Here is a 144,179-nt window from a genome sequence, read left to right on the forward strand (position 1 = left end):
AATTTCCAATGGATTGTATTTTCAGATAGAGGTCTGCGAAATACTTTGCATTCATCAAATGAGACGCTGTTAAACACATCAAATAAATTATCTAACAGCTTGATAAATTTTGCAGTATAGACTGCTTTGGAACAAAGTTGATTATTTGATACAAGTGTTAAGATTGCAGAGCTTACAGTGTGACTAAAAGTCTGTGCTGCCAAACATACACGCATTGGAGAAAATGGAGGCAACTTGTTATGTATTTCTTTAAGCTTTGGGGCTAGTCTTGGCACTTTATCTTTATCAAGATTATAAAAAGCTATAATATCTGTCCATGAGTATATTTTGTTTTGATGCTTGAAGTCATACTTTTTAAAATTATTTCTAACCGATTTTAAAAGGTGAGGTGTATCGTACATAAAGAATATTTTATTATCTTCATAAATTATCCATGGTTCATTTTTTGTCACGCCGAGTAGTTTTCTTAATTGTTGATTATTTGTTCCTTGGTCGCAAATAATGACTTTTGGAATAAGATTTATTGAATGTATTTTGTAAATTGTACTTGATATAATAGTTTTAAGTTTTACTCCTAGTATAGGTCCATTTGAAAGAAAGTAACCAATTACTTGTTTCCATGAATGTTTTATACCTTTTAACATTATAACTGAGGCTTGATTACACTGTAAAATACTTTTTGAATCAATCAAATTTGCCAAATTGTCAAAATCTTCATAACCCGAAAACATATCGTTTTGGGAATTGTAGGATATAAATTGTTTTTCTATTGACATTTCATCAAAAACCATTGACACAGCTCTATCTGATAGTGGTGAAGATGATAATTTAAATTTAAGCACTTCTAAAATGTAACTGTATGAAATTTTTATTTTTTTCACCCATTTATTTAATAGTGAAACCACTATCAACTTTTTATTTTCAAATAGCAACCCATATTTAAAGTGTACTAAATTAATAAGGTTATTTTTTTAAAATTTTATCGTTCGAATTATCATTTTTGTTAATTTTTAGCGAGATATAGCTTTTTAAAATTGGGCGGTCTTCGTATTAGTATATTAATATGAAATTCAGTATTTGACACATAGAGCGCGTCCGAGTATTTTCAGGGGGCTATGTCGTCTACAATTATCATTGTTTGTCCCGTATTTTCATTTATAGTATTTGACAACACTAACGCTGGCGTGGCCAATTTCTGTGTTTATTGTTTGTCATCATTAAATTTTACAAACATTTAATTTAAATTATAAATTAGGAATTTAATATAGTGACTGTTATAATTTTAATTTGTAAATTGTAATTATAATGTTATTAAGTTGTTAATATAATCTTTGATAATTTTTATTCTTATTACTTTTCTATTTTATTTGTTTATTTTATTATACACATATTATAGGTATGTAACCTTACTATGTATTTAAAAATAAATAAATGTAACAATTATAGACCTTTTTTCTTAGTCCTTGCCATGGATAAATAATAGCAAGTAGCACCTCTTCCGGTTTCTTGGTCTGCGATTATAGTGCTATAGTGGCTATTTCTCGAACTATTGTGAGAAATCGGCAGGGTCTCCAGGTCCTGATAAAGTGATAACACTATTATAGATTTCTAAATTTCTGATAAACCTGTATAAAAGTATTATAATAATTTATAATAAATTATTGTGTTTAGGCCACGATGTAGAGAAGATACTTCTCTACATCGTGGTTTAGGCTTTAATACTATAGTCTATATTATTATAGATACTTAAGTACAATTTTTATTTACTAAACAATCAATTACACAATGTGTTGATTAATAATATGATACATTCCACATATTTCAACTACAAAATTATGTTTGATACATAATGAAAAAAATAATAATACCAGTGTTAAGTAATACTAAATCTGACAAAGAAAATAATACAATAAAACATTATAACATAAAATAAAATTTATATACAAAAGTGAATAAATTATTTTAATTTTTTCCTTTTAAATATTTTGCAAAGATAATTATGATTTATGCAATTTTGGTTTAAATCTTCTTGATTGTATATTGTAAAAATGTACTGTGATTTTATTAAGTTTAGTACCTATTAAGTGGGCTAGATACACCTTTCAATGTTCTTTTCATATTTTTAGAGAATGTAAACGTAGTTAAATTAATGGAATGTTCAATAACTATTTTTTATTGTTAATCTATGTATTTCACATGAGAAGTTTAAATTAATAAGCTACTCCATGAGTAATAAAAAATGCTTTCCAACACCATTTTAATATATTAAATCATCTACAGAGTGATTCAACAAATTTAAAATACTTATAATTAAAAAAACAAAAATAAAGATGGTTGGTTGAGCAAATTTTTTTTTTTGTATACCATCGTGCTTTAATAAGTTAATTTGACTAAACTTTTGATTTCAATTAATATTTACAAATTCCACATTTTTTTATAATTGTATTTTTTTTTAAATAAAACCTATTATATAGAGGTTAAAATGATTTCAGATCATTTCTTTATAAAAAGAATATATTTACGCACACACACATATACCTGTATATTATATAATCATTTAGTACAATAGGTTTTACTGCTAATAATAAGGTTTTGTAATTCCAAAAATTTTATTTACCATAATACAGTCACAAAATTAAAAATACATTTTAATAAAATACAGTCAATAAGTTATAGAAAAAAAAATGAATGACAACATACTTTTAAATATAAACATTTTTTTTTTTTTTTTTAATTAAATTATATAATTATTATGTAAAGGTCGACAATGTAAATTTTTCAAGTGGTGTTATCTTATTAGAAAACTTAATAGTAATAAAAATTCTTAAGCGAATATATAAATTAAGCAAGAATGTTTTGTCAAAATGATTACAAGGATGATTAAATTGTACATTGCATAAACTATCTTTCAATAGGAACCCAACATTATCTTTTATTGAAACTGCTGGAAAAGTAGCTACAAAAATATATTCTAAGCCCTTAATGTAATCTAGAAAATTGTTTTGGTATAATATTTCTGTGGAAGTTGAGTTCTCAGAATAAGATTGTAAGAATGATACATATAAAGATTGGACTATTGTGTTTTGACAATAGGCATAATTGATACAAATTTCACAATTATGTTTCTTTAAACATTCAAACATTAAATACCCACCGATATATAGTAAAATATTTTTCTCTGGTATTTTTAAATATCTATAATCTACCGTGCCAATAACAATTGGAGAACATTTAAAAAGATTATGTTGTTGAGAATTTGTTACATAAAAAATGTTATTAGATAAAGGTAGGTCATTTATTTTACTTATAATTTGATCAAGATCTAGTTTCAAATTTTCTTTGGGGCAATATTCAAAATAATCTTTGTAAAACAATTTTTGAAATGTCTGAACAAATTGTATGGAGGTAAGTTTAAAATTTTTAACATTTGATCTTCTTGGTTTAGCGAACCAACTATCCAAAAAATCTTTATTCAACCAATGAGTGCACAAAGAATATTCTCTATTAATAGTTGGATCAAGAGTTTCCCACAACATATTTAAGCCACTTATTGAAACCAACCACCCACTTATGAATTCTATATTAGATGTTATATCTAATTTATTAGAATTATCTTTTACTGTCATTTTTTTAAATAACTCAGTCATTAAAAATAAGAAATCTTTTTGAGGGGTAGTATTTTTATATGGATTGTTGAAAATATCAAATAATTTATGCATATTATTAATGAAATTAATTGTTGGTTGTGCACTTAAGGGCAAAATTCCTCTGTTCATTGCTACAGACATACTTTCAGCTATACCGCAACTAAATGCTTGTGTTGCTAGACTGATATTAATCTCATCATAAGGCCCTGGATGAATAGGTTTGTGTGTAAGTTCTACCGTTGAACAAAGATCAGAATTAGACACATCATTGTAGTACATGTCTAGATATTTTTTTTCTACAACCTCATCATTAACATAGAGAGAATGCTCATAAAACATATCACGGGTAGTTCTCAAAAGAGTAGGTGGGTTAAAAATGTATACTATTCTTTGACCATCGACATCAAAATAAGGTTTATTAGAAGAAACATCCATCATTTTTGAAAAACTTACTAATTCTTTTGATTGATCAGAAACAAGAGCTTTAATATTAAAATCAATACTTCGAAGTCGGCGAATAACAGAGAAAACTATTGAAGTTATATTTTTAAAGGTACAGCAAGATAATAAATAATACGCAATGATTTGCTTCCACTCATAATTTATACCTTTTATCATAAAAACAAGAACTTGATTTGCTTTATCATAGGTTTTATGTGAACTTGATTGATTGAACCCAACTATACTATCCTGAGAAATATTATAATAAAGGTATGCTTGTAAAGACATTTGGTCTGCATAAAGAACACAATCTAGAGCGTCAAGTTTAAAATTACTAAATTTAAACTTTATAAAATTAAATACAAAATCATTTAGACCTGGTTTCACATTATTTCGACGAATGACTTTTTTCAGAGTTGGCAAAGATGGAAGATTATATGATGTTTTTAGAAAATTTAAGAGTGCTGGACAATAAAAATGTAAAGTTAAAGCAAGCTGTTTCTTGAAATACTTATCTTTTGAAGACTGTATAATATTAACATTTTTATTATTAGTTAACAATTCATTTTTAACTAACATATAAATAGATGGTGTTACATATTGTTCACACAGTTCTAGTAAGTGTTCTATTGTGCTTGATTTCTCCAATTGGTTCTTCAGTGTCTCAGTTAAGTTATTAGCATCGTCAAGTGTGTTTTGCAATAATTGAATTTTTTGAGTTCTGGCAGATAGATCATTTAAAATTTGATCATCTGAAGGATCAGTTGTAATAACTGACTCTTCAGACTCTTCAGACTCTTCAGACTCTTCATCCTCTAATGCATCATGCTGCCTATTAAATGAATCTAAAAGAAGTATGAAAATAATAAAAGATTAGAATACATAAATGCAATATGATACTTAGATAAATTATTTAATTTTATTTCAATCATTATACTTACCACTAATTGAACATTGAGAATTATTCAAAGTATTTACACCTAGAAGTTTGTTCATAATAATGTTTCACGTAATTAAATTTAATATCTATGAATGCTCTACTAATATGCAATATGCATACAATTATCCAATCACTAGTGTTTTTGAATAAACGAATTATGACAATGCTGTTTAAAAACAAAATATTAAATAACACAAAAAGTTAGGTTAGGTATATAATAAAATGGATGGACAAGTATCGGAAACACGATGTAGAATTTTATTGTAAAGAAGAAAAAGTGATAACGCTTTGTGAAAAAAAGCGGCACGATTTTTGGCGGTACTAATTTAGTTAACACGAATACCGCTAGGCACCGCTACATTACTCGAAGGCCGGTTGGCGGTTACATTAATTACCTACTTACTATTTTGATACATTGAATATATTATACTTTATAACAGATATAGTATAATTATTTATTGTTCAAATTTCATGATTCATATGATTATATGAATTATGGTTATTTCATACTAGCAAGTTGAAATAAATAAAAATGTTTTATACAGGCACGAATTCAATAAAATAAATATATAGAGGTAGACTTCCAGACTCCAGTCATAAAAAACAGTATTTAAAGTAGAAATCACCTTCCAACACTGTTCCAAATTTATTAGAATTATTGTAAGAACTATAACTGTCCATTTAAACGTTTACTATTGACTATTGAGTTATTTTAGTTCATTACTAATTAGGTAATATTCTCCGCAAAGTGCTATTTATCATGAACTATGAAGATATTCTTGGTATTTATAAGATTGGCAGGGAATTAATTTACCCTAATAGATTTGCTAGTCTGAATTTAGATATTTAAATTATAGGTATAAGCACATGATTATGCAGTAAAATTATAGTTAAATTTATTTATGCTTTATACATCAGTAACGTGTGGTCAAGGCAAGCAAGGTAAGCGCCGAATTACCAGCTCAAAAAGGAAGAAAAATAAATTTAGTTAATTCATTATATCAATGGGCAATACAATATAAGTTTTTTATTTTAGATATAATAGGTATACTCATCAGTAATTATACTTATTATCTATATTATAATTTTATGGTAATTGGTAAGAAAATTAATATATTAAGTACATGTAGGTAGGCAATATATTGACAGAAGCGCTTCGGATTTTGATTACCTGGCTCATATAGTATGGTAGGTGTAGCCGGGTGCGGTAGGGCGGGGTGTCCACGATTTTATGCATCAGTCGGAAGTGCTACATCGAACGTTTTTAAATACTTTTTCTGGTACCAAATTTTCGATAATTGGTTTATAATAAGAATATAAGGTATCGTTTTTCAAATTGTGGCTGATGCGTAAATTTTTAGTGGATTCAAAGTTTTACTTTTATTATAATACTCGTATAGATTATAGATTCTAAGAAATTTATGTTTTAAGATTCTAAGCGGAGCGAGGATATTATGATTTTACAGTGATGTATTGGTTTTTTACGCTTACTGCTTACTAACCTACTTTATACTACTAAAAGTAAAATACGTATTTTAACAGCTATATCAAAAAAACATGTTATGAAAATTAGAAATATTTTAGTTATTAGTGATATAGGCGAACAGACCGTTGGTGTTTCCGATCAGAATTGCTTTTCTTATACAATAAGATATCATTAAATTCAAATTCAGCATATTAATAATAATGACCCACTCGACATCTTTAGTGTGGTATCCACTTACCTACCTTTTTATGTTGTAAAAAATATAAAACTATTTAAGTGGCCACAGTGGCGTATTTACGGGGGGTGGAAACTCATTACCCCCCCCCCCCAGAAAAAATCGTATCTACGCCACTGAGTGGCCACAATAGATTTTTGGCATAAATTTGATTTGAGGTCCTAATGAGAATATAGAGAATTCAAAAATATATATAAATGTTTAATTCAACGGAAAGAAATAATTATACTAGCTATAATTAATATCTATAATATTTTGTTAAGTTAACTCTTTTCAAAATATATTGTTCAACTCAGGTGGATACTAAATAGTAGATACTCTGTCCAGCGAACATCCCGATTCTGCTTATGCCCATGTTACATTTGCTGTCTTCGAGATTCGAGACCATTTCCACTATATAGCTGGGTGTTGCGTAGAGATGCTTGAATAAATTTACTTTCATCTGTCCGTGACGTATTATTCCCTCGCTGGACCAGGGTAGGTCCAGGGTATTCTTTTTCTGCTTGCATACGTATTTTATAATATGAAAGTAACCAAATAAAATTATTGAATATAATACCAATTTCATTACAGTTGTTTTCAAATAATAAGTAAAGTACTTGAATAACCTATTCTTATAGCTTTTTTTTGTTTCAAGTTTTTTTTAATACCTACTTCATCAAATTATTTTTTTATAAATCTATATTATTTTTTAACTGTTTTGAGCAGATTAAATTATTATTATCTATTTTAATTTATAAATAATAAATAAAGGTATATAATAATTACTATACCACATAGAATAATGAACCTGTTTGTTATCAAACACTGTAAGCTATTCATAATTTTGTACTTATTTATAATTTAACTCATACAAACCAACCTAACGGTGGAAAACACACAACAAGATACATTTTAAGTGTAACCATGACACCAATGCCCTAAATATTTTAAATCAATAACTTTTTATTTATTAAATAAAATAAATGATTAAAAGCAATTCATAAAAATGATTCAGGTTAATTTGCTTTTTGATTATATCACATCAATATTAACAAGTATTATTTTTCAATTATTATTTTTAAATCATATTTTCTATATTTTTAATGTTTTAATTATAGAACAACCTTTAGAGTTTGATCACAAAAAAAGTATGTATATTAATGTATTAAGTGAGCTTAGATCATTAGAAAAATACCATAAATCGATTTTGGATTTCAAAGAACGAAAAATTAAAACAGAAATGGTGTACAAATATTTAAGAACTGATAAAGAAAAATCAGACAGTAAAATTAACAATATTATTAAATCAATTTTAGCGTATATAATTTATTTTATAGTGTTTATTAGTGTTGGAAATTAATTTTTAGATAATTTTATATATTTCAAAGAGGCATTAAACTCTCAACCAGTAAAATCAATGAAACTAAAACTAAAAAAAAATAAAGCTATGATTGAATCAAAACAAAAAATATTAAATATATTAAACACAACACATTTATTTCAGAGGTTATATTGTAAAATTTACATTAAAACATTGTCTGATTTTTAATTTTTAATTCGTTGTAGGCTATCAAAGAGAAAAATCAAAGCAGAAATTGAACAAACTAGACTTCTGTTCCTTGAAGTTAAAAATGCATTAGATACATCATTAAACGTACAAAATAAATTACATTCACAAAATACTATAAATAAGACAAAAGTATATTAAAAGATTCAATATTTTTTACATTAATTAATTAAATCAGTTTTCATTATAAGTTAATAAGAATAACCCCAAGTTAAGTGTGACTAATGTCATGAAGCGTCTCTTTATTCTTTCAACAATCCCTTAATTCGCTTAAATTTTGCTAAAAGTAATACGGTCAAGTAATTTTTCTTCTACGACCGTTCATTGAAAACAAAAGCAGACCAAAATTGATTTAATCGACTAATTTAGGGTTGTATTTGACCAACGCGGACAAAAATCATTTGTTGTGTGAATGTTAGGTATTTAATAATATTTATGATTGAGTCTATAAATTTTAAATCAAATAATCATTTATTAAATGATCCTTTAATATCTAATTAGTAATTATCCACAAATAGGTTATAGGTATAATAGTTTTATTGATTTCATTTATTCAATTGTATAAATATTAACACAGTTTGTTTAAAAGTTTTATATTATAATGTCTTCATCAGTTTTGATATTAAACTAAATATTTTATTTAACTAACAAAAACGTTATACAATTAAATTCATAAAACTTAAATTGATAACCTTGGGAATACTCGAATTTTTTTTAAATTTTAAATGCAATTATCTGATAACCTTCATTTTTGAACAAATAAAATTGTGTTAAATACTTAAATGTTAATAATAATAATCATATTTTATATAAAAACGAAAATTATGAAGTACAGTAATAAATCGGGTATCCTAATTACGTCATATTTTTTATTCAATATAATTTTTGTTCGATACTAATTATTTGTATATTTGAATTTAATATTTAAATACCAGATTGTAGAAATATTGGTACAAATAAATTCAATTGAAAGTCAAATAAAAAAACGAGTTACCGATTTTAAGTTAATCGTTAATGAACTAGATACAAGTATTAAGGAAGTTTCAAAAGAAATTCTTTCAGATTTTGAATTTAAAAATAATGAAAAGTACAATAATATTGATGCATATACATGTTATTAATAATACAAATAATCATAAGCCTATTTCAAATATTTTCCTATAGAGAATATATGAAACAAAATATAAGTAAGGATATAATAAACCCAGAAATTAGTAATTTTAATATGTATAAAGAAGTAAGGAAAATTATTGATTCTCTTAAACAAACGAACGTATTTAAACCGTTAAACTTGCTTACACATAGTAAGTGAGTCAATTTTCTTAATATAATTTTAATTTTAAATAAACTAATAAAAGTCAATATTCATTTACCAATTAATTTTAAGACGCACTACTTAGTAACATTGATATTTTTAATAATTTTATAATTAAAACTAAAATTTTAACTTGAGATAATATATTTCAGAAGTTTATTGTATGATGTTGATTGGGCTGATTTTCTAATAACTCATAATCTTGCGAATGAAACAATTCTTATGGATTTACAACAGGTAATAATTTATTTTTCTTAATTTATCGTTGGTTTAAATTTTATGTATAAAATCAGAAAGATTGACTAGATTTTCACTAAAACTTATATTTTTCAACCTCAATTAAATATTTGATTATTGTTGGAACATCTAACCATTTTTAAATATAATTTCATATTGAAGTCTAATGTTGATTCCAGGGACTATACAAGGGGGGACGTGGAGGTCAGATCCCCCCATTGGCATTATTATTTTTTGTTTTTGCTTAGAATATTTAGTATGCAGTATGAACTATAATGTAATATTTTGTTATATTATGAATTATATTTTGGTTTATTTATAGCAAAGTAATGTTTATTTGGTCAAAATGGTCGATGACAATTATAATTATTATAATTATACTTAATCATAATTTATAGCTTATCTTATTGTGTTTAATGTGAATTTTAAACCAATTAAAATTATATTTATTGTTTCTTATTGATAAATATTTTACTACCTACCTAAGTAAAAAGTTTTGAGATTGAGAGGGTGAGGGATTTTCTAATTTCCTCCTCCTATTTAGCTATGTCGTTTTCTATTTTTGATCCCCCCTTTCAGAAATCATGTCTACGCCACAGGTTGATTCTATTAATCTACAAAATATTATATATATATTAAAATACACTCGTTCTGTGCAAAGTAAATACGTAACATTCGATTAAATGTACTTGGTATATTATATTATTCTTGAAACAAATTTATTGAACAATATAATTTTAACTTTGTCTACAGTTATTCTGCAACATTCTTATGAATATTAATTTTAAATATATTTTAATTTCTAACTTAAAACTCCAGTTAACATATTTATTTATTGTATTAATTATATTTATATAAATTTGTTTTAGAACTATAATACAGTGACTTCTTTAAATACGTTAATGAAGAATATACATTTTATGGAACAAGATATTATTACAAGTAAGATTTCCAAAAATCTATTATACACAGATACCTACCATAACAATAATACTACCTGTAGCGGTCTTAATTTATAATGGGCAGGTATTGTAAAATTTACTTACCTATTTAAATTTAACTAACTCTTGGGTAAAGATATTTAGTCGGTTGTAGCCCATTCGGCTCCCGTTTTACAAGATCAATTTCCAAACGACCCCCGTCAAAAAAGGTTTTACGACCAGGTAAATTTCCAAACGGCTCCGGTTTTTTACAACATAAATTCATTTTCATTTCATATACAGACTTAAAACTGTCTAAAAAAAGTACATGATAAACATGTGTTGGTGTAAAGTAAATTATAAAAAATATACCTATAGAAAAATCATATATTAATGTGAATTTTTCATTAAAATTAAATTAAATTTTAGCGTTAAAAAAATTAAAAAAATGCATGTGTATTGTATAAGTAGAAATATAAAAAAGTCATACATTGGGCAATTTTTTTTATTAAATCCATACATGTTATTTCACTCGATGGAAATTTGTCAATGATGTTTCTAATGCAGTGTTTCCCAAAGTGTGTTCCGCGGAACCTTAGTCCTTAGGGTTTCGTGGGACAATGTCAAAAGTTCTGCTAGATGTATGTGATATTGAGAAAATTATTTTATATTATATTTGGAAAAATTATTATTAAAATTTTGATTGAAAATTGTTTTTTTAAACTAATTTTAATAATGAATAATCATTAACAGTATTGTTAAAACGTTTTTTAGTTTACTGATATTTGTTTTTTTTTTTTTTTATTAATTGGAGGAGTTGAGTTTGAGTTAAGATATAGGGATTCCGCGAAACATAACTATTTTTTAAGGTACCGTAATCGTAAAAGTTTGGGAACCGCTGTCCTAATGAAATCTTGTTTTTTAAAAATGTAGGTATACTGACATGACTATGCTTTAATTTAATTCTTTTTCCCACGGGAGCCGTTTGGAAAAACAATAGACGGTAGCCGTTTGCTGGTATCCGACTATTTAGCCAAGTAAAGAAGGTCGTCTTTAGTTCTTTACTCTATACAATTTGTGGAGTCTATAATTCAATAATTATCATTTATCACATACTTTTAATCGATTATAGCTATATAGAAAAAAAATTGAAATAAAAATAGCTTATATTTTTAAAATCCATTCAACCATAGACTCCTCTCCAATAAATATATTCAATTTATATTTATATTTTAAATGTATGATTATATCATGAAAATAACAAAAAATACCTCCTTAAATAAATGTACTTATGTATAAAAGTAAAAGGAGTGATAACCACCCCGGTTATTCTGTTTCCCAGGCGTAGGCCGTCGTATATGAAAATGGTGATTAAACAAAATAATAATGGTGATTTTGGGACAAAAGTTAGCCACTTCACAAGGGTTGTAATCAACAGTGTTCATTTTAATTTTTTTCCAAGAACACTTCCGGCTAATTGCTCATTTAATATCTTTATATGCTCATAACAGTCATAACTTAATATATTGTAAAAACAGAATTAATATTTAATTTACGAAAACTATCAGTCATACAGTAATTTTTTTAATTATTTTGGGCATTAACGTCATTAACAATTATTTGTTCAAAATCATTTTACTCCAAAGAATTTTAAAATTGCAAACAGAATATCTCTTTTATTACCTATGTTTAACAAATGTTTCCAGAATAAATCATGTTCTAAATACTAATTATACAATTGTTTGGCTAAAATATTTGACGTACCTACCTATATAAATTCATAAGTAATACAATAGTGATTTAAAATAGTGATGTTTAATATAATTTTTGACTGAAATCAATAATTTTATTCAATCATATTCTAAACATGAATATAGGATTCATATGTAGAATTAGGCTTAGGCGCCCGCAAGGGGGGGGGGCAAACTGGGGCATTTGCCCTCCCCTAGCTTTTCAAAAATATGTTTTAAATTGAATGTTTACAGATAAATTACTATTTATTGTATAACAAATCCTAACATTGCCCTCTCCTAAAAAAATTTCTGCGGGCGCCTATGGAATTGGGATAACATAAATTTTTAGTATATTTAAGAGAATATCAAGTTCTCTCACAATTTACAAACTTGAACAATTACTAATATTTAATTCAATTATTAGTCAATTATATTTTATGTGAATTTGTCAATACTCGCTATAAATAATAGATAAAATGATTACCTAAAACCTGCTTGGACCATTTACGTATCCCAGTGCTCAACTTGGCAAAATTAAAGTAGAGGGACTCTGTAAACTTTTAAAAAAAGAGCGTCCCCATCACTTTTTAAACATTAGGTACTGAGCCGTGGGGGCTATGCCTCCACACCCCTTATTCCCCCTCTTTAAACATATAAAAAATACTTATAAATTATCAATCACAAAAAACAATTTCTGTAAAAATTATATTGTATATTATAGTTATACCTTATTAAATGTAACAACTTAAAAGTAACTAAATAAAAAACAATCCATTAACTATTTATTTAAATAGTTCCATAAATTATCATAAATAAATAAATTGTCAAAATTATGATGTTATCACGTGCATTTTAATAAAATTGCAGAATGATGCAGCGTACCAGCGTCCCGTATGTTCCTCTTATAAATATAAGTAGAGGAATGCTAAAATTTCTGAAAAATTAGTTGGGATACTCCATCTTCCTGTGCCCCCCCCCCAAATTGAGCACTGTACTAGCACTTACGTCATATCCTTAACTACACATTCATTCATACTTATTTCATACATAGCTGAAAGCTTCTTTTACTTGGTTTGAACTTATAAGGTGTTGTAGTTATGTGCTAGGTACTTGTCAAAATACATTTGGATAAAAAGGTTTCATATTTTTGTCTTCCAAAGTTATATTACTATAATTATCATATAGTATTATCATCCTTTTTATTGGATTTCCAAAATATAATTGTTTGAGTGTTTAGAAGTCGTTAATGTGTTAAAGCGTTTAATGTACCTAATAATTGTATCAATAGAAAAAAGAAAGTTATTAAAAGGGCACACATATTTGTGGAATACAAATATACCTGGTTAATTATATTGTTAACAATTTTATGTATATATAGAAGTATATATAAGTGTTGCCTATATAAAATTGTTATAAAACCATGTTTTAACTTCAAAATATAATAAGGAAATATACAATTTTACTTACTTAATACGATAAACCATAAACATATTACATAAATACTGTATTATGTAGGACGTAGGTATAATATAGATAATTGATATGTACTTACCTATACTTATACTCTATAGAAATAAATAATAGTTCACTTTGAACACAGATTTACAATTATTCAAGTTCAAAAATATTATTATTAACAATTATATTATATTGGGTGTGTTAATATTATGAATTATTATTATCTTAATGTTATAAACTTAATATTATATTGTTAAAGGTAAAAACCATAAATTATTATCTGCTATAACTATTGTTTTATTTTAAATTTTAAGATATATAAGCATCAAATACTTAGAAAAGTTTTTTTCTTGTTTAAGTGTTATAAGGAAAAAATAACAAATTATTATATATTATTTTAAAGTTTCAAATTTAAAGATAAAAAGTAAAAACCACAAATGTTTCCATTTGTACCTGCTGTTTATATTGTAATTTAATTTTGCTCATCGTATATATAAAAATTGTATAAATCGTTAAAGCTTTAATAGATGTATTGGTAACTAATAAGTAATAACCAAAAGTAATTTTTGATGCTAATTTTCAATTAATAATTATATGGTTGTAATTATTATTATTATTATTATTATTATTATTATTTATTCTTTTGTTTTAATTTATTTATTGTTAATTGGGTTAAAATATACAAAAACAATTTATAGATTTAAAAAATGCTACTTGCTTTATTAATAATGTCCGATCAAACCGAGATGTAAGCACACAAGTTTTAAAAAAGTTAAACGATGAATTATTTGATTCGAAAAAAAAGAATAAGCTCATGATGAATGGTTATCAAAATAGTGATGACTTAGAAGTTAAATGTATTAAATATATTCAGTAAGTATTAATTAAATTTTAAGTTATTATTATATAAAGTATTCTGTTCAATATTTTACACACATATCTATTAAATTAAATATTGAATTGGATACTTACTTAAAGACCTATGTATTTTTAGAGATAATTTCCCCGATTAAATTTTACTCAAGTTGATATTATCTAACGACAGAAAAATATCTTCTAATACTGTATAGTGTGATTCACCAATCATATTCATCTCAATTTTGTGCTTTAATAATTAATTTATTCAAATTCTAATTTCTAAAACTTTAAAGTATACTTAATATTTAATTCAATTTCAAATTATTTAGATTTTAAAGAATATCCAATTACAATACATATTACTTTTTTTCAAATGAAAATCATCCTTTTTTTACTATATAAATTATTAAGCTGATACATACATTTTTTTGTTTTTAAAAATTTTGATGTAAAATATCTATAATAAATTTTAACTATAGTAATTTATGAGGTTTTGAAATAATTATAATATTTTTTAAACTATTGGTTTACATATTTTGAAAAAAATATAAGTTTGTATCACAACTGTACAATCCTTGAATGATAATATCATAAAATTATGGTCAAATCTCAATGAATTCTATATTAATTAATAAATGAATAAAAGAGAATTTAATACAACTATACAAGTTCACTACTAAATCTTAAAAGACTGTGTACCAATAATTTATAATCTATTATTAGATTGGATTTAACAGATTGAAAATAACAACATAATGATAACCTTATTATTTTTATCAGTAGCTTAACATATTGGCGGCAAATTAATCTGAAAACTAAAATGGCCTAACCCGCTATCAACAGGTTAGGCCATTATAGCACTGAAAATAATAATCTAAATATCAATGCCAAACGAATTATGTGCTGCCATCTAGCGAATAATTTTTTTTGAGGGATAAGCCATAGTGGATTTCAAATATTATATCAATCTGAAACTTTTCATCACATAAAACAGAATTTGATTTTTTGTGGGTTAAGCTGTTGTGGTTCTATGCGCCTCATATAAGCGTTAAGTCCTATAATCTACATTTACAGGGGATTCAACACTCCTATTATTTCCTCACCGAAAATTTCAATGTTTTGATTTTGTAGAATAAAAAAGATAATATACGTAATATTGATTATTGGATGTTTTTTTATAAACCTCTTAAATTTTTTTTTATACGTGCCTGTGTACCTATATAATATAAATTAGTGTTTTCTAATAAGATTTAACTGCCTATACATAAGAATTCAAAAATTAATAATTAGAATAAATTTATTAGGTATTAAAGAAAATAATGGAATTGAGTATGTTTGGTCGTTTGGTGAATCGTTGCAGATATGGATGCTTTATAAGTACAAAATATAGTTTTGTAGTAGTAATTCTGTTATAACAGAATACATATAATATACAATATAAATTATAATATATTATATATTATATATAAAATATAATTTAACAACTAATGAACTAAACAAATTCTATAAAACCAAAATTTATATATGGATGGGTACCTATTTAACAACTACCACAAAGTACAATACCTAATGTATATTCCAATAACTCAAATTATACTTATAAATATTTACTGTATTTTTATATATAAGTATTAAATAATAGTAATATAATAATTAAAATTAATCCACAATAACCAAGTGATTCAGGACTTTACCCCATTGTAAGAAAATAATGACTATTAATTATTATAGAGTTTTAAAATATTATCATTTTCACATTTCTTAAATTTAAATTAATCGAACAATGCGAATAATTCCCAAACTTCCTACAGTGACCGTAACAATATATACATATTACCTAAATATTTTGAACGTTATAATTACAAATGTATACAAGGTTACACACATAATATGATATGTAGACACATAGTTGCTCATAAAAAACATAGGTAATTAGATTAATTGTTCTAAGCAACTATAGTGTAACTAATAGTACATGTCATTATATTATAAATTATAAAACTAGATCACATGATTAAGTGTAGACGTCAGACGATATCAAATTTTTGTTTAACGATAAATATGAATTATTTTAAATATTATGATTTATGAGTAAATAGGCTTATCAATAACTCATTATTAATTTTTTTAAAAATGCAAAATAATCGTATTACATTACCTATCACCCTATCATTAATCATCTAAATATTCTAAAATATATCGTATCAATACAGTCATTTAGAAAATACGATTCACAAGTCCAATACTCAATTGATCGTAACAACTAAAAATATCGAAAAGTTATATAATGATTTACAATGCTTAGATGTATTATTCCAAACAACTAAAAAAAAGTACACCGATGATCAACTGATGAGTGGTTCATATCTAGAAGAGTTACAGAACGACAGAAAATCTAGTAAGGTAAAATTAAAACCAGATTATAGATTTACTCTTATTAATTTGTGATGACCTATACACAAATATATAAACATATTACATTTATACTATAATACAGGGGTGGCCAGCGAGAAGAGACTCGCGAACCACCAAATGTATTAATAAATATGGAAGAGCCAAAATAAATGTAAAAAAAAAAAGATCATATTATTTTATAATACATATATTCATATTAAAAAAAATTGTTTATAAAAATGTTAGGTATGATAAGATGCGAGCCGCATGCGGCTCGCGAGACGCGGTTTGGCCACCCCTGCTATAATACCATGTATCTAATAATATATCTATAGGTATCGATGGCGGCCAATGATGTGAGTAAATTATATAAATATTTATATTTTTTTTCGCAAACATCAAATAAAAGTTCAATGTAATGTGACATTAAATTCTAATTTTATAGAACATATTATTTCAAACTAGTAAAATATAAATTATAATCTGTATATCATTTTTTTGAGACCTATAGGTTAAGCCACCTATACAATTAAACTTATTTAAAAATTGATGATATATAATATATTGGCGAAAAAAGACTTTTAGTGCTTATAAATATTATAGGTTCACGTAACCTGGCACACATTTCAATGATTCTATTATGGAAATTTTTTAATATTAAGTAACAAATGTACCATGTATTATAGGTTTTAAGTTTCAACTGCTATGTACCTATAGAAAATTAATGAAAAGGTATATATTTTAGGTATTTATCATATAAATATTTTATTAGTGTTCTTAGTGTTATAATAAATAATAATCAACAAAACAATTTTAAAATTGATTTTTTTATGAATTTTCCTCATTCTTCTCGGGATTTAAATGCACTTTAAAAAAATTCATCAATATTAGAGTAAAATGTATAGCCAATTTACCAATTCTGAACAAAATTACTTTTTTCCCTGATATGTTAAAAATACATAAACTAAGAGACGTGAAATAACTAAAAATAATAACTAAAAAAAATTGTAATTTTTGACAATTGTTTCCAGGAATTCCCTTTATCATCATCAAGAACGGTAATATTCTCGTAAATTTCCAAGAGTGCTAACCCTTAATGTAGCTGATACTTATAACTAATAAGTTATTAGATCATTTGATATAAACCTATGTAGAATTTTAAACCCTCCACCAAATTGGTTTTATATTAATATTAACATGCATTTCTTTAAATAAAATGTATTATTATTTATACCTTGTACTCCAGTTGTACTAACCTAACCAGTTGTACTCCACGTGTGCTAGAATTGTTTAATACTTGAATTACCTACCTGATATAATAAAATATTATTCTATTATCTTTAAAATTTAAACATTAATTAAATTTTAGGTGACATTATTGTATGAAAAGCTAAAAAAAATTCAGGACAGACATAATGAATTACTAACAAAGCGAAAAGAAATCATCGTGGATGAAATTAAAAAAAAAACAACAACTTCTGAAATAATAGTTAAAAAAAAGTCTAATGATATTATTGGCTCTAGAAATTTAATCGTATCTTATGAAAATAACATAAAAACATATAAAAAATTATACTAGAATTTGCGGACATCAATGTATCTATAGAAAAAGCTATTAAAGGTAAATAAACTTGAACTTATAATGGTAATTGATAACTTTTATATAATATTTTTATAAATAATACTATTAATCCTAAATACTAATAATTATTAATATTAATAATACGATTAATAAATTTATGAACATTTTATATTTAAGATTTAGTTCATCAAAATATTTTTGGAAAATTAGAACAGTTGGAAAATGAAGAAATGGAACTTACAAACTCCATTGTACGTTATTTTTATTATATTCGTTTATATTTTTACAATATTAAATTATAATACATTGTAATTTGGTACAGTTTTTTTTTTTGTGCACAGTGCATGCACCAATATAAGATTTAAAATTCATTTAGGTGTATATTTTTGTAATTAAATAAATTTAATTTAATACATTTGATTTTTAGAATATGTATGACAATGAAATCGACGAATTAAATAAAGAAACTGAACTTATAGAAACTAATTCAAAACGTGAAGAATTAAATATAAAGTCTCAAATAGATAATTTGAATAAAAAATGTCAACAAATAACCAGCGCTAACGAACGCTTAGAAATGGAATTGAAAAAATATAAAATATAATAATATCTTGGATCTCAGATGTATTTATTGTATCCGATAAATTATAATTAACAATTATTACAATTAATATTTATTTAATTCTGAATTTTAAATTATGAGATGAGTGCGGGAAAACCGTTCAATTAAACATAATATAGATATATTAAATATTAATATGATAACATTTATATTTTTATATTACCTAATCTAGAACTTTAGTTAATTTAATTTCTAGAATAGGAACCTTCTCCGTTCTCATATATACTACCAATTTCAAATAATTGTAAAATCATGGTTTTCAAAGAGCCTGGACGCCTAGTTAAGATAAAATAAAAACATATCATAGTACAAAAAAGACTAATTAATTTTATTAAATAATTTTATCGAGAGTTAGTAGATATTAAAAACATAAAATTAACGTATAAATCTTAAATTTAGAAAAACTTATTTTCATTATATACCTAAGTAAAACAATCGTCAATCGAAGTGATGAATGTATTGATTTTACAATGATATGTGTTTTATCTTTTGTTTTGTTTTTGTGTCTGTACACACCATAACTGTTATAACTTGTGGAAATAATGCTTCACTTAAAAACTTCAGGAGTGGTTTCTGATGGCAAAGTGAATACAATTATTATTTTTAAAATTTTTTAATATTATTTTTTTATTAGTATTTGAAGTTCAAATATTGACAAAATTCGTCAAAATCGTGTATATTTTGTATAAGTAGCTAAGCGTTATAGTGCATAAACATTGTATCATTTTAAAATACATAAAAATATTTAAAAAACGTCACCTATGAATTATGATAATGTAATTATACAGTCGTACACAGTACAAGTACAGTACAGTTGTACCTAATATCCAATCCAATAATCGTTTTCGGTCGTAAATACTACTTTACGTTCACGTAAACACAGACGCGTTCAAGTAAATACTACCGTTGTTTTTATGCAGGTCATTACCCTCAAGCTTTAACGGAAACTAGAAAATATTCTATAAAACCGGTTTTTTATATAATTATGAGGCCGTATTACACAGTATGCGTGAATACACTACAACTGGACATCTGGACTGATTCAAAACATATTTTATTAAGAATTTTTGGAAACAAACAAGATTTACTTGGAACGCAATTTCCTTTTAAAATAAATGTTCTAAATAAGTAAATATTGTATATTATAATCCACATAAATATGGGTTACTTGTAGTATATATACATATATTTTTTTAAATTATATTTAAGGAAACTAATGCTAATTTATTGAATTAATAAATTAAACCTATCCTTAGGCTAACCTAACCCGCATGTGTTGTCACCGTTTTACAAACATTTAAGTTTTTGCGCGGGAAAAAATAGGAAAGTTACAATCATAATTATTAAGAAACAACATTCTCTCCACATAAAAAAGAGAACTTTGATTGTGAAGTGTTGTTTTTATTTTTTTATTATCACTTATACGACAAAAATGCTTATTGTTTGAAATCCATTATTTTTGTTATTCAAACTTAAATAACTTTTTTTATAGTTCTGGTCTTGAAAACATAAAAATAAATAATCACAAAATTCTTAATTGTTTATAATATTTCCATCTAATACTTGAACTACCAGTTTCAGAGTGATGACTGCAAATAATAATAAACCTCTTTATAGTTTATCATACTTTAACAGTTTGGCAAGTTTTCTACATATATATATATATATATATATATATATATATATATTATGAATTTATAAATATTATTATATAATTGAAAATATAATACTTAATTATAGATGACTGAATATACATACATATATACATTTTCATTAAAATAAGATAACCATTTTTCAATATTTTATTATTATCAATTCTATGATTTGGAATCATAAAAAAAAATAATAATAATAGATAAATGAAGTACTAGCATTGATTAAATAATATACATATTTAATCAATGGTACTAGTTATGTTTGTTAACTTATTTTCTATTTTTTTATAAGTTTTACATTTTCAATTTTGAATCTAAAACGTTAAGTTACACAAATAAATTAAAACCATTATAATAGTAAATTAGATAATTAACAATAAAAATTAAATGATACAAAATATAATTTTTAAAAGCTGCTAAGTTCAATAGCCGCAGAATTAAGTAATGATTATTGAGTAATGCGTATACAGAATATTAAATACTTTAATATTTATACCATAAATGGTCAAATTTTTATCGTTTTTTTTTTTTGTATAAAACATATTTTTAAGTCTGGGAAAATAACATATTTACAAATATTTCAAAATTCACTTTAATAAATTCAGTAACTTACATTAACAAATATTAACAGTTCGAGAAATACATATATTTAATTAAACTTTATGATTTTAATAACATGATAATAATTATTAATTAAAAGGGAATTTGTTTAATAAATAAACAAAAATATGATTATACAATAAAAAATTGTAAACATGCCTCATTTGATTTTCTTAAAAACATTAATAATTAAAATAAATAATAAAAAGTGAATTTTTTTCTTTTAATAAGGATTGTTTAAGTTATAAATTAACTGTTATAAGTATAAGCATATATATATATTTATTTACAATATATACATATACTTGTATATTGATAATATTTTGCAATAAAAAAGAAAACAGAAAATTTTTTATCATAATTCATAATATTTTGGTGGTTTAATTATCCCAAATAATTCAAGATTAGAACTAAAATAAAATCTCGTATTTATAAGGTATCCAATGACCTACTGTAACATCTTACAACAAATGTAAGCTATTTATTTATGTACAAAAAAATTCATATGACATGACAATAATGTTTAAATAGTCTGTTTTATACTGACACTTTGGTCTAAGGTTTTCCTTCCATGTTTAGACAGGTAAGGACAGTCGTTTACCTTTTAAAACTGAAAAATAAAATGGTAATATATTAAAATAAATATGGATATATTTTAGTTATATTTACCTTTAGTGATATAGAGATAAAAGAAGTCACAATATAAGATGGTTTGCACAATTCCAGCAATAATTACAATCATATCAAGAAAATCTTCTGTATAATAACGGTAAATCCAATTCAATATATATAGTGCTCTGTAAGAGCCCAGTGCAAATAAATAGTGAGAAGTAATAGTCTCAGCTTCGCCTGTTCTAGACACCATAAACAATTGTGGCATAATTGCTACTGCTTCCAAATAAATACTATACGTCCACAAAATCTAAAATCAAAAATAACAATTTATAATTTGTATACACACATATAATTATATTTAAAAACTAACCTCCATCACAGTGTAAACATGAACAATGATAAATGATAGTACCAACGATGGTATGATTAAGTACAAAATTCTAAAAATAATAAACATATAAATATTATTTATATTAAAAAAATTATTTATGTATTTAAATTAGCTATGTAAATTACCTAAAGCTATCATGATTATGATCGTATGTTGGCTTAAACTTAAAGAACATTAAATATAATGTTCCATATGACGCTGTTAGGAACACTACTTTCATAAAACTGTTATATACAGATACAAAACTTGTGAACAAATCTAGATATCGTGTTGTATAAACAATTGCAAATAGTATTTGAGATTTTCCCGAAATACCTGTAATAAAAAAATAAATATGTATTAATTATACATTAGGTATACTTATTTTTACAGAAAATAGATAAACGTCATCTTTTACAAATATAACTAAATAATAGATAGGTAAATACCTAATTAAACACTAATCACATTTAATGCTTTTGATTTTGTGAAATCAAATAATTTAAAAATAATTTTTTTTTAATTATTTTTTATCCTTACATAAAATGTTTCGAATTAAATCAGAAATTAAGATGGTTTGATAAAATGTATCCTTTATTGTAATTTATAAAAAACATAATATTTGATGTACTTATCTACTGTAAATAATAGAATTGGTACAATTTTAAATTCACATGAATATATTAAAAAATAGAAATAAAAAAAGAAAGAATCTATATAGATACTAGAATGTCAATAATTGGGTATAAAATGCACTTAATAGGGACTTGGATAAAATAACTGATGCAAATATAAAGTTAGTATTTATTTATAACACATATTTTTTTTGTAAAAAGACTATCGAAGACAATACTCAAAACTCATTTGTATCATCCCTCGGATCTTTTAGATAGTACAGGTACCATTAATATTGGTCTTTGGCGGCTACAAACTCGGGGCATACTCAGACCCAGATGCTGCACACCTAGACATCACTATTGTCAAGAAAGCTTTGCATCCATATTTTCTAATACTAGAAATTAGTCAACACAAATCAGTAAAAAAATTTTAAGTACAACGAGATTTTTACACCATACCATTGATATTATAGTGCTAAGACCTCAATGTGTTTTATTTTTTGCAGGATTTATGTTGACAACTTTATAATTGGTCACAGCAAATGGGCAACCATTGCCTAGGTACGCATAGATCTATAACGATATTATTGTGAGATGTTACCGGCGCAAGATCGGGTCTTCCATATCTTGACGAGCAACAGCAGAATGGCCAGCAGATGTGACAAGTCACCGCAAAGTCTGAATATGTTCATTTCGGTTTCTTGCTGACGGCGGCGAGCACCGTCTCAAAAAACTCGAAGGGTGATGAACCGTTCTAGGTCCACACGAATAGGTGGGTACGTGTATTCACTTGCCCTCGTCGTTGGTGAGACAGGGCCGGGTGGTGTCAAGCGCCGTCTACGAACAATCGGTTATTTTTCGGGAAACACGAATTTCGGATGTGCAAAAACGGACGGTTGCGGAAAGGGGTATGGTAAATAAATAAAAATATCTTTTGATAAACGAACACAATAAGAGTAACGTGTACCGTAAACCTCTTAGTAGAACCGTCGACGAGTATTATATTAAAACAGAAAAGGATATTTGTACTCAAAATGCTGTACGCGACGAGATAACACGGTCGCGGCTACGGCAGAATGACGTGGCCGGCGTTTTTTTTCATAGTTAATTGATACTGTAGATGTATAGAACCCTATAACACATACCCACTGAACGGCTAACACATATAATAGGAAGGTATCATCATCATCATAATATTTGGTACGAGCGACGTCGCGCGCCGACGCACCGCAGTAAGTTGCCTGCGTGCCGGCAAACGGCCCACTGCAGCCAGCTGCACGGTGTAATTTTTGCATGAATTCCACGTTCGGGCCACACTGTGTCTCGATGTCCGTGACAAGACTAGGGAACCCGAGATAGTATTATCTTTAGCCGTGAAAATTCAAATAAAGGTAAGATGTAAAATATATTAATAATTAATAATTATAATTTAAATCAACGTGATAACAGAACGAAAGTCTTACTGTTTAATATTTATCTATTCTGTGACAGAACTTTACTATTTAAACACTTAAGTAGTTTAGTACTATTTAATACTTACGACTTACGAGTAACAATTAATAATAATTTTACGACTTACGCGCTACAAATTTTAATGTAAATTATTAGTCTAATTAGCATCTACGAATTATAATATTACTGAAGTTAAACCTGAACAAAACTAGATTATCTATGCGTTACAACTGTACAGAATAAAATTAATATTATTACTTTAGACTTTTTTAGACCTGTCATTAAAATACAATCGTTGAAACGATGAAAATCGATTCGGATTTTTTACCAGAGAAACAATGTATCGTTATCGATATTGGAACTAAGTACACAAAGTGAGTGTGAATTGATTCTGGTTTTGATTAAAATTTAAGTTTAATAAAATGGATATATTATAATAAACATTGTGTGATTATACTAACATGACAATTTTTGAATTAAACTGATATTATTACTGAAATTTTAAACATACATTTGTATCTCATTCCTGTTAGCAAGGTTTAGCACTTGTTCATTTATTCAGGTGTTTAAATATTAGAATAAAAAATTTAAACCAATGTTTATGTACCTATTAATAATAATTATTATTTGGGTAAACATAAGTGTTAAGTAGTTTGGAACAAACCTTTAAATATGAACGGTTTAATCAGATACATTAGGTACCTAAATATTATAACAAATAATAATGTAATACCTATATAATATTATACTATAAGACATTTTTTGAATATTATTAAGATACCTTAGCTCCTCAACATGTTTATTTGTGTCTATGTTATAAGCTTTACCTATTTAATGTATTTTTAAATAAATATTTACTAGACTAAACTTATATTTGCACATAAAATTTGTATTTTGGTTAATCAGAGTATTTTACTCGGGTTTCAGTTAATTCTAGTACTATGAGAAAAAAAACATTGAGATTATATGTGTTTCAGTCGTTTGCCTTTTTAAGGATATTATAAGTTTGGGTTAATTCTGGTGCATAGCTCTGCCTTTTCGATATATTCATACTCTACCTACATAGTCTAATTTTACATTTCATGTATTTTGCCATTTTTCAGATTTGGGTTTGCTACTGAACATTCGCCTAGATGTATTATACCTACTTGTTGTGAGATAGATGGTACACCTATTTCTGACATATATACATGTAAAGATGTACAGACACTTACATTAGCTTTAACAAATTTCATACACATGTTATTTTACAAGTAAAATATATTAATTTTTTGAATAATATGAATCTGTTGTAAACTAGGAAAAATACAAAATTGTTTATATTTTCTAGGTATGCACTTGTGGCACCTAAAGATAAAAAAGTAATTATTGTAGAATCATTATTATCACCGACTACATTTAAAGAAATACTCGCTAAAGTTTTGTTCATCACTTATGAAGTAAGGTACTATTATTTATAACAGAATAACACAGTAAAATATGATAATTTAATGCAGGTTGCATCACTATGTTTTGTTCCGTCACATTGTGCTTCTTTGTTTACACTTGGAATTTCCACTGGTTTAGTACTTGATGTAGGATACAAAGAAGCTATTCTTATACCAGTATGTGAAGGAGTACCTGTTTTACGGTTATGGCAAGCAATGGCATTGGCAGGACAAACAGTAGAAAATCAAATCAAAACTCGTATTGATATTGGTCAATTATCTCCTGATGAATCGATAGACAATATTGCTGAAGATATTAAAGGTAATGTATAAATATATTTGTATTAATTTTGTATTAATCCTTTATTTAATTGGTATAAATTGTATCCAGCCAGAACCTGTTTTGTGACTTCATTAAAACGTAGCAAAATTCTAGCCACGGGTCAAAATGTTGAACCAAAAACTTCTGATGTTGAATATCATATAAATGGAGAGAGATCTATCACAATATCAGGAGATATTAGAGAAACAGTCCATGATGTATTATTTGAAGAAAATATTGATGAAATGTCTATCACTACTATGATCCTTGAAACCATAATTAATGTTTGTCTACTATATTTTTATCTTCAAACAAATTTGTTTTAAATAATTTAATTATTTTTAATTGCAGAGTAATGTGGATACGCGATTAAAGCTTGCGGAAAATATTGTTCTCATAGGTGGTACAGTGATGGCTAAAGGTTTCATGTCAAGATTAAAAGAAGAACTTGTAGAAAAACTTAAGTCTCCCAAATATAACAACTTAAAAATCACTAAATTCAAATTTCATATTGCACCTGCGTTTGAAAATTACATTGCGTGGCTTGGAGGTAAATTAGTAAACATATTTTAAAGAATTGATCATTAAAGTGTGGTTCTTTGTCAATAGGATCAATATTTGGAAGTACAAATAATTTGAACATACTTTCACAAACAAGAGAAAATTATATAAATGAAAATTTTGTTCCGGACTGGCCTACAACTTTCACTAGACAAAAAATTGAATAAATCATAATAACCTCATTTTTTTATAAATATATATATTTATTTTTTTTATTACAAATTAACATTTGTTTGATCAAGGAAAATTTGTTCTTAAAATAATTTATTATATTCATTATTTCTGTATAACCATTTTCAATTAATATGTACTAAAAAAAATAATGAATGTTCTAAACTGTAAATATAAAAAATACTTCATTACTGCTTAATAGTTGGTACAACATAAACAATCATTGTTTTTTGCCCTAGTCAGGTTTGTTTGATTTTTCTCATATTTATAAAACTGATTTTTAAAATATTAGAAGTAATGAACATATTAATAAAATTAAATGATTTACATTGATACCAATATTATTGTACCCGAGGTAACAATTTACATTACTGCTTATGAGATAAGAAAATGGTATTACCATTTACCATCGATAAAAGCATACTCAATGTTGAAAGCTATGTCTGTAATATAAGTCAATTCTAATTTTTTCATAACCCCCCTCCCCAACATTATTTCCTGCGTCCACCCCTGACAACATAACATCATTAAATCATCTTGTAGGTACTCTTGTGAATTGTGAACAACCGATAGGATTATATCACAGATTATAAAAATGACTTTATCAGTACAATAACACGTATAATGTACACATTAAAGTTCAAAATTCAACATTGGTGGTTATGGTCTCCTTAAGAGATTATTATATATATCTTACTACAGAGTAGTGAGTACAGAATATTAAAACTGAAAGGTTTTTAAGTGCACCTATATTGTGTTCCTGTAGGCATTAGGCACTTATATACAATTTACTATTTAATATTAATCATACAATATAGATATACATAATATATTAACATATATCATATTATTATATCATATGAATATATGATTCAGTAGACAACTGAATAATAATAAAAATAATATTTGTCTATCGGAATTTTTTCCATCTACAAAGCATTTTAGCATTAACGGTATCATAATATAGGAAGTTCCCTGCTTGGTGATACCTAAAAGTGCAAATCGACTTTTTTTTGATAACCCGAAAGTGCAAAATAAATTTGCATTTTTGTACCTTGGTAGTAGCATAAAAGCGCATAAAATGTAATATTTTACTCATTTCACGAGAGATTGAAACGATAATTATTGCATTTGTTTGTGTTTTATACTTTTATCGTAATCGTAACAAATTACGATGATGGTTAATCATCATTTAAGATATCTATGTACAGTACCTACCTAAAAACTTACATCAAATGAAATTGAAAAATTGTTGATAGCTATTACTTTATAAGTTTACAACTATATTATGTACCTACGAGCATGACAAAATAGATCTATTTTGTCATGCCTACGAATGAAATGTATTAAATAGTACATCAGATTAACGATACCATATATTAATATATTATATATATATATCACTATATCAATTCGTGTTTAGGCTGTGATCGTGTCACGTGTGCGTATAGTGTATGCGTCTGGTTTTCGCTAAAATTAAAATTTTAACCTTCAAAAATTAATAATTAAAATGTAATTTATTTTAACTTACACAAATAAAGGCACGCAGTGTATTGTTTAAAATAATTTTGAGCATCCAAATACAGACATCAGCGAGTAATAGTAAATGGAGATATAGGTACCTTGGCGATGTACGGTAAGTCAATACACTTCTACTATTCAAAATAATTTCAAGCATAATACAGTTTATTTTATTAAGAGTTTTGCATTTTTCCTTGACAGTAGTTTAACAAAAATGTATTTATATTAATTAAGGTATTATTTTAAGTACTTTTTTCAGACATCCACATAAATTTTCATTGAAATTGTGTATTTTCAAACATAATTATGAAATAAAATTGCAAGTTCGGAAATATAGATGGAACTGCCTCTGCTAATGTAACAAATAGATAGGGAAATAATTATTCACAAATAAAGTTAAGATATTTTGCTGTTTTTTTTTACTTTGGGCGCTTTAAATAAACTTTTTTTTTTTTAATTTAATTGGGTATAACACTACTTTGCTGGGCCACCTTATTTTTGAAAAGGTGTGTTTTAACGTGTTAAAAACGGTGGTGCTAAAATAAATTGGTGGAAATTATTAGTTTTTAAGTTATGACGATTTATAAATATCACTGTATATTTTGAATAGGCGTAGGTTAAATGCCTCAATGCCGGCGGCTTCAACGCCGCGATCAATGATTTCATTTTTTTTTACTGTTTTTAATATTTTAAATTGTAAAAATAGTACCCTAAAATGTATTTTAACCCAATACCTACTTAAGGTGACGTTGCATACTGATAGTACCATGAGGCATGAAGACTAGAGATAAGGAGACCAAACGAAATCTTCAAACGAAATTAAATATTCGTTATAATTCAAAAAGTATAAGTCGTAGATACTTGAAAATTTCACCAGTTATTTAGATTGGCATTTTCTTTACATGATTAAATTTTCAAAATATTTCTCTTATTTTAATGCTATTTATAGGCATTTGAAATATTCGGTTTTGATTAGTTTTTTTATTATAAATTTCGATGAAAATTTTTTGACTGAGTCAAAATACTTGAAAATTTTATACAGAGTTCCTCATGAATTATTGTAATTGTGTCAATTGTGATGATAAAAAAATTATACGAATACATAGGTAGACACAATTTTTTTTATATTAACAACAGTTGGTCAAAAGCATTAATATTTGCAAATTATTTTGAAGGTATAATTCATAAATATTTTTGTATAAGTAGCCAAGAGTTGAAATTTTAATACAAGATTTTCCATAAGTTTGGCTTACAAATAATTATAAAAGAACTTGAATATTGATCAATTAAAATAAATGTTTTCCATTTTCTCAAGACATAAACCATCTTTTTTACCACCCAGTTTAAAATATAATATATTTTGTATACCTTCGTTCAGAATCGTTTTTCGTATACAATGATACCTAGTATACCTACCATTGGATTCAAATTTAATACATATCCAGTATAGTGACTACTATAATATAGCAGAGTGTTATCACTTACCATCTTTTTTTTTTTTTTTGATAAATGGCGTATGATAGGTGCAGATAGTTTAGCAGAAATAAAATGTCCGATTTTAGCAAAAGATTTTGACAACTATGTAGAAGCCATCATTGAAAAAAAAAAGTGGTCACGTGAGTAACGCTCTGCTGTATAGTAGGTCACCATAATTGATGTATTAAATTTGAATCTATAATGTTAGGTATCATTGTACACGAAAAACGATTTTGAACGGAGATGATTTCTCAGCCTAGGATATAATTTCCAGTGGTTGGTATTAAAATGGTTTATGTTTTAATGGTCTGAATACACTAAAATTTAAATTCTTTTATAATTATTGTTAGCCAAACTTATGGAGAATTTTGTATTTATAAATTTGCAACTCTTTGCTACTTATACAAAAATGTTTATGAATTATACCTCCAAAATAATTTGCAAATATTCATGATTTTGACTGAATATTTGAACTTCAATATTATGTTACTCCCCAATGCCATTATAATGACAAGTAACCCTAACTCGAATTTAAGTATAGTCTTAAAATTTCAAAATTCAAATTTTTTTTTATTTTGAATATATTTATGCAAAGAACGCATGTATATTTTTTTCTATTACAGCGAAAATACGAGAGATAAACACCGATACATTATTTGACTATTTTACGAACAAAAAAAAAAACAAAACAAAACAGCTCAAGAGATGAAATCGAAAGAAAAAAGATATCTATAGGGATAAAGTATTCAAAACTAAAAATGTATTATAGATCCAGCGTTAAATATAAAAATGACAGAATAGCAAAAGATGATACGAAAAAGAAAAGAAGTAGGATAGGTAATAGAATATCCTGCTTCGAAAATGTTTTCCTGTAATAAAATTAATTAGTAACAGTGTACTGAATAATTGCTTTATTTATATAAAAAAATAATTTATCATATAATAAGTTGAATATTAAATGTCCATAATTAACTCAGAAATAAACAGTTAATTTTTCATATTCATAAGTAAAAATATGCTTGTGTACCTAGTCCAAATTACATAACTACGTTTTACATAACTTTTTAATAAAGAGCTATATGCTAGATATTCCTAAGAAAATCTGTTCATAGTTCAATTACACATAATATTTTCATCACATAAATTATTACAGATTTCCAATAAACGATTTTATATTTTTCAAAGTGTATTAAATATTTGTATAATTGTATTCAAATTTATTGTTGATTCTAATAATGATTTGAAATTTTAAAATATATAGGTACTTATAATATTATTATTAATGCATATTTAAGATATTTTAGGGCACATTTGGTTGGTTTTTAATGGCTTATAAATTCGCGCTCTATAGTGATCATTATTTATTATATTCCTATCATTTAAAATTCGATATTTTCTTCGATAATTGACGAACAGTTTGATTTATTGTAGTTATAACTACAAATAAACAAAATCATAAATAACATGTGTTTAAATTATAGTTTTATTGTATAAACATTTTCAGTGATTTTCAAGAATATAATAATATGCGTAAATTGTATAATATAAAAATATAACAATATGTGAATTATATAATACATTTTAACAAAAACATCATAAACGTATAAAATGTATAAATATTTAACAAGTTTTAATTGACAATCTTAATAGGAAAAAACAATGGACCTCAAGTCCCGAAGAACAAATAAATATAGTGACTTGAAGCGAAGCTCCCACGAAGAAGCGAAGTAGTTACTCGGCAGTATACTTGGCCCTCATTTCGTGATACCAATGAACATGATCATTAATCCCGTGAGATCAAGTATGAAAAACGCGTCGGTGACCCAAACAAGTCCATAGACGAATACGCAGCACCGAATGATGTAAGTGGTCGTGAATCGATTTCCCGGACGTTCTAACCAGCTGAGTATGGATGTTCCGAACACCTTACGAATCGTTTTCAGGGCTACCTGGAATACGTGTATCGAGCGTGTGACGACCATGACTGTACTGACGAACGAAAAGAAGACATGACAGTATCCGAAGATTAAAAGCATACTGGACCAGAGCGTATTCATCCAGGTCATGATTTCTATTGCGCATTTCACCGAAACTGAAGTAATCCCGTAGAAGATGACCAGAACCGTCATGATAACGGCTATAAGTCCGGCTGACATAAGAAACCGGATCACATTTTCCAATACGCTGTGATCGTCCTTAGCAGGAAGGCTAAGCATTCTTACGAAAAACCGGGCAAACAGCACGAAGATCATTAGAGCCTTGGCCCATATTAAAAGCAGTTCGTATACGAACGTTTTCAACAGATCATACGCCGAACGGAGCCAAAAATATTCGGACGTTGTTGAACGAATTTCCTCGTTCAACGACCACGGCATCTCAAAAACGCAGTTCATCGCCTTGTTCAGATAGTCGACCATCTTGTATAGCGTACGTTGCGAGATTTTTTTACTATCTTGGAGAGAACGGAATATTGTTTACGAAACGTCAAAAGTGAGAACAGTATTTCAAAAACTCAATATTACCTATTTCGTAGCAAAATTAATAATAACCAACCTACGTTAAATATCAAATCAAAGTATGTGGTCGTCTTGACAACGAAACAGTACGATAGTATATAATTATTAGTGGCCAACACGGTTTTGTACAAAATAAATGTAAATTACGCGAATTTACAAAAAAAAGCATATTTATTAAAAAATATTTTTAAATACTTAGAGTTATGGTAAATAAGTTATGAGTCATAACATTAATCTAAAAATGGTAAATTTCAACATTTTGTATAATAGTATATTAATATCTATCCATTAGCAGGTAATTGTTTAATACTTGATTTATGAAATCTGATTAAAGTCAGTCTGTAGATTTTTTTGAGAATTTTGTCTTTAATAGTAAATAGTTATTTATTTTATTATTTATTAATATAAAATTATAAACGACTGTATGTAGATGAATCACATATAATACATAATATTGAATAGTATAAAATATATAATAAATAATAGTATAAAAATTAGTATAAACTTTAAACTTATTCTGTATATGTAAGTATAGTTTAAACTAATGGTCTTAGCTAAAGCCGATATTGTAAAAATTAATAAGAAAATAAAATGAAAATATTTGTTTAAATAATATGTACCTATTTTCATAATATGTAAAAACAATTAAAAAAATCTTAATTAAATATTACATTGACAATTAAGAATAAACAGACAATTTCAAAGTATAATAAATGTATAGACAGAGATAAATATGAGTAATAATATACACAATTAATAAAATAAACAACAAAATACCTAGAATATTTCAAAAACAAATAACATTTTTTACTTTATTCATGATGATGTATTGGTACCTAATAATAATATGTTTAATGATAGTAAAATGATTGAAAACGGACTTATTATGACTTTCACAAATCAGAATCATCTCAAACAGTAGACGCAGACAAGTGAGTGAATTGGTCACAAACATAATATAGAACAAGTTAAATATTTCTTAGTGTATGACAATGACAAGTGTTGATGGTTACCTACATAACAGTTAGGTATGGATTTCAAAGAACACACTGTTAGCCATGCATTAAAGATGAGATTTTTGTTTGTTGAAATTATTAGAAGGCTTTGCAATAGTTTAATGATTATCCGATTCTGAAAACATCTATTTAAAAAAATAATACGTTTTTTAGAAATGGAAATTCTAACTTAAATCTTAAACCTTAGTTCTTAATGTTCTATTATTGTCTTGATAAATCTAATAGTGAGTCATGAATCATGATATCATCCTATTTATGTTGAGTCTGTTGTTGTATTATAACCAGGTATGTGTTTGTACAGTATTTTGAAACAAATATTGACAGTATAACCTTTTTAAAATATCGTGAAAATTTATATGTTTTCAAATATTGTCATGTAGGTTTATGTAACTTCATATAAAATGTTACCCGGCGTATATTACAGGCAAAAAAATAATAGGTACATTACTGTAGAGTTCTATTCTGTCGATAATAATCGTTATTAATTACTTTATCTTTCTAACCGTAGTCACCAAAATCACCTTTTCTCAACACCAGTCATATTATGCTCGAAGTAATCACCAACTCGGCGAATGAAGTATAGGTATGGTATTATATACACGAATCAGATAATGTGTACTTACTTGTAGTCAAATACCTACGAGAATATCTTAGTACCCAATAGCTGGGTACCTATGCCTATAAAAACTAATAAAATTACAAAAAAAACGTACAAAATATTGTCACATTAATTCTATTTTTAGATACTATTTACTTTTACTATAAAATACTATTATAGCGTCATTTAAAGCTAAGAATAGTTTGTGAATTCCACCAGATGGCGTGGCCCGTACCCGGCGACGGCTTCATTGCCTAACGGTTTGGGAGCGCACTGAGCGCAGTGTGTGTGTAAAATCTGTTAATCTATGATGTGACGATGTGTTACTGGTGTATCGTAAGTCGAGAGATATTTTTGATTTGCGGAGCGTAACGACAAGTGCCGATACATGCGCATAACTTAAAAACGTCATACGTCATACTTAAAAAATAATTATTTCTGCCAATTGATTTTAGTAGTTTAATACCATCGTTCCTAACTCGTTAAAACACATCATTTAAAAAAAAAAAAAATTAAAAAAAATAAGGTAGGTAAAGTAGTCTTGTTCCTGTATGATTATTGTTTTCCTATTTAATTATTTATTACATATTATGTTGTTTAGATTAGGTACAGAACTTTTAACAAAACCGCATAGAGCTATACCTAGAAAAGATAAAATGCTAACAGAAACGTGTTATGTTATTATGAATTGCATTTTGAAGAGATTGATATTCTACTTTTTGACGAAACTATCTGAAATGATAGAATAGTCAATAGAATTAAGTGAATTAGACCTATATTAAAAACAGGGACAGTTCCATCTTTATTTCTGAACTTCCCATTTTATGTAAGTATTGTACGCTTTTTTTATTACAATGCTTATTACTTATGCATTTTATTGTAAGACACACAAATTACAGGAGAAAAAAAGGAAAATAAGTGTAGTAGAAAATTATCAAAACTTTAATTAATGTATTTATTTATTATTATTAGTATTATTAGATATACTTTAACATGACCAGGTAATAAAATAATGAATCATAAAGCATAATTTATATTTCATTCGAATTCAAAAAATCAAAAAGAACGTACATTTTATAGTAAAGAACTTAAGACAGTATACTATATATTGTGGTAAAATCGTGGCCGCTTATCGAACGACGCGCCCCTGGTGGCATAATAACCGTGCGACTTTTGTCGGGCCCACGATGTAGAGAAGATACTAGGTGACACCACTTGTAAACCATTCCGGTCACAAATTATCTCGGCAGTTTGGTGTCTCCGGCAGGTTGCGCCACCATTCGCCCGAAGGCCGGTTTTTGTATTGTGAATACATTGTTTTTAATGTAAAATATCAAAAATTATAAACATTTTTGTCGTTTTTTATATTATTACTTCACAATTTTAAACAATAACCACGTAAGAATTATTTTAAAGTAATTATTCTATTCAATTAGGTAACATTTAAAATAGTTTCGATTGAGGAAGTTTTATTATATAGTTATATATTTTAACAATGCTATGTACACAATTACAAGAGTTTGGACTGCTTTGCTAAATTTTTTTGTTTTTTATTGTTTTCTAGTTTTGCGTTTTCTGCATCACATACAAAAAACATTCTTGATTGTAAATAAAATATAATATTGTTTTTGGTTTATACATTTTTATGTTCATCACACCCGATTAAGTTAATATTAAACTTGTCTGTCCTCAGCTCATTTAATATTAAAAATAATAAATTTTTTTGTATTTTATATTTTACAATAATTGAGCAAAATAAATGGCATCTTCGAGCTAAAACAAATAATAAAGGTAATTATTATTAGGTAGTGAATATACAAATATATTGTACATATTATGCAAATTGTTTGCATATTTATATATTATATTGTTATATTATTATATTATCAATTTATAAGTATTATTATTAAGTTTATATTATTATTTTAACTGTGAATATATTCTATTCTCTATTGTAGATATTATATCTTCTCTACATCATGCTTAATATTTAATTTTTTTTTGTTTTTATATATCATATAGGTATCTATATAAATATAATAAATTATGATTTTTTTATTTTGGTGTACTTGGGTCTGTAGGTAGTAGTCTATTTGAGCTTTTATTAACTCTTTAAACTCGTACCTTATACTTATTGTTTGCGGGTATTACTAATTCCATTTTTGTATATAATATATATGTCAATGAGTAAATAAACATATAAATATCATACAATAAATATGCATTTTATTTAAATCAATAAATTTGTACGATATGGCTACATAGTAGGTACATAACATATTATAATATTATTACAATTTTTACATAATAATTGGTACATGATTCCAAAACATTAATATACCTTAATAATCTATACAATATGACACAAAACATGCGGATTATTGACATTTGAACAGCAATGAATACATTTAAATAAAATTTAAATGTAAATCTCCATTACGACTCGTATAAAAGTCGGCCTTTGAGCGAAGGGTGGCGTACTCTGGTGTTAAATTCTGAACTACCAAACTGTCGAGATTTTTTGAGTCAATATTGTACCATTGAAAGATACGGGAGTGTTGCCACCTTATCTTCTCTACATCGTGGTCGGGCCATATTTTGTATACGGAGTTTGATTTCCTTATCTCTTATCTTCATATTTATCATCAATAAGTTATATTCAAGGTGTATTGATATAACCAAGGTGTATCAACTATCAATACACCTTGGTTATATTATTTTTATGCTATAGTTAGGTATCCAGAGACGTATTTAGGAATTTTGCGGCCCAGGTTATCTGAATGTCATTACTTTTTTATCACTCAAATGACCTAGGTACTGTATTATATCAAAATGCTCTCCAAAATTTACCACCCCTTAAAATTTTCCACCCGGAGCCCAAGCCCCCCCCCTCGGCCCACCTAAATACGTCTCTGTATAAGCATATACACTTTTAAGTTTAAAACTATAAGTTATATAATGTAATAAATATAACATCTTCCGCAAAACTGAAATAAACCTATTGTAATATTAATAGTAGGTAGTAAAATAAATTACTTTGTAATATTATCAAAAGACAAAGAAATGTACTTATATATATTTATTTATTAACAACAATACGGGCTAACTGGCTGAGTCATATATAAATAATATTATAAATTGATAGTACTAATTAAAATTTAACATATGAATAAACCTCAATAACAACAAGTGACAATAGCTAATTATACTTAATAAAAACGTGAGTATACAATAAAACAAGCAAATACTAAAAAAAAATAATGGATCGCTATTTGCATACCCATCAGTCTAAGGATTTTTTGGTTCTGAGAATAATTGGTGTTGCATTTTGGAATAACAAACAGATAAATTTGATGGACAGAACAATAAGACCCTTTAAACTTTAAAGTATTAAAAATTGTGGAGTAGTATTTTTGATTTTTTTAAAAAAATGTATATACTATAAGAAACTTTGTATTAAAGTTTCAAGTTTTTCGATACTTAAAAAAAAAACCTACTTAGAAAAATCGAAAATTTTAGTTCTTTACAAACAGCTTAAAAAGCCAAAATATTTTGAAAATTTAACTATACATGGATAATATTTATATAAACATTTGGTGAACATTTTAAGTATTTGCAGTGATTTTTTAACAGTAGTTTTTGAGTTGCAACAATATAAAAAATTTTTATTCAAAACTGGTTTTGCTTAAAAATTATTGTTTTTACGTTACTTTTTTTTTGTTTTCCTGATTTTTTTGAAAACTGTTGGAAAATGAAAATGTTTACTTTTGACCTTTATAATGCACCAAGGATATTCACTTTGACATCGAAAACCACCCCTAAAGTTTGAAATTGAAGCATTATATCGTCAGGTTATGCTGTATACATACTAAATATACCTACACAGATACACAAAAAAAAAAATAAAAAAAATACATCATTGTAAAATCAATACGCATTAATCACTTCGTTCAGAATCTAAAAATCACATAATAATAGTCAATATTTTTAAAAATATTATATTATATTATAGGTATATAGGATTTACTTACAATAAATAATAATATCCAAAATTAGTCCGTAAAAAATTATAATATTTTTAAATATGTTTTAATCGCTCTGCAGTGTACTTAAGTTTACTCACTAGAGAAAGCTTTATACACATTTCCGAGATATTTCCGTGTAAAACTAACTACACCGTGTCACCATGATGTATCTAGTATATATATGAATATTTTATCTATTTTATTGCTTTACTCGATTTAGTCATTTGATGACTAAAAAATATTATGAAATTTGTTTTCTTATTTTATTTATACATTTATAACGACAATATTCATCATTAAATGACTACAGTTTCTATACATCTTTTTATTTATACTTATTTACACTTATATTTTATACATGTGGTTTTTAAAAATTAATATAGACATTTTAGTGTAAATTTATCATAATTTTTTAGTAGGAGTTATTTTTTCGCGGTACCAGCATTTTATAGTAGGTAGTATACTTATACACGAGTACCTTATGATTATCCGCATAAATATAATATTATAATACAAAATATTTAATATTGTTCATGTCGTTGATGATAAAATTATTTCACAACGTTTATGCTTATACAGTAGACAAATCATCATGGTTAATTTAGTTTTCTATTATTTAGAAAAGTTATAGTATTGATATATTTTGATATTGTACTTATATTTTATAATTTTTAACTAGTATCTTTATTTTGATAATAAAATATCATTTACATGTACTAATTGTAATACTAATAGTAACAGTATTAAATAAGTATAAACAATTTTAAGACCCAACATTTTAATATTAAAATTGTTGATGCCTAAATGCACCTGCCTCTAAATAAAGAGGTATGTCAAAGAATAAAGTAAAATGGTAAAAGTAAGAATTTGGAATACCTACAAAAATAGGTACTTATTTTATTTTCAACATACTAAAAATTACTAACCAACAGCTGAAGGATTAAATTCTAGTTTTATTATTTGTATGATAAACACAACTGTGTATTGATCTTATGATAATATGCACATGCACATAATACCTAGATCATTTTTATAACCTTAACTTCATATAAAGAGTATAATACAGTATACATAATATTTACTTATACCTAGTATGTATAAATATACATTCTTATTAAGTATGCTATATTGTAAAATTAATTTAAAGTATGATAACAATAATAGTTTTTATAATTTCAATATTAATTTTATTTACAAAAATACAGTCACAAAATAAATTTTCATAAGACACAGTAAAGTTAAAATAAAAAATCAAATTTATCACACAAAATATCTTTAAACATTTATTTTAAAACATAATTTGTACATGTGCTAAACTTTCATTTTCAGAACATTTAATATCATTAAAAAACTTAATAGCACAAAAAATTCTGATGCGTGTATATAAATTAAGCAATAATGTTTTATCAAAATCATTACAAGGGTGATTCAATTTCACATTAGACAAACAATCTTTCATTTGGATCCCAACATTATCTTCAATTGAAATTATTGGAAAACTAACTACAAAAATATTATCTAATTTCATTATATAATCTTTAAAATCTTCTTGATATGTTGATAATTCACTGAAAGTTAAGTTGGGAGAACATAAGAACGATGAAAAGAAATATTGGTCTATTGTTTTTTGACAATACGCATAACTGATACAAATTTTACAAGAATGATTCTCTAAACATTTATTCATTAAATACCCACTTACAGAGGACAAACTATTTCTGTTAGGAAAACTTACATTTCTATAATCTGGTGTATCAATAACAATTGGAGAACATTTAAAAAGAGAATGTTGTTGAGGGCTTGTTATATTAAAAATGTTATTAGATAAAGGTTGGTCATTAATTTTACGTATAATTTGACCAAAATCATCATTGAAATCTGGCCCAGGAATATACTGAAAATAATCTTTGCAAAATAATATGTTGAATTTCCTAACAAATTGTATGGGGGTAAGTTTAAGATCATTAACATTTGATTTATCAAACCAATTAACCAACAAATCTTCATTCAACCAATTCGTACACAAAACATATTCTCTACTAATAGTTGGATTAAGAGTTTCCCACAACGTAATTAAGCCACTAATTGAAATCAACCACCCATTTATAAACTCTACATTATATGTTATATCTAATTGATTAGAATTATCTATTACTGTCATTTGTTTAAATAACTCAGTCATTAAAGATAAGTGATCTTTTTGAAGGGTAATATTTTTAAATGGATTTTTGAAAATATCAAATAATTTATGCATATTATAAATGAAATTAATTGTAGGTTGTGAACTAAAGGGCAAAATTCCTTTATTCATTGCTACAGACATGCTTTCAGCTACACTGCCACTGAATACTTGTGTTGCTAGACTGATATTAATTTCATCAAAAGGCAATGGATGAATATGGTTGTGTGTAAGTTCTACCGTAGAAAGAAGATCAGAATTAGACATAATATCATTGTAGTACATGTCTAGATATTTTTTTTCTACAACCTCATCATTAATATAGAGAGAATGCTTAAAAAACATATCACGGGTAGTTCTCAAAAGAGTAGGTGGGTTAAAAATGTATACTATTCTTTGACCATCAATATCAAAATAAGGTTTTTTAGAAGAAACATTCATCATCCTTGAAAAACTTACTAATTCTTTTGATTGATCAGAAACAAGAGCTTTAATATTAAAATCAATATTTTGAAGTTGACGAATACTCGAGAAAACTATTGAAATTAAATTGCTAAAGGTACAACTAGACAATAAATAATACCCAATTTTTTGCTTCCACTCATAATTTATACCTCTTATCATAACAATAATAGCTTGTCTTGCTTTATCATGGGTTTTATGTGAGCTTGATTGATTGAATCCAACTACATAATCCTTAGAAGCATTATAAAAAAGGTGCGTTTCTAAAGAAATTTGGTATACATAAAGAACACAATCTAGATCTTTAACATTAAAATTACTAATTTTAAATTTTATAAAACTAAATATAAAATCATTTATGCCTGGTTTAATGTTATATTTAATGTCTTTTTTCAAAGTTTCAAGAGATGGAAGATTAAATGCTTTTTGAAAAAAATTGAAAAATTTTGGAGCAAGAATATATATAGCTAAAGTAAACTGTTTCAATTCTTTTGAATACTGTTGACTATCAGTATTTTCATCATATTTTAAAAAGTTATTTTTAACTAATATAAAAAGTGAAGGTGTTAAATATTGTTCACACAATTGTACAAAATGTTTTACTGTGGTTGATTCTTTCAACTGGTTTTCCAGTTCCTTATTTGATATGATAGTGGTGACAAGTTTTCTTTCTAATAATTGTATTTCTTGAATTTGATCATCTGAATAATCCATTATGATAATTGACTCGGAAAATCTGCAGTCTACACTGTATTAGGTACGCCGCTGAATAAATGAATCTAAAACAATACAAAACACATATTTAAATACATTATTAAATTAATTATTTTAATCATTATATTTACCAAATGTTGAGCATTGACAATTAGGCAAGGTATTTACATGCATAAGTTCTAGTCCGTATTTTTTCATGTAATTACTAATTAAATAGAATATCTGAGCATGTTTATTATTTTGCTACAATTCAGTAAATTACAGGTAAATAACGCACAACGTGGATTCGTGATTTTACTTATACGATTACACGCAATCTAATTATAAAATGTGTATTTAGCCATGCCACAATACAATACGCAATTATTAAAATGAAACGATTTGTTTTGTATCTTTATTCTTTGTGTTCAGTGTTGAAGATGTTTGGCGATTTGGCGGTTTGGGACGAGCGTGTAGCCATTTTCTTACCATTGATAATAACCGAAAACAAATCAAGTTTACCAACACTAAAACTTTAAATTCAAAGAGTAAAGATTTTTTTTTTCAAATTTCTAGATACTAGTTTTTATACAACTGTATAAAATTTTAATTATTTTCACTCTTATATTTAATAGTTAAAAAACTATCTACAATCTAGGTACTTTTGATTTTCAAATGGCAACGTTTACGTTGTCTTGAGTTTGATTTCCTCTTCAGAGAGCCAATTTGACGCAGCTACCAAATGACACCAATCTCGGTGAAGCTATACCGTTGTTCTAAAATAGTAAAATACCGTCCACCATAATCTAACGAATAATAATAATATAATTTTATAGTGCCCTAACCAGATATCTGGTTATTGAGTTATTCATTGGTACCTACTGCGGCGTCGTGATTACAGTGCAAAAGGTTGGTTGTAGATTTTCAATGACCAACAACTGTTGGTATGCCTGCTTACCGCTGCCTCCATCACGTCTGGTCCGCTTTATTTGAAATAAGATGGAATATAATAATTATTACATAATATTATATTATTTATATACTATGTTCATTAGTTCATTATATTCTTTCCCAACCCCTATATTGAACGACTTATTGATTTGTACGATTTCGGACATTTGGGTAATTATTCGACCATAGTTAACCATTTTTATTTATTTATTTAGTGTTTTTACTATATAAAATTCTTATTTCCGATTAATTATTAAACCAATTTATTTATATTTTTTATTATTATATTTTGCTTATTATGCTTATTGAAATATTAAAGTTTATCAACACTGAATAACACAATTGTTATTTTAACCTATTTATATGCATTTTTTAAGTATTGCTTAATTTAATTTTGTTTATTGAATTTCACCACTTTACTCATCATCTATGGTTATTTTCTTAACTTGATTCTTACATACTAACATCTCTTATTTTGATTAAAATTCATTACAGCCTTATACAACACTATATAAACTATGTACATCTGGCGATATTTTTGAAAAAATAATATTTTTCTTAAAAACGATACTTTAATTGTAATTAATGTAATTGAAATAAGATTTATACGGTAAAAAATAATTTTTTAGATTAAAAAATGTACTATTAAAAATTAGTAATCTGTAAAAATTTGTACAAATTTTTGTGTATACTCATGTGTTTGGCGACTGAATGACTCCCGCACAAAGTTCAATCACATATTTTTTTTATATAGGTATACATAAATGTATCCTTTTCCTTAGATAATTGTTCTACTTTTTGTTCCTTGATTTTTCAAACTATCATGACGTATTACTATTTACTTGGCATGTTTTTTTTATGTTTCGAAGTGCAGTTTACATAAGTTAAAAAAATACTCGCCACTCGGAATACAATTTATACAGTACCTATCTGACTGACTTTTTATTTTAGTGACACTGATTTTGATCTACTATGTGGGTGAATTTAAAAAAAAAAGTCATCACCCATTGAAAATTGTAAAGTTTGGTTGTAAGAAGTGACAAAACATTGCCTCAGTGATTGGTGAATGGTGATACGTTTAAATGTTTAATATACAGGTACCTATTGGCTATGTTTTTATGTTACCAAATTTTCTAACAATAATTTGTGTTTATCTGTAACTGTATTGTTATACGTATAAATGATTGTATGTACCTACCTACCTAATTATAAATGTGAAATACAACGTCCATAATTCAATAATTTGTATTATAACAATTTTATCTCGTATGGAAAGTAGACGTATAGACATTTTATGAAAATTTAAAATACCTACGGTTAGGTATGCGGTTTTGTGTTCCAACAAAAAAAAAATCGATTTTGTTAAAAATTACTTTTGCATGAAAATTCCAGTTTGTTTTTTTTTTAATTTTTCATTTAATTAAAAGTTAATACATACATACCTTTTATTTCCAAATCTTAAATTATCAGGTACTTTTGGAAAACTCCGAGTTCTTTGGTTTTGGATGGGTCTTTTAATTGATTTATCTTTAGAAAGTTTTTTAAGAATACTTTTTGAAAAACCCCTTACAGCTTCTGAAAATAACTGTGCAGGCGTGGTGATACTTAGCTCGTTTTTTAATTTCAATTTTAATATTTGCGGCATTAATTTCATTTTGATACGGAAGATGATTATGTTCATGATCAATTTAAATTAAATGCTTTTTATCCACGAAGGTTTTTTAAAATGCATGGACGTTTGTGGCTATTTTTTTGCAGAATTTCCACGTATAAAATTCAAAAACTTTGTGTGCAACATACCTACATAATATATTTTTTAAATACTAATATTATGTATTTCTTTGACCTTTTAGCTCTCAAAAATATCTAGACTATCCATAAATAGGTATTTAAACAGAAATTAAAAGAAAACATACATACGAACGTACACTGTAGTAGGTACTGAATACAAAGAAATGAACACACACAAGACACAACTTGACAAAGAATACAAATTACCACTTCTTTGAAATTATCACAACATTAAAAATAAAATTATTGGTACCTATCTTTCTTATCCATTATAATAATATAACACCGTGCTGTGAATTGTTCTTATCGTAGGTAAACAATAATTCATCATTGAATCTAAATTTAACATTATTTGTGGAAACATAAAACTTGTACATAATGTATTGTATGTTAAAATTTTATTATACGCAATGATACCTATCATACTTATAATTAGATTAATTTGCAAATAAAATCTCATATGGGGTTATTTTTTAGCGGTACCGTTTGGAACATAGACTTCTATATATTATCTGTACAAAGAAGTATGTGGTTTGGAAGTACTAAAGGAGTGCAACTGTGCAAGTAGAATTTAAAGAAGAAAATAACCAAACATTTTCTTTTGAATTGTTTTAATTATTGTCTAAATCTTGTTTTAGTTTATTCTGTTAGCCAACATACTCAATCACTTAATTTTTTTGATACCTAACACAATTAATAAATAATAGTTTTATTTTAAGAAAGTAGAAAATACCGTGTGGCGTGTATAGTACAGCAGTATTACAGTAATCAGTATTGGTTAGAAACTAAAATAAATTTTTATCATAAGATAAGGCTCGCCAGTTAGAAGCTATTCTGTGCTATAAGTATAATAATAGAAAATTATTCCATAGGTACTTCATAATATTGTCTTGCAATTAAACGAATTACAGAAACAACATTTACAGTTAGATGTGTGAAATTGTGCTATTTGTTATTTTAAAAAAATAAGTGTTCGCCAAAATTGACTAAGTACCTATTTATTACACAGTACATTATGTTTTAAAAATAAGAAATTAAGGTTTCTGCAAAGCTGGGCAAGATAACCAATTTTTTAAATTATAAATTACCGTAGAACTTGGATTATCCGTGGTAATGGCGAAAAAGGGTTTCATGGATAAATGAAAATTGAAATCCACAATTAGTTGAGACTTATTATTTATTTATTTAACAATATTATAAGTGTGTAGTGTGTACATTATCATGTTATAGAGTACTTATAATAGGACTTAGAAAATATGAAGTAATTAATCTTTATTTTTTACTGTTTAAAATTATTTTTCTTAAACTCATTATGTCACCAAAGTCAAAATTTTCCTATGCACCTATTTCTTCTAATCTAACTTTTGGTACATTTAAATTTTTGAAAAAGGGTGTACGGTTAATCACAAATAATCAAGATACAGTAAAGTCCTACTGTAATTTTTTTTTTTTTTTATAAGTAATATACAATCTGTATCATTAATACAATAAGAATATATGCTAAGAGTAATATGACAGGAAAAATAATATGATGAAAGGAGCCACCCATTGATGACACTTTCTGTGATTCTTAATTATTTACTTTTTTTTTTTATTTTATTACTATAACAATTAATCACGATTCACGACACCACTTGCGCTTTAGGCGCCTTGGGGGATTCCCTGGTATAGTAGCGGAGGCCAATTTTTTGATGAGTGGATTCGGATGAGCGCTTAGGTGGTTGTAGAATCTTTTATAGAAACATTTGGATTCCTGTGCTATTGTTTTTAGTTTTAGGTCTGAATGAAGGGAAAAATTGGAGACGTAGGGAGGTGCATTTGTTAGTTTCCTTAGGGCGATGTTTTGGAATGCTTGAATTTTGTTGACGTTTGTTTTTTTTGCACTACCCCATAACTGCAGACCGTACGTCCACATTGGTTTGAGTAGACTTTTATATATAAGAAGTTTAGTGGACGTGGAGGTATATTTATTATTGCATAATACCGTTTTTAACATGCGTAGGCGATTATTTAGAGCCAGTCTTTTGGTTCTTATATGGTGGGCCCAAGTAAGTCTTTGATCTAGTGTTAGACCAAGGTATTTTACAATAGGAGAGGTAGGAATGGGTGTACCTACTGTAATTTAAGTTACAAATATTCAGAAAAAATAATAATTTGATTAAGTTAATTTTTTATAAATACTTTCAACTTTAATACTTATAAATATTTTTCTAATCAAAAGGAAAATTATGAGTTTTTATGTTTATTTCTGATTAACCGACCGGTTTCGTCCAGATGGTTTGAGTGATCTTAATAATAATATTGCTGTTTCTGAACTTGCACAATAGCAATTACTAATTATAGTTATAATATTATTCAATTTTAATGCAAAATAAAAAAAATTGTAATTAAAAAGTTACAGCCAGCTCTGGTTTTCTGTATAATCTTTAATATTGGATCAAACTATTAAATGATTAGTGGAATTAATTTAAGATTCAATTAAGAAATAACAATTCACTGTTGAAAATGTATTAGTTTTAACTATAAACAGCAAAGACATTTTAATTATGTCTGCAGCATTCAATCTAGATATATATATATTGAAAACAGAAATAATTCACCTTTTTGAACATACAGCTAACAATGCTAACATATCAAAAAGCAAGATAAAGAAATATAGAATTTGGAAAAATTGGCTTCAGGATCTGATATCGGAAAGATAACTATATTTTGTGATATACCTAATCAATGCTTCAAAGTATTAAAAATGTAATAGTTAAACCAATGGTGAGTTGTTATTTAAAACAAACATTTCTCAAACTTAGCATTGTGAAAACTATACCATGTAGTTCCATGATACAAGATTGTTTGGATGCGATCTACTTGAATATTGATCCACAGAGTAAGAAATTGTTCATAAATATTATTAAACATCATTATAAATGTTGTTGAAGAAATTGATACAAAAGTTTTTTATATCTTTTAATATATTTAATTATTAATATTCAATTACATTAAAAAGAATAAACGTGGGTATTAGAATTTATTGACTCACGAATCTTTGGTTACTAAGGGAAGTTTTAAGTAAGTTCCTCCCCCTAGTGGGCAGTCTGCGCACACCTATAATTTAGTTAAATATAGTGTTTAACATAAAATATTCCAGTAAATACTAGTTGAAAAATTGAATAGCTCAGTGCACAAGACATAAGAATGTATAATATGCATCTAAACTCAGCTTTTATAAATAAATCTCCATTATCAAATTAATTTGTTTTGTATCAAAATTTTGAATTAATATATTAAACCAGTTGAATTTTTTCTTAAACAACCAAAAATTATAGTTATAATTTTTTTTTTAAGTTTATTCTCAACGCATTGATTTTTAATGCATATAAATCAAAACTTTGATAACATTAATTATAATAATATAATATAACCATTTATTTTTCATATTATTTTTGTTTCAATAGAATCAATATCCAGCAGTACTGACTAAAAATAATTTGTGTATAGAATACTTTACACTTGGAAAATTATTTAATAGAATATTAGTCTAAAAACTTTCATATGTGAAAAATTAATTAAAAACAATAACTTATATCCGGGCACCTTATATATTTCTTTTATGTTATAATAAAAATAAAAATTCCATTACCATAATTGTTATAAATACTATGATACATACTAAATATTAAATACATTTAGAGGTAGTAATATTTAAATTAATTAAAGAATGCATACATTTTTGGGAATGAATGTAGCATTGTAAGATCTTTAAGTATGACTGATGAATGACAATCTTGAGATTGGGACAACCCCCAAACCTCATGTATAATCACTAGTAAAAAAAAAAATCGTGCCCGGGATACAGCAGCAGATTTAGAGCTTACAATTGGTTGGGGGTAACACATGTCAAGCATTACAAACAGCCATAGCCTCTTCTTTCTCTTCGAGTAGTTCTTTAGCTGTCAAATCCAATTTGTTCTTTGCAAAGTCAGTTATTTTCAAACCCTATACAGTATGAATAATATGGCAATAAGTCAAATTCAAAATAATAATATGTTTCTTTAATAAAACTATACCTGGACAATTTTCCATTGCTTATTTGAAATGGATACTGGCAAAGAATAAATCAAACCTTGTGGTACACCATAAGAACCATCGGAGATAACTCCCATTGAAACCCAAGAACCTTCAGAAGTTCCAGACCACCAGTCACGCATGTGATCAACTGCTGCTTTAGCAGCTGACATAGCTGATGACATCTTTCTGGCTTGAATCACAGCAGCTCCTCTAGTTTGAATAGTCTAAAATTAAATTAATTATGATGTTTAGTATTTAGTATTTAATATTTTAATGTTAGTAATGTAGTTTTAAATACATATATTTTTAAATATCAATGGAACAATCAAATTATGTTTTTAGGAATAAAGCAAATTTGTGCGTGTTATTGTAGTGCAATAATTAACAGCATGACATGTTACTTTATGTAATAACAGTTATTCAGTAAATTTCAGTTCAACATAATTTCTTACCTTAATAAAATCACTTTCAAGCCACTGTGAATCATTTATGCTATCATATACACTTTTTGAGCTGCCAGGCAATTTAACCGATGCATTAAAAACATCTGGGAATTGAGTTGATGAATGATTGCCCCAGATTGTAACATTCTTAACATTACTTACACATAATCCAAGGCGTTTAGCAATAGCTGATTGGGCTCTATATTTTTAGTTTTAAAATAAACATAATATTTAAGGTGTAAATGTAGAACTACTAATGATTTAAATTATACTATTTATACCTGTTTTGATCAAGTCTAGTCATAGCAGTGAAATTTTCTTTAGGTATAGAAGGAGCATAAAATGAGCATATTAAAGCATTAGTGTTTGCTGGATTTCCAACTACCAAAACTTTAACGTCTTTTTTAGCATATTTGTTCAAAGCTTCACCTTGTACTTTGAATATCTTTACATTAGCTGATAACAAGTCTTTTCTTTCCATTCCTTCTCTTCTTGGCATTGCGCCCACCAAAAAAGCAGCATCAACATCTTTAAATGCTAATTCTGGTTCAGTTGTTTTTACATAGCCTAAACATAATATTGACTTAAGCAAAATCGAAGAATTCTATCAACATTATATTTAAAATAAATGATCTGACCTTTCACCAGGGGCAAAGCAAGATCATCAATTTCCATGCAAACACCTTCCAGAACACCCATCGCAGGAGGGATATCTAAAAGATGTAAAATGACTGATTGTTCCTTTCCAAAAACATCACCATTAGCAATCATAGATATCAATGAATAAGCTATTTGACCAGCAGCGCCAGTTACTACAACTCGGATTGGTTCACCTTCAGCCTAATAAAAGTAAAATAGATATTACCATACAGTTAAATTGTAAAAGTGAGTAAGCAATTAAGGTTCTTATTTAGTTTTTTCTTATTGTCTCAAAAGTAATTATTTCCCAATGCTCTTGAAAATATTTGAAAAAAAAAAAAGTATATTTATGAAACACTAGATACTAGTTATTGACAATTTAATTCAAAAACGAATAACAATAGATAGTTGAAATTTTTACTAAATATTCAAATAACTCAATAGTATTGACGTAATATTATTTTTGTAAACGTCTTAGGTATACCTTTATTTTTTTTTCATATTTTTATTTTAAAATGTCTGACAATATTATTTTGTAGCTTAGATAATCGGAAGAAATTAATAACTTAGAAGATTCGGTTAATACAGATGTTGATCCCGATATTATTATACTAATATATACAACAAATTATGAATTAACTTTTATTGTATAAAATATTTATAATTAAGAAAAACTGTCAGAACCTTTTAATAAAAGACTAAAGTACAAATAATTTGGTGTTGGTTTCAATATTATATGCTTGAAAAAACAACGAGGTGAGCGTAGCGCTCACTCAACACCAATAGTGGGATAGCGATACCAACGATGGGTTAATATCAATATCATATTATATTATTATCTATATAATAAATTTAATGTTTTTGAAAAAATTGGTATACCGCCTCCACTCGGAATTATTTATTATAATATGCAACCAACTCAATAGTGAGGTAATTTTAAAAATTAAGTTTACAATGTCAAATGGAAAAATTAAAAATTCTAGAATTACCAACCTTGTAAAATTGTCAAGTATAAATTAAAATTAATTGTTATTGAAAATAAATGGTAGATAATATAGGTAAATTATAAAAATTGTTTGTGTCAAATAATAAAAGTTAAACATAGAATTTAACTGCTATACTACTCAATACTTATTATTTAATCCAGATATAGTTTTATCAGTATCTATATTATTACCTTTAAGTGTATTTAAAAAATGTAATTCAGAAAGATAACAAAGAATATTAAATACTAAAATGAAATGAAGTAGGTATTTAAGATTTAAAAAAGTAATCACCAGTTAATTCTTTTCAGATTGATATTCATAGTTGTTATACAAATAATTTTTTTTTTTAATAAAACTATATAATTCGTAGAAAAACAAAATTATAAATCTTAAAATAAGAGTAAAAATGTTAACAAATTTCAAAAATTAAAATCTATAATGAAATATATTAAATCATCGTTTTATTTTAAACTAAATCACATAACATGGTACCTATTACATTTTTTATGTATACTACAAGAAAAAGATATTTTATAATTGACTTGAAATAAGTACTTAAAAAATTATGTTATCTTTATGTAACATACAAAGGTTAATGATTAAATAGTATTTTAACTTGTGTAAATTATTATAATCATGTTGAAAAAAAACTTCAACAAATTGGTAGTTGATGTATTCAAATCTGGTTAAACAATGTTAAAGATTTTATTTTATTTCATGCCTAAACAATTTAAAAAAAAACTACTGTTGAATATTAGGTAGGTAGGTGCATAAGTAAATCAAATATAAGTAACAAATTTTAATTCAACTAGTTTATAATTAAAATGCCTAAGATACCTGTAGGTACATTTTAACACTACCTACCTAGATGTTAAAAGTAGGATTTATTTTATGTCATCCAATCCTAATATTAAATTTATGGACCATATTATAAATTTGGAAACTGCTACCTTTTACATTAGGTTCTTAACACAAATGCACACAAAATGAATTGTTTTTTTTTTTTCAAAGTAGAGCAAGTTGGTATATATTAAAATATTAAAGAGGTATTATGTCTAATTTCAGCTGCAGATGGAACAAATAATACAAAGTCATACTGGAATCTACTATCTAGACAGTTGCAGGACAGGATGACATTACTGAAGATGATCTCGACACCGAGTCCGGATATGCGACGAGTTAATTAGATAGTTGTTTATCTACACGTCTGAAACATTGCCCACAAATGTCTCCACACAAGCAAAGACGCCTTGAAGGACACAGAGGTCACGATCAAAATGGTAATTATTACGAGTGCAAAAGTCGTTGACCATCATTTTTATTCGAGAAGGTGCGATTTTCAATTTATACTCGAATGAAACAAAAAGATCCGACGTTTATACTCACCATTGTCGAAGTGGTCGTTTGGGGCGCGTCCTCGTGAAGTTTAGTCAACGGATATAGCAATTCGACTGTCACCGGTAAGTATTTACTTGGTAATGGCGTTCGATCGACTGCCGGTACCGGTCACGAAATGAAATCTCGAAATCTAGACTGTTGGATGCCGGATGAAGAGGAGAGTATGAGCTGTGACCTCGGCTGGGAACGCGTTTAGCGTTATGATATTGTAATACGTCTAAAGGTATTAAAGTTAAAAACGCCGATAATCAGTGCGACGAGTACTTGTGTGCATGGGGTCAGCTGAGAAAAAAAAAAGTTGTTATTAGTTAATTTGTTATTCCAATATTCAATTATATTACTGTCGTTATCAAACGCTGCGCGCGCACACAAGCGGTGTACTGCAGTGCCACACACGCGGCGGCGGCGGATGAGGCGGTGAACACTGCACCGCACACGTCACACGGTCTTCGAGATTATCGCTGTACGGAGACGACCGACGTTGCGATTTTGTTGAACATCAACAGTCGAAAATCAGTCGATGTGTCAGTGTCGTGACTTTGTTCATAATCCGTTAAGATTTGAAAGTCAAAGGGTTAAAAAATTATACTAAAATATAATTCAACCACTATTTTGTTCTAATCATGACAGTCGCATTGAGACGCCGAGTGCCCAGAGGAACTGAACTGGTTATGTAATTTATAAGTGGTAATAATAAGATATTAAGATGTACGATAACAATATAGAAATCGATTATTTTGGGACGTAGAATGTAGACTCGTAACTATTCGTAAGTCGTATTAGTAGTGAGGACTGAGGAAAACATTACGATTCAATTTTTCTCATTAGCCATTTAGCCAGTACCTAGCGGCGCGAAATTATGGAGGCTTGAAGCATATTGTATATTTCAAATATTTTTACTACCACCCCTAATAAGTAGCAGTGGCCAAAAGGCTTTCAGACTTTAAGCAATTGCTCCAAATAATCCTAACCCCGCCGCCACTGCATTTAGCCACTAGTCACCAGTACAATTTACTGTTTTTAGGACTTTTTATGAACTCGTGGTTTTATTTCTTTCTTACTTTACACAAATAAAATGTAAAAAAAAAATTACTTCATAATTTATTAGGTACCTACTTGTAAAGTATCATTGCGCAAATCTCGAGCTGGACTCTACACATCATAAGAATTTTCGTGTAGAAGGTTGTTTTATAATTATTCAAGTGTCACCAATTTGGCAATGTATAGGTAATGTACTGTATGTCTGTATAACTCTAAAGTATACAATTTATACTTATAAATATTATAAATTATAATATTTCTGATTAGAAATTCGTAGGAAAGGGTTCGTTCTAAAGTAGTAATCACTAATAACTGCGAGAAAGCAATAAAAAGTGAATAAGAGTGCTGAAGACCGTGACGAAATCACTCGAGTTTTTGGTAAACACGTGATGTAAACATCTACAATAATCGTTTGTCATGTAAATATACGTCTGACTTAGTAGACTTATTTACCGTGTACGGATAAACATGAGAATATTAGATAATATGTATTAAGTATGTAAATGCTTAATACCCGCGCGTTTTACACGCACGTAGCCTATTGGCTATTGTTTACTGAAAATATTTTTGTTTAATTTTTGTAAAACAAACCAACGCGAGCATTGTTTAGTATAACATAAAAATATAGTATATATTATACTTAAACATACAGTCCATACAGACACAGGCCTAATTCGTATAGTGTTATAAAGTTATTTTTAATCTTTTTTAATTTAAATATGAGGTCTACATTTTCCTAATCAATGAATACAAGATTTTAAAGTATCTACCTACCTACATAATACAATTTAATCTCGTGAATTGAAAATTTTAATTCATTTACCTACCTAATGGAACTAATTAAAAACCTAACGGCTTATTAAGTTGTTTTACGTACCTAATCGTTTATTTAACGGGTAATACTCTATACTTTATACTTTATACTTTAACGCTATGTTTATGTGATACGTCTGTATTATAATATATTATGATATGAGTATATATTATAATATAATAGTTTATAAGTTATAAGTCTTAAGTAGACTGTGAGTATAGCCGTATAGGTATGATGCATTAATTGCAATGTAGGTATATTTGTATTTTTTTCTGATAACATTTCTGCCATCAGTATACCATCTGTATGCACACACTCGTATATTTCATTACTTGGTATATACATATTCACTTAGTATTTTAAACACTAAGTTAAAATAAAGGTATTAGTCTTAGATGGGTAACTAAATAAACAACTTAAATAGTTAGGTTGTATAGGCATTAGGCACCTTTTCATACAGTAGATATAATAGGTCTTATATTATTACCAAATATTTATTATCTATCTATCATTATAATTTATAACTCATAATTGTATTTGTATACATAATAGTTTAAACTTTTTATTAGAATAATGTTCATAGGTTATGAAACATAACTTATGATACATAACTAAATAAGTATACTTATGATAATTTTATTGTTGAATCAATTCATTATTTACATAATATACTATATAGTCTGGCATAGATAAGAGATATGAATGACGTAGAACTCATTAATCAAACATTGAAACATAATATAAATAATAAATATTAAATAATACAAAATGAGCAATATAAAGTAAAACCTATACACATTTACATAATAGGTATACCTATATAACAAATAACAATACGTACCTATACCAAACTATCCAAGTACAAAGTATTGTTATGAGTAAATTTGTGATAAATAGACAAATAGTATTGCTATAACTTATAGCTAACATTTTATACGTTTATAGATTATAGGTACGATCGTACGAATATACTGTTATTTAATGTCTGTATGTATAAATATTAGGTGATATACTGACGTGTATATGTATTATAGCCTATAGGATTTAGCAATAGCTCAAAATTAGTTTAAAATTTTTTCGGATATTTTAATTTTGAAGTAAGTTTTGTTCGTTTTAAAATAGCATATTTTTGTAAATGTTTAAGTTAAAATACATAAATTATACATTTTACATAACAGTAAGTAATAATAATTATACATCGATACACAGTTATTGTTTGTTGAGTGGTCAATTGAGATTAAAAATTTGTATCTGTATTTAAAATCCAATGTCTACAATTTTTATTCATATAATATTATTTATAAAATTTGATTAATGTACATAAGGTGCATTAGAATGGCCGTAAGGGGAAGACGCCCATTAACGGCACCCTGTAAAGGTCATTCTTCTTTTTTAGAGATGTTGTTAAGTACTTACCTTAAAATGGCTGTTCGAGGATAAAAAAAAAACACAGGAAAATGACGATCAAGTATTTACTATACAAGCATAGACATACATTGAGCTGCAAATCAATTCTTAGATTAAAAACTGTAGAATAAATCCTTTCCAACGATATAATCTTACAACAATGTTACATTTCGTAATTCTTATTTTAAGCTCATTTGAATTATATTATTAGTAGATATCATAATTTATTACTTCTTATGAGTGAAAAACTAACAAAATACTAGTATAAAATAGGCTATACCTAGTTAATCAAGCGTTTTTCATAAATAATACACTTAGATATAGTCCAAAGTGATCAATCCTATATGTATCATAATAACAATTTAATTAAAATGATATTATTATTTTTTTATAAAAACAACAATACTATTATGTAGGTACTTTTGTAATTAAAATTTGTTCTAATACTAATAAAAAACAAGAAATAATGATGAACTATAAAATGGCCAGTATACACAAACATGATTATACACCAATTTACATTAAACGATTCTCGCAATGCCACATTATGTAAGATATAAACAGATTGCTTGTCGTAAGATATTATAGTATATTTATGGTATAGGTCCTATACTAGAGGATTATAGTCGGTATAGACTTTTATGAGCAGAGTGATGAATGAATTGATTTTAAAATGATATGTTTTTTTTTTCGTTAGACTTCAGTCATTATTCATCGGTCATTACTTATACTCTGGATAGGCAAAAATAATTCAATTTTCAAATTTATTATTTTATTCTGCTTTCTATTTATATGATGAACTATTTTACACAATCCTATGGTAGGTATAAGTGGCGTATTTAGGGGGGGGGGAGCAAGGGGAGCAATTGCCCTGGGCAGCACTTTTTGGGGGGCAATAAATTTAACTAAAAAGTTTTGTTTTTAAACTGATTTAAACAGTTGTAAAAAAAAAATTTGTACCTTGCATGGCAGCAAAATCCGAAATACGCCTCTGGTAGGTATTAACTCAAAAGTTAATAACAATATTATTTGAAATAAATATATATAATTATAACAAATAAATGGTAATGAGGTTCAAGTATCTTACTACTACCTTAAATAGCCAAAATAACATGCATAAAGAGATCAATGTTAGACTGGGTTTTGCAAATCAATGCCTACGCATTGAAAAATATATATAAATCTAGGTTGTTGTCAACGAAAATAAAAAGTCATTTATATATAAGTTATACTTACTGGTAAAAATTAAATAATGTAAATATTTTTATAATTATTGTATACCTACGAGTTTAATAACGTGTGTGTTTCTCTTATTATTATTTTCTATTTTAATTTTTAAATATAAATAAATATAAATTTACACAATGTAATCGCTAATATAATAAAAATATGGTTGTAATTTGTTATTGATCAAAAAATGGTTGGAAAGTTAAAGTTTAATTAAAGATTTTAATTTTTTTTCATTATAATTATTTATACCCGTCACGAGCAAAGCAAAATAGTCTTTACATCAACTGCAACCATATAAATTCTATCACATTCACAGACGCAAAGAACGAAATTAATCTACACTCAAATAACAAATGGCACTCTCACTGGCGTAAACTTAACACCAAACTCAACAAAACAAAAAATAATATAAACCCATGGAAAAATCCCGAACTCAATAGAAAAGAAGAAACCATAATAAACCGCCTCAGAATTGGACACACACACCTAACGCACAGCTACTTGATGAGTAAAAACGAACCTCCACTATGTGACTCATGCAGGGTTCTTTTAATCGTCAACCACATCATCACCGGATGTGACAAATACAACCAGTATCGTAATCAATTCCACATATCCAAACAAATCTGTCAAGCACTTAGACGAAACCCACAGAACGAAAAATTTTAATGTTATTCTTAAAAAAAAAAAAACAGAATTGTATAATTTAATTTAATATTAAAAAAAAAAAAAATGTAAATACTAACAAAGTAACTTAACAAAAATTCTTATACTAATGGCCTAGTTGTTGATGTATTTTAGATAAATAAAAAAATAAAAATAAGCAATATATTCTCGAAAATATTATAAACTATAAATTTAGTATATAAATGACATATTACTTATAATTTGAATATCTTCAGGTACCTATTAAATTCAGTATAATATGTTGTGCTTTAAATGCAGCGTATTTAGACTGGGGGTGCTAAGCACTCCCTAGCAACTCCCTATGTGCGCCAATGTAATGTTGACTTAAACGACAAAAGAAGTGAGATATAATAAATGGGTGCCAAGTCCAACGGTCAGTCCTGAAATTTATTTATAACAACATATAATATAATTTCTTCTTATAACTCTGGATAATATATTGAAGCCTAAAGTCTGACTTGGCTACTTTTCATATACGAATTATTATTAAGTACCTACTAAAACAGTAATGGAAGAGTGAAGATGATTTTTGGAAGAATAAAATAAGAACTCACAGCTTTAGAACTTGCGAAGACTTAAATATAATTCGTAGCCAAGTCAGACTTACGGCTTCAATATATTATCCTGAGTTATAAAAAGAAATTATATTTTAAGTTGTTATAAATAAATTTCAGGACTGACTGTTGGACTTGGTATCCATTTAAATCTCACTTCTTTTGTCGTAGAAGTCAACAACCAAGTCATATATTATAATATTGAACTTGGCTCTTATTTTACATATATGTTTTTGATGGGATACCATTCCTTTTGTACATAGATTATTAATAACTACTAAGCTACTTATTCATAATAAAATTATTTCCAGATGGTTTTTGTTAAACTATTGTATTTTTTTACGTTTACAGGGTAGTTTAATTGTCTGGTTCATTGGTAGGTAATTGTCTTTTTTTGTGTTATTATTTATATTTTCTTGTACTTTTGAAATGTTTGTATCACTTATTGAGTATATTTTTAATTATCATTTTAATTACTATAATTTCTACTGGTGGGTGGGTAATTCATAATTGTAAGATAAATAATTTAATTATTTTAATTGTAATTTTTTTTAAAAATTAATGTTAATTACATACATCAAAGTATGTTGCTGTGCACGGGTCGCCAATATCTACACATATTCGACTGAACGTATTTTTGGCGCGGCGATATGGGAAAGGTTAGCGGAGCTATATAAGTCAACATAATTTTGATTGCTGATTCTATAGATTCTTACATTAATCATTACATTACATTAAATTACAAGTACTATGAGTAATTATTTAAGTGTACCTAATAGAATTAATTAATTGAAAAATTAATATATTAATATATTTTTATATTAAATTATAATAAAATCAATTAATTAAAAAATTATAATAAAATTATAAAAATTTACAAGTTTCTGATTTATTCCTTTGTATTCACCCAACTACCTATATGGATGCCAAGTTTGAACTTTCTAGGTCATCTGGAAATGGGTTAGAATTTTGATCTATAGGCCAGTAAGTGATAAAAATGACGATTTTGGGACGTTAATATCTAAATAACAGATTGAAGTGTGTTTATGAAATTTGGAGTACATATGTATCTTGTAAGTCTCAATATATGAGCCAAATTTGACATGTTTATGTAGAATAGTTTTTAAGTTACAAGGGAGTCAAAAGTGGCTCCAAGTGGTTCGTGTAATATTATACACGGTGCTGCTCGCCAGTTATGTTCACTAGAACTTGGCTTGACACGCTACCGCGTGTCTTGATCTATGTTCATATTTCCAATATTAAGCTTGTCACTGATTAATGCTTAAAAAAAACTGAAAAAATTGTAAGTAATTTAAAAAATGTTGAAATGTTTTATTTCAATTATTACCAACCATACATTGGTAATAAAACCAAAAATAATTATGTATAGGTATCTAAATTTTTACTACCAAAACATTGAAGTGTTAAGTCTTCTACTTTTAGTATATTATATAAAAATAATATTTGAATCAGTCAATAAAGTGACAGTGCTTAAATAACACTAACGCCTTACCCAATTCGACAAGTGTTTCCTAACTTTCTAAAACATATTTTATGGTGAATTTGAAGTGTTTTAAAAAATCTTTTTTTTAAAGTAATTTATTAAAATAGGTTAGGTTAGGTTCCTACTTTGAAAAACAACTTAAATAAATGTTTAATAATCTAAATAAAATCATAAAAAAACTGTATACACTTATAGTACTTAAATATACATGTAGATACATCCAAATTGTTTCGAAAATATTATAATCCATAAATTCAATGTATAAATGACATATCATTACTTATAATTTTAATATATTTTGCTAACCGCTAGCACCTCACTATGTGTGCCTATGGTCCTATAATATGTTAAATAAAATATTTAGAAGATTTACAATGTATAATCGACAAATTGGATAATTGGTATCACCATAACAATACACCTATAACTGGCTATACCATTGTTTATTTTGTGCATTTTTAATATTCGTTTCCTGAACATTTTATAATTGAAATATGATTTACAATTTTGCTTACATAAGCGTATTTCTTGATATTTTATTTTTAGAATGAATATTACATTACTGTGTTATTATTTATATTTTATTACATACTTAGATATCTCTATAGTCTATAATATGTTAAGTGTAAACTATTTAAATTTTAAATATTGAAGGATTTATATTTTATATTCTCTAATAAATAATAATATCAATAAATTTTTACAATATTTATGTTATGTTAATTATGATTTTATATTTACTTATTTGCTGAAATATTAAAATTATCTTTTATAATTATTGTAACTTATTTTTGTTCCTTCTACTTTTTATTAAAGAAATTTCTCATAAAATACAATGTTTTTGTAGATCATGTATTGAAAATGTTTTCTATTATTATGCAATATTAACTTCAAATCAAAATTTCTATAACGAGTTTGCAAATAATAATGTTTTTCTCAAGATAATATAAAAGCAGTATGTTATTAATGAGTATTTTTTATTTTTGATGTTGGTATAAGAAGGTGTTCGTGTTTGATCTCCAACAAAAAAATACATAATGTTGATTAGTATTTTGGTTTTGTTTAACATTTACAGTAAATACTTTATTTTATTTACAGTTATTTATGTTGTTATGATGGTAAAAGGAAAATCATTGGTTATTTTTATTTGAAAAAAAATAGTTTTACAATATAGGTATATTTTATTCTATTTACTTAATTTTCCAGAGGTAATTTTTGAAAATTGTAAGTTAGATTACAATATTGTTCAAATATCTTACAGATCTTGATCAGTTTAGCAGTCCAAACCGAATTAATATACTATTTTTAATTAAATATTTGGATGTAACGAATTTAAGTAGGTATGCAGTAAAATACTTGATTATGAAATAAATATATTACTCGAGTTAATTAAAAAAGATTTATTAAAAATGTTTATAAAGTACAAAATATTTTTGGATAATATTTATAAATATTATATTCTGACAAAAAGTTACAATAGCAAAATAATTCTGACAGTTAATTTATTCATAGGTCATGTATACCTATCATCAATTTTTTCAATGCACCTACCCAAATTATAAATTATTTGATACATATTTTTCTAGACATAAAAATGAGTTAAAATTAATATGAAATCATTTTATTATACACTGTACATATTTTCTATTTTAATAAATAATAATAGTAAAAACATAAGTCGAATCTTATGTTAAATTAATAAGTAACACATTCTTCATAATAACTTATGTACATAATATGGTAACGATGAAATTGTTGCCGATGTTTGATTTTTAGATTGAGCAAATGAGTGTGCACGTAGAAAATAATCAAAAATATATTTTTCTAAGCATAAAGATGTACCTATCTATTAATAACAATGGTGAAAAAACTAAGTAATAAATGCCCTATTAATTTTAAGATTTGTCAGAAACAAAAGATCATGTATTTATATTATTTACATATTAATTAATTATACTAAATTGACAATCGACATTAAATTCTTTTGTTCCGAGTCATAATAATACTATCATGATACTAATAATTAAGTCTATTATCATTAGATATTTGGCTTTAATTTATGATTGAATATAAAATAAATTTCAAAAACAAACGTATAGGTATGCAGTATTATATAATTATAAAATTATAAAATAAGAGCACCTTTATTGTTTCATTGATTTAATTTAAATCAATAGTTTGTATATTCTTCAATGAATAAATAAAATAACTATATCACGGTTTGGTAAGTATAGCTCGACAACATTATTTCTATCCAAATTTCAATTCAATTGTGGTTCATTTCAATTAAACTTAAATATGAGTTGAAAAACATTCAATATTTAATTCTGGCCCAAAACCAAGGCGTACAATATTATGTATCTATTGATAAATTACGTTTGATTATTTTCGTTTCTTATTTTATTTTCTCTATATATATATATATTAAAAAAAAATGTCTTCATCTATAAAATTCGTATCACAGTCCAATTTGAGAATTTGTTTGTTCCGATGTTGACACGGACATTTAAACATTTGTGTACTTTTCGTTATCTATATCACAGTTTAGACTACACAATAGTTTATTAGCATATCATTCGTATCTCTTATACGAAAAGGTGATGGTAGAATTTTTCAAATTTTAAAATCATTAAAGGTACGTTCAAACAAGTAGTCTTTAGATCACGATAGAAGCTGTTGTTCGTCCACGTCGGTTTCCTGTACGGTGTTGCTTATCCGATGGTACGATTCACGAACGATTAATAATCGATGTTGGCCATTTACCAGCATACTGCTGCCCCGTCGCAGGATACTTTGCCTGCCACGTTCGATGTTTTCCCGGGAAAATACAATTTGGTGATATGTGCGGACAAACACTGTGACCAGCACTAATGCGCCGCCAAGAATCAGCCCGTATGTGAACAACGGCACAGCTGTGTCTACGAAGGTGGTGGCCATGTATATCCAGCGGTGAATGTTTTCCGGCAAGTCGCTTACGCCCTGATTGATAATAATTATAGATTTTATTATTTTAATGAAACACGCTCTATTTCAATATTATAAAAGGAAACCGAATTCGTTTGAATTTCATTATTTTTATTTACCTCTTCAAGCCACATAATCGGGAATGTAATGCTTCTGAAGTTGGACGTTGGGTAAATATTGGATTGTTCAACTTTTAAATTGAGCTGGACTTTCACACGGGCTTCCAATGGTACTCCCAGTCTCTATAAACAATATAATATAACGTTGTATAGTAGGTACATAATATATTTGTATCGTAAACCACACGCTGTTTATAATATTACTGAATAGGTTAGGTTATATAATGATTAATTAATTTGTTTGTTTTTAATTTGAAACCTAATTAAACTTTTATGTTATTTTTATTCTGAAAGTATTAAATTTCTTAAATAAATATTTAAATAGTTTAGACATATATTTATTTGGAGTTTATCGACTGATAGTGAACTTATTTTTCAATTTCAGATTTTATTTAAGAATTTTTTTTTTTGGAATTAATCAAGAATAATATTATTATCGTTAAGTTTTTTAAATATGTTTATGTTTATTTTCAATTTTTAACTAATTAAGTATAAATTTAAAAGTTTATAAAATAGCTTTTATTTTTATATAATTATTACCAACATAAATTTATATTTTTAAATAAATAAAAAAGTATTAATGTAGTTAACATAATTTTAATTTATAATTATCACGGTACTTACAGGTTGAATTTTTAAGAATGTTTCATGCTTTTCTTGATCTGGTGAAAGACCCTCTACATCTTCTAAAAGTTTTGGATCAGCTTTGTAGAAATGAGGAAAAGACAAGTAAACTGGAGCATCTATAAACAATCACACCACATTTTACTTAAAACTGTATGTATAATTTATTAAAATTTCTATCTTAAGCAATTATTTATTCAATATTTCAATCAGGGGTGGATCCAGAAATGTATCAAGGGGGGTAATTCAATACGTAACGCTGAATATTACTATAATTTCTCACAAGTCACAATGTAATAAATTTGTATATAATAAGCTCAAGAGAGGGGTAATATCCCTATTACCCCCCCCCCCTCCCCCTTCCCTTGGATCCACCACTGATTTCAATAGTTAAGTATAAAATAAATCAAGCACTAATATTCTACAGATTCACTTACTAAATTGACAAGGTCCAATATACTGTAACCCTTTAACTGTGCATTCAGTGTTGTCTTCGCAAAAACATGCATTATCAGGATTTTTTTCAACAGTTTCTAGAAGATTGTCATCAGGTGTATAGTACCCTGCATTTATACCATCTTTGATCACATCTCTTCGGTACCTAAGTGCCCATACTCGACATAAATCTTTGTCATACACATGTACTATATCAGACTTTGTAAATTCTCTTGGAGGGAAAAACGAACCTAAAATACAATATTTAGACTTATTTTTAGACATAGAAAAATAACCAATTTTGTTTTTTTTTTTATTATAAAAAGACTTAGGTTTATAATTAAGACTAGTGATTGAATCAACTCATTTTTTATATGTTTAGTAAATTTATATAAAAAACTTATAGAAATAGTATCACCAACAGTTAAATAAAAACACGTTATAAAATATCAAAATTGAATTAAATTAAAACGTCCGAATACATTTTAAAAACAAAACATACTAAATGTCTTAATTTTTAATTGCAGTTGGACGACATAATAATCGTTAAGGTGGTTAAAATAATATAAGTATATTCACGTTAAAACTTAAAAAATTCTATTTCAAGATTCAGGAGTGCACGATACTAAATATTTTCTTTAAACAATATCAATCTTACTATTGATGTTTCTATTTACTAAAATATTAATATAATTTGTAAGCAATTACAATCATTCAAATAAATTAATAAATATTTGGTTTTTGTAAGCCAAAACTAAATGCACACGTGAGCCATCCTATATAAACCTATAGGGGTTAAAAAAGATATGAACAACTTCCGGATCTTGAAAAATTTATTGACATAATTTTTATGTTCATTTTTATACATTAATATTATTGCACAGCACTTCTATAGAGTACAACGCCGTATATTATATTACTATATTATTTATATAATATTGTGTTCTAAGTATAATAGTTATTAAATTGAAAAAAGTGCATTGAACAGCATTCTGCTCTTCAAAAATTATCGCGTACGCATGGTTATATTATATTCTTTTGCATTAAATAAAAGTTAAATACTTATAAGCACAAGAATAATAAATAAAAACTTAATCAATTATAATGATTTCCGCTTTTGTTAATATATAAAATATGTAAAACCATTAATTAATAACAATACGTATTATGTCATGCTTTCATTGCTATTTCATCTTTTTTTTTGTAATGTTTCTAGTATTTATTAATATGGGAATATTATATTTTAAAAGCATTACTTTGAAAAAAAATCTTTATTTTAAGTAATATTATTTTGATAAATCGATTTTAATTATCCCAACAGTATTTATACACGGAATTTGCTTTCTACTTATGAACTATCTGTTAAAAAATCAACTGTTATGTTTTGTCATGATATAAATCTATATTTTACATCCAAAATTAATAAACAAAAATATAATTTACAGAACCCAAGTATTTTATATATTATCTAATTACCTTCAGATGCTCTAATAGAATTGCAAGATCCCTTCCAAAATGGTAACTCTTCCATTCCATTTATACGATTGAGAAGTCCAAAATTTTCCATTCCGTTATGACCCGTGTATATTGTGGAAACTTCATCTAGTGTACCATTTCTCTAAAATTGTATTCATCATATATTAGTCAGTCTTCAAAATATGTATTAATAGAAACAAAATTAATTGCAAACATACCATTAAGAAAAGTCCCATTTTTTTGGGTGGTCTTTTCCCTTTTGGATAATATGTATTTGCTAGAGAAGTTAATGGATCGTCATAACCAAAAACTAATTGTTGTGGGGTAACATGTTTAAACGGGGTCAAACCAGAAAACCTTAAAATTGCCGAAAGTGAACTTTTTAATATTGATGGTAAACTATTTGCTTGAGTAGTCAATGTCTAAAATTACAAAATAATATTTTGAGAATATTAAATTAGTTAAATTTATAAACTATCGAAAACTTACTAATAAAGGAATATTTGGTACAGTTAATTTGATTTCATCATTTTTGATAATTGAAAGATGTGGCATGAATTCTAAAATTTTTTTGTGTTGGTACGTCACCGTACCGTTGTTATTAAAATGAATGTTAACTTTTTCCATGTTTTCTCTGAAATCAATTAAACATAATTTTTTGTTATTGTATATAATACAATTTTATATTATTGGTACAATTTAATAAAACTAATCAATAAGTACACTGAACAATGTTTATTGTTTAATTTTTAGTGTTATGCACTTATCAGTAATTATTCCGCTAATGACATGAACTATATTGAGGGTTATAATTATAAATTAAAACGATTGAATCCAAAATATATTTTTTTTTGATTTCAAGATTATCCAAAGCGTTATACTGCTTTATTTTTTCCTGGCATTATACAATAATGACTAATATTATTATTATAACTGTATAATTTTTATTGATAATATTTTAGTTATTTTAAAACAATTTTTTGACGAACATTCAAATGTTTATTATGTTTTGTTAAAAGTATTTGTATAATACCTATTGATTTCTAACGGACGAATGACTATAAGAAATTACGTATTATAATCGATCATTTAACAACATGATTTTCAAAGATGTTAAGATTGTTTTCTTTGAATTATTTTCTAAACTTGTATCATTGATCAAACTATGAAAGCTATAATCAGTTTTTGAATTATCAATACGTGTAAGAGATTCACAATAATACTAGACTACCTGGGGTGATTTTTACAAATGACATAGCGATGAAAGGACGTACATACTTATTCAATTTATGTCCTTCTAATCATTCTAATTTAAGTGTTGAAGGTAATGTTTTAAAATTAGAAGTAAAAATATAATGCGGATTTGAGAATTATATTTCTATATCTATATGTATGTAGAAAATACAGGAACTGGACTGAAGTTAAACATGCTGATACCTACTCAAGTATTATTAATAAATTGCAAGAATCTGCGGGATTGGTTACCTAAATTGCATACTCTTAAAGTAAATTATAGTGAACGGCGTAGGTGTACATAAGTACCTTATGATATAAAAAAAACTCTTACACAATAAACTATTGCACGATAATTATTATAATGTGAAAAACAAATTAATTTAATAATATTATGAATTTTTTGACACATTGTGGCGCACGTATTATGAATTTTTGCATATCATAAATTATTTTGAAGCGTAAACAAACACAGGTAATTTAATTAAAAATTATACCAATATCATAAAATTACAAGGTAATCATTTTACGGATTGCCTAAATTAAATAATTGTATGTTATATAATAAGAATAAAATATATTGGTTTTATAGAATTATTCATTTAGGTAAATATAATATCAACTCATCATAAGAAACTAATAGTCATTTATTTGAAATATATAGTTTAATGCTAACGTTCTTAACGTATGGACCTATTACATCATGTTTGATTCATTGTGCAGCCTCCGCGGCCACTATCTAGATCATACAGAATTACAGCAGCGTAATAATCTTATATAGGAAAGGTTCTGACCACTTTCTCCAAGACACTTGCTTCATACTGTTGTTATCCATCGTTGCACATTGCCATTTTTAGCTAATCATCATTGATGTCATTGTTATTCTAACATTTAAGTTACTGTTAAATAAATTTCAAATACTATTTTGTACATTTAAGACATAATACACGTGATTTATATGATTTTATATTTATCCAATATTAGTTTATTAAAATCTCTTCTAGAATTGTTAAAAATTAAATTACAATAAGCGAAATGTTCCGTGCAAACAAAAGTGATCTTTAATATTTAGGTTAAATAGGTAAAATATTATAATATCATAATCATATAATATGTCTGCAATAAATTCCGTATTTTAATCATTTTTCTTAAACTAATATTTGATTGCAAATAAATATATTATACAATAATATGTAGGTACATATAAATTTGCAATCCCCCCTTAGGTATTGATGAACTAATACAAATATTATTACTAAAAAACAACTAAATTCCTGAGGCATGGGTCAAGGACGGTAAGCGTCTTATGCAGACGTGATATGTGAAGTTCCCCAAGAAAAATAAAGCAGTTTTATTACAACACGTAGTGGGGTCTTTCCAATTTTACTTTTACTAAAGACGTTACATCCAGGGTCATAAAATATGTTATCGAATTTCAAATAAATGAAAAGCCTATAACTTTTGTTAAATCACAGTTTATCTGTACCATAATTGCTTTCAATAAGAGTGTACCTAATAAGAATACAATTAGTTAAAATTTTAATATGAATCCATAAGTGTTGTGGATCTTAGAGAGATAATAAAATTTCTTTAGTTTGAATAATGTGACTTATTTTTGTTACATTACGTATTCTATGTGAAATTGTATCTGTATTACTAAGTATAATGTTTACAATTTATTACAATTTATAAAAGTATTTATTTTGATAATTTATGTCCATAAAGAACACGATAGCTAAGTTTAAATTTACGCGGGCGCCTATGTTTGTAATCCAAAATTAGTTTACTAAAGGTCAGTTATAATAGGATTAAAAATTAGATGATTAAGCCTCTAATACTGTTATTGGGCCTAAACTATATTACGGTATGTATACGAATTTTATTATTTTTGAATGACATTTTGATCAATATAAATTACGCACGTATCGGTGTCTTACAATACAGGTAATAGCAATATGCATAATAATAGGTACCACCGCAATGTTCGTGAACTATTCACTTATATTTAATCCAATTAAAATAATTTGCTATCTATAAAGACTCGTTAATATTGCATTTCGTAATAGTGAAAATAATATTATTTTATGCGCTTAAATAAAAATAAATAAATAATTAGAATAAATGAACACAAAATATAGAATCAAATGATATTATTCATAACATGTGTGTACCTATACTTACCAAGACCGCTTTATTATAAACGAATTATAATGCAATTTATTGTTAAATAATATTCATGTTCATTTTTTTTAAGCAAAAAAAGCTTCAACAGTTGCATAAATAGATTGGATTTGATTTTAGATAATTAAAAACTTAACTATATCTATAAAAGTATAATAATACCTAACATTTTAATGTAAATTAAATATGTGCCTAATAAACATCTATAGTGTACCTGTAAGAGTAACATTTTATACGAATAATGGAATGATGATATTACTTCATAAAAAAATTTATTATGTAAATAAATTATTATAGGGACCTACAAACTACAAAAATGAAAAAATAAAATCTAGCATATAGTCATGCAACAAATTTCACGTTTTTTATTTGACATTTAGGTAAAGGGGTTTGTTTCATATAAATATATGAGGACTGGAACTACTATATTATTTATGCAATTCAGTACAAGGGCGTACATACAAGATGCTTGTTGATACAGCAGTTTCATCAAAATGTTATCTTTAACAAAAAGAAGATTCACGAGAAGATTGTATTCAAGGATTCCACGTTTATTAAGAAAATTGTAGGTTGAATATTTTGGATATAACAGTTAGCTCGTAAAGTATTACGCTAATGTCTTGCTTAGATAACAGTTGTCAGTTTAAATGTTGTATTGAATTAATTGGATAAATAATTTTGCCGTACATGTAATATAATATCACCACGAATAACTATTGGAATACTTACTAAATCAATTTTGAATTATCGGTCGTTATGATTATTATGAATAATATTAATCTCAAGACCAAAAGTAATAACATAAATAACAATTATAGTGTTGAGTTTATTGTGTAATTAAGCCTTCTAATGCGAGTTTCGAAGATAAAAAACCACTATGTGGATATATATAATATATTTTTTAATTTTCTTCTTCGATATTTTCTAACAAGGTTTCTAGGTAAAGTGAACGTACATATTTTGTTTTATTGTAGTTTAAAAAATGTTTGAAGTTTAACTATTATAATAATTGTTGACATAATATATTTTGCATTAAAAAGAGATGGTTATTTTAACCATCTACATGATATAAGTGACCCGTCTTTACACAGTGTTAACTATAAGATGATATTTAAAAATATACTTTGATAAATATCTGTTAACATTTTGATTATAGCTTCTATTATGGGTCTATCGTCTATGTATGACTTGATTATTTTAAATATGCCTAATTATTTTGGGTTGTTGATAAATATTATATTTAAAATCGGTGTAATATAAACGCACGTTAAATTTTTAAGTTAATATTATGTATCTAATTATTATATAGAAAAATTACTAAGAAATAGTCATAAAAATGTATTTATATTATGAGTGTTAAATAATTATGCGAATCATTCGTAAAGATCAATTTTGATCGTTGAGCTAAAATAGTAGTAATAATTGTATGCTAATTTAAAACAGTTTACATAGATATTTTAATGTAAATAAATTATACTTTTACCAAGCTTTTATGATACAATATTTTATTAATTTAATCTTTTTGATGTCTAATCTACAGTTGTTCAAATAATTATTTTGTATTAATTAAAATAATATTTATAATTAAAAAAGTGATGAAATAAAGATAAGCTTAGAAGTTTTGAATTTGACCTTTGATCAAAGTAGTTTAAGGTATTAGGTAAAAGTAGTCTTGTATTTAATATCGATTATCTTGACATAGACACTATTTTACTAGAATTGGATTATTTGAAGTATAAAGAAATATGAATGGTAAAAAGGGTTTGAAAATCCTGTACAAGTTTTTTATTTTTGTGTGTTTGTATGGATATTAGTTATTTATAATGTAAAATATGTACAGGTATTGTAAACATGTTTTGTTTTGTTATACAGAAAAAATATACTAAAAACTGTTGAATAAATACAAAATAATTTGGTAACTATAACTAACAGACATAACTATATAAGTAGTCAGAATTATTAGGATTATACAAACCAATTAATTTCACGCAGTTAAAAATAATTAATCAATTATTATTATTTATTACTTAAAGGAACCTTATATAAATAAGATTTTCTTACTTTATTTTAAGTAACTAAAAAATTCTACTTATTTTTTCCCAGTAGTTACTTGATTAGTTATGTTACTCATTTAAAACTTAAAAATTGTAAATAATTATTTATATAATTACAGTATTATTATTTAACTTAAGAATTTAATTGAACGTTTTAAGCAGTAATAAAAAAATATACTTTTACACTTAAGAAGGCTCAAATAAATAAAAAATTTAGTTTATCTTCTGAAATAAAACAAACTGTATAGATAAAAACTTACCTATAAACAAATGGACCAATTTCTTGAAGTTTTGGTTTTTCACCATTATGCAAAAAGCCATCGGGATTGGTGACATTGAATATGAATACTTTTGTCAGTCTTAATACGCCAGGTTTTTGCCAGTAATGATAACTTAAAGTTCCATTCCATATTTTCAAGTTCTAAAATATAATAGTTATAAATTAATAAAATTGAGCAAAAGAAATAAAATATTATACGTTTTATACGTGTTAACTGTTAATAGGTAATTAATTAGTGAAAAAAATAGAAGTATAAATAAACTAATTAATAAGATAAATAAAACGTATATTTAAAATAGATCGGAATACTTTTTATAATATAAACATTTTTAAAAAAGTATTTTTTTTTATTCGTTTCAAACCATATATTTTTTAATGTTTATAAAAAATTAAAACAATCAATAGATTTATTTTGTATATTGTGTCATGGACAATGATTTTATTGGTAATTTACTGAATGTACCACAATAAGAAGATTATACTATTATAGTGTGTGTGTGTTTGTGTGTATCTATATATATACACATACACACGCACTATAATTAATGTCAAATTAATAACTATTATCAATAGTTGTGATTATCACACTTTACAATTATCATATCCTCGTAATCCTGATAAGATCCTAATAGATGAACTATGAATTTTACACTAAACATTATATAAAATCAGATTATATTATATGTACTTAAAGTATCGTTTTTTAATAGAAAGTTATATTAATAATTAGTATTTATTGTTTTGTAATGAACAAATATTTGAATTTGGACATTCTCTGCGATTTCAATTGTTTGATTATTAATTATTTTTATTGTGTTAGAAGCACCTGTAGCGTTGTTTCTAATATTCTTATGTGATTGCTATTGTGAAAATACCTTTAAAATTATATAATGAACCCACGGAACTGAAGAGAGTATTAGTCCAGCTATTAAAGCTACAACGCCAAATATGATGACCGCTAGTCGACCTGAAACAAATTTAAAATCACATTTTTGGATTTATTTTTATATTTTATAAACATATATCATTAATTAAAATTTAAATGTAATTCTAACTTAACTATGCAACAAACTATTCTAAATTAAGATCTTTTAAACGTAGTTTCTGAAAAGTAAAGTAGTTTTAAAATTTTTTCCAGCTAGGTAGATTACTTTTTAGATAAACGTATATTGGCTCTACGAAATAATAAAAAGTTGGCCAATCGGATTTTTGATTTGGTTTATTAACAATAACTGGTTTTATTTTAAAATACTGAAATATAAATTATAATAACCTTAGCCTTTAGGAATTATTAGTTTCATATATTTCATATGATAATAATTATTATTATTACCTACCTATATCAAATGTTAATGTATAACCTATTACCTTCGTCTTGTTAATGCGTTATGTATCCTAATGATGGTGAGTGGATTTTTTTTTTGCAGTTTATTCATACATTTTAAGTGATATAGTGGAGAATGGCTTATAACTTATTTTCAATAAATTATAATATGTCACTCAAAGTTGTATTTATAAGAAAAAATTATGCCATTTTTTACCAATGTAAATAATTAAAATATGTTAGATTCTTGAACGAAGTGATAAATGTATTGATTTTACAATGATGTGTGTGTGTGTGTGTTTTTTAATAAATATAATATTGAAAAAATTAATTTCTTTAGTTCCCAGACATTCATTAAAAACATAACAATTAGTCATTGCGAAAAAAAATAAAATCAATATTAATAACATATTTGCAATATCAGTTGGTAGGTATTAAGTAACAAATTATTAAGTGAAATTTTAATTTATTATTTATTGCTTTTTATATTGTATTAAGTTGATTAATTTAAAACCGAGCTATTTATAACGAGTAAATAGAAATTTGATTATGTATATATTATTATTTATTGTGAATTAATAACTACATAATATTAACTACCTATAAAAGAAATAATTCACCCTAATGTGACAGTATCTATATTAAATGAAAACTTTTTGAAAAAAAAAATGTAATAAATAATCACAATTATATTAAATCAAATGATTATTAATTACCTCAAAGTAATGTATAATTATTATGATTCTATTTTGTAATTTTCATTTGTATTATATGATAAAGTAAACTTAAAACCACATATATGTATATTTCGACATATATTCATTGTATATAACTTCCATGGTTCGGTGAAGATTATAATATTTCGCGGTCGTGATTAATGAACGCCTGTACCACAAACAAGGTGTATAAATAATTATTAATTTATGTAATTATACAATAAGTGACAAGATAAAATGAACATATTACGAAATGTTGAAATGATTGTAGTTAGAATATGTTTATAGTAGGTAATCTAAATGTTAATGTTTATAAAAACTTAAAAGTTTTTTTTACTTTTACTTTACTGATATATAACTTATTTTAACAATGTAAATGGACTGTTCGTAATACTATTTTTGTTTAATGTGGACTTATATAGCTATTTCATATTTCTAATAGTTTTCATTAAATGAATATTTTTTTTAAATTATACACGCCGAGTACCTAATATTATATATCTGCTATAGGATATTCATATTTTTGATAATTCAAACGATAAATTCATAATTACAATATTTGTTATTTATAATACTGCATGTTTTACGTATTTTTAGACGTAATGTTTGATTGTGTCAATATTTCTTCAAGTCAAAAAAATCGTATATACAGTCGGTATAGGTATTTCGCTTAGATTCCAGCATATTCATTAAAAAAAATACTAGGAATTGCAGTTGGTATATAACTCAAATAGGTACTTTTTTATTCATATTATTATGATGCTTGAAATCTTAAGACTCCCTAGTTGGATGCTCATTGCGTAGGTTTATGATTCGGTCTAATAAGCATGTTTAATAACAGCACCAATGTCCGATGTCACAAGGTATATTCTCTATTCCTCTTGATAACGTAATATGCATTTATACCTACATTTGTAAATTATAAATAATCACGCAGCGTACCTGACATAATAGGCTGAATTTCGAGTTACACAAGTATACATATAAAATATATAAAATATTCGCATTCCTATATATTTTTATGTATACAAAATAATGCTAGGTCAATTTATCTGTTGCTTGTTTATAACATATATTATATATTTTATTTTATCAGATAATATAAATTACCGTTCTTATACATATATATATATATGATAAACGCTTAGAGAACTGCAAAGTGTCGATCGATATCATTCTGAAATCGATGAATATTTAATTCCGCCAAAGTATGTCAATCTCGAATTTGTATAATCATAATACAAGTATATATACAGGTAGGCAGGTACTAACTCTTATTACTTTCTCCTACCTACCTTATGACTACTCGTTTTAAATTCGATTGACCAGCAGTTATCCTATACGTTTCCCGGTCAATAGTTCTTACGCAATAGCACAATGAAGTGCTAAAAACTTCCTCCAGCTAACAGTCATTATACACTGCAATAACATGTAGGCATGTAGCACACTGCACAGTGCACACAGATATAGCTATGTAATAGGGCAGAGTTGATAAACCGGGTCCAGCTGATCAGCTCGTTCTGTTGACGAACGCTCGCAGTACTCTCGATTTTTATTTCCCGGTGACCTACTAAACGTATTATCTCATCGTAAACAAGAAATTCTAGAAGTTTGTCGAACTCTTTTAAAAATTTAGCAAAATGTTACCGAAGTGTTTAGGTATTGTCGGTCAACTTAAAATTAATTAAGAAAAAACTCTTCACCAAAAAATCGCATACGATAATGGAACGAGTCTCAGTATTTATAAGAATATAATAAAGGTGTATTTAATAAAATATTATTTTATTATATATTATGACGTAAAAATAGGTGTATTTTGAAATTTATCATGCACCGTATATGAATAGAATACTCTACGGTCTAGTGCACTAGAATTATTCAAGAGTGATTCGTGGTGACGGTTGATATTGAGGTAATAGCTCTCTCTCTCTTTCTCTTTCTCTCGGTTATATACCTATTGATATTGTGGTCATTTTTTCGTCTTGGGTAATAATCCTTCATTAAAAAAATCAATGCTTTCTTGAATTTTCTTCCTGATTTAACGACTAGGTACATTTTTTTATACGTTTGTTGTTTGTATTTGGTATTAGTTTTATAGTTAATATTAGTTATACGTTGACTGATTAAAATATAAATAACAATATTGATAATTATAAATGTTAAAACACAATTATGCAATTTAAAAATAAAACTAATTTGAAGATATATAATATAATATTTACAGGGAGTATTATATTTAATAAGCACATGAAATATTTATTTACAAATGTATAACGAATACATTTTTTTACGCGTATGCAATATTTACGAATCACTTACTCAAAAATGATTTTCATAGAAAACGCTTTTTTATGTATAGGTAATACAATTATTGGATACGATTTACTGGAGATATTATAATATATATTTTTTAGTAAACCAAATTAAATACAAAATTAAGTTTATTTGATAGATTATTAATTAATTATTATATATTCATAAAAATTTAAAAATTTAAATAACACATAGGTTATTTATGATGTTAAAAATAAAGTGATAGGTTTTGGTTGAATTAGGATATGACACATTTTAAATAATCTTATTATATAGCCCCCATTCAAAAGTTAATTTAATTATCACAGTAGACTTGTCAAAAAAAAGATTAAAAAATAGCTTGTAGCATGTAATTCTTTATATTTCAATAGATGTAGTAAGATGTAGGTACTAAGTAGGTATACTAAGATATCGAAGAGAAAAGTTTACTATAATACAATATGCTTTTAGTTATATTATTTTAAATATTGCAGGACTGCTGTAATACTACCTAATAAAAATAATTAATTTGAGTATACTTTTATTTTTTTCTCTTTACTCTAACTATTAGTTTGTAATCTTAAACAACTAAAATAATTCGTCATATTTTAACCTATATGTGGAGAAAATCAAAGCGGTACTCACTGTTGCTGATCCTCCTCTGTTGGGAGACGAGCATATTGATAGGTAACCCATTTCGTCTGCTGGTTCGTCGGTTCGATTGACGTTCGTTACTATACGGGTCGTTTATGTTGAAAGTCGGTATTTGCTGAAAGCTGGCTGACATCCGGGGTTGTATACCAAACAGACGATTTTTCGCTGACTGGTATGGTAACTTGATCGGCGTTAAGCCCATTTTTGTTGCTTATTATCAACGGTGGAAATCGTTGATCGCGTCCAAAATATGTGATATGTTCGTACGATGATCTCGCATCCCATTCGCTGTGCACTCGGGCAGCCACCTCAAGTGTGTCCGATACTGTAATCGAGAAAAACGGACAACATTGTAATTAACGAACGGATACATTATTTATGTTTACATTTGCCACACATAAACCTGAAGGTGATTAAAAACGCATAAGACTAAAAAAAAAAAAAAAAAAAAAAAAAAAAAAAAATCGTATTTAGGTCATCAATTTTGGAATGATTTTGCTGACGACATCAACACTGAGCAAACCCACGTGTAGGATTGCAGTGTTATTGGTCAGTTATACATGTGTCGTTATTTCGAACGCGCGTAGTCGATATAAAAGCGCACGTCGAAAAAAACCGAGTTGTGCGTATTTTTTTTTTTTTATTCGAGGCAGTACGCGACATCCTTCCTGATGTAAAATATTGTTTATCCGCTTATAATGGAACAAATTTCGACACATAGGTATTGTGTATTTTTGTTAAACTCGCATAATGTGCACATTGGTAACGATTGGCCTGCGTGAACGTAAACGGATCATTTCTCCGAGCGTACACGACATGACGTATAATGCAATACAATTATTATAGGTACGCACTTTTACACTCGAGCGTATAGTATTATCGTTTTGTAAAAATATAATCGACTCTCATGGAAAAAAAAAACACCGATGCGAAGAATTCTGTTTGTATAATACAACGTGTCCCATTCGCCTATACGGAAGTAAAGAATACGTTTTATGATGTAAGTAACAGCAAACGCACAGGTTCCAGATGCATTTTAAACTTCTTAAAAAAACGACCAGTTCTTGTCGATTTATGCGGTTTTTTTTTTACACCAAAACAACAAGAATATCACAACAGAATAATCAGAACGCATCGGCTACATAATTATACATTGTGTACCTGCTATAATGTGTATGAATGCATATGTTAGTGTGTACTGTGTAGGTTTAGTGGATCTTGTTGGTACATTTAAAGTGAACGTTTTATTTTCCAGCGGTGATAAAAAATTAAATATCAAAAATATAGTAAGTATTTAAATGTTTATAATATAAGGACAACTATTTCAAGTTCAAGTACGATTAACATATTATTATCAATATAATGTTTGAACGTTACAATACCGAGAACGATTTTAAGTGTATTTTGCACACTTGATTTAGGTATTTACAGAATTATAAACGCACTTTAAAATATACTATTAGGACATTGATTTAAAAACGAAGCATTCAAATTTGCTTATTGTGACCTTTTGATTTGCCATTTGACAATCAGTACATGCATTCTTGATAACCGCGTTTGGTTTAATGCGCCTAATTTATAATCACTACCAACGATCATTAATAGAAGTAATAATCATTTAATTTTATACAATTTAAAATAGGTATCTAATTCACTTTAAGAAAATGTTAATTTTTTATTTGGAAAGGTTTTTATATTTTATAATTAAATTAATTTACTCGTTTACCTTTATTAACGTTATATAAATGATGAAATTATTGTTTAGTACCGAAAAGTAGTTCAATAATTGTGAAAAATATTATATTTATTAAATATTCAAATGCGTAAAGAGTTAATTATTTCTAATGGAAATTGATATTTTAGTGCATACGTAAAAAAAAAATTAAATCGAAGGTGGACATCAATTAGTTATTAATTAAATTATTTAAACTGAAGTACTATTAATATTTTATATTATCATAGATAACTTACACATTTATAAATTATTAATACTTAATCATAAAAAATTATTTATTTTTATTTCCAATCATTAAATTAATTAATTAATGGATTTTCTCAGCTTATATGAATCATAAAAACTGCTTTTAAAGAAATATTACTTAGTGTTCAAGCTTTTTATTGGATAAACATATGATACAATTATAATATAGCTGTATTCATTAGTAAGAGGACTCCGATTCTGTTTGCTTCACTCGCAAACTACCAAAATTAAAATTGCAATATTTTATATGATAATACTACCATAACTATAACTATAAATAATATAAAACGTATTAGTTATTAGTTATTTAAATTGAGAAATTTAAAAAGATGTAACTAAAATACAATATTATTTTTCTAATAATATTTATTTATTTTATAGTTGTTTTTCAATAAACTATTATAATATTATGTATCTATTCAATTAAAGTTAAACAATTAAAAAACAATTCATTTAACCCTGATCGTACAAGTTAACGAGTTTTTAGACTCATTGATTTGTTACTATTTTTCGAGTAAAATGTGATTATAAATTGAACTAATTTTTGTTGAATACTGTCAATGCTTATCTTGTTTCTTTAACGAAAAGTTAGTGATAATATAAAAATATAAAAATTATTGATTGATTATTGTAATTTATATAACATATCAAATTAAGTAATTTTAGCGTTATTCTAATAATTAGAAATTACTATTTAACAGTAATAATGCGATACAGAGTAACATTATGTGTTTAAGAAATACACGTTAAAATGTCATGTACAATATTTGTTTTTATGAAATGTTATGTTTTAGAAAGACTCGAACATCAATAGCATTTCTCTTCAATGCTTACTTTATTTCAGTGTTTATTATTAATTCTAATAATTATTTTTAATTCAGCATGTTGCTGTTAATTTTTAATCGTGAGCAATAATACCATGTAATTAAACATTAAAAATATGGTTAGCTTATTATATAATTTTTGTTATAATCGTTATTCGTTTTAATACTAAAACAATCCGCTGATTGGATTCACAGGATACCTATAGGTATTTTATTATTATATTGTATTTATTTATTTTTATCGAGAGCTAACTACGTTTTTTATAAGTTATATAATCAAAGTTTGTATCGGGAAAATAACTACACTGAAGAGATATATCTATATATATTTATAAGAATAAACTGAGATTTTTTTTTAAAACTTATTAAGTGTGCCTAAAATATTAGTTAGATTAAAGTGATGATATTATGTGTATGGTTAGTATTACCATTCCTTTTGACACTCCTATTCTAATTGAGTTCTGACTGTTTCGATTTTGTTGTATAATATGTCTAAACCTACAGGCGTACTTCTAACAACTAAATTATAGTGTAATTATATTATAAATGGTTTTTTTTTTGGCAAGTCGTACTACCTGACCTGTAATCAATGGATTTCGTCTAAGTATATATCTCCATGTCTATTTCCTATACTGTTTTATTAATAGATTAGTTAATTGAACATGAACTATACAATACTGTAAGGGTATGTTGCTATATTGCATAGTATATACATTATTGCACTATTACACAGACACATTCTATAATATATTAAAAAGATTGAACCATAAGAGAATTAAGAGATAATGATTGAAATAATCGTTGCAAAATCTCTTTTTCATTTAAAAACCATAATCTGTTTTTTGAGTTGATCTATTGGTTTGTTTTATACTTAATATAAATTATAATGTAATAATATAGTGAATACCAAAGCCTATACATAAAAACTGAATGTCATGGACCATAGTATAGTAGAAGGTATAATATACTTGTAAATGCTTTATATAGGAATTTATAAATATATTTATTTTATGGTTATTTCAAGCTAATATTGTATTATATTCTAGTTTTTAACCTCGACCATGTAATGTTCAATGTTTATAAAAAAAAGACACTGCACCAGATAAAACACGCAAAAACACTCAACGAAGCTGATGAATAATATTGTCGATTAGTTATTAATTAAACGAAAACAAATCCCCGTAAAGTATTACACAGCTACCATTATTACCGCCATTATCACGCATATTTTTGGCACGTGTATCATTGACAAATATTTTCGTGTACCTAATAATAGCCCTATAGGCTATAATACAATAAACACGCGTATTGACGGTCTTTAAAATATTATAGAATTTCACGTGAATAATATTTTTTAGCTGTAAGTATGATGTCTAACCTGTTTCATTGGAATTATTACAAATTCGGGTCACGGCCAGAACGTTAGACCATATTCCTACTAAATACATATAGTTACTAGCTACCACAAAGTTTCCCTGTCACGTATTTTTTAATTTGCTCATCTATCCCTGAAGTTGTGCGTTACCAAAATACCAAGACATCCCTTAAGGTACAACTCTTAACCTTGATACAATATTATTCATTAGCACTTCCTGTTTAATTAAGGAAATATCCGGTTATAGTTTATAGTTTAACAATTTTATTATGTTCGTTGAACGATTACATTTATATTTTCAATGACTCTAAGAACGTATGTCGCCATTTACTTCCTATTAGTGTTTCAAGATCATCATGGGGCCAGCAGACGAGTTGATTATTATAAAATATGTTCACTTGTCATAACTACTTATTTATTGTCATGTACCTACTCATGTGTTAACAGTATTAAATATACATATATGAATTATACGTATATTAGTGGCAAATATACTCGAAAGAACTATTAAATTTATTACTGTATATGATAATGGATTGATAATATATTCATTATTTTACAATATTATGACTTAGTTTAGAAATATATTATATATATATATATATATATATCATTACATTATGAAAAATTAAAAAATTTAAATTTATCTAAAATTATATTTCAAATAGTCAAAATCAATTGTTTTACTTATAATTATATATTTTTTAATTTAATTAATATTTTATAATTTAATAGACAACATTTAAGGCAAAATATTTAAATTAAAAGTTTCTTACAGAATTTTATACTTGTGAGTATATTTTTCATTAGAATTTTTGAAGACATTTAATACATTATGAAATAATTATATAGTATATATTGTAGGACTAAGAAGGTTAAGTATTATGAAATGTAATACTAATTGAATAAGCTTGAATTATTAAAAAAAAAAAAAAAAAAACTATTAATATTATTAGAAAAATAAACAATACAAAATTAATACAGTTAATAAAATAATAATTGTAAATTAAAAAAAATATTTTGATCTTATGCCTATCTCAGAACAAAGCGAATAAACGAATTATTGTTGTGACTTACGTGTATAGAGATTATACATAGGTATAGGCATCCAAATATAATCCAATAGTTATCCAAAACGAAAATTGTGTCCAACACTTTTATTTTGTTAAATTCACTTTTATAAATTTATTGTAATTTTCAACTGGTAAAAAAAATGCGAACAATTACAAATAAAAAGTAATACAAGATAAAAAATAAATAAAAATGAACACTGTCGCGCACTTTTAATAAAAGTGTATCAGTTTCGCCGGTCGACTACTGAATGGACGTAATTTATTGGATTTGTTTTGTTATAAATCAGTTGAGCCGGTCCGATGAATCATGAACATTTTTCATCTCTTGAATAATTCGCCTACTTCCTTATGGGGGTTTTTTTTATACACACACATTATTTCGGAATAGTATTAGCGTCGATGTATCAAACTGGTTGACCTTAGAAGGGTGTTGATGGTATAACAGACATTTGCGTACAATTATCGGGAAAATACGCGTTATTCGTTATAATATTATATTATTACCTATATATTATACATTGTAATGATATGCAAAACAATCGTCTTATTCGCACGTCATTGATGATTACAATATTATTATTACTCTTCGGTATAGTCAACAGTTTCGGAATCCGGACGACTATGGCGAATACGCGTTTATTTGAGTGTCTATACATCGGACATGATAATTTCTAGTCGTAAGTATTAAAAGGGGCACCCATGTAACGCGCACCACCGTCGTCGTAGGTGTGACCACGGGGCTATAATATTCAGTTCTATATGCTGCTAAAATCCGTCACAAATTATCGTCATGTTTGATTATCATTATTACATTATTATCTGGACTGTTGCTGTAACACTGCGATCGCGCTATATACGTATACAGTACTGCACATTTCATAACGGCTATGCGCGCCAACGGTCTGACATGAATAGGCGACGCTAAAAAATCGTCAGGTTTTCTAAACAATGTTTTATTATTATACCGTACTACGTATTATATATATATATATATATTTATGCTGTACGTATAGAATAATTTGTTTTCGCAAATTTTTTGTTTTTATTGACTACTAACAACTATAACAAGGCTAATGGCTATACGGTTGAACTTGATTGCGTAGGTATAATATTATATGCGCTCGTACAATATCATAATATTGTATATTGTTGTATAATATACGTTTATGGTTTATCATATATGTAAATAATATTATACTATACACATCCCATACAAACTTATATATTATATTACATAGGTAAAACGAATATAAATAAATGTGTTCGAAATTATAATATTATAAGATTGTTTTACGTAATCAAGCAATAATCAAATAACGTTAATTTATACCTGTTCGAAATAAAAAAATATGAAATTTTAATTCCACGTGTGCTGTGTTGTTATTAGTGCGAATCGAAAAAATTATATTGTTATTAAAATATTATATCTTTTTATACATATTAAAATACCTATATACTATACGGATGTATGATGACATATGGTTATTATACGGATTTTCGAGATTGTATTATTTTTGTCACGATTTTAAATCATCGCGGTAATATCCTTATCGGCCCGTATTGCGTTTATCACGGTGTACTGCAGAGAAGTTCGTTCACTTAAAAGAAGAATTGGTTTAACTAATCACAAAGTATAATATAATTGTATGCAAACCTACGTTAAACTGGTTACGTGCGCTGTATTCATTTTTATTAGTCAACGTCCAGCAGTGCGCTGCTCTATGGATTATTCGTTTTGACGGTGTTGTATTGTGCGGACGACACAGCAGAGGGAGACCTTTGTCGAGTACAATGCGTTTAACGCTCATAGCTATCAATTCAAAGTTTATTGTGTATTTTTTTTACAAATTAATAATGATTAGCCTATAGACATCTATTCCATTATCTACAAACAGACATTGCAAACGACGAAAAAATGAAAGTTTTAACTAAAATATTGTAGTCTTAAGAAACTCTATTCTTGATATCGATATATATACACTGTTTGTGTACATAATTTTATCGGATAATATATTATATTTTGATCTACACGGATGATAACACGTAGCCGATAAAAACGTAATCGAATATATTGTAAGGTTATCATTACGCGTAACAAACCTAATAATCATAATAACAGTTTTCATAATTTTGTTTTTTTTGTTTTTTATGAAATGAGATTATGTCGATTATGACAATATAACCACTTGTCTGTGATTATAATATTGTTTGTAATAGGTTTTATTGCTGGCGAGCTTAACCAAGTTATGACGTTAGTAAAGACGTTTGTCGGTTTCCAAGGGTATTTAAATTATATAATTGTACGTCATCGATTTAAAAAATAAACAGATGTATGTTCGCCGCACTCTAAAACGTAATGTTTATGCAAATTGAAAATTAAATATATATTGCTAAGCAAGAATCATTTGGACGTAATAGAACTAATTTATAAGTATAAAATATTATACTTCTACGAGTTACATCAAAACTTTGTGATTTAAGTTAAAATTAACAAATACAGGTACCTACTATTGTTTATTATTTATTATTATTCAATAAATATAATAGTAATAAATATTTATATATTATTGTATAATATTGGAAATGGCAAGTTGTCAAATCAATAAAATAAAATTCATTTTTTTTTTATAATTTATTAAATAAATACTTAATATTATATAAAATTGAAACCGTTATTAAAAATTAGCTATAGTATTTAATAATTATATATTGACCTGGTTATGATTATGGTTAAGTACTTGTTACTACATATTTCTAATAATAATAATAAAAAAAAAATCATTAATTGTATAATTAAAATATGTGTTGCTAATAGTTTATTTGTATACAGTTCAACGAACGTAATCGTAGTTTATCATGTGCAAATTTATTCGTATAATTTAACATTACATTTTAAAGACGTCGCAGGAAGGTCAATTTTTGTTTATTGATTACGATCGAAATATTATTATTATGCATAATACTGTACACATCAGGGCGATGTAATAATTGCAGTTTCGTGAAAAATGAACATGTCAACAAATCGTCATTCATAATCAACCACAGGGTTATCAGGCTCTGTAGAAGAAAACCACAAGAGAACGATACTCGTGCCTTGTGTCCTATTTTCATAAAAAAAAAAAAATTGAGGCCGTACAGGTACTTAATTATGGTGTATTTATTTTTATACACCGTCGGTACTCACATTAGTCGCAACGTAATTATTGAGCCGTCATCATATCAAATTTTTATATATATCATATATTGCACGAAATAGGAAGTACACCAAACAATTCCGGTCATAACGCATTTAATATGCAAATTTACTAGGAAATTATTTTGATGTATTCGCATAAAATAATTTAATTTGAGCATTTAAATGACAAAACTGGTTACAAGGTTTAAATACAAAATATAAATATAAATATAACATTATACTATTATACTTGTAATAATAATAATAATAATATAATTTTTTATTTTAGCCTTCTGTGTTTTCGTTTCAGACCTACAAATGAATTGCAGTGTTTCTTATTTTTTTACTTTAAATTGAACTAGTATTGGTGTTATTTTTATATTGATAAATGCGTTTTGCGTACGTATTCGTATTTTGTTATATTTACTATGAAAACACAGAAAAACCGAGAATAATAATTTTTTTTTTTAAACCTATATTTTATCTGGATTTGCAGAAAATAATAATACAAAAAATATATTTTGGATAACAAAATAATTATTTTAACCGAGTTACTTTTAAAAGCGATTTTTAAATGCCATAATTATACTTATGAGTTATTAACTATTACATTATGTATCTCCAACTCAATTTCGCAACACACACCTGTATATATTATTATCTCGTGCCGAGGTGAGCAAAACGAGACGAGTTCTCAGCATCCGATCTCCGTATCTTGTCCTGTGATATTTTTTTTTGTTTTGGCTCTATTTAATGGCGTTAATGGAATAAAAACGTAATGTTAATTGTTTTATTGATAAAATGAGTAAACTATATTATTATAGAATAATTACCTACATCGCCCAAAACAATTATTATTAAAAAATATATATTGTTAATAGGTACTGAAACAAGATTTGATTAACCTTCAGTGTGATCAAATTAATAATATTTATTATGACTTTGTACAATGTATGATATATAGATTTATATATATTATTATCTTAAATGTGCCTGTAAGAGACAATTATTTTGAGATTTAAGTACAAGTACATTTACTTTTTTTAAACTTTAATGTGTCAATTATAAGATCGTTAATGTTTCTTAATGGTTTTTACTTTGCTTAAGATTATTTATATTTATATTTTAAAGATTTAAACAAATTATCTGATCATTTAATCTAAGTGATAAAAGTTCTGATGAAATTTAGTATAGTTTCATAAAATAAAGAATATAGGTAATATATTATTATGTAATCATTACAACACGTTCATTGGAATATGTTTACTATCCCCATTTATCAATTACAACTTAGATCATTTATTTCTTCGTTAATGTTAGTCGATATAAATTATGACTTATGCTGTAGTTACATATTTAAATAAAATCGTAGATAGTATCATAATATAAAGTATTGTATAAAAGATTGAGGAATTGTAATGATTTTAGAATTTTATTTATTTAAGAGCATTAATTATTAATTTTCTAATTTTTTTTAAATAAAATATAAATTAATGGAAGACCTAAAAACAAAACAATGTTTTAATATGAATTTTTTTCAATTATTATTTTATTTACCTATACCTATATCCTAAATTGTAAACAGTTTTCGGATTTTTAACTTTGGTGTTAATTCTGATTAAAATACACGATAATGTATACTCGTATGCTGTATTTAAGAGTACCTACCATCCACCCTTGAACTATATACCAACTACATATACATAAAATAAATAACTATCATTTCATCTGGTATTTACATCATAAGTTAATATGTATTTAATAACAATAAATTAGGTACATATAGGTATTGTTAAATATTATAGCTATTGTATATTTAATTTTGATCATTACTGTGGTCAATATTAATTCTTTTTATAATTTTGTAAATCTTATTATAAGATACTATTATCAAAGAAAACAATCATGTTGATATAATGATATATGAACATAAGTTATCTCAGCAGTCGTCATGACTACGTTACACATGACTCAATGCCATTTTTATGGAAAATACAGTCCTACTGGCTAGTTATAATTCACGAAGATTACAAATCTTGTATCTTAATTAATCATAGCAGTGCCCAAGTGTGTTCATTGTATTCATTTCAAATTATTTAATTACAATTAAATCGATGTGCTATCATATATATCGGCTGACCTCGATATATTATGTCTGTCTGAGTATAATTGAAGTATTTAAAAAAAAACCTATCCGATGATATTTACCAAGGACTAAGAAGAATTGTAAAGGATAAAACATTATCCAAAAAATACTGATGATTATTCTTTATAATAAATTATTTGAAATTGTTATGTAATAATAGGTAGATATAATATGCCCAAAGAGTAAGTAATAATAATAATAATATATTGACGAGTAAAAAATAAGATATTGTTTTTTAGATGACGGGGATTCTTACAATGATGATTAACAATATTTTTATAACAAAATTAAGTAATTTATTTTAGTTAATGGTTATCATTACACCTCATACTTTTATAATTTTTTTAAAAAAAAACCATTACTATAATACGTTCATTAAAACATTTTTTTTTTTAGCTGCTATCTGGAATTTAAAGTTTTATCGCTCTTTGTAAAAACAATCGTTATGAAATTGTCAAAATTCTTTTAAATTCAATTTTATTTCAATAAGAATAATATAAGAGCACTAATTATATTCAAATATATCACATGTGTCTAATACAATGCATATCGCATATAATAATCTATGCACTTACAAAGAAAAAAAACGGATTCTCCCGAGCAAATGCATTATGCTTGCAATATTATTATGAGGTGTTATATGTAAATACTATTATTCTGAGTAAACATTTGCATTTTTACTTTTTAAATTTAAACTATGCTAATAGGTCAAGAAAGCATTATATAACTTTTTAAATAGTTTTATTACCTTATGTAATTTTTTATATCACTGTAAATTTCAATTTCAATGTTCCGACATTAATATTTTAACTATCATATATTTTATGAGCGTATTTTTATGAGTATAAGTTTATTCTTTTTTTGTTTTAATGTAATAATAGTTTAATACGTGTTAAAAAAATTCTTTCGCTAGAACAATAACATTTCTTAAAGTGTTAGACGTTAGTTATCTATTTAGATTTATAATTATTTAATCAAATTTTGTTTGTAGCATATATATTTTTGTATCATTAAATAAATAGTATTTAGATATGATAAGGAATTATAATGATATTGAATATTTATAGCTTGTGGTATTTTTTAATTGAAGTAAAAAACATTTAAAATGATCTTCATACAAATCGAAATGTTAAAACATAAGTATAGTGTAAATTTATTCATTTTATACGTTTAGTTATGATCTTAATATAATATATATTTATATTATATTATGGCCTATTTTTTTTAAATAATATATTGAAAACGGATTGAATTATTTATAATAATGTTCATATTCACGAATGCTTTTATATTGCCTATATAAGGTGCCTTTATATCAATATTACCAACAAATAATATTGTACCAAAAGAAAAAAAGAATTTTAAGTAAAACTGTTTTATTTTTATAAATCATATGCATATTTTATTTGTTTGCTATTTTTAAAAATAATTTATGAAAAATGTCTAGTGGACAAATATTAATGAATTTTCACTCACTTTATATTTGTAACATGACCATCTCGGTATCATGATAAAATTGGCATTGGAATCACATTATAAACAACACAATTAAAAAAAAAAAATAAAAATAATAATAAAAAAAAATAACACTAAAAAAAAAAATTAAATAAAAAAAATATGTATTTTATTTTATAAGTAAGAAAATATGTATTTAAATTATAATACCAACGAAACCGACATTTTTCGAAAAGAATTTCTGCGTATAGTTTTAAACTAGCCGGAATAAATAAATTGTCATTAGGTGTATTGACTGACTAACCGGCGTCGGGTAAACTAACGTATTTCGTGATAACGCGATATGTAATACATAATAGTAAACAAAATGTTACTCAGGAGTGCGAAGTGGTGGTTACGTTTCCATGCTGTTCCCACTCTCTTATGGCTATATAACATCGTATCGTTTATTAGTAGCTCACGAGAAATGCAAACATTTAAACTGCACATGTTATGATACAAACTCCTTTCTCTCTTACTTCGAATTCATTTTCCATCCCTAAATAGGCTAAGTATAAAATGTATTGTAAAGATTAGATAATATCGTTTGATCGACAAATCAGTAGTTGTTGTTGAGCAATGGCCAATATAAGTATAGTTTTAGTCGAGTATAATTTAATACGTAAAAACTAATAAATCGGATCTGAGTGTACATTTTTAAGAGAACGAGTTTAAAAAAAATGATGTTAGATAACAATTTTAATGATATAATATTATAATATATAATACATTTTTATTAAATAACAGTTTTTAACTTATTTTGTACGCTAACGTTACAGTAAATATAATAATACTGTACTAATCTATAAACTAAATAATTATATAGTCTCATACAAAATATTATAACGTCTGAGTTTTATAATAGTTTAGATGAGCGTGTTGGCAAAGGAAATCGCTATTTTATTACCTATTATGTTGGTACTTAGTTTCTATGTATATGTATAAATATTAAATATGGATTAAATGTGTTTTTATATTTTATATTTTATCCGATTTTTTAAATTATGTACTTAACTTAAAAATCAAACATAATATTATGTTTTAATAAGTATAAATAAAATAATGAATAAATTTGTATATTTTAAGTATGACTTATTTTAATTTTATACTTCCAAATAATTTTATTTCCTGGAGTTTCTCAATAATATATTTAACTAAATCAAACTATTTACTTATTAATAATCCGTGATCATGTTTGATAAAAATAAATATTGAACTAGTTTAAATATTATGTGTTTCAGTGATTATGCAAATTTAATTTATATTTAGTAACATCTTTACTGGTGACATTATATCAAGTCAATTATAATATAATATAGGTTAGCTATAGGATCAGAGTTGTAATAAGACGTTACATAATTGAAATACTGAATGTAACAATTTCAGAAATGAAAACGCGTACGTCTTATAAACATATTATATCAATACTTTAAATTTATTTCAAGATATTATTAGTTAAGTAAGTAGGTACCTACAAAACACATAGGTACTATAACATAAATCTTGTTAAATAATAAGTGAGTGTTGAGTACAGTAAAAAAAGGAAACCAACAATTAATCGGTTGTACCTACTCAAAGTATAATAATATTTATGACTGAAATAAAAAATTATAATATATTATCGACTGACGATTTCCGTACTTCTGAGTTGTGGGAGTGCTTGCAAATCATTATCGTTTGCTTTTATTGGACGGAAAACAACATTGAACTCGAATACATAGGGTACTGTATATTAAATATAATTAAATTTAAACATTATAAGTAATCGTATGTTTAGTAAAGTATCATTTAATTTATGAAAAAAATTATTATTCATATGAATAAATGACAGGAACAAGTATTAAATTATAGTGTATCACAATAAATGAGCTATTATTAAGAGAACTATAAAATTTAGAATAAAATCTAATAATAATCTGTTTTAGTAGGTGATTATTCTCTTTTATACAGTAAACGCTTCCCAAGGTTTTATTTACTGATTGCATAACAAAATATTACTAAATTAACGATTTCGTGAAAAATGTTTTAGATTTTAATTACAATATATTCCAATTAAGAGCTTTAATATTAAAATTCCTGAAGGATAACAAAAACCAATAATTTAGTTTGAACTTACATTTCCTATAAATTATATTATTTAAACAAAATTATTCATATAAATTTAGATTCAAATTAGGTGAATTTAAATATTAGGTTTAACATTTTCGAATCAATTGATACAGCGCAAACAGTATTTTAATCTATCTAATAACTTATCTGGCAGTTCTGAAGATACGAGATATATTTCTAAATCCTGATGGATCTTTTATATATTATAATTTTAAAACATTTCTTTAAAATGATTTTACCGATTTCATAATAATACAGCCATTTTAGATCTAACAGATTCCTATAGTTCCGCTAAAAATAAAAAAATAAATAAAACAAGTGGATTATAGTATGATAAGTCAATTAGATTATAGAATGCAATGATCGTTCGAAGGACGTTTGCCAACCATTTAAAGTGTCGTGTATTAATAAAACTATATGTTTCACAATCTGTTGTTTACATTTAATAAAATAATTTTCTTAGAACAATATTCAGTGAAAATAGTTATGAATACATAAATATTAATTTTTTTGGTTACTTACTTATTATGAAATATATATACTTATTTGTAGTTTTTAACTATAGTATACACATTATACGCACTTCTATAATAATACTATAAATAAATATTATTATTAGAACTAATATTTTAAAAATAAACTTTTAATATATTTGATAAAATTAGCATATTATTTTCAACATTTTTTTCGTATATTATGTTAAAAGCAACAGGTTTTTTTTTATTAAAAAATAAATATTTAGTGACTATTACCTATAACAATTATTATTATTATTATTAATGTCAGTTTTCATACAACTCCTAAACATCAATAACTTGTATTATGCACTATGCTATACTTTTAAATTGATAAACAAATTATAATTCGTCTTAAGTGTATGTTTTTTTATATATTATATTATGTTAAAATCACACTACAAAAATATTTTAAGTTCCTGGTTCATGTTTTCTATTTATAACTCTGAAATAAAGTAATATAATTTTTCAAACAAATAAATTTGTTATATTATTAAAACAATTCTATAAGACCACGTCGGATGAAAAAATTTACATGGAAATCTACTCTATATTATTCACTGACAGCAAATACACGCACACATACACGATGTATTTAATTGTGTATCAATAAATAGAAAATAGCTGTGACCGTGTATTTTTTAAATTTCCGTAAGAAAAACTATTAAAAAACTCTTTATTCATTTATTATAATGTTTTACGCACAAGCAAAAATCACACATAAATCTAGAAAATGTCTAGAAATTACAATAAAATATTTGGTAAAAAATTCAAGTCTTTATAATATTATTCATTTTGGAATTAAAACAATAAAACCAAATAGATTTTATCAATAAAATGTTTTGTGTACAAAGTTCGGGTTTATTTTATTTTTCCATCATTTCTAATTTTTTAATGGAAATGTTATTATTATCTACCCCTGTGTTTTAATTATAGGTCACTTTTGCAGTCAGAATCTAAAATTAGTAAACATAATTAAGCAAATAATAATAATATAATTTATATAAAAAAAAATTACAATATTTAGATAATAGTCATGTAATATTGTTTAATATTTCTTTGATCACCTACTTTAGAAACTTAATTAATACCTATACGACTATCTATGTTATACTAATGTCTTTAAAATAAATCGCATTCCTGCACGTAACGCTTTATTGACTTTTGTTTTAAATGTCATTGTACTTATTAGACGAAAACCTCGTTAATTTAAAACTGTTCAATTATTAATCGCGTCCGCAGTCTTACGTTTTATGTGAAAAGAAGACGTGGTATCTAGTATATTTATATTTAAGTATTATATTATATAGTTGTGAAATAATTTGTCTTCACTCCAAGGCTTTGCAATCGAATCGTTCGGGTTTCGGGCGTCGGAAACTGGATGTATTCGGGCGTTATTATAAAATTTAAAAAATGTTTGGATGTTTAAAACTATAGGAGTACGACGTGTACGTTTGGGCATGGCGGTCCGATGTTCTCGCGGTTTTTTTCGTTGGATGCTTATGATATAAAGCATTAATCATTGTCCGGTAAATGTATACGTACGCGGAATCGAACGGGATAAATAGTTCAACCTTTTTACGCGCTACAGGGGAAAACGACCGACGGCGATTTTGATAATTATAAGTACCTATACTAACTATCGTACATTCGTCATTTGGCACTGAGCGCACAAGGTTCCTTTCCGTTTCGTAACCCTTCGACTATGATGACTTAGCCACTATTTTCGATTATATAGCTCTCGTGTTATTTATGGGCCGTTTAACGCGTTAATCATGATACTGTATACAAACGCGATTCGCAATTCGGGTATACTTGGGCCGATATCATATTACAAGCCACTCCTGCTTATGAATGACCCTTTTTTTAAATTTTTTTTTTCGTCGCGTATAACAGAAAGCGAAAGCGTATCCGTTTTTTTTTCTTCATATTTTTATTTCTCCTTATACGTATATATTCTATTCTCCGTTCGTAGAAAAACTGGTCTGATGCAACCTCACGCCACCATTCTGAATCCTTCCTAGTCGGTCAGACGAGCAAATTATATTACAGCTTCACTTTAATCTAAGGCCCCGGGATACGCGTTACGCAACTAAGTAGGTCTCTTCGGGAAAAAACCGGTTGGCCATTGTATCAGGGAAGAGTACACTCGGTCAAACGCGTGGTCCGTATAGTTATCAACAATAATAATAATAATAATAAAAACGAATGGAAAAATAATAATAATGATTTTTTTTTTTTTATTATTTTTATGTCCGCATACTCTCAAGTTATATCGCCGTACTGTACATGCAGGTATATCGAGTTCAAACAGGTTACATCGTTACTTGTCGGTTATTTCCCTGTCGTCGCCGGGGCACCCTATTACGTCACAAGAGGTCCTTGATCTTTGCCGCAATTATCGTAAGAGGTGTATATATGTCGAACCTTTAAGTGTGTTACTCGCGGTGATTATGAGATTTACCGTCAACTTTTAACAAAATGTTTAATAATCAGCTAATTTATTTTTTATTATAATATCTATGCATGTATAAAGAACCGTGTTCAATGTTCATAGTTAATATAATCATTAATTTGTCGCTAATTGAAATAAACTGCTAATTGAATTTCGCTTTACATTAATTTATTGACTTGAAATATTTGTAAAAATAGTAACAATAATAATGCTAGGAGAAGCGCATATGTTTTTTTTTTTTTTTATATTCGAGATAAAAATCTAATTTTTATATATAGATTCGTTTCACGTTACTCTGATCATAAAAAATACCATTTTTTCTTTTCTACGTAAATGCTGTTTTATTGATTTTTTTAAAATTAATTATTTTACTGGTAGCATTTCAATATATTTATTGTTCTATAGGTAGTTAAAAAAATTAAATTAAATTAAATTAGTAAGAAATGTAAAAAAAACGTTGAAGCGCGTTCATTTTTGACGTATGAAAACATAATATGGTCTGATAATAGAGTCAATTTCACAACTAGAAATCTAACTATAAATACATGGTCAATAATTATTTTAATTTAAAATTATTATTTAATTTTTTTTGTCATTTATTGTGCTTTAAAATCTGATGAATCTAAAAACAAATTATAAATAATAATTTGAAAATTGTTTTTTCATTAATATGTATTGACTAGTAAAATACCATTATACTTAGTTCTAATAAATTGTATTTAAAATGTCCAGCTCAAGACAATAACATATTTTATACTATTGCGACACCAATTATATAGAGAGGTTATTTATTTAGTATTATGTACATACATAATATCACTATAATGCTATAATATATACAATTTATAACATAGTCTGTAAGTACTTATAAAATATGAGTATTGAGTATGTACTTAAATAAAATTTAATAGTGATAAAATAGTAGATATAGTATGAAAAAAGCAGAAATAAAAAAAAAAATTTAAATCGTGTTTAGATTGGTCGTGAGTTAAATCAGATCTGTATCTCACTGATTTTTGAATAAAATTGATCAATAGTTACAATCATTAAATGTACATCTAAAATTATTTTATGATTAAATATGTATTAAATATTAAGTAATAACTGTTGATAATGTCATTTTATATGATCATAAAAAAAAAAAAAATTATTGCATGAAATGATACAAATGTAGATGTAAATTATAGGTCTGTAAGTGATAGGTCCAGTGTATTTTGAAAATAACATCGTTAGATAGATGAAAAAATAAATTTCATAATATTATGGGTGCTTAATGAACTTTCCCTTTTTGTTATATTCATAATAAGTTTGGCACGGAAAACAAAGTATGTTTCTGCGATAAAAATTATGTAATATTGTACATTAATAATTATTGTAACATATGGATAAAATTAAATAATTCATTTAAACATTTTAAACTTTTTAGTTGTATTAGTAATACTATAATAATAACTGTGTATTTGCGTTTCACATGCGACAATCTTCAAATATTTAAATATCTATTTGAATAGAATCTAATATAGTAATATTTGGTAAGGCATATTGTGAAAACAGTTTTGACACGAATACTCATACAATATAACCTGTATTTATTAATAGTATAAGATTATTATTAAATATTAGGTACCATTGATTATATAGATTTAATTTATTTATTTGTATTTATAATCCTCAATAAGTACCTAATATATTTTTTTACTTACTATTGATTTTTAATTTTGTATGGGCATAATCATATTAATCATACGACAAACGCTGATTCAAATCATATTTTAATATTTTATAATTTTATAAATTATACTATTACCTATATATATATATTTAATATTTAACAAAACATTATTAAGTATTGTTTTGACTAAAAATATTAAGTTAATTAATTTAAATATTCATTAAGAAACTTAATATTTATAGAATCATATAATATTGAGCAACTATAACATAAAAGGCTACCAGTGAATACAAATGTTTATAAGTTAAATCAATTTGAAATTATTAATATTTTTTGAATAGTGGACACTCATACAGGATTAACACAGTAAGTGCAAAATATTTTTGATTTTAATATTGATGATACTAACTTATATTATTTTCAATAGTATTAATATTTTTGAAAACAATAATATTTTTTTACCATTTTTTATAATTATTATTTATTTATTTTTAAATGAATGACAATTAACATTTTTAATTTCATATTAAGAAGTGAAATATTTTTTTGAGTATTTTTTTCATTATACTAATTTCAAAGAAGTATAATTTAAAACTTTTATTTTGTATTTTTTTTTTTTTTTTTTTGATACAAAATAATTCATTTAATTATAACATTTCATACTATTAAATTATTTTCAGAAATAAATAATTAGTCACATTGTGTAGGTATCCGTCCTTGCAAAACTGGAAAATCTGTACAGTCATAATACTTTTGCCATTATCACAGAAATTAACAAAGAAAAAAATACAAATAGGTATGTTTAAAAAGTTTAAATTATTAATATTTTTCTTTGGGTAATGTGTTTCTGGCTTCAGTAGTCATTGTTGGGAAATATTTAAATACTAAAAAAATGAAAAAAAAAACAAAATTCTGGACATGTGCTTACTAGAAAATTTAAATTAACGTAAAACAAAAATAAATTTAGTGATTTTCTATGAATTAATTAAAATATATCTTGTTTTATCTTCCTATGAAATACGCATTATTATTTATATTTCATCAATCATAATTACAATAAAGGAACTAGAAATTTTTTTAAATGACACACAGTTGATCAGGTACTGCAAATAATGTTCACTGAAGATCATTACTGGTAATCGTTCGAAAAAAATTACAGGTAATTAATCACTACCCCTTATATTCATACAATATGTTATATTATTAAGTCCTTTGGCTATTATTTATATATAATATATGTGTATGTATAATGAAAAAAAAAAATCAGTAAATTACGAAAATCATTACTCATTAATCAAACTAAAAAAAAAAAATCAAAACCAAATAATCGCCAGCTGACTATATTAATATGGTAATAGGTGTATTTTAAATGCCATATGTTACGAACATTGTATATTTATGGTATATATATTTTATAATATGGACACTAGCAAATGGGAAATTGGCTCGAAATTCGTTTTTGACTATATTACAGATTATAACAGTTAACGCTAATGAGGACATTTTAACAACGAATTAATACGCATTTAACTATCAGTTAACGTGTTTGCTTTACTGTACATTTTGTATTGCTGAACCACAAACCGTACGTTACATCTACGATATCAGTTCACCAAATAAAAAAAAATCGCTTTAGACCTTATAATGACGACCTTTAAATTGTAATAACGGTGATTAGAGAATCGTGACCTACCTACGCCTACTTTATACTTTATGACAATATGTGATATCGTGTAAGACGATGTTACTCACTGTATATATAATATGTTTATTGTTTACAATAAAATGCGATATATTTGCAGGGGACTTACTACATAGCGTATGCTATAGTCACTTTTGTAGACGCTACGATATAACACGTAGGTATTGTAGAACAATAATGGGTTTTATAAAAATTAATTTTAAACATAAATGTTTCTTAACACACAAACACGGAGTTATACAGTCGAATAGAGATATCACTGGTTAACACAATGCATAATATATATTTTTAGCCTATATGATTACAGCGATTGGGAGAAAGGTGAATGATAATCACTGAAGTAAAATGCAGCAAATTGCATCATGTTTAAATTGATAAAAGTGAAATACGAAATGACCAGTCGAAAATTAGTGTATCTATGACGGAATAAAAATAATCGAAATCGTGTTCGTGAGAACTACGGAACGCGGACGTTTTAGTTCGTGTTTTGCATAGGTCCATTTCCGTGATCACTGAGAACAGATTAATATGGATGCTTTGGTGTATGTTGTTTTGCCTATACGGTTGTCCGGATCGTCCGTCCGGCGTAGTCTAGATAGGTTTTTTACTTAATTGTCCGGGCGTAATGCGTTTAAGCGAACTACTTTTTTACCCTCTTAACAAATGCAAGGTGAGTTCTTTATAGTGTGTTTGAGCGGTACATCCGTGAGTTCCGTCCTGAGAACCTCTTCTTATACCAATCCCATCCCGGTTAAAAAAAAGTATAATTAAAATAATACTAATACTTTATTGTATAAATATTGTACAAAATGCATTCAAAAAATATTGGTACTCATAATGTTAGTACATATATTTATAATTTAATCGTAATAATATATATATATATATAATAAAACAAAACAAAACTCAATAAATATTAATAGTTAAAAAACTAAAAAGTTAAAATGACATATTATAATAGTCAAAAATAAAAATAAATTTTGATGTTGTAAAATTTGATTATTTGGTGTGATAACTGAAATCATATTATCTTGGTTTCTAAATAATATTTTATTATTAACTTCGATGGTCGACGTTATTAATTTGTACATTTTATATACCTATAATATAATATAAAAAGATTTGGTGCAATGGCGCAGGACGAAATTAGTACATTCATTAAAAAAAACCTGGGACGGCTTTAGTATACCTATTCAAAAAACCCGGGACGGAACAAGAATATCTTTAAATTCAATTTTTATATATGGGATGGAACTGGGATGTAGCCGTTTGAGCAAGTATAATACTCACTGTTTAACGTTCGTCTATGAAGGATCTATCTCACCGGTATACGATACCCACCGCCTACAGTCGAATGAATTATTTTTTCATACCTACGATTGTTCTCAATGACATCAATAACTACCACAACATAAACGATAACAGTTTAAAGATTAAAATATAATTATACATGAAATATCTACAGTAAATTTAATTTTAAAACAAAAACAAATATTTTTCATTATTTCATCAAAAAACAGTTTATTTTTAATCATAATCGTGGAAGTCACGGACAGTCCCAAGTATGTCGAAATTATAGAGAAAAATATGAATTAATAAGATTTTGCCCTATGCCTAAATGCATTACAAAATATTAAAAAAAGGTCGCTTGAACACATTATAATATTTAAAATCACTCGTCAGACGCATTATGAAAAATTGTCCAAATGCATTGCGATTTTTACAAATTTGACCAAACGCAAACCACCCCAATTGTCCAATTAACTTTTTTAAAATTTTTTTCTGTTGTATTGATAAAACTATAATAACAGGGGCTTATAAATACGCCATGTTATTGTAAGAGTGTCTTCCTAAGTTTACATAGTACAATAAGAGCATTGGTCACTAGAAAGCTTTCAACTAAACGCCGCAAAACAGACTATTTTAAAAAGACCTTCCAAATTTTAATTTTTTTTCATTTTACGGTAACGACCGATTAAAACTATTATGAGGTTAATACAATAGTACTTTTAATATGTTTTTATAAATGGTTCACTATATACGTATAATTATTACATGAAAAACTGCTGCAATCAAATAATGTAAATTGTAATGACCAGACTAATGACGATAATATGTATTATTATAACAAGAAAGATTGTTCAAACCGTATTTTTTTTTTAACATAATGTTATTTTATTATGTAATTACCTATGTATTTTGTTTTTGTTAAAAACAACTATGTATACGTCACATTCGCATAGTCTCGTCTAAGAATACCATACCAATTACTAGTATATAGATAGGTACTATACTTGCACATACATTATAATAATTATTGTTCTTTTTCCTTTCCGTATATTTTTTTTCAATCTAATTGTAAATTATAATTTTTAACTTATATTTAAAAACATTGAAAATAAAATAATTTTGGAACGATTTTTAAAATTTTTTTCCTACATTGAATAGAAGCTAACTATTGTGCCAAAAAAAGTTATTAATTAATTTATAATTATTTTTAAAAATGTATTATAATACCGAAAGCATATTATTATTTTATAATAACGATCACAATGACAATATTAGCTAAATAGATACTTTATTAATCGTAAATATCTTAAGATATAAGAATATTACTATATTATGCTTATATACATAATATATATATATATATATAATAGTCACAATAATTAATATTATTAAGGCAGGTCATTTTTACTTCCTTTTAAGAATATGTGTAGAATTGGTTGACTATATTAGTAAAAAATTAAGAAATGCATTAATAAATTTAGGTATCGGCGTACAGTATTAAAATATTTATATTATGTTTTGTAGCTTTACTTTTGTTATTGTTTTATGCGTTCTTAAAAATGCCTTAAAAATCCTTAAAAAAATTCTGTTTAAAATGCATTAAAAAAGAAAAAATGATAATTTATCACATTTCAAGTACATCATTATAAATTAAGTTTAAATATCCATACATATATTATTGAGTTATTATGTTCCAAAAGATGTATGTTATTATATCTAGTATTTAATAGATATGAAAAGTACAACTATTGTTATATTTCGTTTACATTTAAAATGATTTCTATCATCTATTATTATTATAAATAAGGTATAAATAAGGTATGTGATCCTGTATTTTTTTACATAATACAATATACCTATAATACACAAAACCTAATTGATTTTTATGCTTTTTAAATATTGTAAACGTTTTTAAATTATTTTGGATACGTACATCGTTTTTAAATATTTAAAATTTTTCGTAGTTATTATGTACAACTAAATAATAGCTATTAATTTGATATATCAATTATGCCATAGTTTTAAATGACACAACAATAGTATTATATAGGCACTTGTCATAATATTTAATGTCCACACTATAAATATAAGGTAGGTACCTACCCACAGTGTATAATTTATGGAATAATTTCACGGTTCGGTAGTCGTGATAACGACCATCAGAAATATACAATTATTTTGTGGTGTTGTTCAGTCATTCAATCATACGGAAATAGTCATATTATTGAACTGAATTGCACTAATTTTACCTTTGTCAATTAAGTTATAGTTATCCATGATAAAGGACAATGATGATAACCATTATAATAACGATAATCAATTAATTGATATTGCGAGATCAATAAAATTAGCATATTTATAGGTTAATTTAAAAATAAACGTACAACCGATTATGATTTATTTATATGATATTGCAAAATAATATTATTATTCTTTTAACTCATATAATAATTGGAGATTAAATAAAATTTAAATTCGTTTAAATTTGTTTTGTATTTATTTTGGTTGTTACAATGGTTGTCGCAACTTAGTTTGATGTTTTTATATTAACATATAATTATTATTAACACTATAACAAATATGGACGAGTTCATTAATGAAAAGTTTAAAAATTAACTATGTTTGGTGTTTTCAAAATTTGTTTAAAAAAAATGAATCGGAGTAAAAAGAATTAGATACCGAAAAAGAAATACTTAAGTGATTTTTCAAAATCATGTGTCAAACTATATTTTACATTTTTATCACTGTTGAACACAATACCAATAACACTAGACAATCATTATCATGGTAAAAACTAAAAATTATGTGTGACTCACTACATTAGGAATTCATATTTTGCACTCAATAATACAATGAAATTTTTAAATTATATTTAATGCGTAAATAAAGTGTCTTTAATATTTATTCTTTTGGGTTTAGAAAGACAGCATTTTTTTAAAATATCTTTCTTTTATTATTATACTTTAATAAATGTATTTACTATAATAATTTGTTACTTAAATACGATGATGATACGCGATCAAAATTATTTCTATACACAAAATATACTTTATTGTAGATTATTATTTGTTGAGTTCTAAAATAATAAAATAAATTATAATTATATAAAACAATGTCTAACGTAAATTTATTCTTCATTTAATCTTCATAATATGCTGTACGCTTCATTAAATATTCTGAAGATTCCGCTCATCAATGTAACGAAACTAAAAAATTTATTTTTATCTCGTAATTTACATTGATTATTTTTTCTTTATCGGAATTTAGTATATTATTCTGTATATAGAATCATAGGTATACTGTATAACTACGTGAATTATGAACAATGATAACTCATGATGCTTTAAAGTATTTCTTTAGTATGAATTCGAATAACTAAGTTTATTTTGAAAGTTCTTATTTTATTTTGCTATTATGTTTACAATATTACACGGGATTTAAAAAAAAACAATAAAATAAAAACCATTCAGATCTTAAAAAATAAATTTAAGGCATAAATATATTTGTGTACAAATTATAATATTCATAATTCCTGTTATAGGAATCTTACAATAAGGAAATATGTGGTTTAAAATAAGGTATTTAATTTACTTAGCGCAATTGATGTACAAATATATAATATATAGGTATATATTTAAAAGCTATCTATGTAAAATGATTGCATAATATGTGAAACAATTCAAAATAATCTCAATTTAATAATTATCATTATAAAAAATATATAATTGTTAGTTTTTTCTGTTTTTAATTGAATTTTCTCAATAAATTTAGTAAAATTGAAAAATAAACAATTTTTCTGTATAAAAAACAATATTGCAGGGGGTATTTAGAATACTACAGGTGCTTTGTAGAGTACTACAAGTATTTTAATTAATTATATATATAGAACTAATGGACATCTGATTCTGCCAAATAGATACTTATAATGGGAATTCTACCCAAAAAATATTCAACATGAATTACACTTTATTGGTACGGAAATTAGTTCAGAATTGTTTTTTTTTTTTTTTTTGAGTAAGATAGTAATGTTAAATTATGTAGATAAAAGTGTCGATCAAAATGTTTCATATTATGGACTAGAACACAATTTTTAAAAATTCAAAATGTTATCTGTTTCATATATTGTTCAAACTATTTTAAAATTTTTTTTATAGTTTTTCATAAAAAAATGTTTAACTTTTATAATTAGCAATTCAAAATAATTTTATACTTATAAACGTAATTATATATAGCAATGTTTAAAAACTTTAATTAAATTTGTTATTGTTTTAGGAATTATATGTATACAATTTGGAAACAATTATAGCACATTTTAATAAAATATTATATCCTGCTTATAAAATATGTATCGCTGTATTTAATAAATATTGAGTATATTTTTGGTTTTTAATTCTAAATTTATTAATAAATAACGCTCTCTAAATCTTCAAAATCGTGACATTCAATACACCATTGTGTCTTCATATTTTATATCACATTTGCTTATTGAATAAATAAATATAGGTTGTAATTTATTTTTTATTTTAATAAAAAAAAAAAAACTTATAAACGTCGATGTTATACGATTGAGTATAAAATAATTTTTAATACTTGGTTAATATTTGGATTATCATTAATTGATATTTTTTGAAATTCAAAACATTTTATTTTTAATTTGTTTTGCAGGATTTATAGTTTTAAATATATTAAACTTAACGTATTTTGTCTTACTATTTTTTTTTTAACTTTTATAATACTTTGTGAATATTTATTGATTAAAAAATTTTGAATTTAATAATATTACTTTTATTAATATTATTGACTTTAAGCCGTAGTAATTTAGTATTTGTAATCATAATACTAATACAAAATAAATATAAACACGCGTTTTTTATATGATTATTGTGATAATATTTTTTTCCATCTATTAGAGTATAGTATGTATGGAGTAAAAACGTTCTTAAATATCAAGTCGTACGATATAATAATAGAATAAGAGGATTGATGAATTGATGATAATGCGTGTATAATTAAAGGCACGTGAATTAATTTTGTATATAAAACATTATAATGTTATAAGTAAAAGCATAACTTAATATGAATCGACAATATCGAAAAGATCTTGTCTCAAGTTTTTATCCAAATTAAGGCTGCTAATTTTTTCCGTGTATACATCATAATATTGACTGATATTTTATGAGCGAGAAGAACCCATGCCTGATCTAATACTAAAATCTCCAATATCCTTTGACGAATTTGGAAAAGGATTCATCTCAGAAAACTTAATCAATAATTTTTTCAATTAAATTACCCTTCAAGAATATTATTTTATATGAAGGTAGTGTTACCCAATAATCAGTATTTTAAGAAAACAGATCGATCAAATAGTTTAAATGTTAACAGGAAATAAATTTCCTTTGTTTCTTGAAAGATTTTAGAATTCAGATATGAGTCTCTATCAAAATTCACAATTTTATTATTTATTAGATTATTATTTCCATTAACTCATAATTAAATACTTAAGTAATTGAAGTTTCTCAATTTCGAGGGTTATAAGTTTATCATAACTTATTATAAGTCCTGCAGGTACTAAGGACAAATTTAAATATTATATTTTTTTTAGCGGCAATTTTTTTTTTCATGCCATGTTTTTAAAGGTATTAATTATTTAAAAATTAAACGAATGGATTACAATATAGAAAATTAATACTCACTGAATGCCAATTCTTAATCATTCAGCAACAAAATATATCCAAAAGTAGTTGTGGCTTTTGAAGAAGAAATCGTTTATTCAATAAAGTACACAATAAATTTTATATATATTTTTTTTAAATCAAAATATTTTTCAACTGTGCTTTATTTAATATTTAAAATCACAGTGGAAAATGACAGTTGAAAATCACTCGATAAACGTCTACACTTTAAAAAAAAAGTGAAATACGTTAATCGCTTATTTCGCGAATGTTACTCAGTGTCGTATTAAATATGACTGAACACGAGTCGCGAAGGGTTAGCGTAAAAACATATTAGAAATTTCAAGGTTTCAATGTCGAATAGGTGGAGCTCCGAGATAGAGCATCTTATTCTAATATCAAACAAATCGCCTCTTCATAACAATATGCAAAGTCAAGTTCACTGCAAAACTCGAATAGATAATTCTACACACGAGCAGATAATATGAATGCATCAAAAAATAATTATTTTAAACTGTATGATGTAACGATGTTATTGTCTCACTAAAATACAGTAAATCAAAAAAATTTAAATTTTAACGTTAAACGGTAGATGTGATAAGAATAATGTATAAATGTATAATATATATGAAATAATTATAATATTATGGTTTATATAGTTTATGCGGAGAATGCTAATTTCACGATGTACAGAATTTAAATGTTTTATTTATATTACACATATTTTATACCTATTACCTAGGTCCTAGACTACCGCCTGCAGGGAATATGGATAAATATTTTGATTTATTTTAAACGATTTGACTTTTGACAATGTATTACATTAAATTATGCTAAAAATGTTAAATTATTTATTACTTGATGTGTTATTTTACTGTATTTCCTTCAATTATTCAACTATACATGTTATTTTTAAATATAATACATCGTATACCCAATCGTATACTACTCGTATATACAGCTATTAAAGTATAGCAGCTAAATACACTTATGGTATAATAGTCAAATTTAAATTTTAATTATTAATAATATAGCTTATATAAGTTTATCACTAGCTATTTACTTACATTATTAATATGATTACCTTTTTATATATTTGTTTTTATTGAGTACGATTTACAATTCTATTCTTACTTTTAATGTTTTTAACATTTTACATGTATTTATAATGAAGGCACTAATTTATATTTAAAAAAAAATAATAATAAGAAATATATACGAATACCGGAATACTTATAACTTTGATTGCTTACACGCTGGAAATTACTTGCCTATTCTAAACATGAACCTATGCGTAAATTCTTTTTTGATTTTTTATATCTAATTGTATTATACTTTAATTTTAATAATAATTTTGAGCGGGTTTCAAAATGTATTTCTTATGTACAAGTGTACAACATAACATTATGTTGTTGTAATATACAGTATTTTTGTCGACCATTTGAATATAGACAGTAAATATGTAAATACAGAAATAACATTATTGTAATTAATAAAAATAAATGACAGATTGTACGTATTGTGTTACACGTGTAATACAACAATCATAGAAAAATTATACAACGTAATTTATGATCAACAAAGGTCATGGGTGAAGGAAAGGTCCGATGGATGCATCGCAAAATTCTTAACGAATCTAGTCACACGTTTATGTAGCTAAGGTATTGTCATTAATCATAATCTACGATTTGTTTTTAAAGTTATTGTTTACAGGTATGATATATTGTGTTTTATTGTACTGTGTCGGTATCACAATTATATTCACGTGAGTGTCAAAATTCCGAAAAATAAATATATATACATAAGCGTCATAATAGTTATGTTACCTACTACATAATGCACATTTTATTCTGTTTAAATGAATTTTTTTTTTAATTGTGTGATTAGGTATTTACAAATACAATTCACTCTACGAGTAAAATGTATAGTTAAATTATTAGAATTATGAAAGATATTATTTATTTTCCTGAAATAATTATTTACCTATTCCACGAATACATAATATTATTTCATACCTATTTATTTCGATGAATAATGTAATTTTTGTTATTATTATATGTTTTTATTTAACTATATCAGTAAGTTTTGAAATATTTTCTCTACTTCTAGTATATACATTTTTATGGATCGCGTTGTTATGATTTAAGAAAAGACAATTGTTTAGTATATTTGTATTGTTTTGTTATAATTAAAAATGCTCTATTTTATAAAGTATTCACTATTTGTGTTTTAAAAATAATTGATTATACATACCTAACTTAACCTATCACAACGTAATAATATTTGTATTATTTATTTGGAACTATACTTTAGGAATATAAAATATTATGTGGTCAAAAAAAAATAATAGCAATTAGTAATTGTATATTTTTAAATATTAGTATTTAAAAATAAAAAATATACGTTCATATCGAAATTATCTATTTTAGTCTAGGCGTGAATAAGGTACTTAATGAACTTAAAAATAGCCACAAATATAATGCTTTTTAACGTTTCTTAATTAAAGACGTAGGTATAGTTTAAACATTAAAAAAATGATTAATAATAATCACATCAGACTCCTGTTTTATGCTAACAATAATTATAAATCATATTAGTTCTAAATCAGCCGAAGTTAATTAACTCTGTATTGACTATTTGTGTCAATTTGCATTGTAATAAATAATAGGTAATTTATTTATTCATTGTACGATGGACATCGCACGTATTTAATAATTACTATTGAACATTAATATAAATAATGAGAATTAAAAAACAACATTTTAAAATATCTTTAATAATTCTATTCACTTATAAGCCTGAAGAATAGCAGGCTTGTGACTCCACGATAAATTATCAGAAATGAATTTAAAACATTTTGTTTTATTTTTCTGTTAATATTTTGTATACGTTTTAAGTTATAAGCTTAGAAACATAATGTGTCATAATATTATATTGTGTATTATATTCAGTAATATTATTATTAGTAAGTTGATAAATATCTTTATAAGTAACACTACTGCTGTATACGATATACCTACTTACAAAAGTTATAACAATTATAATATCATAATAGTATATTTCGCGATTATTTTTAAATTTCTTCTATATCAATCATCAAAATACTATAGCAATACATATACTCGTAACAGTGTTATAAATGTATAATATTTAAATTTAATTGATTTAGTATAAATACTTATCGAAAAGGTTTATTATTAACAAAGGTCTTAATAAATTGTGTTAATAATCATAATAATGAATTGAATTACAAATAATATTATTGGTAATACTTTTTACTTTAACCTTTATATAATCTACTTGGTAGTTAGTACCTATAATAATATATAAGCGTTAATTTATGTTTTGTATGGGATATTTTGTGAAAAAATTATAAAAATCAAGGCAAGTCAATACAATTTTACATTATAAAATGTTGTGATTCAACAATAATACATTTGAAAATTATTTTATTTTTATAGTTTATTGCCATATTTAGTTTATAGTTTATAATTTTTTCTTGGAAATATATTTTTTTTTTTACAGAATTTGAAAACAATATAAATCGAATTTTGAACTTTTAAATAAATTTAAGATTTTACTTAAATATTTTTTTATAAGCTCAAAAGTTATAACTATAAAAAATAGAAAAATACATTTTTATTTAAAAATAAGTAAATACAATGTTATTCTGTAATGACTTCAGCTACTGTAATATATAAAAATAATTCGCTAGAATGAATGCAACTTTAACTTTTTAACAGCAATTATACGTTAGCAGATCATTTAAGAAACAATATAAAATATCGACTTACAGTTTTTCAATTTTAAATATGATTCATTCATCAAGGTTTTTAAGAAATTCATATTAGTGCTTGTAATTATTTTGTTTATATTAACTGAAGTCTAGAATATGTACATGTACTATTATAAGTATTGAAATTCTTTTTTTTAAACTATCATCGACTGATTTTACCATCAATTTTATTTTTCGTAAGTTTTTCATGACATTTTTAATTTTAGTGATCAAAACAAATCTTTAAGTTATTAAATTGCAAGAAATTAGTATTTTCAATGATAGGTATTATTTTAAAGCGCAATATATTCAATTATTTTTACTAAGAGAACTCAACGCTACACCTACATATATTTTTACTGTCTTTTAAACAGTACTGGAGTGTTTATACAATGAAATATTTGTCTTTAGAATTCATAAGAATCCATTTTGTATCGTTAATTTAAATGTAATCGGGTAAATTGTGAAATGACCTTTTATTGGACTTGTAAAACTTAAAGTAATAGGTCTACAGACTGTTATTATTGATATTTTAATCTTAAAGTGAGTTATGTGTTTTAAAATTGTAGTATTTTACCTAGGTAATTATTTCTCACTCTAAAATTGAAATACCAATATAACAGCTTACACGATTTTATAGATAATATTCCTACATTTACTATAACATTGAAGTTAATTGTATAGAATTAATTTTTCTGTACTCTGTGTGAGTCTGTAGTAATTTTTACTATATATTATTCATATACGTTTGTAAACGTAGAAAACAGTTAAAGCATTTTGTTTTTAATAGGATTATTTTTATTTATTTTGCAGTTAGTAAACAGAATTATATTAAATTTTTTTATTTAACTATTAATTTAGTTTCATACTTTCAAATGGCTATACTATCAATGAAAAACTGTATCTTATTGATACCATAAAACCGGACTTTTGTTATGTATTCATTAATTTTCATTTAAGTATATAAGTTGAGCAGGAAAATACTTCCTGCGAATTACTGAAAAAAGTGACTTTTACAACATTAAAAAAATATACTTTAAACTTTAAAGTGTTAGGTAAGTAATGTAATTTTCAAGTTCCAATGATTTGTTTAATAAAAAAAATGAAATACAAGTAAATGTCCCTTTTATCTTAATTAATGCTATAAATTAAAATAAGTTTTGATAGAAATATGGTTTCTTTATAAATAAATTATTGAGATGAATAATGAATATATTCAACTAACTCATGTATAATATTAAGAAATATTCTTTATGGTACTTAGTCACTGGGATTTACCTCCTTGGAAAAATAAATGTGTATTGTATCTACAAACTTTAATAGTGAGAATGTTAAATGTTAATGGACAATAAAAATAGTTGTTTTGGTGGGATAAATAATTAGAAACGTGACTATTGAGTACACGTTATGACGTATTCCATAAATTTATATTGTTTTTATTATGATAACATATTTTTCTATTGTCAATAAAATGTTTATTCATAATAATATAATATATATTGTACAAATATTTTATTTATTAATTTATACGATTTAATTCATAGTATTCCATTAGGTATATATGTTTTGACTGATTAAAAATACTTATTTAAATAAAGAATATATCACAAGGATTTAACTAAGATATTAAAAAATAAATTAATGCGAACAATTTATTTTAATTCTTAAATAGATAAATCTTCTCTGTGTACAGAAGAACATAAATACATAATATCAATAATTTTTCCGTCGGTATAAACAATCACACTCGTATAAAATATTAAAATATTAATCGATACTTAGTAAGGACTATCTAGTATAGAAACTAACATTGATTATAAAAACTATTTTTATACACATTTCCTGTCATCTATAAGTAATTTATGAGTTTTAGATGAAAATATTATACAACTATAATAATTAATTTAATATTGCCTAATAAAATCTCTTGTATTCAACAATGAACATTAATAAAGCGACAAATAAACACGTAGGTACCTACCTAATAAAATATAACCGGTTAATAACTGAAATAAAATACCTATTATTTTTCACAAAATAATAACAAAATATTTCATAAATTTAACGTCGATAAAAATGTATTATTATTTAATAATATTTTATAAACATTTTAAACAACAATACATAATATCCATAGTATTAGTATATTCAAGCTACCTTATAGGTTAGAACCTTTGACAATATATTGAGCTTTAATAATTATCCTTGGAACAATAAAATCTAATTCATACCGACCATGTATAAATAATAATTAATTACAAAATTAACATTTTAAGAAAGAATATTCAAGACAATAATCAAACATTACACAAAATGTAATTTACGTGTATAAATACGTATATGTCATATGTGTATATTTTAGGCTCATAGAGATAACTGAATTCTTACAAAAGACCAGCCTCTGAATTCACATGTCACAACTTTAATAGCGGGCTGAAACGCCTAATTTTGACGCAGTTGAGTCAACTTTTCAAAGGGGGTAGTGGCACTCTGTGACAGTATCGCCAAATCACGTCATGCTAAGACCCGACTCTTGGTTCTTTTGTCCACATTTTATTTACATAATAACTTTGTTATAAGCAAATATAATGTATAATAGGCTAAAAAAAATTACTTCACATGAAATTGTGTCATTTAAAATTTAAGCTCAGTCCTCCACTACAAAACAACAAAACATCAGTAGCCTAGTCCCCTTATAACAGAAGTAGTCAAAGAATAAGTTGCTAAAACTAACCCTAAAATATGAAGGCATAATTTTTATGGTTATAGGTATAGGTTAGCATTTCTTAAACTTTTTTACCTGTGGAACCTTTTTTTGTGTTCACTTTTATCAAGGAACACCTACGTTTTTTTTGAAAAAAATGTTAACTATTTTTATTTAGCTTTCAATAATAAGTTACTACAGTTTGATAATTAGAACCTCTACTCTGTTTCAATAGTTTTAAATTTTAATGCATAAAATATTTATCTCCTCTTGGGTCCTAACCACTACTAATTTTTAGTTACATTTTTTAAAGTAATTTTCTTGAAAATTTTGAAAAAAGCTCTCAAGTTTCGTGGAACCCTGAAATGATTTTCGCGGAACCCCAGAGTTCCGCGGAACACATTTTAAGAAACACTGGTATAGGTAAATGATAAAAGAAATGTTAGATAATTGAATAGGATGGAGAGAGATGGCTCAACTTCCTCGCTAGTGTTTAGAACTAACTTAAGAATCGAAAGTAAAAAAGTACCAATTCTATCTTATATATAAATATAAATATAGACATACAATTTGTGTTAATTTGAGTAAATTTCATAAAGCCATTAAAAACAATAGAAGTCTCAATAAAGAACGAGTATTTATATATTCAATTAAAATTACATAGTGTAATACATTATATAAATTAGGCACTTATATAGTTATATTATAGTGATAAATTTATAGATATAAAATTTAAATGTATGATATTGTTATCGTTATAAGATTATAAAAATGTAAACAAACAATAATTAGCACCTAATCGAATGTAAAGAAAATCGACCTATGCAGTTAAATCTTAGATTAAAACTAAAACTATTTACGCAGAAAATAATAATAATTGAATCATAATTGAATAAAAGTTAACGTTGAAATAACGATTGAGATTGAAATTAGAATAGGCGTATTCACAAGTTATATTTTTGTTTGATTTCCGAAATTGTAATGATTTTTATATACAACTCTGTTAAGGTTAATATCAGTTTTATTCTGTAGTTTTGCCATTGACTTAAGTAAGAATTAGAAGACATACCTATAGTACCTACCAACGTTTATTATATCTGTCAAAATATGATAAGGATTAAAGAAAAAGTAATTGTGATTGACGAAAATTTATGTATTTAATTCAGTAATATCATATAATTTATGATTGAAAAAAATTTTAAATCTGAAGTTAGTGGAAAACATATTACAAAAATTAAATAAATATTATTATTTTTGACAATTAGACAACGTACACATAACCAGGCATTAACGCATTGCGGTACTATCCGATCTTAATGATCAATGTAGGTTTTCAGGACTATATACACATTTAATCTCGGGAAATGTACCTATTTATCATGGTTTTCAAAATAAAACAAAATGATTATTATTAATTTAATTATCAAAATAGGTATTTATTATTTATCATTGTTTCGGCATTTTATCCTCGTCACTTTATATTTACATATATTATTTAAAAACTGTTGAGTATTTGTAAATATAATAAAATATTGTTCTCTTAAATTCGAAAATATCCTCGTTGTTTCTTTTAATTTTAATATTAAGTCAAGCACCAACTAATTTTTCTGATTTGAGATTATGAAATAATCTTGACGCACATCATTAATTGACAAGATAATTTCGAGAGTTTGATAGAGGTAGAATGTAGAAATACAAACAGTATAGGGTGATCATTGATCGATGATTTCATATTATGTATTATAGTTGTTCTATGCTATAATAAATAACTTAATAAAATTATGTAATCGACGTCAGTCCACTTTATTAAATTGATGGGAATGTCTTATTTAATATTTAGTTGTTAATATTAAAATCAAAATTTTAAATAACTTATTTCAATCATTCGTGACATATTTTTATTTACTTATTCATGTCATGTCTCTCGTATGAGAGACTTGATAAACGATAAAACCTTTCTAAACAATTTATATTAATTAATATTACTCAAATCTTTTACAGTCGTTTAGTTTTACTCCTGTAGTTAAATGTTTATTAAGTAACACGTCTTTTTAGTATTAATGTATTATTTCCGCGTAGTTAAATTACTATTTTCTTATATTGTACTTGGTCATGACCGGGATTCTGTTCTTATCAAAAATGATTCAAACATGCGAGATAATCTTATTACAATTAAATATTGAATACTCAGCATAATTCTGTTAACTAATATATTTATATTGTACGAATCTGAAGGATATCTTATCAAATCAATATTTGAGATAAGAACGCATACCTATTGAAATTTATTAAATTTACTATGTATAATATTATGTACCTATTTTCTTTGTTTCAATAGTTTCTCATTTTAGAATGACGTGATTTTATTATTATTATTATTATTTACCTGTAGTTTCATTCGTATATGGATTCCATATTTGAAGAAGGTTTAATTATTCAATATTTATTATAAATACTTATCATTAACTCTACATACAAAATGTATGTTTAAACTTTAAAAAAAGTTCAATTTGCCACACTTATCTATTTTATTTATTCAATGACATTTAAAATAATATATTTTAAATAATTTTCAAGCATTTAAAAATTTTTAGTTTGTCAATATTTGTACGTTATCGATAAAATTATCGGTGAGTTAAGTTATGTACCGATTTAACTTAAAAATGTTTTTATTATTATTATTATTATATATATATTAATATTTAATTATTAGTTTTTTAATATTAATATTATTAATATTTAATTTAAATTTATACATCTATTATATAAAAATAAAACTTAATACATAAGACAAGGTACGAACAATGAAACAATTACTCACATAGAAATTTATTTATTTGTATAACTTATAATAAGATAGTATGGATAAATTATTACTATCATAGGATATGCAAGTAATATTAACAAATGAAAATTACTGTTACGAAAATAGTATATTAAATACATTATATTATCATATATATATAATTAGTATCATTAATTTACTGACATTGCATTTTTGTTATTTTTAAGTTGTACAGTGTTTATTAAATTTATTTATTATTTTAATATTATATTATATATCTTACTAATCAGTATTTATGTAACTACTATATTTTTTAATGTTAAAAATAACATAATATAACGTTTAGTAAAAAGGGGGAAAAGGTTTCCTAATATTTTGAATAAGTATACCTACCTATATATTATACAAAATATAAAAACAACATGCTTATAGATATGCATATTTTGTATTGTGGGTTTTAAAAAAAATCAATTATTTAAGTGTTTATCTTTGAAATATCACCTATACTTAGAAATTGAAAATATAGAATAAATTAGTTAGGTTTAGCCAAAAGCTAAATTAAGCATATTTTAAAATATTGTATATTTATTATACCGTATACAATTACATTAATTGAATAATAACACTATTAATTAAGTGAACGAATAAAAATAAATACGCAGTTGACGATCACAGCGTGTATACGTACAATAGTATACAGTGGCTCGTCGTGTTTATATACACATGAAAAATTATTTAAATTTTATTTCAAAAATTATAAATGTAATCATATTATATTGTTAACATTGGTTTATCTCAACAGATTTTGTTTGTGCTCAAAAATCTGAAAATATTCGTACAAATAATCGATGTAAATATTTTAAAAGTTAGATTATTAATGTTCATTATATTTAACTGATTATATATTATACTCTATAAAGTTTAAGCAAAAATAGGTAAACGAGTATCTATGGCTATGTGGCTATATAAAATATATTTATACATAGTTACCGAGCAGTAATTTCGTACATAGACAATAACTGTGAGACACCCTCACCCTGTATAGTAATTTATATCTTGTAAATAAAACAAACAAAACTTGTTGCTTATCACAAATCATAATAATGATTCCATGAAATATTGTAAGTTATAATTAGTCTAACATTGACCTAAAACCAATATTCGTATCTTGTATAGGTATACTGATATTTGAAAAGGCAACAGTAATATTTTAATGTTCGTGAACTTTTTGATCTGTGTTCACTAGATAAGTAATCTTTTACAAATTAAAAGTCTAACATTTTCTGAGATCGTTAAACAAGTCTTTTTTTGTATGGTTAACATGTATACATCTAAAATAAATTGCTAAAAAAATAATTAAAATTAAGTACTACAACCAAAATAACGTGCAAAACAATGAATTTTATTGCCTTTAATTTGTTTATCCATCTATCACCGTGTAGTTATCGTTATGGATTTAGCTCATAATAATATAATTTAAAATAGTTGTATAATAATTCGCAATGAATATAATCATGCCATTATAATTTGCAGTACGCAGTGATAGACAGTTTGAATCTTATAATGGCTGCATACTGACTTTTTAACAACGTTGTTGCCTGCAGTTTAACCGACCGTCATCGGCATGACTTTCGTTACCATGGTTATAATATTGTTACTAACCATTTATCTAGGAAATTATGCGATAATACCATAAATATCCGTGGGAACTTTAGTTGCCATACTGTGGTTATCAACATAATTTATAAAATATGTATTATCTATATGACTATGTGTAAACGTTAAGTGGAATCCGTTGTTAAATTTAATAAAAATTTGTATTTAAATTTATCAATCTATGGTACATTCTTGTTTTTATTAAGTTTTGAATCCAAATTTGAAAGTCTATTTTAAAAATTATTTGCATCATGTAAAAATTTATGGAGTGATATGCGACTAATCAAATGAATGTATCTTATAGTAAAAATGTAAAAGTTTATTTATAGATCAATATTTAAAAAGAAGTAGGTTTTATTTTTTAAGTTTCACAAAGTATGCTCATTTTCATTTTTTCTTTTATTCATGCACTTATTTAAAATTTGATTTTTTAATTTTTAAGTGTATATACCTACTTAAAGACATTTTTTTTTAAATATATGATATTTTTTACTATTTAAAGACTTAAGAATGTCATCTGGTGTTATAAACTTCTGTTTATCAAATGAAAACATTCTTTTTACTATGAAATATTTATTGTATTTTTAAAAATATAATTTTTTTTTAATGTTCAAGTACCTAATCAAACTCAAGCGAGTATAGTGGTTTGTTTGTTAGAATGTTTGTATGAAGGATAATACTCCTTAAAAATGGTTTAACAAAATATAAAATAAATATAATTATAAATATTCATAGGCTAATATAAAAATTATTAAAATTTTCAAATTATCTTAGACCCATATCTTTAAACCTTTTATCATAAAAACAAAGTTGTGAGTATTTTTATGGCAAATACCTTGTATATTTAATTTATTTTAAAATTAAAATTTATAATTATTAAATTCAATCTGCAAAATTTTTACTCAGATTTAAAAATGCACCATGCATAGTGTATATTTACCATTATTTATTGCATCTCATATAATATTTTAGTAAGATATGTATCTACTATATTTGACGAGTGTACATCTATATATAGAAAATCTAGTTTTAACGAAGCTAATTTTTACATACTAAATATTTGATCTGACAGTAATAGTAGTTATTGCATAAGGATTTTAATGCTATATTGCTAACAATGCTAACTTCAGTCTCATAAATTATGTGTGAAAACCAGGAAGTTAGAACCATCTCTGTATCTATATCATGAAAATATTTACTTGCTTACTTAGGAAAATTTAATTGTTATCGATTTGAAAATATAATTCTATTAAATTTTAAAAATTAAAATTTAAAATCATGCTCAACACATTCTTCTCCGTTAATAATATTTAAGTATACCTACCTACTGTTATAGTATTTGATTTTTGCGTTAATTATAGTAACAGCATTTTTGTGTTTACGTAAAATTGTTGATTTAAAAATAAAACACTCGTAATATCTGATACATAATTTATTTAATGATATATTCACTATAACAAATCTGTATAATTTGTGACTCTTATTGACCAATACGCCACCTACATCTATACATTAGTGATTTACTATATTTAACTATATGCGATTATAGTTATTTAGTCTCTTGTGAAAATCTATACGTGCGTCAAACTGTCGACTAAATCGATAGGTCATCAAAATGATGCGATATTTATGTTTCGTAAGGATACCTAATATTATAACATTAAGTATCTACTATACGTAGACACGTAGGATGATATTAGATGGCTAGTATTAGGACGACAGTAGGTACCTACATAATAAATTTGTTTGTTTTCTTAAATCGCTCAATAACTATTTTTTATTCATGGACGTACATAATACTATTATGATGTAGTAATAAACTATATTACAAGTAATATCGTATAGTAAATCTGTAATTTTTATCACCGTTATAAAAATATTTAACAAATATTTTGAATAATAATTAAACTTATACATACCTACTTAAAACTTAACGACACAGTATATTAGTTAACGAGTTCCTGTAATACGTTACGTTTTGAACACAATATTATTATTATACTTTTATTTTAACATTTTTAACTGTTTCGAAGCATTCGTTTTATTCTTTTACTCAACCTATAAATCTGTTTCGCAATATTATGTTGTACTAGGTTTATTGTTATATTGTTTGTGTTTGGATCGTCGCATTGATCACGAACTATTCGATGATAATGGATTTAACGAGCTGACTGTGTACCTACGGTAACGAGTGTCATGATACATTTCTATAAGTAAAGCAATCTAAGCGATCTATTAGCAGCGATGAACTATGATGGTCTATACTCTATTATAATGGATATTATTATCACACATGATGTGAATTATGTAGGACACGTCATGACTATTTTTTTTACTTTTTCGCAGTAAAATATTTGTACCTATTATTCGGTTTTATCACAACAACTCGGTCCTATAAAGACCTATTTAATACTGCGAAATGTTTTTTAAACGGTAAATTAAAGCAGAAAATAAATTCATCTTACGTAATATACGGTATTTTACCTGTATTTGTAAAATATTTTTAATAATCCTTTTTTACGCATCAACAGCGAGGTTATTTGCGTCGTTTTCGATGACGAACACAATACCTACATAATTTAAACAAGATGTAAAATAAAAAAAATTAACGCGTGTCAATAAATACATTTGGTTTAATTGGTTTAAGTATTACAATATAATTCTGATAGAAGAAGGAATTAAATATAATATGTAAAACATTTCATTTTTATGCGTACAAGTAGGATTTTTTATAATTATTGTTATACGTTTATGTACAGAAACAATTAATCATACTCTTCAATACAACGCTATGTGATATACTTAGAATATACATTTCATGTTTATATTTTTCAGTCCATGCAATATTTGTAGTCAAATGATATGTGCAAAAAATAAATTTATTAAATGTAGTTTTTTGCTTAAATTGAAATTTGGGTAATACTTTTACGGTAGGTAATAAGTAATAACTAATAACTAATTAGCAATAACGATAATGACGAAGCGATTGTCATGATTAAAATAAATAGTGGTTATTCATCGGTCAATCACATTATGACCTTATTATTTAAATGCTATTGTCCATGACAGTGAAGTGTGTACCACTTAGATTTATTACTGCTATGAGGAAACAATACGTAAAGAAAATACTTATATTTTCCATATTTACTTGCGTTTAATAATATGCAGCAAAATGTAAAGACGGAAATTATATAATATATATTACGATTTCAGGTGGAGGAAAGAATAATAAAAGATGTTAAAGAATAAATTATCATAATATCGAACTTTGAAACACGACAACATTTTGAAACGGTTCGGCAACCCATCAGGACATCAGGTCGATGGTGAATATGATTTTATATTCGATTATAATATAATCAATTGATAACAGATTTTGAAGTGACTACCTAATACCTATATTTATAACAAAAATTAATAAATTTAGTATTTTTATAAGCTATTATTTTCATAATATTTTGATCACAGTAATTAAGTCACATGCATCTTTTTAGCCAGTCTAGCAAATCTTTGCAAAATTAATAATAGTTAAGTCTGGTCCCTAGCACTTACACCTATAATTTTAGTATCGTGTACTAAAACCGGTACACGAAAATTTCTCGGATACCTATCTCGATCGTATTATTATGTAGTTGTGGAGTCGTCGAACGTCTAGCCGAAAACATGATGTGCGTCAAAATAAATTGAGCAGGGCGCGCGTCCTTTAGACTACGTCTGTAGGCAGTCGGGATTGGCACACTGAGCAAATTCGTTTAAAACCACATGGCCAACAAGAAAGTACATAAGTATATAATTAAACAACTTATAAAATGAATAGCGTATATTCTATATAAGTCTATACCTGTCTAAAAATAATAGCATTTATAGTACCTACTCAATTAATATTCAAGAATAGAATCAAATTTTTAAAAAACTTTTACTACTTCTTCGCTATCAGTTTAATGTTTAAATCATATTAAATTTATTTGTAAATACTTTTGATTTTATAATTTACTATATAACTACTATACATGGGGCCATGGGGGGTGAGGCACTGAGACGGCCGATTTCAAAAATAGATTTTTTTTTTGTAGTACCTATAGTTAAGATAAGAATTCTCATATAATATTATTGGTTCAAAGACAACATGTCATTGCCCATTTGGTATTCAGATATTTAGTAAACATGGAATAGTTGAGTGGTGAGCAATGAGCATTAAAGCATAAATACAACAGTACGTCTTCATTTTAATCTTAAACGTCATGAGTCGGTACCATAAGTTAAGGCTATCAAAATTAGTCAACCAACTTTGAAAACCCGGGTTCTGTACTAAATAAAAAGAATGTACGATAAAAAGCCGATAATAAAACTTAAATTTTAAAAAATTAATGGAAAGTTATGTAATTCATTCGTTTTTATTCGTGGTTTTATTTTATAATTTATCTTTAAAAATCGGTCGTTTTAGTGCCCCACCCTGTATACCTTATGTTGGCTATTCTAAATTTTTTATAATTTTTATTTTAACTGTTATGAATTCAACATCATCATTGGGATGAGATAATGCTTATAGGTGATGTGGTACTACGATAATATGTTTAAAAAGTTTGATATGTTCGCGTTATAATTGGTAACGAAAACTAAAAAAATATTAAACAGTTCAACCGGTGTCATTTAATATTATCGTCATACAAAAACACATTGTGGGGGCTACCAAGTTTTTAGTTATTTTGTTTTTAAATAATTAATGTGGGATGACGCGAGAGCTACGCGTTCTGACAAACTTCTTAATTATTCGTGAACAAAAAACAGCCATCGAATCTGTTTAGTGCGGTTATTCCGGGAACAATTTTACGATGTGATATTACTGATATTAATTTTCGACGGACCGAGCTCGGAACCATAAGACTATTCGTCTGTTAATCAAACGACGATCCGCACGCCGCCGCCGCCGGTGTGCATTTCGTTACTCGCCAGAAACGTTTGGGGGCATAAACGTCAGTAATAATATTCTCGCGTACTTTTTACCGGTTTGCAAGTTCAGCCATTGACGTCACAACGCGCACGGACTGTATATTACACTATAATCGTGTACAATATTTCAACGGTCGACTTATATAATTATTATTGTACATATTATAATGTTTCAGTCGGGGCAATAATATAATACGAGGTACGCCAGCCGTCATGAGTGGAAACACCATCCGAACCCGGAGATTCGTGCCGCGGCGGCCGTGAATAATAACAATAATATACGTATTAATGTACGAAATATGTGATACCTATTAAATACATTATGCCCACGTCACGTCCCTAATAAGCGGTTCGGAGAAAATTAGCGAATTTGTCCGATCACTGCGTACGTATGCCGCCGCCGAATAGGTATAATATACACTATAATAATAGTATAGGAGGTATCTACGCGTCTGAAAATACAACGATTATACTGTTGTCCGTATATTTACACGTCTGCGGCAGCAAGAAAGTTTCACGGGCGCAGAACATCGACGCGTATTATTTTTTTCTCGTATTGACGTCTGTGCGTACGTCTTATACCTATAATAACGCGTACGTCCTATAATAATAATAATATACAAGATTACACAGCGCGATGCAGAAACACTAAAGGCGGGTTTCCATCACTACATACGCGCATAAAAATACATTTGTGCGATTGATTGGTATCCGTGGTAGGCTTTTGGTATACCAGAAAGTTTATACGTTCTCACGACGCGTCTTATCACCGCACGATACCACGAAGTGGAATCTAGTTCAACTATTTCCGTTCGAACGGTCTAATTTGACCGATAGCAGCGATTACAAATTTAAAAGTCTTTTATAATATTATAATATTAAATCGTACTGTAATAATTAATAATATATTGTTTTAAAAATGAATTAAAGTGTATTAATTGTACTATGGGGTCTGGCCAAATTATAGTAAGTATTGATTTCGCGGAAAATAATGCGAAATCAGTTCCCGCGGCGTCGTCGGTTCATACGAATAAAAAGAAAAAGTATTAATTTAAACGCTAAAACTAAGCGCTTGCCGTGCTTACCAGCACGTATTTTTCACGGAGGACGTATGTGTAGACAACCGTGCGTACGTGCGTGTTGCACGTACACGCGAACGGTCCAGTGGAAATCCACCTCAAGTCGTGCAAAATAATTTGGCGACAATAACCGGAACCGCCAGTTCAGCGGACATCATGATATCGGTAGGTATGCAATAAATAATTGTAATCGTTGTAAATTTTAATCGATATTATTTGAATACACGACTAACAACGGTTTTGGAATATTATCATTAAAACAGGAATTTTTCACTAGAGGGGTCTAAAAAAAAAAAATAAACCATCTTAATTTTTGTAAGCGATATATTTTTTAATTAGTAGTGTTAATACTTTAAATATCAAATAAGTGCTAATAATATAGACATTTTACAAAGAAAAATCTAAGCAGCGTTTTATTTATTAATTTAGAATCATACGAGCCAAGGGGGTGGGGGGTCCGCATCCGGAGTTCACCCTCCTGGTTGAACCACTAGGGTATTATAGGCACTTTATAGGTAAATTGTACCTATAATTATACCGAGGTATATGGTACCTATGTGCTTACAATATTTCGTCGACATATTATAATATCGTCATCGTAATAATATGTATGGTGACCTCGCGTCTCTGCCTCCTCGCCGTATATATATACGCGGCGGTGGCTGATTACCCACAGCTGCTGCTGCCGTCTAATAACAAGCTCAACACACATTACGCCGTAGACGCGAAATCGGCCGAGCAACCGCCCTCCGGCCGAACGATCATGATGTAGGTTGGTGCGAACCGAACCCCTCGCAACGATATTATAATATATATTTTAATAATACCGAATCCGACGGCCGAGTGTGTTAATTATATCGTATACAGCGATTGCCTACGATGTATAGCTACTATGTACGTCAATATAATATATGATTATGGCGTATATATCTTTTGCGTACTGCGTATTCGCGTGCATTATCATTATGCATTATTAAAACCGTCTTCCCCATTGCCGTCGTCGTCGTCGTTGTTGTTGTCCGTGTTGTTTTCGTCATCATCAATTTATTGTAATTTACGATTATCGGGGCGTTCATTTCGATCGCGTAGTTACGCACGTAGGTTATATATATAATATATATATATATATGCTGTACAGGGCGATTTACCAAACACACCCACCCTCCCCTCTTTTTTTCTTCGACGCGTAATGGTTTTTGAAATTTTTAAATACGCTCTAACAGATCACTATAATAGCTAGGACAGTAGATACAGTAAAATGTTTTGAAATTATTGAGGTAAAATATTGACGTATCAGAATCAACATTTAAACTAAACGTTTTTGATTTATAACCGTGAACAATAATTATTTTTAAAAATCGTCCAAGTTCAATAGTTATTATATTATTACATCCAGGATTTCTGCAGTAGAACCATATTTATAATAACTATTATTATCCTTGGCGTAAATATTTTGAAAACTCAAAACTACTCGGTAGAATTTTGATTTCGTCACGCTAAAATGTTCAGAAAAACTATCCACTATTATGTAATTTACCGTAAAAAATGCGGATTCTTATTTGAAAAAAGTTTGTATCGTTACGGAACACTTCTAAAACATGATTCAAATAACTTTGAGATTTTGAATAAATTAAAAATGGGGATGAGCATTTTTGGTGAACCATCCTGTATATAGCTACATACTATACTATTGTCCATGTGTATATGTTGACGTCAATATAATTTCTTACTATATTGGTACACCGCAACATCCGGAAGACGCAATAGCTTATAGAGATGACGACCACAACTACGATCGGTTGGATGTTAAAAATATATTGCATTCGTGACGTGTTAGTTTTCGCACAAAAATAACATATAGGTATGAGGTGTAATAAACATCGGGCGCATTATATTATAATAAATAATTATGTGTAAACCTATCGTAGGAGACACTCATCGTCACAATACAACAGGTATACTATGCCTATATAATACGGTGATAAATGATAATACTCATATTATGTGTGCACAGCGTTTAGTGGGTAAAACCATTAATCGACGACGGTGAGGGTTCTTGTGTACAGCGCATATTATTGTAATATTCGCGTGATGTTGGTGTGCGATGTTTGCTAATACAATTAGTGTGGTCGAATATACTTATATTTCTTGAATATATTATAAATATATCGATAGCATCGTATATAAATATATGTATATTTATTTATATATAATGTACATATTGTATAGTTAATGGACTTGCGTTTCGGACAATGTCATTGCCAAACTCTTGAACCCGACCTTCCCGCCCGAAGGCTGCGCAAAACGTGTATATATACTTACGACATGCTTATATACGAAGAAAAAAATCTTGATGAGTCTCTAGTCTCTTGAGTTCTATTCCAACAATCGGGCCAAGTCCATCGTCGTAGTTTAATAAATGATTATTGATCGACAACATATACGTACCTATTATTATTTTTGCCGTTTTTTTATTTTTCCCAGTACCCGCTCGCAATTAACAAAATATATATAATTATTAGAGGTAGGTATTTTTGTGTATTTGATGACGTTCAACATCGAATTCTCTTACACATGTGCCCGTTGTTTATTTATGTAAATAATAACATAAAATACGGTATAGTAATGAAACATAATATAAGATATAATATAGTATAATACCGCGTTACACAGTACGCGGTGTCTGAATACAGCCACGAAGGCCATTATTAATAATATTAAAATTACATAATAATAAAAATAATCAATGGCACGGCATTATGGATAATATTAAAAGGCAGATAATATTTACAAATATACATTTCATTAAGTTTCATACATTAAGTAGGTACTACAGCTGTAAGAAGAGTAAGAAAGTCGCTAATAATTAGTGATTTAGTATAGGCAGGAATTTGGATAAAGAAGTATTTGTTAATAGCATTGCTTTTGTTAGGAATATATTTTGATAATATCAGAGCTAGAAGAAATGGGAGCATAAAATAGTTCGGACTGAATAGAGAAGAAGGGAGTCTTAAGAAAAGACACCGTGGCCAGATTTTTATTTTAGGACATTGGTTGTGTTTGATAAGGCGCTTGGAGACTTGAATACTGGGTATCCTTAAACGTTAGCTATATGATCCTTAGTACAGAGAACACATTTGCAGAACTGTTACGTTATTTTGTCAGCATTCAGAATCGAGTTTTATGTTATGCTACTATAAATAGGTAACATATATAATAATCACAATTTATTATAGTACTATAACACTACCACGTACTTAGTTTAAGATAAAAATAAAAAAATAAAACAATCAAACAAATTTACGAAATGAAAATATATTATTATTATCTCCATACTAATTTCTGCAGAAGACCAGCAGAGTGGTGCACAGTTTAAAACTACATTTAACTGTATTTATTATCCGCTTATTGCTATTGATTGTTGTTCTACTATAAATAAAATTCATAGTTTTCCATTTACTATTTTTGGTAAAACGGTTCTCAGAAACTTGCGCACTTTTTTATTGGCTTTTTATAAAAAAAAAAAAAAATATTTTTGAGTTAAATATTTAACAATATCGTTTTGACCTTATCTAAATTTTCAAGGCGAAAAAAACTACGAAACAATTAATATAATCCAAAGAATGCTCGTGTATGCATTTCATTGTTATAATGTCACATCACACTGAACATTTCGTGCCATTTTTGTAATAAGCTATGCCCGTAGGTATAAATATGTATGTTTTAAAACAACACACTAATGCACTTATTTGGCATGATGATGGTATGATTATTTTTAAACGTATTGAAAGTCAAAAGATTTCTTATTATTATTTATTAAATATTATAAGACAATACAACTAAATCTGTTTTAACAGTTTTAAAAAATTGTCTATTTTCCCACGGAAATTCAAACCCTAATTCTTTGTGTTTGACTGTTTTAATTTTTTTTAATTAATGAATCCATAAAGGTTAAAACTTACTATAAATAGTAAAAATATTTCAAATTTGTTTCTAAATATATTTTGGACAGCTTTTATTATTTAATTTTTGAAATTTCGTGAAAATATTTTTATGATGAAACAACTATTTAAAGACAGAAATAGTGACCAAATGAAGTTATAGAAATTCTTCAATTAATGAGTGTAAGTTGACTCAGAATTCTCAGAATCTAAAAGACATAAAGTATAGAAGCCAATAATAAAATCAGTTTTAATATTAAATATAGTTTTAAAATGTAGTAATACTGAAAAGTGGATCTTTGAAAGTAATACAAAATCATTTTAGTATTCAAAACAACGTTTTAAATAGATATCAGGGTCGTCAAAATGTATCAATATTTCATTATTTTTTCCATTCATATAATTTTCTTAGCGATATATTATGAAAATTTTCTTGATTGCCTTAATAACTACATACTATGAAACTCGAAATAATTTAAAACAAAAAATGATTGATTTACCTGTCATAAAAATGTGTAATAATACCTACTAGTTGCGTTCGCTGTTAATTTATGTGTTGTTTTTCTGTTAACTATACCTACAAATTTTTTTTATTGTTTTTATTAAGTTTATACTTTTTTGAATGATAACATAAATTTTAATTTTATATTCTGAAATAAAATAGTTAATTTTTCATAATTTTCGGAGTATTTCAATACATGGAAATCGAAATTATTTCATGAGTACTTTGTATTTTAGATCCTGAACAGTGATAAATGTATTGATTTACAATGATGCGCATATTTTTTTTGTCTTTGTATACACTACTATAAGAAGTCAAAACAAATTAAAAAAACCGACATTTTTATGCGAATCTAGTATTTGACAAAAATCGATTTAATTTTTTTTTTGGTGTAACTCGAAAACAAATAACCTTATAACCGTAAGAACTTTAAATTTTCAAAAAAATTATTATATAATCTTTTATAAACATATTATAATTTTCAAAATATTTTAACTCTTTTTAAGCTATTTACAGACAATTTAAATCAGTATTTTTTTATTTTTATTTTAATAAATGCTAATAAAACATGTATGAATAAAATTTAATAATCATAATATATTTTTATTGTAAAAAAAAAAACGATAAAATAAATTGATAGGTATTTTTCGATTTGCTATTATTTTAGACAAATATTTTCAAAAATGTTAATAAACTTTCAAATTTAACAAATTAGTACTATAATAATACAAATAATTTCATCGTTAGTGAAATAGTTAATTTTTTGTTTTTATAACAGTATACGCTACTAGCTATTAAAAAATTAATCAATTAAGTTTGGATAATAATACATTTTCAATGTTTAAAAATATTTTCCTATTTATTTTTGTTTTTACATTTTTGGTTAGTTAAACTTTTTTTTTTGTCTTCCGTATTATATAGTTTATAAAGACCTTGCTTAAAAGAATATCTATAGTTGATAGAGAGGTTATTTGTGGTCAACGTACCATTTTACTACCTATTCCATAATATTATAATTATTTAGCGACAAAAATATTATACTTAATTATTGTATTTAATTTTTATGCATGAATTAATACTGTATATGATAATATTTAAAATAAAGAAAGTACTTATTAAAATTAGTTTAAATATGAAAACATTTAATATATGAATTATTAATATTAAGTATATTAAAAAATAATTTATATATATTTTGATATTTATTAAAATATGCTTATTAAATTACAATAAAAAATGTCCAACCAAATTAACTTTAATTGTGTGCAAATTAAGGACAATTTATAAGTTAACCTTGAAAATCGTTGTGGTTTAGTAAGTACTCTAACCATACAACGTCAGACACGATTTTGCGTAATTTTCAGAATTGTCATGTTCTAAACTCATTGAAAATCCTAACAATCAACAAGTCTATTTAATGTTTTCAGTCGATTGACAGCAGTTTTCGTACTGAAACATTAAAATATGCATTCTCAATATAATTGATAGGATATTATATATTATATGAAAAAATGGTAAAATATGTTAGTAGGTATAATATTATATCTATAATGTATATGTATATAAAATATTTGAATATAGTTATACAATATTAAACAATTTCAAAAATCAGAATTTGAATAAATTCATAATTAAACAGAAATATCGAGCTTGAGCCATCCTTAATGATTTACTGTATATTGGAAATTTTGGAAACTGGAAGTGAGAATATTGTGTAAAGAACCACTGTAATTATTACAATTTAAACGAGAAAATTCATTGGTTTTAGTATTTATAAGATATACTTATACAATGGTTAAGATGAAATACATACATGCTAGCAATATTAATATATATTTTCGTACTACAAAACGACATCAGCTAGTACTCAGTAACTATTGCTTTCTTTTTTTAAAATATATTTTGAAATCATATTTTGTTTCTTTTCTCGGTAAATTTGATATACATTAAACATACTAAATTCTATAAGTGTTTACACTTTCCGCAGAATAATTATACTCATTTTTACTTATAGTTTTCATAAATTACTAAGACAAATACTCGTGTAGATATATATTTAATTAGCTAATGGTTTCATCTAACGTTATATACTTGTACTTATGTTTTACTGTTGTACTCAGATTTTGAATAGCTGACATTATTTATTCTAATGATAAAGTTCTTTTGTGAAGAATCCAAATTACGTCTTAATCATCATATTCTGAGAATGATATATTAACGTGGTATACCATACGAAGTTAAAATAAACCGTTGTCGTTAGAGCATTTTAATTTGCAGAGTGAATATAATTACCAAAAGCAACAATGACAAGTGGATTTCTACATGGCTATGGAATTATAATATTATTCTGGGCGATTTTAAACCACACCAGAATACCGGTTTGATAAAAAAGTAATGAAAAGGTCTAATGTTTACTCCGCCAATTTAATTTTGTTACTTGTAATGGGTATATGGAAACTTCACCAGAGTCTTCCCATATTAACACGTTGATTTTATTATTTTTCTTTTTAAGTTTTAAATATATTTTGGCATATTATGCTACCTAACTATTATTTAATATAGACAATTATTATTATAAAAATTATAATATATATATATTATATATTTTTTTTAATAATAATACAATATAGGTATTTATTGAATAATCAATTTTACCTGTTTTTTTTTCTGGTGGAGTTTACAATAAAAAAAGGATACTTTTTTATTAGGTATTGGAAGTTTACATGCACTCTATTATTTTATTACCAAACGTATATTATTACGGTTGAATTTTTCATTGATATCCATATTATGATAGCTTTAAGGATATGTAGGATAAAATAGAGTTAATTTTAAGAGAAGCTCATATAATATTCTAATCCTGCAATAATTCAGTAATTTAAGCCAATCCCAACTTATAAAATTCAATATAGTAGTATTATTCATTGTTAGCTCTACAATGCATTTTTTGTTTTTAATACACTTTTTTCTTTTCACTTATACAACTATTTGTTAAACATAACTAAAAATTCAATTAAATTGTTCAAAAATGTTTTTTTTTTGTAAAATAACCTTGTTTAAAAAAAAAAATTTGCTTTACTTGTATAAAACCTATACATTTTAATATGTAGTTAAGAATTTCTACGAACGATTTATTAAATATTTATAGCCAATGAATGAATAATGAAAACAAATTATTGCGAAGTATAGAGTATATATGATAGGTATAAACTATAAACTAATTATAGTTATTAATTTTGAAAACATTAAGTTGTAGTGACTATTTGTACGTTGTGTTAGTATTATATTACTATAATGGTAATCATATATTAAAAATATATTTTAGTAAGTATAGTATAAAAATAAACCTTGAAAATACCTATTTAAAATAATATACCTACATTGTAATCGAGATAGATTTGTGTTCATAAACAATATAGTTTTTTTTGTTTCGCTTATTATAATAAAATAATACCTAAATCATTATAAATAATATTAAGATGTTTTTTGTATATGATTGCTTTTGATTCACATTAATTAACTTTTACATACCTATTATTATATAGGTAAGTGAATTATAATGATACACTTAATTTATTATTAAACAATATCAGTAGTACCTGCTTGATGCTTATATAGTTTATTCTTCGTAACTGGCAATTTGTGTCTATTCATACATTATTGTTGTATTTACTCGATTTTGCACATTCGTAATATTAATTTATTAAATATTGTAACAATATATTTTTTTGAGTAAGTTTAAGTACCTATCCACATTAAATGTCAACATTTAATTTTGCAAATATTATCTAGGTATTTTGAGAATGCGGTTTATAAAACAATCTTAATTCAATTTAAATTTTTAATAAGTAAAAATATTTATTCCACTAAACAGTATATTTTTTACCTCAATTAATAATGGTTGTTTTTTAGCAATTACAAGCACGTCTATATAATAGTATATAATATGTAAACTATTGTAAATAAATAAATTAGTTATACATCTGATGAAAAACCACCATCTAAAATCTTATATATATTGTAACGATCTAATAAAAATTGAACAAAATAAAATATAATAATGTATGTCGAATTGATTATAATATTTTATAAATTGAAATTAAGACATAATAATAGTATGATACATAATTAAATTATTTAATAGCATATAATGTCTATCAGTATAAAATGTATTAAAAATATAAATCATTGATTTTGGTTCTTCTCTTGAACCTAATGAAAACCAGTTTTTTGAATAGAGATGTTTCCCGTTTGTCTGGCTTGTGTCTGGTTTCTGCTCGGTGAGACATGGCATAAATCAGCGGCTCCCAAACTGTGCGCGCGTGCTCCTTGTGAGGTGCAAGCATTTAACAGAATAGACACTAGTTAAATATTGATATTATATATGCATACTACTATTATAGAACTATACAATAAAAGTAAAATGTTGTTTCATTTATTCAAGAGAGGTGCAATGCATTTTTTTTTTTATTTTTGGGGATGCGAGAACCAAAAAAAGTTTGAGAACTGCTGATTATGGACCGGACGGTGAGTAATATTTTCGAGGATAAACAAGGTCTAACACGATTTACGAGTTAACTTAGTTTAACATGACATCTGTAACGATAATATTTTGTTGATAAACATTTAAAATTTAAATATTTATATTTATTGTTTTAAATTATATTGTTATATTGTTCTTGAAAAATATATATTATAATTAATGTTGTGTACTTGTTTACGTTAACTTTTTAATAAAAAACTAAAACTATTAGAAACTTGGGTAAAAAATTTAAAATATTGAAAATGAACAGTCACAATTTCTTAAACTACAGTCTTCATTTAGGTTCATCATTTTTTTTTTTTTTATTAATACGATTTGAACATAAAAAATATTATATAAGGTTTATCATTGAATTCAAATTTAATATAATATCCATTGACCATTATAGCTGGAGAACTACGCTCAATGACGATGTACATTAGACACCTGTTATACATCAGACTATCAGAGCCAGGAGGAGACTTCCACGATTTTTTTTTTTTATTTGGGTTATCAATTATTATTATTTTTGAATCCAATGTAATCAACTTTAATCAGAGATCACGGATTATGTACAGTAAAATGTTGAACAATCTGAGCCTCGGGAAATCAGAAGCCTTCAAATAGTTCAAACCACTCAAACCAATAATTTGCATGGTTCAGCACCTTGTCTACGTTATAAGAATTATTATAGCCTATAGGGTTTTATAAAAATCATCTTTGCTGGATTATTATATTAAATAAATAATTAAATGTAAAAAATGTCAAATTATTTTTAAAACTCTTCAATTGTCAGGTTATTATTAACTTTACTATTAGTTAGTATTGGCATTTATGAATTAAACTTAGTAAATCCTCTTAATATATATTTGATTTTTATGCTTGTATATAATTATATACATTTGTGTTTATAAAATCGCTTAATTGTATCGTATTAAATATTTTAATTCACATAACTGTGAAGTATAATAAAAAATTAAAAACGTCATAGAGTATCGTAATTAAAAATTTTGGGTCTTGGATATTTTCGGTGTTCTTCTAAGGCATTATTTGAATGGGTGCTTAACAGACAGTTTATAGGAATTGTAGAATAAAAAATAAAAAAACATTCCAAAAATGTCAAGCCCATAAAAAATCCATATCTATTAAAAAACTAATGTCTAACAAAGTGTTTTGAAAATTTATAATTGAGGGGGTGAAGGGAATCATTAGTAAACTTATAAAATGTATCATAATATGTATATTGTATATAAGTTTTGTAAAACAGTAAATCGTTTACATCTTTTTTAAATATTTTATTATTTATTAATTAATTACAATCAATAAAAATATAAAATATTTCTCTTATCATTTATATTTAAATATTCAGCTCAAATATTTTTAAATCATTATTAATACCTACATAATGCTATGTTGATCTATTAAAATGAATACTATTTTAAAAGGATATACATTTATTTGGTTGGGAACGATGAGAAAAGAAAAAAATGAAGAAGATACATTTTATTGGTCAATATTATTAACGTGACGTATACAAAAATATTAATATGTATAATACGAGTCAAGGTTTATTATAGAATGTGTTGTTCATTTCCCGACTTTTTTTTAGTTTCAGATGAGTCGGCAACAAATAATCGAAGATGGATGTGGGTAGGTAAACATGAATATAAAAAGTTTATAATTGTTCTTCTTCTCGAATTCAAATAATCATCAATGACGTAAAGTTATCATGCAAATATTATTAAATACTTATAACACGATTGGTCGTTATTTTTGAAAATCATAACCTTATACAAATACCCCTCAAGTTGCAATATTCGATTTGCTAATAAAGGATAATTTTAGTAAAACCCGAATGTATAATTTTAAACCACATATTGAACCTTAGTGGTTAAAATTATATGAAAGTTGATGTTTATTTTCAATACATTGCTATTTCATATTTGCTAAGTGATTTCAAAGCTGAAATGCTATTGAAAAAAAACCCAGGTTAATCGCTCACCTTTCTATACAGTTGTATTTTACAGGTATCAAGTGTACTTAATTATTATGTTAGTCAGTGTAATAAATATGTTAATTTCGTACTCAAATACTCAATGCGATAAATTATTGACCATTGTACATAAAAAATGATTTTAGGCGGAGATGGTTTGTCGGCCTATATTTTAAAAAGATATTGCATGATAAATTTATATATCTGTAAATAGTTAATTTTTTTATTTGTCTTACTGAAATCAATTGAACTAATTTTTACCCAAAACAAATCGTATGAACTTTATTACTTTATAATAATAATTATAATTGGGTCGGTTTAAAATTAGTCTATCTATTTTTCTTTAGTTTTTTATTTTACTTCATTAATTTTATTTCCAATATTATATATAATATTTAATTGTATAATCGACAACTTTTTCATTTGATTTATATTTTTAATTTTTTAAATTAAACACAGGAAAACTGAAGACAAATCAACGAATTATCAAAAGCTGGCTTAGATAAAGTATCGTTAAGATCAGTATTTGTTTTAATTTTGTGTTTATATCAAAGATAATTCAGAATTAATAAAATAAAATTATAAAAGTAATCATTGTAATATTGTGTTCATAAGTATTTTTATAAATTATTAATACATTATTATTTTTTTTTTAAAAAAAAAAAGAATATATTCATACATTAAAAAAAAAATTGTCTACTATTTTTAATTCATTTATATATATATATATATATACTAAAATAATCTATAATTAATATTATTTAAATAAACAAAAAATTATTCAATTTTCGGGAGCCAAAACTAAATTTTGTGTGAGCTTATACAGCATCCTAAATATATGGGTTGAAAAAATAAGATATTAACAAACTCAGAGTCTTAAGGTTTTTGTTGATATGTTAGGTCACTGTTGACGGAGTTGATAAGATGCTCAATCGATAGATTTCTTATAGATAAAAAGGTCATTTCGGAGTAATTGATATAGGTACGCCCTCTGAATTACTGCCAGAGTTTTTTCACATAATATTAAGTTGCGGCTAGATTAGTTTTTGCTCATATTATAATACTATTATCGCTCCATGTTCAACAATAATAACAGTCAGCAACACGGTCTTAGAAGATCTTCTAGAAGACCGAGGTCAGCAGTCATAATATAGGTTTATAACATTTTATAAAGACAATTTTCTATCTTAGCTGATAACCTGCTAAGTTTTTTGACTGCTTACTAATGACAGTATATAATATAATAATAATTTAATAATACTAGTATCATAATATTAATCAAAACTATTTTATACAAATATCTACATACCAATGTATTATTTTGAACTAAAAAACTATCATATAAGTTAACAGATAGTTCTAAGTCTGTTCAAAAATATGGAAGAAAAATTAAGTTTAAAATATATGATTTTATATTTAAAAAATGTATAATTAATAAAATTGGACTCACCGTAGCTCTGCAAGAATAAAACTATTGTGTGAAACCGTATAGCTTCACATGCACCGTATTTTCGCACGGTCAAAAACGAACCCACCGCAGTTCCACATTTTAAAAATATTTCTAACACCATAAGTCTGCATGCCAAAATATTAATTAAAATATCGCTGTATCGGTGTAAAACCATGTTAAAATTAAACTATTATATTGCAAAGTCCTATCTAATCATGAAAGTAAAAATGATAGGTTAGTTAAATCTCAACTAAAAACTAATATGCAATTTATAAATAAAAAAATAGAATTACGAGTATTTAAAGACAACCAAGTTAATAGATATAATTTCGTAAAAAGTTTAGCTTCATTAATTTTATTATACTGACAACAACTTATGTTTGTTGTATCATGTATGTGAAATGTGAATCGATGATTGGAAAAGCGTCATGAGTAAATTATTTATTACTTTTGGATAATTAATAAAAACAGTATAATATAAATAATTTTGAAAAAAAAAAAATAATTTAAGAATAAGTGCTAATTAAAATATATCGTATTATATCAATTATTCAACTAAAAACGTTTTTGCACTTAAATCATTGAATCAGTATATGCATGACCAGTATACGTTTTTACTAATATCTAAATTTCATAAAGTATGTGACTCGTGACGTTTCTGAAATCATCGATTTATGTATGTAAAAATTTTGTATATTATAATATTTCTTTTGTAATTTTAATAAAATATAAAAACAAGGAGATCACGCAGTAACGTATAACTCCACACGGAACCTTTATATTTCGGTATTTATTTATTAGTATTGACTATCAATTTTCGCGAATTTGTCGTTTCAATGAACTGCGTGAAAGACACAACAAACCTTGATGTTATACCAGGTTAAAGGGTTTTCTGAGGTTTTAGGTTATCAATTATACACTTGTTAATATTATTGGAAATGTATAAAAAAAAATATAGTAAATATATTAGAATGTTTATGTATATGGCATTGACATGGATATGTGCCTATTAATGTTATGAGGGGATGAGTTGAATCCCCGATGATTATATTTCAAGGTTCCATCAGCAGTTAGTTATAATAGTATTTTTTAAAAATTGTATGATTATAAAACAAAATCACTTCTATAATTAAGTTTTTTTTTTGTTTGGAACTTCCTAGTCGATTCAATTTCTAATGATGATGGATAACTGATTGGCAATATAGCATTACGAAACAATAATAGTGTAAATTGTGTTCTTAGAAATATTTAGGAAAATAATTAATAAAAAAAAAAAAAAACGCTATTAAATGGTTTAGTATACAATACGGCATAGTTAGTCTTTACGGCAGTGATTCTCTGTCAAGATGCCATTATGTTATTGAAATAAAAATATTATTATACAAATTCTCTTATTCTATTTTTAAAACTAAACATAATGCATTATAATTTTTACATTTATTATTAATAAACAAGAGTTGAAAATATTTAATATTTTTTTCATAGAATTAATATATTATTTCGGTTATAACTTGTTAGTATACAAATGTGTATATAAAATAATTCATTTGTGTTTAAAATTTAAATTCACCATTTAATATAACAACTTTCTTAGTGCGACGTTTTAGTCTACCTACTAAGCGTCTAATAAAAAATATATGTGTCTAAAATCTATAAATTACAATTTCAGAGTGATTATACGTAATTTTTAGAATAAAACAATGTTGTTCTATGGTTGAAAATCACTAGGTTAGAGTAATACGCTTTATGGGTATTTGTGGGTATTGGAATGCGTGATAGGTACTTATAAAGATCATTTTTAGAAAAAACACTTTTACTTTTATGTATTATATAGGCAGATACCTTATAATAATAATAATATTAACACTATATTTAAACTTTCTGATAGGTCTTTCGTTTTGAATTCTGAGCATTATCTTTCGCAATTTTCTACATTTGTCGATCCAATTTGAATTTTTCGTTTTTAAAGCTTTTATAATGCGAAATTATATCCTCTTAATAAATTTTAAGATTAATTTATTGGATTAAACTATTTATCAAAATTTATATATAACCGAAAGGCGAAAATACAGCAGGTAAAAAAGCTATCATCAAATGGACAAAAAAAGCTGTAACTGACAAACAATTTACAAGTTCATCTTAATTTCATGTATGAAACTATGAAAAATATATAAACTGGCGTATTATATATTATAATCAAAAGAATTTAGCTCATACAGAATTAGCATTAGCTCACTATGATATATTTTTCCTGTCCTGTTATCTCTTTAAATTACGGTCCTATTACTATGCCCATACATTTTAAAGTAAGATATTTTGGAATTTGAATTAAATCTAAACAAAGTTTTAACCATTAATTACCATATGTATCGATCGACTAAGGATTTAGATTTCGTTTTCATGGGCTAATCTTCTCCTAGATAAGTGATAAAGTTCTAAATTGAAAGTTACAGTTTTATTTTTTCAATCTTGTTAAACTACTGTAGAAATATTGACTTTAAGATTGACTATACAGGATACTTTAAAAACGTCAAACACAAATTAAGTTAAACAATTTCAAAACATTGCCCTCAACAAATTATAATATCTACTCTCTTTATAGTTATGTGTTATGTGTATAATTAATCAAAATATTTAAATATAAAAAGTGACAAAAGAAGCTAAACAGTCTTACAAACGCTTCCAGGAAGTCTCCGAACTAATTACAACTCGCTAATAATTATTTTTTACATGCCTTTAAATCCCTTTGATGTTGTGATTTATTAAACAATTAATAAAATATATATATAAAAAAAAAAATACAAAATAAAAAACAGTAAATACAGATTATAATAAACTAAGCCTAGTTTGTATCACTTTAGGTTTCTTACTCAACTTGCCTATGTATGCAAACATACAATATCATCACATAATATTATGCACATTGTGCAAATTGTGTTTTTCAAAAAAAAAATAATAATGAAACATTCTGAGCAGACGATGTATGTATTTTATCTATATATTGCTCATGTGCTATTACAATAGGTATTGTTTTTTTTTTTTTTACTTTTTAAATAATTTTCATGCTGCAACTCTACAATTTGGATATTGAATTTTAATTTTTTTAACTGGTAATTATAGGTTATCGATTTTTTTAATACTAGACAACAGTAAAATAATGACAGACATTATAAAATCATATTTTACCAAGGATTTTTTCAAGTGTCAAAAATATTTAGTTAAACCAAGCTCAAATCAGATCTGTATTTCAAATTCTACAATTTTGCTTATCTTTATTAAAATTAATTTTGGTACTTAGTTTAAAAGAAGAATGGTATATTCAAATACATTTGATCTTTATGGTTTTATTATGTTGAATGGACTACACGTAATTTGATATTTGTACATTGAACATTTAAACACATATACATTTTTCAATATAAAATAGTATGTTTATTAAGTCAGTTTAAAATTAATATTTATTCAACAAAATATGTGTGTAACGTGCTTAAATAATTATTCACATTTAATATTTATTAGGATTGGTAAAAGTAGGTATTTATACTTTTTTTTTTATAAGTACTAAAAATAATAATATTAATATAATCCTTAATTTATAAACAAATTTTATAATAATAATAATAATAATACGAAGAATGATATAATACTTAAATAGAAATGCAAATAATAATCATAATGATTATAATAACAATAATTACTGGTAAATATCAAGACAAAAATTAATCTCATTGTTAAACTACCTATATTAGGTAAAAAAAAAAAAAAAATAGTTTTATTTGTACACTAACGAACATATTCGGTTTGTATAATATAATAATATAGGAAATGGAATTGTCGCCGCACGGTTTTTACTAGTCCGATGATAGTAGCTCTTGTTCTAAATTCGAGGTAGTTTTTGTACTATTACCCGATTCGAATCCACCATCGTTACTTGATGCATAGTCATTTTCGGCTTGATCGGGATCGTCAAAACTGAAACGTAAACCACAATAAAAATCAATATTACCGTTCGTTATTTTCGTCCAAATGAGTACTACAATATTGTAAACTGTACAAAAGTCAAAAAGTAATTCCCATCTAACGTATTATATAATAATATGTATTATAACGTTATTATTGTTATTTACACGAGTTAGTAAAGATACAAAATTGACTTACGTAAATGGTTTTTGCTCGCCTCTCATTTCACATATGACGTTAGTCAATGCCATTATGTAGTTTTTTGCCAATGTCAATGTTTCCAATTTTGATAGTTTACGTCCCATTTTTACATGAGGCACTACTTCGCGCAGTTTCTACAACATAAAAGTGCAATTTTTATCGATTTATAAAGACTATGTCGATCGCATATCACTGAGCACAATTTATATCATATAATTATGGTTGATCATATTATATATTTTCTTATTTAACCTTTTTATTTTCCTGATATTTTAATATTAATTAAACCTAATAGACGAACACCTATAATAATAGTCCATTGCATTAAACCATTTTACTTTAAATCCTTGTTATTTAAATTCAAAAAAAATAAATATTTTTTCAATGATTAGTTTGGTCAGTATGACGTTTAATATTTTAATATTTATTTTTTTACCAAACTCCTTTAAATTTTTATATAGGCAAAAAATAAATCATATCTTCACTTTAAGTAGTCAAAATTGAATTTCATGAAACATTGAAAATACAACAATCTAAGCGGTAAGTAATAACCAATAATTTATAAAATGTCTATTATACAAACTGCACAGCCTACAATCACCAATTTTAGACATATGAGAAGATACTTAATAGATTTCATATTATTATATAAATCGATTACATAGTATAAGTACAATATAAAATAAAATATTAAAAAACTTCGAACGCACGGCGCTTGCATAATTACATAAATCGTCACTTAATGCAAAATATAACTGTTTATACGATGATGTAATTTAACAGTGTCCTCATTAGAAATATTTGGATATTTAGTCTAAATGTCCGATACCAAGTCATTACGATTTGAAAATCGTTACATGGTCTTCTATTTAAATATTATTATAGTCCCTGAAATTATTGGAAATTGATTGAAATTGGAGGCAATGACCCAGTTTACTCTATTTAATTCAACACCGCGAGTAATTAATTATACGTTTAACTCACACTTCTTAAGGACATAAGCTACAAACATGTGGTTTTGAACTATATATCTTCAAAATTGTTCTAAAGAAATCATTTATAGAATGCCAAATGCATGAAAATTATATAACAATTATAAAATATAACATAATAAGTGATAATATTATGTGTTTAAAAATTGTATTCCAACTATAATTAAGCTCCGTTATAACGTAAATAGTTATCCTTAAGGTTAAATTAAACAATAATTGATTATAGTGAGTTTTGATCAGCTGAATTATAAATTATAGTAATCCAAAATTAGCAAACAATTAGATTAAATAAGGTTACAGTACTCGTATAATTGAATTAAAAAAAAAGGTTTTTTGTCAACTTGGTATATTTTGGAAATATTTAATAACTTTATAATAATTAATAAAAATAATAAAAATGTTGATGTAATATGATTAAGAATGGAATTTTTGTATGTAATACGAACGAGAAAGCTCAGTTTGTTATTATTATTATTATTTTTTTTTTTTTTTTAACAAAGTTGACATATTTAAAATTTTTATCTAGTGATTGAAAACAATAGTTGATACTTGCCCAGATGAATATCGAAATTAAAATTCAAAATAGATATTATAGAAAAATTGATGATGAAGAAAAGTGGCTGAAGTAATTTTTAGGTCTTCTATTTTTTATTCGTGAAGAAGTTGAAAATGTATTTTTACTAGTTTTTAAGCTTATGAGGTACGGTAGAACAAGATAAAAATAAATAATTACCGAAAAAAATAAAACTAAAAATAGTAAACATTAAAATCATTATAATACCTATATGATACAAATTTTAGTTAATTAATTAAAATATTTAGAATAAGTTATTCAGAAATTTATATATATTATATACCTATATATATATAAATATAACTTATTACACTTATTATTTATTAACCTATTATAATTAATGGCTACTAAATATTTTTATCCCGAATTGTATTTATATATTATACTTAATGCATGTATTAAAACTTCTCTTAAAATGATGTAATGTATATATTGTTATTATTATTATTTTAATTACACTTAAATTTTCAGTTTAAAAAAAAATAATTGTTTCATAGCTTATTTCAATGATATGGTAACGTTGCGATAAAATTCGTTCTCAATAGAATTAGGTTTTTGGGTAAAATGGTGAGTTATTTTTGAATTTTAAGTGTTCTTCAACCATCAGATCAAAAAAACGTATTACGTTATCAATAAACCGATAGCCCAAAATTCTGTACAACAAAATCCAAACACCATTCTTCGGTACCTTCAGTTTTAAGTCGTGGTAGTGCTACTCGTATTAAACTGTGTCATTGCGATTACAGTAATATAATGTTCGTTATTATAGCACCGTGTAATGTGTACCTATACATCTGTAACAGCTATAAAAGTAAAGCTACACGTTTTCGAATATTTGGTTAACGGTAGACAGCATAAATGGGTCACGCCGTCAGATGGTGAAAAATAATATATAAATGTTTAAATATTATATAGGTAGCTGGTACCTGTATGAAAAAAAAAACCAAAGATAACCATATATAATATTATTCGATTTGCCATCATTGCGATAAAATATTTTTTGAAAATCGGATACATAACCATAAAGTAGTTACATCGTCATAGACCGCGAAAATCATATTTTAAACAATATTATAATATGTAATATTTTTTTGTGCGAAATACCTATTACAAGTAAAATATTTCATTTTTCTACCGAATTTCTCATATGTAGATAATCGATTTCACGGCATACCTACGTGTATTTTAATATTATAACAATTTACTCGAGTCAGTAGTCATAACCTATGGTGTGCTTATACCTCGAAAGCATCGTTTAATGAGTGCATGCGTAGTCGTTCCCGTTCGTTGCTCTCCAGCCTTCGCATGTTTCGGTCTTTGGCCGTTAACACCTCCACCGATTGCCTTTGCCGGATGCTCCTGCGACATTTTCTCGTTTTTGGTGCGGTCGGTTCGTCGCCGTCATCTTCGTCTATGCTCGTCCGTCGTTTTCGCTTGCCCGCCACGGGCCTTCGCGATTTCTCGTCAGAGCTCTCCGAATCGCCTGTATACAAAATACGACCATAAGTGCTTATAGTTTATTGCGGTTGCATAACTTGAGTTATTATACAATTAAATATATTTATTTATAATAATCGTTTTTTATTTTATTATTTATTTCACAAAGAATATTATTAATTAAAACGATAGTAGGTATTTACTATTTATAAACAATTAGGTACTTATGTGCATCCGTGGGTTTAAAATAAGTGTGGTTTGAAATTTAAATTATACAACAAAAGTCATTTAAAGTTCAAAACTAAAGTTAAACCAATTATTTAATAGTCATATATATATATACATATATACACGTATTTGTACTAGCACAAAGCACACCAAGTGTCTACCGTGGACTTTTAAAAACTTATATATAAATAATAATAGTTATATAACGGCGAAAAACCCATTATGGCATACTAAAAAATGTATTGATAATATGTATTGAGTTTTCACTAATAACAAGTATAATAAAAAAAATATAAAAAATTAAAATGCATTTCTATGGTATATTATAGATCATAGAGAAAAAATTTCCAGAATGAAAATATTAAGATTTTATAGCTCAACTGATATTTGTTCAGTTTAAAAATGTGTACCTATTTCGCTTTTGATAATAATACATTAATATTATATTGTTAGCTAGTCTTAATAAACACACTTTTAACATTTTCGTCGTCGTCTTCGGATACGTTATTATTGTCTGGGTGATAAAATGAACCGTCTTCTGTGCTAGGAGATCTTGAGTGGTCAGTTGAAACTTCAAAAGATCGTCCACGAAGTTGAAGTCCGTCTAACATGTCTTCTTCTGATTGAAGATCACTACCAGGCATAGAAATCAAATATCTGAAACATGGTTAGTTTAACAAAAATTAGAGTAGATACATTATACAGCTTAAGTTAAAAGTTTAAAACCGACTAAGTGAATTAGTGTGAACAATTTTAAATTTTAAATTTCTTTTAGTGTCTTATCATTAATTTAGCTATTAAACATATGCCTTAAATAGTAAAATGTGTAGATACCTCCGTTATGTTATTCGTGTAAATTTAATAATTTGATCAATATTTATTATTATCTACATTATGCAATTATAATTTGTTTATCTGTATTACAGTTATGATTTAAAATATTCAATTATTTAGATAACTTATTTTTGACATTTATTTTTTTTATATGAATTACTATTGATATATTTATTAAGTGTGTACATACTGAATTTTAATACTAATGACCACAAGTTTGAAAAAAGTTTACTTAGACTTGAAATCGTAAATGTAAAATAATGTATTACTTATTATTCACTACACATGTTTAAAATTTAAATCTAGATATCTACTAAATCGTATAATTGTTTAAAAATCTACATTTTGTATTCAACATAACATAATATTATTATATCCTGAAAACTGGTAGGTAATACCTATAAGTAGTTAATACTTGGTAAAGCCTTCATAATTCATATATTGGACTTGAAAATAGTATAATATATTTAAGTATATTTAAGTATTGGATAATTGATATACATTATACATGTATTTGGATGTAACTATAATTGTATTTATTAATCATACATAGGTAAATTATTCAAACCAATGATGAAGGTAAACTAAAACTTATTCTTCAATATAAATAATAAATACTAAAATACATAATATCACTTAAAATATACAATCGTTCTAAAATTTTTACTTTAATTGGGATAGTTATTCTTTTCCTATTTAATAACGAGTTATCGATAATTTATAACTAGAATTTATTATATACAAAAACAGACCTAAAACAGACCTAAAACCTTCAATTAAATTTTAAACATTAATGTATAATATACTCTAGTGATTTCCAAATTGTTTTCCTTATTACTTTATACTTAATAAAAACAACTAATTTTTTTTTGAAGTATTCATACTGGACAAATAATAAGTGGACAAAAAAAAAAAAAAAATTAATAGTCGTTATTATTGTACATTAGTACATGAATATTTCATAATATTTATATATGTATACTATCATATTATATAATAATAATCATAATAAAAAGGATGTGTATTATACATCGCTATCAATTTATTGTTGTATGAAAATGAATTACATAAAATATACGATAGAATGATCAATGTTAGAATTTAAAAAAAAAACATTATATTAATATCTTTGAAATATTTACCTTTTTCCTTTACTGTATCCCAATCGGTTGCATACTATATAGTCACGTCTCTAATCCCAAATATATTTACGAAAAAAGTTAATCTGAATTACACAGATTAATATTGATCATTTTATCTAAATTATATTACCTATATTCTTGCAAATTGACTGTGTATCTACTGGATCTACTGGATCATTGTAGTAACTCGGGCGGACAATATATTACACATATTAGGAAACATTGATATTGTAATCTATTATTGAAATGTAACTTAACCAATCAATGCCAATAAACGAAGATTTACTAAAAGGTTTAAAAATTATGTTATTAATGACTACAAATAATGATAATAGTCAATAGTATTATCTGAATAAGATTAAATTCGTTTGCGAGGCTCCAAATTACATTAATAAATAATAATACATTCAAGGTTATGTGTATTATTTCTTTTAAAGTTAGTTAATTACATTTTTTTTCTTATTGAATATATTAATAATAGTAATTATATGAATAAAATAACACAGGTAAACATTTAGTTTTAAGTATACTTTGCCTAAATAATTACATGATACCGATGATAAATTTTAATTAATGCACTCGCGTTATATGTTTATAGTATAAACACTTAAATCAAAATATTGTAAAATTATACTGGTATTTGTATAATTATTGAAGAAGTCTTCAAAATATACAATATATATCTACTGATCTGTAAGAAACTAATTTTAGGTCACTGCCTTGTAAGTATTATGAATTAAATTTTTACATTCATTCATTCATATATTTTAATTGTCTTATACAAACCTATTATTATTAATCATTATTCTATTTAAAAGTTTGTTGGCTAGTTCTTTGACTAACCGTATATATAAATCAAACATTTAAATTAACTGACAAATTTGATTTGTTAATGGTATGTATTATCGGCGTTTTTATTATATTCATATCTATCAACCACAAAAAAAAAAAAAAAAATGTTTAAAAAAAAAAAAAGTTTGACATTTTAAATATCAACTTATGTTATAAAAATGTGAAAACCTCTGTCCATTTTGAGCTTTCACATTTTATATAATTTACATTATATAATATTAATTACAGACAAAATACTTTTAATTAAGCACAGATAAAAAGATGGGCGGTCATCGTTTCCATCAAAAATGTGATTATTCTTCTACTTATATTATTGAAATGGAGTTTGAGAACCCTTTATCTATCTTCAGCTTTATCGATCATCGATATATATTAAGAACCAGGATACGCCATTTTGATAATATGCAATAGAAAAATATAAAAGTAAAAAATTTCAAGAATGACTTTTTTAAAAAAGGTACGTAACAATATTATTTGAAATAATAAATAGTTATTATGATTATATTTTTATATTATTTAGCTATTATATTTTACATTTTACCTATTTAGAAAACAAAGTCTATACAGAATTATACTATGTATAAATAATACCGTATCTAAAATAGTTACCTAATACATTTTTTTTTTTGATATTATTTGATTATTGGAAACTTATTCTGCTAAAAGTGATACCAAATTACTAAATATTTTCCGATACACATGAAAAATTATTTATTGATATTTCTTATTTGTACATTATATAAATACAGTTGTCAATGTTAATAATAGGCCTAGCAATATTTAAATGAAAACACTATAACACTATATTACTATAACATTAGATACATTTGGATACAATAATCTCACATTATTTGGACGCGTGTTTATCAACTTACAATCAAAATATTGGATAGTGACACAAGTTTATCACTGTGCAATGTTTATGCAACAGGTCAAAACTAAAAATACCTACTAGTAAGTACTACGTTTATATAGTCAACTAAGATAGCCCTTAATCGTTATAGATAAGTGTTAGGTTAATCAGAATGTTTTATGCAAATTTTTTTTTTTAATCAAATAAGACTTGCATTTCACGTATTTTCACGTTACTACTATGGTAATATTGTTGTGTTCTACGATTAGTAGTACTAGATTAAAAACAATCAAGTATAATGGTCGCAAGTATATAATTTATAAAGAAATACGCACTTGCCTTATTAGTGTGTGCAAAACGTTGATGGTTAAAAAGTGTCGATGGTCTAATTAGACTATTATAAAATACACGCTGCGTTATAGTAACAGTTCGCAATAAAATGTGTGAGACGTGAAAGAGATTGATAAATAAAAAAATATCTATTGCGGAAATGATTTTTTTTTTGCGATAGAACGTTTGATTTTTACGGTTTAGAAACGGTCGGAAAATGATTCGACCGATTTTGAACGCTTTCCCTTTAGAACCAATTCCAAGATATCGAATCGACTAACCTAAAATCAAAGAACGACAGAAAATTGAGTTTTTTCTGTATAAACTAATGTTCACGTGTCGTTGAACACGTTTCTCAACGACTGAACTTATTATAATATTGCT

At 25.7% G+C, this 144,179-nt stretch overlaps 7 protein-coding genes and 1 long non-coding RNA gene across 13 annotated transcripts in view; 3 read left to right on the forward strand and 5 right to left on the reverse strand.

Annotated features, from left to right (window-relative positions):
• Positions 1–2,608: 2,608 nt before the first annotated feature.
• LOC114132052 (uncharacterized) lies at positions 2,609–5,359 on the reverse strand. The gene is made up of 2 exons (XM_027997429.2): positions 5,030–5,359; positions 2,609–4,933 (listed from the first exon to the last, which is right to left on the reverse strand). Exons 1-2 carry the CDS (start codon positions 5,082–5,084, stop codon positions 2,751–2,753), a joined length of 2,238 nt encoding a protein of 745 aa, XP_027853230.2. The 5' UTR covers positions 5,085–5,359; the 3' UTR covers positions 2,609–2,750.
• Positions 5,360–7,654: 2,295 nt separating this feature from the next.
• On the forward strand, positions 7,655–19,409 carry LOC114132077 (repetitive organellar protein-like). Its single transcript, XM_027997463.2, is given in 14 exon segments — positions 7,655–7,786; positions 7,850–8,014; positions 8,099–8,237; positions 8,298–8,430; positions 9,234–9,385; positions 9,463–9,606; positions 9,766–9,850; positions 10,720–10,792; positions 14,660–14,834; positions 17,033–17,222; positions 18,583–18,778; positions 18,781–18,834; positions 18,979–19,046; positions 19,223–19,409. Coding segments are annotated over 14 exon segments (1,800 nt in total). The 5' UTR covers positions 7,655–7,737; the 3' UTR covers positions 19,400–19,409.
• A 2,239-nt stretch (positions 19,410–21,648) lies between these two features.
• LOC114132058 (ER lumen protein-retaining receptor) lies at positions 21,649–24,449 on the reverse strand. The gene is made up of 5 exons (XM_027997436.2): positions 23,876–24,449; positions 22,804–22,993; positions 22,658–22,727; positions 22,342–22,594; positions 21,649–22,282 (listed from the first exon to the last, which is right to left on the reverse strand). Exons 1-5 carry the CDS (start codon positions 23,964–23,966, stop codon positions 22,248–22,250), a joined length of 639 nt encoding a protein of 212 aa, XP_027853237.1. The 5' UTR covers positions 23,967–24,449; the 3' UTR covers positions 21,649–22,247.
• A 243-nt stretch (positions 24,450–24,692) lies between these two features.
• LOC114132057 (actin-related protein 10) lies at positions 24,693–27,540 on the forward strand. The gene is made up of 7 exons (XM_027997433.2): positions 24,693–25,100; positions 25,830–25,979; positions 26,057–26,165; positions 26,223–26,475; positions 26,545–26,759; positions 26,827–27,025; positions 27,085–27,540. The coding sequence occupies exons 1-7, from the start codon at positions 25,030–25,032 to the stop codon at positions 27,201–27,203; spliced, it is 1,116 nt and encodes a 371-aa protein (XP_027853234.1). The 5' UTR covers positions 24,693–25,029; the 3' UTR covers positions 27,204–27,540.
• A 20,469-nt stretch (positions 27,541–48,009) lies between these two features.
• On the reverse strand, positions 48,010–52,274 carry LOC114126714 (malate dehydrogenase, cytoplasmic). The gene is made up of 6 exons (XM_027990715.2): positions 51,952–52,274; positions 49,579–49,780; positions 49,222–49,507; positions 48,950–49,139; positions 48,497–48,721; positions 48,010–48,425 (listed from the first exon to the last, which is right to left on the reverse strand). Exons 1-6 carry the CDS (start codon positions 51,952–51,954, stop codon positions 48,327–48,329), a joined length of 1,005 nt encoding a protein of 334 aa, XP_027846516.1. The 5' UTR covers positions 51,955–52,274; the 3' UTR covers positions 48,010–48,326.
• An 8,311-nt stretch (positions 52,275–60,585) lies between these two features.
• On the reverse strand, positions 60,586–103,325 carry LOC114126713 (scavenger receptor class B member 1). Of its 3 annotated transcripts, none has more exons than XM_027990713.2 (11): positions 103,057–103,325; positions 75,544–75,877; positions 71,442–71,533; positions 70,547–70,707; positions 65,308–65,452; positions 65,037–65,240; positions 64,819–64,960; positions 63,345–63,593; positions 62,908–63,026; positions 62,284–62,406; positions 60,586–62,179 (listed from the first exon to the last, which is right to left on the reverse strand). In XM_027990713.2, exons 2-11 carry the CDS (start codon positions 75,752–75,754, stop codon positions 61,862–61,864), a joined length of 1,764 nt encoding a protein of 587 aa, XP_027846514.1. In that variant the 5' UTR covers positions 75,755–75,877; positions 103,057–103,325; the 3' UTR covers positions 60,586–61,861. The 3 variants fall into 3 exon arrangements, with proteins under 3 accessions (XP_027846514.1, XP_027846513.1, XP_027846515.1); XM_027990712.2 differs by lacking the exon at positions 103,057–103,325 and adding an exon at positions 87,603–87,885; XM_027990714.2 differs by lacking the exon at positions 103,057–103,325 and adding an exon at positions 80,810–81,064.
• On the forward strand, positions 62,351–68,711 carry LOC126550862 (uncharacterized). Of its 2 annotated transcripts, none has more exons than XR_007604907.1 (3): positions 62,351–62,439; positions 62,910–63,060; positions 68,613–68,711. It is a non-coding gene; the product is annotated as an uncharacterized LOC126550862 (long non-coding RNA). The 2 variants fall into 2 exon arrangements; XR_007604908.1 differs by having other exon boundaries at positions 62,352–62,435.
• A 32,546-nt stretch (positions 103,326–135,871) lies between the features above and the next one.
• The window catches only part of LOC114126717 (neurogenic differentiation factor 1-like), a 13,595-nt gene continuing 5,287 nt past the window's right edge, over positions 135,872–144,179 (reverse strand). For 2 of the 3 annotated variants that reach the window (XM_027990717.2, XM_050203131.1), the window contains exons 2-5: positions 140,257–140,441; positions 139,361–139,602; positions 136,551–136,687; positions 135,872–136,364 (exon numbers count right to left, since the gene is read on the reverse strand). In XM_027990717.2, the coding sequence (XP_027846518.1) occupies positions 136,244–136,364; positions 136,551–136,687; positions 139,361–139,602; positions 140,257–140,428 (672 nt within the window). In that variant the 5' untranslated portion in view covers positions 140,429–140,441 and the 3' untranslated portion in view covers positions 135,872–136,243. Of the gene's footprint in view, positions 136,365–136,550; positions 136,688–139,360; positions 139,603–140,256; positions 140,442–141,760; positions 141,999–144,179 lie in introns of those variants that run through there. The other variant, XM_050203130.1, reaches the window with a different exon arrangement.

This window comes from Aphis gossypii, chromosome 3 (genome assembly GCF_020184175.1).
Source record: "Aphis gossypii isolate Hap1 chromosome 3, ASM2018417v2, whole genome shotgun sequence".
In the NCBI taxonomy this organism is placed as follows: domain Eukaryota; kingdom Metazoa; phylum Arthropoda; class Insecta; order Hemiptera; family Aphididae; genus Aphis; species Aphis gossypii.

What these genes read in the sequence shown, in the direction of transcription:
- LOC114126714 (XM_027990715.2), bottom strand. An exon ending in TGCTTTGCCCCTGGTGAAAG is followed by an intron (nt 49,508 to 49,578) that starts GTCAGATCATTT and finishes TATTATGTTTAG; the next exon opens with GCTATGTAAAAACAACTGAA. An exon ending in AGCAATGGAAAATTGTCCAG is followed by an intron (nt 48,426 to 48,496) that starts GTATAGTTTTAT and finishes CATACTGTATAG; the next exon opens with GGTTTGAAAATAACTGACTT.
- LOC114132052 (XM_027997429.2), bottom strand. Translation starts at nt 5,084, where the DNA reads ATGAACAAACTTCTAGGTGTAAATACTTTGAATAATTCTCAATGTTCA. An exon ending in TTCTCAATGTTCAATTAGTG is followed by an intron (nt 4,934 to 5,029) that starts GTAAGTATAATG and finishes TACTTCTTTTAG; the next exon opens with ATTCATTTAATAGGCAGCAT.
- LOC114132057 (XM_027997433.2), top strand. Translation starts at nt 25,030, where the DNA reads ATGAAAATCGATTCGGATTTTTTACCAGAGAAACAATGTATCGTTATC. An exon ending in ATTGGAACTAAGTACACAAA is followed by an intron (nt 25,101 to 25,829) that starts GTGAGTGTGAAT and finishes GCCATTTTTCAG; the next exon opens with ATTTGGGTTTGCTACTGAAC. An exon ending in TATTGCTGAAGATATTAAAG is followed by an intron (nt 26,476 to 26,544) that starts GTAATGTATAAA and finishes AATTGTATCCAG; the next exon opens with CCAGAACCTGTTTTGTGACT.
- LOC114126713 (XM_027990713.2), bottom strand. Translation starts at nt 75,754, where the DNA reads ATGGGCTTAACGCCGATCAAGTTACCATACCAGTCAGCGAAAAATCGT. An exon ending in ATTGGTCCATTTGTTTATAG is followed by an intron (nt 65,453 to 70,546) that starts GTAAGTTTTTAT and finishes AATTGATTTCAG; the next exon opens with AGAAAACATGGAAAAAGTTA. An exon ending in TACCAAATATTCCTTTATTA is followed by an intron (nt 65,241 to 65,307) that starts GTAAGTTTTCGA and finishes TTGTAATTTTAG; the next exon opens with ACATTGACTACTCAAGCAAA.
- LOC114132058 (XM_027997436.2), bottom strand. Translation starts at nt 23,966, where the DNA reads ATGAACATATTCAGACTTTGCGGTGACTTGTCACATCTGCTGGCCATT. An exon ending in CATAATCATGATAGCTTTAG is followed by an intron (nt 22,728 to 22,803) that starts GTAATTTACATA and finishes TATTATTTTTAG; the next exon opens with AATTTTGTACTTAATCATAC. An exon ending in TTATCTCTATATCACTAAAG is followed by an intron (nt 22,283 to 22,341) that starts GTAAATATAACT and finishes TTTATTTTTCAG; the next exon opens with TTTTAAAAGGTAAACGACTG.